Here is a 136,727-nt window from a genome sequence, read left to right as displayed (position 1 = left end):
AAATAATGTACTTTAAAACAACTAAAAACTGAGTGCAATTTTTTGGCTTAATACATATTAATTGCAAGAAACTAAAAGGACTTATAGTTTACATTTAATGAATGAGCTAATCTAGAATTTGTTTCTACTCACTAAAGGGACAAACTGATTTAGTATGTTTGTGACACCAACTAATAAATACTTAAATGTTATTTGTATAGAAACTTGATAACATGGATTTACTTCAATGTGGTATTTAATTACACATGTAATGATGAAGCTGCATCTTATACACATTTTTTAAACATATACCAATTCTGCAACATATTGTAATATTGTCTATCGCTTAATTACAGTTAAAATATAATCAAGAACTTTATGTGTACATGTTAGTCAACACATCATAAAATAAAGACACTTCTTAAAGCAGAAAGATTACTGTAATGGTAATGGTTTAAACTCACTGATATTATTCTAAACTTTTTACCGCCAAAAAACAAAACAAAGGATCAACAACCTCGGAACCATTTGAACCATTGTTTGTTGGCAAAGTGGATGGATGCATGAAGCGCACTTCTTTAGAAGAACAGGTGTCAGAGACGGCTGTTGTCACAATCCCCATCACCACCACCTGCCTTCGATCAACTGTCAATCTTGCAATCAAGTCCTGCAATCAGTTTGAAAATACCACAAGAGCTTCTCTTCATTCCTATGGCTGAACATTATTGTGGAAAAGGAAATATGGAACACTAACAGGGACAATCAATTCATTTACATTCACTAACCATTTAAAGACGGTTTATTTCGTTACTGGGAACCTCTTCTCCAACCAGCTGCCATAGTTGCACTAGGAGAGTTATCAACCCATGAATACACTCTGAAATTCCCCGACACTGGCAGCGACCAGCTTGTGGAATGAAGCTGCGCTTGACAACGCCTAGTCTAAACATTCATACCCTGTGGGATGTATGATGACACAGTGGGTCTGGAAAAATTTCATACAAAGAGCAAATCACATCACCAAATGCTTGTCGGGGCCTGCCTCATTAATGAAACTTTCCACCAGTCCTCCAGTACCAGGAACTCATGCCACTGATTCATCTTGCCTCTCCCATGCTGCTACAGATCACAAAATTGCTTTACAGTCCCAGGCTGGTTGACTTGGGCTCCTCCAGGCAACTTCATTCCCGTACACCTACTGAGCAGCTCCTCATGTGTCTAGAGCTTGCTATCAACCTCCCAGAGCCCTGGCTACACCATCCAGAAAATCGCTGGGATGTGGCTGGTGAGATTCCAAGTACTGCTCTCAGAAACCTTCAAGGAAGACAAAAATATCTTTCTGGGTGTTGGTGAGGGACCTGATGTTATGCAGACATTATCTTAGATGATGGCATGGCCTCAACTGAATGTGGTTTCCTCCCAAGGTTTTTTCTCATTCTGTAAATACAAGGTTTTGCTCCACAAGTTGCTGCCTCTGGTCATTTAGTTGTAGTACTTTTGACGGAAGAGACTGCCTCTGCATTCAATAAACAAAATAGTTAACCCACATTATACATCCCTATCATTGTATTTCTCCTATTTGATACTGCTTTAGTGCAATTGATGCAGTCTAGGCTGTTAAAAGCGCTATATAAATAGTAAAAGTGGATTGATTGGCATCACTGCTCGTGGCTTCACTCTCCAGCAGAAATCTCGTGAGGTTACTTGTTGAAGCAATATTGCCACTGTCATCAGTCTTTCAGACTCACCTCAACTCATTTGTTTGTCCGCATGTACTCCTCATCACCTTGCTAGCATTAAAAGTCCTGAACCTCTGAGGACTCCATCGGTCCCACCTGATTAAGTGATGAGTTCCCAGGATGTTTTCAATAAGCAAGTTGCTACTTATCTGCAAGCTATGGATTCTTAAGTAATGATTTGCTGCCTGGAAAAAAAGCTTCCTAAGTTATCCCTCAATCCATCCCGGAGTGCAGGGCAATGTGGAGTGAAATACATTCAGGAGAACTCTTAACAATTCCTTTTAAAGTATATCAGTCAGATGAGGAGGGTAACTCGCTGTCAAGGAGTCACCTTTGTCCTCAGTCTGTGAAGGAGTTACAAAGATTCATTGGTTTTTCAAATTTCTATTGACGCTCATCAAGATCGCTGTCAGCCTCTTGATGGCTGCTTTTGACATCCTCTTCAGGAGGCAGCCAGAGTCCCTGTCCTGGACTTCCAGTGCCCACACAAAGCTCCCAACATCAGCCTTTGCATGGCTCATATCACCACATTCAGACCACAGTGTTCTTCATGGTTACAGGACCAAGTACTCAGGCACTGGCATATGTCTCAGACAGTTCTGCACTGAGTCGCTGTCTGTGCCATGTCCAAGACCTCGTCATCTCCCTGTGGTATAAACTCAATCTTTCTTTCATTCCTAACAGTCCATGGTCAATCCTGACATCAGCCATCAGTCTATCATGTAAGAGACATTATCTGGACTCACAGCAGCAGGATGCACATTGAAGTATTTAGATATTGGGAGGTGTTTTATACTGAACAGATTCCCTATGTGTCTATGACGACATCTCAGACCCAATATTGCTTAATGATTTCCAATGCACTCATCCGACTGTGGAGCTGGAGTGTCATGGAAGAGTCGTAGATTCGCCCCCGTAGGAGTGTAATGTCTGCGATATCATGCAATACAAATATTATAGCATATTTGTAATTCGTATCAAAAATAGCAACTCTTTCCAGTCCTGTTTAGGTCAATTGTTCTGTAATCAGATTGTTTATAGTAATTTGCTGTAAAACCAATCAATCAATCAATCAATCAATCAATCAATCAACAATCAATCAATCTAATCAATCAATTTACTTTTATTTGATACGCTTTAACAACACAGGTTGCATCAAAAGCACTGAACAGTATAAAAGCAGAAGAATACAATCAACTGAATCAAGTGAATTTATACAGAATTTATGCAGGCATTTTGCTATATGTCTGATCCTTCTAATGTTCTTGAGTTTTTAAATATAGCTGTCTCCTGCAAGTCCTGCATTTACAGTTGTATTTTTAAACATCACAGTAGCTGTGATTATACAGCTGAGTACAGCCAGTTTTGCTTTAGTATGAACAGCACAAATTATCCCTGGTTTTGCACATAGTGTAATACTAAGATCCCTAAAGCAAACAATGAATACAAAGATAAACACAATTCCCAACATATGAAAAGTGAGTAAACAGACTAAATCAGTTTTAAATATGTTTAACTCTTTTATGTCAAACAATATGAAGCATTTGTCCTTTTAACACGCAAAGGCATTCCAAGTATCTGATAGAAACCACATATTATGTAAAAGTTAGCTCAATTTCTAATAGCAGTCAGTTCGTGATGTTGCACTGTGTAAGAGTTGTGTGGCTGAGCTTGATTTCTTCTGTCCAAACAGATTTTCTGTCATATCACCCTGTTAGTCACCGCGCAATTAATCAAAAAAGAAATTAAGCTCAAAGTCATGAATTTATTGTGTGAAATGTAAGAACACTAAACATCGTGAATTCAGACAATTAGTTCATAGTAGCAATGCGAGGAACTCATTACACTATGAGACAAATGTTATTTGTTGTTTTTTCTGATGCATTAACACAGAAATGAAATGGCAAAGCAGTTTTAAGGACACAATGTCCAAAGAAATAAAATATCCTGTCAAACTTGTTAAGTATTTCCATTGAAGGTGATTCATTTGTCATGTTACTGCACATCAGGCAGATGCCAGCAAAAATACTGTACATCTAACTTGATGCAAGAGCAAAACTCAGGCAAAGCTTAATACAGATTCACTTATAGGGATTCACCAGAATTCAGCAATGCGAGAAATGTTTCACAGCTGAAATAAAGAGATAAAGTGGTTCCACATGAAGAATTGTAAAAGAATAGTTCACCCAAACAATTTATAAATGATTCATTCATTTACTTAATTAGGACTGCTTCAGAATACTAAAAACGTTTTTTTAAAAACGATTTGTTTAAAGTACCAGTTTTTGGTGATTCATAAAACCAGGTTAACAGCTACCCATATGTTAACAGTCAAAAAGCATATCAAGCACGCAAAATGAATAACACATGTGGCTTTGACATATGTTAAGGTCTTCGGTCCAACTTAAATTAAGCCAAGTCACAATATGTCCAGGTGCGTAATCAGCGAATCAAAATATTGGGACCAAAAACACAGAAACAAACTGTCTAAAAGAATCAGATTTCTGTTTGTCTGAGGCTTGGATTAAAAACTAAAATGGTATAAATAATATTCAGTCTACTTGATTGGCGCCCACACTATGATTAAAATACTTTTTATTCTAATGTACAAAAATATAATTGCTTCATTTTTAAAACCCATGGAATCCAATTCTAATCTCTTCCTACTAGTTTACCAGACAGTACTCTTTCTTCAAGGTGGCTATGAAGAACAGACCAAAGAATGATGGCTCTGTCAGAGCACGGTTTGTATTAAGTCAATCAACATCATGATTGATGAGCCCACTGATGCGCTTCTTTTGCCCATCAGTTGATGCATGAACTGAACCAGAGTCCAGGGTAATCGGGCCACAGACCATCACCACCTCTGGAAAAATGACTTACTGGGGACCCTTTTTGTCTCTGAGGTCTACATGTGCTGGCCCATTTCACACCATGCCATCACTGCACCCAGGATAAAAATTTCAACACAGCAAGACACAATGATTCACTGTGGATATTTCAGATGATGGTTAGATGAACATGCAGAATAATCATGAAACGACCGCCTTCTGTCACGCGGCCGATCCTTCAGCTGGAGCCACACTGCATCAGACTCATGACAGAGCAGACATGACATGAGGAAGACAATATCTTTCTATTTAAAACTAATGCTCTCAGCCAGAAAGCCAAACATTTCTCCATACCAAAAACATTAAAACCTGTTTTAAAAGTTTATACTTAAGTGCAAACTGAAAAAGTTTTGAAATTGAATTAGTTGAACTCTAACTGCATCAAGTACACATTTATGTAATAATACTTTTATTGTCTTTGGACATTGTGTTAAGTTGCAGCCAAACATGTACTGGACAAGCATTTATTTTGGAAAAAAATATATTAATGTCATATATTTCATTATGCATTTCAGTATATTTGTAGCTAAGAATGCTATTATAAGAGCTATAATTGAATAAATAATTACAGTAAAAATTACAATCAAGTAGCATTAAATGTGTTTTTAGGATGTTCACTTGGTTAAAGCATGATAAAAGATTATATAAACAATACTTAACTTAAAATAAAAGTCTATTTAAATAAAAGTTAACTTTTAAAGTAAATGCTTAATTTGACATTATGTTTTAAAAGTGTACCAATTGAATGCTGCGCTTTCTTTAGGTACACTTAAGTGGAATGTTATTAATTAACATCATATTATCTTTGCAGATTTTCATTATTATTCTAATAAAACACACTTTATGATTTATACCAGATACATGTAAAGCATACATTTTCAGACAGTTACACTTTTTTGGAGCAGCTTTATGGCAGGCTTTCTGTTCAAACCATGGCAAAACTCCCAACACGTAAATGCGCATGGCTCATGTGCAAATTAAACGCTGCTCTAAACGCAATCAATATGAGGTAAACACATTATGCCCCAAGTACAGAACGCAAATCACACAAGTAGGGCTAAAATATCTCTGCAAATGTTAAACTAAATGCAAATGTTATGTGAGTCAGCTAATGAGAATTATAAATATTTTATTTCATTTTTTGTGTGATCTTCAAGACTTAGACAGAATCAAAAATGAACGAGACTTGAATATTTAAATATCTCACGGAGGTGTAAATCACGACAAAATAACAGGCCTGTTCTCTCCGCTGTGCTGATCCCGCGTAGCATCTGGCCCAGTGCTGCCGGTTGCTGCAAAAATTATTCAGAAGTTATCAAGCTCAGCTCTCACAGACACCTATAAATAGACGGGTCTTAAAAGTGGCAGGCCTTTTCATCAACAGTCTATTATTTGCCTTGGTAAACACATTTGTAAGAGATTGCACCGCTCGCAGCAGTACTAATTTAGCCCAATTCGCGATATCAACGTTATGAAAAAATTACAGGGTCTGTGGTTACACATTAAACAGAAGTATGCAGATTACTGATAAACATGCTGAAACAGGATGGGCTGTGTTAAGCGTTCGATTAGGAAAACAGCTAACTTCAATTTTAATTAGCTTACCTTGAACTCAACCACTGATGAATTCCATTTAATCATTCAAACCAGCAACAGAAAGCGCCTGTTTTACCTAGTATTATAATGCACTATTGCATTGCTTAATTGTGGCATCCAAATAAGCGATCCTAAAATTGTATATTGAATTTATATGCTGCAATTTAGCTGCATAATTAAAAATGGCAAAGGATTATCATCCTCTTTGTAAAAACCTTGGGACTTCTGAAAACTTGCCTTAGGATTTATCTGGTCTGAAAGTAAAGGTGTGTCAGTGTATTGTGCATAACTGTTCATAGAGTGTTATTTATAAATGTCCCCAAATATCTACATCTAGACAGGAAGACCTAAAAAAGATTGGAAAGTACAATATGACAGATGTTCATGAAAATATGTGCCGCTTATTATAGCACCACATCCATTTAAAATTAATGAGCTTAATAATTATTCGATCTTTGAAATCATGGGTGTTGGCAAATAAACAGAAATAAATTGTATTGGCTTTAATAGAAAGCCTTATGCAGAACAGTGCTGGCACAAGTGCATCAGTCTGCATAATGTGAATAAAAATCTAAGATCTAAAAATCACAATAGTGGCAAAACACTTCTTTAGTAAGACTCGTTTTAAAATGAAGGTGCAGGTGTTGTTTTATACATAGATGCTTTGTTCTGACCCTTAAAATTGTCCATCATATTTTTTTAATCGGCTTGAAAAAAGCAACTGTCATCTATACATCCCCACAGAATGAGCATATGTTGGCTATTTAAAACATATAAGCATGCAAAAATTTCTTAATCGAACGTGACCGTATTGTATTAAACATATGGTGCTTTTGATCTCTGTTAAACAACAAATAATTAGTCTGTGCAGTGCTTAAAGATAACAACCACAACGGTCCATATGCAAACAGCTGTGTTAAAAATAAGCTGATGACAAAACAAGACTCAGGCTCGTATCTGATTTGACATCTGCGGTTCGTGTCATAAAGAGCGCTTGAACGTAGATGGTGCAGTGCAAAAACGAGAGGGCGCATCCAGTTGATTTTAAATGATAGTTTTTTAAAGAAATAAAAACCACTGTGTCCGGTCTGCAAATATGCCATCAAAAATACACGTCCATCAGGCGGCACACAAAACTTCACGTCACGGCATAATCTCATCACGTCTTCTAGTACGCGCCCACGATGACCGCTCTACCTTCGTCGCCGGTCCGTTACTGTTTATCATCCTCCGACTTCTGATCAGCAAGTTACACCCAGAAAGATACCGAAGACCACGGCGAGGGAGAGACGCACCATCAAACAGCTATCTGAACTATTCTCATGATGAACAGGCCCTTCCGTCTCGGAGCCGCCGCCGTGAAGCCGTTGTCCGGGTCGACAACCGACGATGAGAAGTTACGCAGCAGAAGCGATTCTCGGTCCGTTGCTGGAGAAGATTCCGCTGTCCGTTTGTCTCAATGTATTATCTATGTTCGTTAAACTAAAAGACCGTCCAGAAGAATACTTTCGAAAAGTCCGAGAAATCAAGGTTCCATGTTCTGGCGTCCGAGCGAGTGAGAAATGGCTTAAAAGTGCTTCTTCAGGGCGCAAAGCGATCCAGCGTCTCTTTCTTTGGCGTACCATGTCCTGCGAAGGACGCTCCTGCTCTGATTCACTGAAACTACACAGAGCTTTCCTTCTGCTCAACATCACACCTGGCACTGGTTAAATGAGCCGATGGGAGGTGATCACTCCTCTCTCAAGTTCATGCTTTGTGAAACACCTACAGCTAAACTTGTGCTATTAACAGTCCTCCGAGGAAAATTTAAAACAAAATCCTGTCTAACGGTCATGAACAAAGCTTATGAATGCTTATATAGCATTGAACTTGGACATTAAGAATACATGGTTAAAAGAATAAAAATAGTTTTAATATTTACACGGAAAACATCACGAATTCAACGTCAAAACACAAAAATTCAAATTTACATCCGCCATGAACCGAGGCTACATATTTGCCATCTGCCAAAAGAACTGAGCCATTTAACGTTTGAATATGATAATAGGATCATGTTAATGTCTTCACTTTGAGATCGATAATAAAACCCCTTTGTATGACCTTCATGAGAAATTTGTCGAGAATTTTTACGTTACATTATTTACACATTGACATTTTTTTACATTTCATTAAAAGCACGCTTAAAAAGGTTTCAAAATGATTTAAAAAGTTTAGTAAGCAAAGTAAAAAGAATGCTGAATTAAAAACAAAAACAAACTAAGGACTCCAGGACTTCAAGTTTCTGGATGACCCTCTAAACTAAATCATATGCTGTAGCCATAAAGTCAGAAAGACAAAAGTCACCCATAAAATGTGGCGTTTTATATTTGAGAGGTCCTGTTTCTGTAACAATACAGCGCAGAACATCATAATGACATTTGTATATCCCATATTTACTGAGCATTTATTTAAATGAATTTTGTCAACTCTCTGTGTTTTATCATCAGGGGCAGTTGACATGTCACTGTTCCACCTGCTGGCCAGTCTTCTCAGACAAATGAACTGGTTGATTTTAAAACGACTTTTATTTCACTGTAACAACAAGCAAGCAAAGCTTGTATTTGGAGTGTGTGCATCTAACATGGAGCTTCAAAAATCACATTTGAGTCAAAAGTTTAGAAAATAGATTTAAGAATTCAACCACACACAAAGGATGCAGCACATATTTGTCTTTAAATTTGGTCTATATTGTGCCACATGTTATATATGGTCCAAAACATTTGGAAACCCAAAGAATCAAATATACTTATTTAAATGTTAGAAATAGCCCGGGTTGCTTATTAACATTTATTCAGAGTATTGTATATATATATATATATATATATATATATATATATATATATATATATATATATATATATATATATATATATAAATAAAAAAATGTAAAAAAATCAGAGGTAGCTTTTTCAATGCTCTGACAGCTATACACAGAAATGTTTCATGATATCAGATCAGAGTTAAGTTAAGAACACATATTCCATCACCGAATCAGGTCGTGCTGAGTGAACAAAAAATAAGTTGTTTCTTCTTCCTCCTCTTTCTTTTCCCTTTTGTCACTTAGGAACAGAGCGATTAGACCTGTAGACACAAATCTGGACTGCAACTGCATGTGCGTAGAAAACAATTGCTCAAATGTATATGAAGAAGAATGATGATGGTTCTCCACAAGTGATGAATGAAAAGTAAGAGGTGACACTGCAGTTTATAAGAATCCTAGCAGTCATAGTTTCTGTTGTAGTTGTGTAATATATGTTATATTTTGGGAAAATACTTTAATAATCCAGTGAGTGTTTGTTCGGAGTCCTGCAACAGATGGTATGATCCTCACACCATCAAGTCACGGAGTCAATCTGGGATTAGATGAAGAGACAGAAGCAATTTAGTCTGAGACCTAATGCTTAGAAGAACCGCGTGACAACATCTCCAAGACATAGAAATCCATTTTTTTTTCTGTGCAACTTTTATTAGCTAGTATTTGGTATGACCGCATTTCTCTTTTTTCTTATACATTTGCAGGCAGTTTAAAGACACATTAAATATGAATGGATACCTATAACATTATTTATGCAACTGAGCTGCATTATATATGTAAGCCAATGGAAATCAATGCTGGTTGAAAATCAATAACAACTTAACTTTTTTATTTTTTCACTTTACTGTTGTTTTTATAATGCTGTGCAGCCAACTTGTAGAAAATGGAAAATGCTGAACGATCAGAACAGGTCATGCGTATTTTTTTAATATCATTTTAATATCGTTCCTTGCGTACAGCAGGTGTCGCTGCTGTGCTCTAAATTATATCTAAATTATACTCCATGTGCGGCAAGCTGTGGAAATAATTATTTCTACCAGTTATGTATGAAGAATGAACAGTATAAATCAGTAGTCAGCTGCGAAACATACGATGATTGATCAAAATAGGATGTTAAAAAGCTATTTTCAAAGTGAAACGGATGTGAAAACAGATGAGGTAATCGTTAAATGTATTCGATGCGTGTATTATTTTTATGAATGATATATGGAATGGCTTTTAAGAATCAGCTGATGCAGGTTATAAATTAAATTGACAAAGAGCACCCATGTATGTGTGTTAAGGCTAATCAACAAAGAAACCATTGAGTATAGAGTAAAACGCAAGCATCATCCAGAATATTAATGACTTGTTATTAATCTGAATAACTGGTACAATACCTACCACAATAAATATATTTTTCCCCAGAGAGAGAGAGAGGAGAGAGAGAGAGAGAGAGGAGCTGTCATTAGAAAACAACAGCCTACATGTACCAGCAGATGTCTCGGCCAGCATTTGCGCATTGGTGTTCTTGATGGACACGCCTCTTGTCTCCAGTCATCTAAATCCAATAGCCCAAACGGAATGATACCGACATCCTATGAATCCATCTTCATGGGAAATGTAACATCTACGCAGGAGACATAACTCGAGACCCGGCGTGCGACACACAGCTCCAGCCTTCACATCTGCTTGCAGGCACGACATCTGTCCAGTGATGCAGTGGGCTGAATATGCACGGCATCGTTTATCATAGACAGTGCTGAAAGGACAGCTCGAGATTTTTTTTGGGAAATTAGGGCCCAGTAAATACGGCCTGTTGTTTGTATTTATTTATATATGTTTTACTGGTCCATGTCGTCGTTTGGTGTCTATGTAAGCAATAAGAGATACGCATGAAATCGTATTGGAAGATTATAAATAGGAGGAAACAAACGTAAACAGCGGCTGCTGGCTGGTCACCAGGAGAGATCAGGGTGTCATTCAGTCTTCTTATTCAGGTAAGTACAGAAGTGTCACTTACGCCCATGTATAACACTTCTTTAATTGATAAATGGCACGTGCCAGCATCTGTCTTGTACGATCCAAAAAGAAAGAAAAAGAAGATACAAATTTTTTATTTATTTATTTTAAATGAATTAACAGCTAAATCTTCTGTGTCTTGTAGCGATTAACAAATGCATATTTACAAATCAAAGACATTTAAACCAATTTCTGTGATGAATGTTGATCCACCTACTTGAATCTTACAGAGGTATCTCTATGCTAAAAATAGAGGTTAATTCAGTACAATTGGGACTTTTTTAGACAGATCAAAAAATGGCCCAATTTGCTTGAAATGCAATACTAGACAAAAGATGCTGTTCTAAGTGATTTTTGAACATTGTGTAAATTCACGGTATCTCTTTATGACAAAAGCAGCTCATTGGGAAATTCAAGTAAAAAGCTCATATAACCGCTCTCTTTGTGTTTGGTTAGTTTCAATACTTATCTTCAAAACACGTCAGTAAATATATAGAATGATCTCGCTGGCACATTTATTTAGAATTGTGAATTGAGGCAGCTTTTGTTCTGTGTGAGTTGAGTTTAACATTTGACATTGAGGCAATGTCCTGTCTGCGCAGCTAAAATAGTCCTTTCTCGATTTACTAGTTAACTCTTAAGCGAGCATGTCAAATAATTGTCGACAAGGTGTCATTTGCTACAAAACGGTGAATAACAGACTTGCAAAGGCCTGAAGTAAAGTGAAAGCCTCTTAATTAAGACTCAATCAATGCTTTCCTTGGTTTTGAGTTTCAGGAGATCTAATGATAATAGCTTAGAGGTAATGCTAGTACACACTGGGTCTGAAGGACTGAATCTGTAGACTTTTACAACGGTCTGCTGGTTAATCTCTAAAAGAAATCAAACAGTGCAGGCATTCTGAAGATAGAGGAGCCTGAATATTACATAGAATTCAATTTCATACTTCTTTATTGATTCTCAAACTCCAGCAGCAATCGATTACCCTTACCAAGTCTACACTTGATAAGAGCATCATGTTGCATCAAAAGTAAACTTACCGTGAAACAGTGAAGTTATCTATGCTAGAAGTGCAGAGAAAACAAACAGACTCGTTCTGTTTCTAAGGGACCAGCGACTGCTACAGACAACAACAGGACATATAGATTTGAAATGTTTCTACTGGTGCATCCAGTGCATAAGACATTGCACTGTATAAACAGATTTGTCTGATAAAACTATGTAGCTTTGAATGTGTCTTGAGTTGTTGATATGTTGCTAAGGTATTCTGTTTTGTTGCTAGGGCAATAGTGGCTGAGGTCAAAATGCTGCTGCTTTCAGAACTGTAAGGTTTTTCATTATGACAATGAGATAAATATAGGTTATGTCTGGAGCAATGAGAACTTGTTTCAAAAAACATTCAAAGCATTTACTTGAGCTAAACATTTCAACAGTGTATATGTAAGTACGCCTTCCTGAAATAATGAAAGTCTTTTGACCCATAGATATTTTTCTCAAAAACAACAATTAAAATAACGGGAATGTTTTGAATCTGATGAAATTATCAAATTTTTTGTGAAAACATTTAGACCAATGTGACCCAAATGAGTTTTCTATATTGGATTTACCTTTTCGGTATTTTATGGCTGTGTTTTTAGATCCCTTATTCTACCTCTAAAACATATTGTAACAACTAATCTTGCTAACTCATTAATAGCTAGCTAACTGGAGTTCGCTGAGAAAAAGTCATAGTTAATAGTGAATATGAGTTCCTATTCTAAAGTATCACCATATTGTCTTCTTGAACAAATCCCTATTTAATTAGAATTAAGGGTTACACTTTATTTACACTTTAGTGCACAGTGATGCACATATGGAAACAGGGACTGTAAAATAAAAGTGCTGTCTTGAGGTTTATAAATACAGATAAACGCCAAAATGCTAGTAATATGCATGCTACTGTAATAAAACTGTATGTAATTGGGAAAATAGGTCCTTAAATAAAAATATACATATTATTAGGAGAGTTGATCATGTAGTCTAGTTGATATTCATCATCATGGTGGAGCTTTCAGTGGTTTGTTAAGGGCTTCTGTTAAAATGAGATAATCCTGAGGAAGTTCATTCTGGTACCACTGCAGCCCTGGGACTGACCCAGCAGATGGTCAACAACATTTATGATCAAATCTGAGATTACAGCCTGTTTGCTTGTGCTGTTGTGAGTCTTTTGATTCAAGTTATATGAGTCAGATGATTCTATTCAGGACTAGATAGATCCATTTGCTGCCATGTATGTTTACAAATCAAAACCTTATTAGTAAAGTGTTAGAGTTTTAAAGATATATTTCCAATGAGAGACAGAGTTCACAGCTTCTGGAGTGAAGGCATGATTTTTACTGATGATCAAACAAACAAAGTTATCATGTATACAATAATGTAATAAGACAGATAGACAGACAGATAGAAATTAGATAGATAGATAGATAGATAGACAGATAGATAGATAGATAGATAGAGTAGAGATAGACAGACAGACAGATAGATAGGATAGATAGATAGATAGATAGATAGATAGATAGATAGATAGACAGACAGATAGATAGATAGATAGATAGATAGACAGATAGACAGACAGATAGATAGATAGATGATAGATAGATAGATAGATAGATAGATAGATAGATAGATAGATAGACAGACAGACAGATTGTGCTTGAGTATATAGAATGGATTCTGTAGTTTCTGTTCACTGTGTGCTGTCCGGGCATTCCCTAGAGGAAAAGGACAGACAGTCTGGAGCGAGTGTACTGTTTCCAGACTCCAGGATAGAGAGCCTCTAGAGAAGGGGGAGGAACAGAGAGCAAGAGAAGACTTCTGTTACATTATAACAGGAGTGATCTATGGTGTCACATCCTTCACCTTGCAGCAGAGGCATCAAAGCTGTAAAATAATATACAAACTTATAATAATAATAATGTTAATAGTAATAATAGCTACTTATTTTTAATAATAGCTGGACTGTCTTCAAAACAGTTTAGCTTCCAGTGTTGAGAAACTTATTTTGAAGTAGTATAATGTACAGTAACTAAATGCTACAGTTGTTACATGTTGTTTATAACAAATTATGAGTAGAAGCTTGTATCTTGTACCGTAATGTCTGGAGGGCCATCGAACTCTGATTAAGAATGACAAAATAACCTTTATAATTTATATAGTATATGGTTGAGCAGTGCATAAGTGCATAATATATAAAAGTGCATAGTGTATATTGCATACATTTGGGATGTAGCTATTGTGTGCTGTTAAACATAACATTCGTTCTGGTCAGCAGCAGTATACGCCAGCTTAGAGACATTATTGCTATTATTGGCATATTATCATTATATTGTATCTCATATTCTGCAGTGCTATCAAAGTAAAAAGTCCAAAGTAAAAAAGTGGCAATAAAAGTGAATTCTGTTTTATTTGAAAGCTGGAAACCTTAAATTGGAACAAATGGACAAAAATGCCTCTGCACAAACAAATGAAATCTAATACATCTGTTATTAACAAAATGAAAAAGAATAGAAAATGCTGATTGCGACATTATATTAACATTACCAATCACACTCTATTCTGTTGAGTTTAGGAATCCAATGGCCAGTGAAAGGTATTCAGATGAGACTAAATTTTGACTAAACTTTGAACTTCTTTTGAGAATCCTCTTTGATAAGCAACATAGCTCAGATGTACGTACAACGTAAGCAACTGCTTCAGTGATTTTAAGGAGAGTTTCGCGTTTTTTTAAGTGCTTAAACTCACCATAGATCAAAGAAATAATTTATTCGCTTGGTTGAATAATCTTGGAAATAAACATTTTATAATTTTCAATTTGTAATGTTTATTAAATTGTCAAATATACATTTAGTCCCATTAAACGTAATTTACTATCTTATATGACACTCATGTCTGGTTCTTGCTATAAAGACAGGCTTATGATGTTTGCAGATTTGGCTGCTTTTAGCTTTACCTTGGAGTCAGTTCACCCCCTCTGCCTATGGCCTCTCCTTTAACAGTTAACCAGAAGAGAAGTGGAAGTGAATTTTAAATCTACGGATATAAAAATGTGTGTAAGTATTACATTTACTGTACATAATGCTGCTTGCATAGTAAAAATGACCTGTTTGAGAGGCTGACTTTTGCAATGATTAGATAAATAGCACTGAACAGACAATAAGGGTTTATTTCAGACTAGCTTATTATACTCATCCGACTTGGTCTTTAACCCGGTTTGACGCTTTGATGCAACTAATATTTGTTATTTTCTTGTCACCTCTCAGTGGGATGACGTCTCAGAGTGTGTCCTGTCACACGCCCTGCCCCATCTCCTGTGTCCCTCTCATCTGCCCATCTGAGGTGTCCTGACGTGACAGCAGGGGCTCATGAGACGCTCAGTGTACTGTAAGGTGGTGCTGACCACCTCTGGTCTGGGTGCTAGTGGGCGTCTTCCTGCTGCTCTACTTCAGTGAGTGCAACAAATGTGACAACAAGAAGGACCACTACTCCTGCCTGCGCTCAGAGGTGAGTCTGACCGTTGAACAGAACGCAGAGTTTTATTATCTACCTGCAGGGGATGCCACCACATTTTCCATCTATTGCACCTGTGCAGATGCGATGGCCTTGTGGGCAGCGTGCTGACAAATACTGCCAGTGTGCTTCAAAAATATGGGTGTATTTGTTCATAAAATGACTTGTCATTGTTTTCTGATGGTGAAATCTCCTGAAGTGTGCTCACCAGCTGCTCATTTCTTACTGCCCCAATCCCAGCACTATCAGATGCTTGTCCTCACTTCAACACCATGTCTGGTAAACAGGTTTAACTCTTACCGTAAGCAGCTTTCAGGTTTAGATGCGGTCCACCAATAACCATAATCACAGTCTTGCTCTAAACCTTTATAGCGCAAGTTACATCAAAAGCCTCGTTATGAATGTAGATTCTGTGGTCTGCTTGTTGCCTCTAATAAAGTGGACAAACAGGAAGCTGTGTCTGTCTGAAATACAATCTGTATCCATGCATTCGGGATTTAATAATGGCAGGAAAGCTGTTAGGGTATTAAACAGTCAGATGAGGTCTAAGCAGCCACGCAGTGCTGAAAGAGCGAGCTTAGAAGCACTGCAGTCTGTCGGAGGCTATTTACGCTAGATCGTTTTTTTTTATGAGGTCGAGTCACTTTGAAGATCTTTTCTCTTATTGAGGTTATGGGCAGTGATTAGCTCAGCCCTGACGACGAGGGGGTTATCTAAAGGTTGAGGACCTAATACAGAACTTCTGAAGTTAAGCTTTCAAAAGAGAATTTTTTATAACTCAGTAGTGCAAATATGCAGGCATGTACCAACTTGCACCAAAATGATTTTGGCTTGATAATTATGATCTTTATCTCTTTGCGGATGTTTTATTGCATATTGCTCTCCTTACTAGTTAGATATAACAAAATTGAACTTTATTGGCAAGCAAATATCTTTGATATAAATGTAATCGGCACAGTATGTCGATCTTCTAATATGAATCTTTCTCTATTTTGCCTAGTGTAATACACGGGAATAAGAATTGAACTTCCTCTAGCAATAGTTTATGCTATTCATAATGCGGAATATTGTGTAAACAAACAAACAGACAAATAAACAAATGAGCAAATGACACAATTAGGGTTGTTAGCAAGGACATATGTTTTATTCTGACATTAGTGGTATATTAGAATAACATCTAAACAAGTATAGACCCCCACTTTATTCAGGAATGGACTTTAAGGTTAACATTAAGTCCCTAAGGTGACTAATAATGACTAGGACTAGGCAGTTTAAAACTTAATTTTAATTTTATTTTGTCTAAAGTGCAGTTATCTACATCTCTCATACATCAACATCATACATCTCACACCCTATAATCCAACCAGAAACATAAACTAAACACTTATTTTATTATTAATTAGCAGTAAATTAAGTTTGAGTTTATCGAGGCAGAAGTTGTAGTTAATAGTTAATACTGACGTTTGGTCCCCCAACTAAAATGTTATCAGCATCGCAGTCCCCATTAATACGAGGCTGCTATATAGGGGTCTTAAATGATTTAGCCTGTTTGGATATTCTAGGTCAGGGGTCATCATATTTGTTCCCGGAGAGCTGGTGTCTTGCAGAGTTTCAAGGATGTTTCAAGTACACAAAGACCTTGATTAGCTGCTTCAGGTGTTTGATTAGGACAATGACCCTCCTGGACTGAACCTGGTGACCCCTGTTCTAGGCATTTGTTTACTGGCTCAAGACAAACAGCATCCCAAGTTCAACCCATTAATGCCCGGAGCGTCATTTTTGCAAAATTGTATGTTGCTATGTGTGACACGTTCAAAGTATAACATCCTGTGAGCAGAGAGAAAAGTGAGTTTACTTTATCAAAAATAGATTAACGTGAATCTGCCAATGTTTTGCTTTGTGTAACTAAAATAGATTCAGTTTACTTCAGTCCGCATCCCATCACCACACAAAATTCAGTCTACTGGAGACAGATCTTCAAATATCTTATCCAGGAAAGATCATTTTGCTTTTAGTCTGTTCATAACCTGTGGTTTATTTTTAGCTTTACTATGTAGCCGATTTTTCTGTTGTTCTTTATTGAATGGCTGTAGTAGATGTATCACTTAAACTGCCACCTTAAAGAGAGCACAGAGACTGTTTCAAATATGATCTTATTGCTAAATAAATAAAGTACTGGGATCAATGCAGAAATGCCTGCTTCTCCATCTTAATTGCCACATCATTAAGTATACATCACCCTCTTCCCAGACTGCTGTTTAAACTGATGATGCAACAGCTTTACATTCTAATAAAACCAAAGAAACGGTGCCTAATGGACATCAATTATTTAATGCTCTTTCATACATCCTTATGAATAACTGCAGGGAATCTCTTTAAAAAGGTCAGATAGTCTCCATTCGAAACATAATGAATGTCTACATCGCCTGCATTTTTTCTAAGGCAGTATCAGAAAGTATTTGGACTAGTCACACAATTATTGCCAAGACCTTTTCTCAAATTTGTAGTCTGTGCTAATTACTGAAATCCATGGTGAGTTTGCAGATTTCAGTCTGAGTTTGCAGATTTCACCAAAAAAATAAATGTATTAAAAATAAATAAATAAATAAATCACGTAATGTGTGATGGGTAAAGTCTGATTTTGAGTACATTCAGCCAGAAGAGTTCAAACATGTTTTGAAATTATTTTAAAATCATGCCAGCCCTCATTCGTAATGATCATCCCAATATATCAAAAGCATCACAAACCAATGCTGGGTCACAAACAATCAATTCTGTGTGGAAAATCTTAAAGGGGTAATATGATGCAATTTCAAGTTCTCCTCTTTTTGTTACAAGCTGTTAGTACATAGGTAAGTTGCAAAGACTAAAGTCTCAAAACCAAAAATATTCTTCATAAAAGTTATGACTTGTCCAGACCCCCCTACACATCCCTACTTTTCTGCATCACAGAGTGGGTTTTGTTTTATACCACTGGCCAATGATTTTTCAGGGAACGTACATTTCAGTGCACTGGGATCTGGTGCTTGAGATGGCCCTTAAAATGGTTGACTCCTGATCAGCGCACTGACTACTGAACAAGGGAGCTGATTGGGAAACACTCTATTTTTTTTATTAACATATTACTAGAACCATAGCCATTTATTAGTAGTAATTAAGCACATAATAATAACTTATTCTACATGACCTTATTAAACATCTCTAAACCTACCCAATACCTAAACTTAACAACTACCTTACTTACTTTATAAACAGCAAATTAAGAATTTATTGAGAATAAAGTGTTTGATACATGATGTTTTAAAATCTGTTTCTGCTTTTTAACAGTTGTGCAGTTGTATTCCAGCGTTAACCTTAATTTGAACACTTTATTGACTTGGAACTATAACTTTCTTCAACTATGTCTGATATCTTGGATTACTTAGAGTGTTTATTATTACATTGTACATTGTACATAGTTTTTTCCACAAAGGCTACAGACGTTACCGCCTTTGCATTTGTCTAAAACGGTGGCTTTCGCATGGCGGGATTGTGTACTGCTCATGGAGCCAGCTCAGTAGGTTTTGGAACAGAATGATAGTGTCCATAATGGCACAATGCTTCCAGATTTATTTCAATGACATGATATTATGGGCTGTCCTTGTGCCCAAATGGATGCTATTTTTGGATTAAGCAGCTAAGTAAGACAGCAGTGCGTGAGGGTATATCAAATCCCCTGGTTCTGCTTTGAAATACTGTGAAGGTTGAAGAGGGACGTTAAGAAGCAGTGCTGCAGAGTTTCATTCTTGCTGTTATTGTCAGAGACCCGATGAGTTGCTCTTCGTCATACTGCAGTCACAGCACTCCCCATTATATTGGAGTGTTTTGCTGCGCGGTTTATGTGCAGTTCTCTGTCGTAAAGCAGGGTGATTTTTGCATAAAACTGTCCATGCAGACCTCCAGGTTTTAACTGAGAATGTCATCAAATCAGACAGGCCGTTAATGTGGCCTGTGATTGGCTGTGAATTGTTTGGATTGAACCCTCTTAACCTGGTCAGCTGCGTATGGATCTATGGTTCTGGGAGGGCTGAGAATATTGCTTTATAGAAGGAGACGGTAATAAATATAGGTGACAGAGAAAAGCCTCTAATAATATGGTAGAACATAAATCACTTAGAATGTATCCTAGTAGTTTTACAAAGGAAAATCATGACTTTGTATATGCTGGTGGCTTAACTGATCATTTGTTCATCATGTGTTTAGTTTTATAAATGCTATTCCCTAGTAATCCGATGGAGGGCATTCTGTAGAAGCTTGATCTTGAGGTGATTCTTTAATTTTCTAGTCCTTGCAGACATGCGCTACTTTAGAGTTATTAAAGAGCATCTTCAGTACCGATAATGACAAACATGAGCTCAACCCTATAAAGCCTACTGTATTATATTTGAAAGATGATCAAAACAAACAAACATGATTGAAACCATGCAGAAACATATGCTGTACATCTTTTTCTACATGCCTTCTGTTGACTTGCCTGGATTAACAGTTTTGACATGTTAACAAATGCAATGCCTTTTACTATAATTTCTACAAAAAACATTCAGGTAGTGATACACGTGTCTTTTTACGGTGAGATTTTTTCATAGGAATAATTTAAATATTATTACTAATATATAACGTTAAACATAGAAGCAACGTCATAGGTTTATTAAACTTTTAAACATTAGAGCTTTAAACAGAAGTATTTATATATTATATTACATTTTTGGCCATATAAATACCAACATTTGCATCATATTATATATTTTGCTCACTTTGTGCCTCTGAATTATACTGAAGTGTTTTTGTTTCTTATATCATACTATATAAAAGCCTGATGTATCAAATATGATACAACAAAACGCGTAGACTATGCTTTTAGCAATTATTACAATATACAGCTTTACAGCCCATTGTTTCTGTGTCATTTCTAAAAGATATCAGATGAGAGTATAGTAATGTAACTCATTTTATGGTTACTGATGAGGAGTAACAAAACTCATGATCAAAAAATGTTGAGTGTGTTTTTCTGAAAGTGTTTCTGTTGATTTGTTTGCTGTCCTTGTAGTCTCTGTTTGATAACAGTGTTAAGTCAGATTTCAAGGACAGAAAGCGTCCGTGTTGACAGATCCTATAACATGGATCAATGGTTCAGAACACTGCTGTCAGTTTTACCTGCAGCAGAGACACTGAAAATCTGCTTTGTGTTCAGTTTAAACCCCACTATATAGATATATGAGTCAAATGGACAGTTGTAACCAAGCTTATACATTTTGATTTGTTATATTATTGTTCATTTTAATAAATAGTATTCATATTAACTTGTGTATTCATTTGAATTATTATTATAGTTACTTTACTTTGTAGCCTCTTCATCTTATATGTATCATGATTGTTTTTGCAACCAATTTTATTTCCATATGTGACCTCGGGCTACAAATCCAGTCATAAGGAACAAAGGTTTTGAAAATGGCATTTATACATAGCCAAATAAATGAGCTTATGGTTTTCTAGGATGGAGTAATATTTGGTTGAGATACAACAGTATGAAAATCGTTATTCTGAGGGTGCAAAAAAACCCATAGGAAATGAATATTGCTAATCAACTGATTTGATTGAAAAAAAAATCTTTTGGAGGTTATTGTTTTAGAACGTATTATTGACTTCAAATATACTATATACTATATATATATATATATATATATATATATATATATATATATATATATATATATATATATATATATATATATATATATATAAGACTCCAGGGTCACATATGTGAAGTAAACTGTAAATATTACTGTCCAAGTGAAAAGGGATTCTCACAAAGTAAATAATGAAAGGTAGGATTCATTTTAAAAACTGGGAATTAATTGCATGACTGAAAATGAATGTGCATCAGTTTGCAATGTTAGCTGAAATAGAAAGTGCAGTTTCAGAGGCAGAGCAATACATTTTGATTTCATTTTATCTATTAAAAAAGTGCATATTTAATATGAAGATGAAAATACTGTAGACCAAATTTTTATTATGATTATTGCATTACATCTTTTTAGATATCATAGCTGACACTTTTCTAACAAACCGACATGAAAGGAGTTAAATAAATAAATACATGGGCACATGTTTTGGCCAGGATACTGAGCACTTGGTAATAAATAATTGACACCGACTGCCGTCCTGCTTTCTGTGTTCCAGCGGTGATGTCCCGCACCCATGAGGCACCAGGTGAAATGGGGAAGGCTGTGGTAATTCCCAAAGAAGAGCAGGAGAAGATGAAAGAGCTCTTTAAAATCAATCAGTTCAACCTTATGGCCAGTGACATGATCGCGCTCAACAGGAGTCTGCCAGATGTCCGGCTGGACGGGTGAGCGTGTGTGTGTTTGTGCAGACAAATGCTCCATGATTAACGACACTAATCGCAGGATCCAATCAGCTGCCACAACGATCTCAACAACACAAATCAGCATTCATTAGGAAGACGATGACTTTTAATGTTTCTTTTTTTAATAAGCAATAATTGGTTATTGGTTATTGGTTTTGTGGCTACTTGCATTTGCTGTAATTATGGAATGGATAGAAATTGATGCCCCACTACTTTATTTAAATTCAAAACTCAAATTTGCCTCAAGGACTTTCTACAACGACACATTTTCAGTGTAAATGTTATTTTTCTAATTAATTTTTCTTTCCGAAAAGTGACTCAGCTTGCATCTGAATCAGAATAAAAGCAGCAGGCCAAAGATGTTTGGGGATCACACACTTGAGCAGTTTCAGAGAGAGATGTTTGTATTTCCTAACTCTCGTGGATGCAGTATGGTATTTGCCGTTGCAGTGGTACAAGTTTTGTGGTTTTGAACAGACAAGTTTGAAAGCTAGCAGTTATTCTAAGACAAACGGGCGAGGCTGTGAATCGACAATTAGTTAGTTGTGTTAATTCTAGCTGACCTAAATTTTTAGATGAATATTAACCACAATTGCATAAGCCCGGCACATGCTTTATTATGCGGTCACGTAATGAGGCAAACTGTGGATATTTTCTTATCAGTATGTACATTCAATACACCAAGAGCATCTGTTCATCAAAAATAAAAATAAAGCAACTTTGCACAAGAATAGGTGATAAATATACTTTTTATTTAACGTTCTCATTATTATTACGTGAAAGCTCCAGTTTTCATCCTCTGTCTCAGTGGAGCAAATAAGGTCTTTGTTTATGGAATCTAAAGAACCATTCAAGTTACATAATGAAATCCCAGAGAGCTGTTAGAGCAAAACATGCCACATTCATCTGGTGTGTTTGAGTTATGCCACCATTCAGCACACTCAAGGCCATCACCCACATACAGTGATGGATGTTTCTCTTGGAATAAACATTTGCTCAACATTTTACCAGAGTCTTTTAATCTCAGTAGTTTGTGTGACAGCTAAATGCTCCAAGAACTTAAAGAACTCCACAGTAAAAAACAATGAGATTTTTACATTCTCTTAAGAACATGTCAGTGATGTTCATCTGTGCTAAACTCACCACCAAAATGTTATACCTAGGATGTTGAAATAGGTTGGCTATGATATTCTGAATGGTGATTATTGTTATTTGTTATTATGCGTTGATCGATTATGTGTTAGGTGATAAGGATATCCTGGTCCATGTGCGCTTCTTACCAGTCGAAATGAATGTTGAACAGTAGAATTGTTAAAAATGTCTCTTACAAAAGTAGCCAAGAAGCTGCATGATTTGGGGTATCATTTAAGCCCATTCCACAGTTATGTTTAAATTTAGAACTTTGAGGTTTTGGGATTGTTCACGTCACTAATTACAGCTATGAGCAAAATTACGTTTCCCCATAGCAAAAACTACTAATGAGTATTTTAGAATGAATGAACGATGGAATGAAGCAAGGAAAGAAAACAACTTGGGGTGAGAATGAATACATTTGTCTCCCAAAGGAATAACACTGGTTTAACATTGCAGTAAAATAACCCATTCTGTCCCATTCCCTCAATGCTTACAGCCAAAATCCCCCGTTGTTCGCAGTTGGGTGATATTCATAGATAGATGCTGCGTGCCGTCATCTGTAATCTGCCTCGAGTTTGTGCCCTTCTGCCCCCATCCTGTCTGTGCACACAAAGAGAAGCAGAGCTATAAAACTATCCCCATATCTCTTTTCATTCCCTCAGCCATTCTCGCGGATTTTTAGCGCGCTCGTTGTCCTGTGCAGCTTCATGCTTTATTTAAGCTCTCTTGGTGACTCTCAGCTGCTAGCTATCTATAATATAAAAATCACCTCAATCTAAGGATTTGCATTGAAATTAATACAAATAGTCTGAATGACAGAAATAGACATGTGTCAGTTTTAGGCACTAAATTTTGATTGGCTGATAGCGCCTACATGCTTTTTTAATGTAGCCCTATTAAAGGGTATGTTAGGATGCCCACTAAAGCAGACGCATACCAATTTTCAACTTAATGGATCGTATAATTTTTGTTAAATTACTTTAGCACCCCCAATGCTGAAGATGGTGTGTATCCCTAAATTGTCTTCTTGTTTGTGCATGTATCAAATAACTTAATATCTTAATAGCAGGAAATAGATTGATTTTTATTGCTTCAAGCTTTAATCAAGAAGAATGTAATTGCTGAAGAGATGATTTTATGCTTGTATGGTTGAATCAATGTTTAAAAGTAAGTATCAGAGGTCAACAATTATTCAGTGTTATATTAATGATCAAACTGGAAACATTTTGTCTTGAAAACTGTCCTTAAAATGAGGCCATAGCGATGTTTTAAATTACACACATACATGAAGTAAACCCACAATATATACCATATAGCAAATTTCAGGTACTTGATTATTCATTTTGTTGCAGAGTATACACAAGTTGGATATGTAGTACATCAGGTTTAATCAAGATATACTTTATTTCAGATTTTAGTACAAAATATAATCTGTATTATATGCCTATAGCTATAATTTGCTAAATGTGTCTATACATGCATTTTATTAAGATATTATGATATAAGTAAAGGATAATGTACATCAAACCAGTGGTTATTATGGAATTAGTCTTAGCCTCAGATATCACGACCAGGGAACTTAAACATCTGATGCACAGGGCATACAAAGTGGAAATACTGAATAGAGGAGGGGTGTGTTTAAGGGTATTCTGCCCAAGACTGACATCGTTAGAAAAGGAGCACCATTGCTTTGTTCAGATTTTGATTAAATATTACCAAGACATTTTTTTCAGCAGATTAACTTTCACAGATGAATTGTTCATAAATAAAGTCCATTTTTATTTCACGCTGACTTTAAATCATCACAAAGGCCAGCAGCTGCATTATGAAGTGAGAGAGCGGGTCTGCGATACCAGGTTGGCATAATTAAATATCGATTCGTGTCATATTTTAGCTGTCAACCAAACACCAGAGGTGGGAAATTCAGGGGCAAAGAGTAAAAGTCCCGCCATATTTTTTGTTCCATCCATTAACTCAGCAGCTCATTTTACTAAAGCAGGAACCAAGTCATTCCCTGTTTCCCAGTGTTCATACTATCCACCCTAAATAGTATGTGAGATTAAAATAAGTACGTCCCGAAGCATAGAACGTTAAAAAGAGTATGCCAAAATCCATCCCTGGATGGCTGACTATTTTAGGTAAATTTTTAAAGTGTGGATCCGTGCACACTGTAATGGCTCTAACGGCAAGTCTTGAGTAAAATCCCAAGTCCTTAAACTGTTAAAGTTAATAAGATAATTAAGTGACTTAATTAAATGATGATTGTTAATTAGAGATGAACACCTGCTGTTATAAAGAGTAACGGAGATTCTGTGTGATATAAAATTTGTACTCCAGTGTTGTTTAGACACACACAAACATCAAGAACCAGCACATAAATACCTAACAATGGTGACAACCAACAAAATGCTTCATGCTGAAATCATGCAATGCAGTTCGAATAATTAATGTCACCGCTATTGAGGATCGTATGATAAATGTTCATGTCTAAAAACCTAATCCTAAACAAAATTTTGGTTTCAGTATCGACACATTACAATGAGACATACTTAATAGTCAAATGTATTTAATAAACCAAATAGAGAAATACTAAAACCAGAGAGATTTAAAGCAATAACATTCAACCATCATAATTTATCAATGAATTAATCTGCTACTTCTAGGTTTGCTGTGAAGCAATTGCTTAAAAGCAAACGTCTTTGAATTATCATAATGTTTAAAAGTCCAACAACACTGACCACAGTTATGGTGACTGTTTTCTTTTGTCTTTGTTTTTCTTCAAGTTGATTTCATCCAAGGCTGAGGCTGAAGTCAGCTGTGCTTGTTTTTCTCTTTTCTTCAGTGATGTTAACTGTTAACAGCAGGTGTTCATGCTAATGAACTAATCATCATTTGATTATCTCATTAACTTTAACTCTTCGAGGACTTGGAACATGATTTGAGACTTGCTTGTGACTTAAAATGAATCACTCAGCTGCTGTTTATGGGTGAAACTAAAATATGGCTAGATTTCCACCTCTGTCAAACACAAAGCATTCACAAAAAAAAAAATGTTCCCAGAAAGCAAATAGCGCTGACTGCAGTTACCCCGACAAGCCTGTATTAATAGTTTTTGCCAGTTTTTATCAGAGAGTAACATACCTCAGAATGTGGTGACTGACCAATCAGAATAGAGTATTCCACGGATCCATCTAATACTAAACATTAGCATCGGGGTTCTCTGCGAAGCTACTTTGAAAGAATGTGCATTGTGAAAAGCCCTGCAAAGAAACTTGACTCGATACTTGACTCAATATGTCTAAAAAGTTTGTCTTTGAACTTATTTAACTTGTTTTGTCTTATTAACCTTTGTGTGTGTTCCTCAGCTGTAAAACCAAGACATACCCGATGACCTTCCAAACACCAGCATTGTGATCGTGTTTCATAATGAAGCCTGGAGTACACTTTTGAGAACCATACATAGTGTGCCATAAATCGCTCGCCCAGACATCTACTGCTCGAGATTCTGCTGGTGGATGATGCCAGCGAGAGAGGTCATAATCACAGCCATTAATTAGTTTATTAACTGATCAATTATGTTTTACATGTTGAGTTATTATGAGTACCACTATATTGGTCAATGGCAGAAAATCCTCAGTGTCATCGTTTATGTAAATGTTGACGTTTAGGCTATTTAGTCCATTAATGTGAACCTAGACCACAAAACCAGTCATAAGGGTCCAGCCAATTTTTCACATAATAAATGAAACTACATGAAAAATCTGGAATCTGAGGATGCAAAAAAATCTAATTTAAACACTTTTAAAGTTGTCCAGTTTTTAGCAATGCATTTTTGAGTTTTTAATACGCTTACGCTAAAGAGATGTACATGTCTTTAGATAGATGTTTACTTAATATCCTAATGATTTTTAGCATAAAAAAAAAAATCATTTTGACACAGACAATGTATTGTTGGCAATTGCTACTGAAATATACACTGATTTACTTATGTCTGGTTTTGTGCTCCAGGGTCACAAATTTCACTCAGCTTCTTAGAGACTTGAGTGAAGAAACATTAAAATGTGTGTAATATGGAGCTATCCACCATAATTTCATTTCTGTAGATGACCTTTGCGTCCACTGATTGATTGCAGATTTTCTAAAGAAAAAATTAGAGGACCATGTTGCGACTCTGGAGGTTCCAGTACGTATTTTAAGGATGGAGCAGCGATCCGGCTTGATTCGAGCACGACTAAGAGGAGCAGCTGCCACGCGAGGACAGGTCATCACCTTCCTGGATGCCCACTGTGAGTGCACTTCAGGGTGGCTGGAGCCGCTGCTTTCCCGGATCAAAGAGGACAGGTGAGTGTACTTGACTCTGTACAGACAGTATATTCCTGAGACCCAAACTTTACATCCTTGGATGTACTGTAGAAAAATGGTTCTCAGCTTCTTTGAATCCAAGGCACTCTGTTGTCAAAGACAATATTCCAAGACCCTTAATATACTCTTAATATTTTTAAGTTGCTGAGGTTAGACAAAAATACACTGCGTGGGTCAAAATTACATATTTTAGTTTTCTGTCAAAAATTATTAGTACATTAAGTACTGGTACCATAATACCATAATTATATTATATCAAAAATAATATATTGCTAAGAACTTCATTTGGACTACTTTAAATGTGTTTTTTTTTTGCAACCTTTAAATTTCGAATAGTTTTCAAATCTTGGACAAATATTATACAATATATCAATGGAACGCTTATTATTCAGTGTTCAGATGATGTATACATTTCAATTTCGAAAAATGCACACTTATGACTGGTTTTATGGTCCAGGGTCACATTTTATTTACTCAAGGAGTGGCACTATATCAAAAACAAAAACCCCATGATTTCAGACCTTTGATTAGCATTTATTTAATTTTGATTTTTCCAGTCATTTAGGATTATAGGAATAAATTCACTATAAACCAAGGCTTCTTGGGTCTTACTGCTTCATTAAATAATTTAAAGCCATCTTCCAGCTCTAGTGGGTCACAATCTCTTGGATTAGAGAAAAAAATGCATTACTACGAAAGAGAAGTGGTGATGTTGCCTATGGCTTAATGAGTACATAAATAAAGTAATGTATAAATAGATAAATTGTCCGAGTAAATGATTGGGTGCTTAGGTGAAAGTCCATTAACAATTACATATTTACCTTGCTTTGTGTGCTTACCTACTAGCTGCTTTAGTTCATGGTCTCTCACAGTATAATCCTGTTACCCATCAGTAAGTGTGACGTGTCCTCCATTTGTAAAATGATCTTTATTACGTTCACACAGATTCAGGTACAGAAGGCAGATTCAGAATTACATTACTGGGGATATCTTGTTACTTGTTACAAGCACACTCATATTCGTTCATGCTCAGGTGCTTTGATACAGGAAACCTATTTTTGAGAGCATGCGCTTTTGTGCTGCCTGCTGTAAAGGTTTTAACTCCCGTCTAGGCTGAATCGCAAAGCAGTGATACATAAGTTGCTTATTTGGGTGTATAGCATTATGCAGTGCGTGTATCGGGTTTGCATCGATCAGAATTGGTCTAGTTGTGCTAAAGCTGGAGGTGAATATCCAAATAACATTCTGGAAGCATGTTGCAATGTGGACTGTTTCTATTTGGAAATGTGTCTCGGCCTTTTCTGTTACACAAAGGATAATGTCTAGTCAGATGGGCATTATTGCAGAATAAACCCGTGCAGACAGACCTGATGCAAAGTCATTCTGAGCCGTCAAAACTATAGCTAAACTGTCTGGTTTAAACCCGAATTTCATCTACATCCATCATCTTAGGGTGGTGTGACCATTCTGAGCCATTCAGTCACACTTTATTTTGAGGTTTAATTCTCACTGTTAACAAACCATTAATTACAAGTTTTACCTCAATAACCTGCTAATTGGCTGCTTATTAGTAAGGTATGGTCATAAAGAATATGTGCTTTATAAGTACTAATAAGCAGCCAATATTATTAATTTTGCAGTAAAATGAGGAAGGGAGGAAGGGAGGTTTTCTAACTATTCTTTTTCTCCTCCATTTTTGCAGCTTTCTTACGCTATTTTGTAATTTGATATTTTAAAAATAGATGCAATTCTTGTCAAAATACCTATTTCCACAGCAGCACTGGGCTGAAGGTGAAAGGGTTATTTGTGTTTGTCATTCTAGGAGGGCTGTGGTCTGTCCGATCATTGATGTCATCAGTGATGAGACATTCGAGTACATGGCCGGCTCAGATATGACCTATGGGGGATTCAACTGGAAGCTCAACTTCAGATGGTATCCAGTTCCTCAGAGAGAGATGGACCGACGCAAGGGGGACAGAACCCTTCCTGTTAGGTAATACACTGTAAAGCGTTTTATTTAAATAATGTTTGATTTGTCTTAATTGAGCAGACAGCATGTATTGTAGGTGGCACGATGGTTTAGCTGTTGTCAGTTACATTATTATTAGGATGTGAATCTAAAATCTGATATCGTTAACTCTTTAAACCAGTTCTTTCATTATCCTGAGGGTTTTTATAAAGAAATGTTAAATATATTACAAATGGCCTGCAATAAACCTGTATGTCGTTTTACACAGTTACATTTTTATTACAACTCACATATGTAACCAAAATAACAAGAACAAAACATTTAGTCATGCATGAGATCAGCAGTCTGCTGATGACAGCTCATCATTGGCTTGTTTAATGAGAAAAGCAATGACAGTTGTGAAGAAAGTCTGTCATTTTTCTGTACTCTCTAAAATGTAGTATCTACATTAGGACATAAACAACAATATGAGCTATGCAATTTAAAAATATACATATGTATACATGCATGCACTGTCATAAAAAAAAAAAAAAAAAAAAAAAAATATATATATATATATATATATATATATATATATACACACAATTTTTTATATATATATATGTGCACATTTACTGTATATATAGATTACTCACACATACAGAATATATTTGGAAAATAAAAATATTTGCATGTATTTCCATTGCGTCTATACGTCATATTATTAGTCATTTGATTGATATGTATTGATTTGATCCTTATCAATGTATCATTACACCCTTATAAAGAAAGTTATTGATCAGAGGATTTTCTTAAACAGACTAGAGAGGTTCACATCACTTAACCTAGCTATTGATGGTGGGAACACATATATAGCATTCAGTATATACACCCTGTCAGATGAATTCATTCTAGTTTTGTTTTGAATCTTCTCCACAGAACTCCCACAATGGCAGGAGGTCTGTTCTCCATTGACAGAACTTATTTTGAAGAGATTGGCACCTATGATTCAGGCATGGATATATGGGGAGGGGAAAATCTTGAGATGTCTTTTAGGGTGAGTGATCCATTTGTTGATGATGTTCTGCAATACTATATTCATAAGTACATGCTGGATTTTATTTTTTTTATTTCAATTTTACGTGGATACGTTTTAAAGATCCTTGATGATTCTAATTGCATTTCCTTTGTATGTGTGTGAATAGATCTGGCAGTGTGGAGGATCTCTAGAGATAGTCACATGTTCTCATGTAGGCCACGTGTTCAGGAAGGCCACACCATACAGTTTCCCTGGTGGAACCGGTCAGGTGATCAACAAGAACAACAGGCGATTGGCTGAAGTCTGGATGGATGAGTTCAAAGATTTCTTCTACATCATCTCACCAGGTAACACTCTTCAGGAAATCAATAAATGACATTTCATTTACTGAGACGGACCATCATATTATCCCTGCAGTTTTAATTTTGGTTGCTTTGGATACTTTCAAGCATATTTCTTTAAACTAAATGTACAATATAGTGCAAAAGTTGAAATTGAGATTAACGCTGGTGAACTAGTGAATTCAGAGCAGGTAACCGTGTTCTCTCAGGTCTTCATTAGTGTCAGTGTGAGCTATGGCTGTCTTTACAGAGATGCAGAGGGTTTTCTATAAATAGCGCACTGATTTGCATCTGTGGTCATGGTTGCTTTGAGAGTCTGTGATTATCCTATCATTTGGCCTCCCGGACCCATTGCTGCGATCGGTTGTTTGTCTTCTATAATCCTGTAAAAATCCAGCCTTCCTCAAGCTTGTTCAGACAAGAGGGTATTGTAGCACACAAAATTTCTTCAACACACATCCGCTTATCTTACTTTTGCTTGCTTGCTTTACCTTCTCTTTCTTCCTCTCTCTCACTAGTGCATGCACACACACACACACACACACACACACACACACACACACAAAGAGCACCTATTTCAAAACATTCTATTTTAAAAGACTATACTCAAGTGTGAACTATAATTTTGAAAACGTTGAAAATGTATTTTATGTTTAGTTTCAGTTTATATTGAATAGTAGTTATTCAAGTGTTACTAACATCCTTCTAGAATAGTTGCTGTTTTTTGGATCGGTATTCAGTAATTGTAAACTTTTGAGGTTTTTGTAGGTTTTGATTAGTAATTACCTATTACTTCTTCTTTTAGAGGGAATTGGTAATGCTTAAATCATTACTAGTGGGTTACCATTATCTTAATTTTGGAATTACTTATTTATCATGCATAATTCACATTAATTGTGCAACTGTATACAGACGTTCTTAGGAGATCTCCGGGATATATAAAAACAGTAGTTTTTGTATAGCTAACAGTGAACTACTAACAGTGCTATTACTTACTAAATTGTTAATCAGAGTTTCTTGTTAGATAATTGTAGTTATTACAATGTTAATAGTGCATTAGTCACTTGTTCCTGCGTAGTTATTCATTAACGATTAAACAGTATTCTAAAGTTTTACCTAAGAAAATGTTACAGCTGTGCATTTTGAGACACTGACAAATAAAGATAGCAAGAGCAAGATATTTTATTTAAGTATGCATTTTAGTCTGGGACTTGCCTTAAGCCTTGTAAGGGTAAAAATATATTTTCTTTAAGCAAATAACTTTAAATAAAACAAATAACACTGCAGTTTATATTCTAGTCAACATGTGCTAGTACGTTAGTCAGTGTCTGAATGAGTGTCGCACTTGATGGTTCTTTATTGTTCATGACGCAACTATATGCAATCAATATGCAAACAATATGAAAACAAATGTTCAGGTTTAGTTACTATCACATCCTGAAATTAACATTTACCAAGCAAGGTTTAATAAGTGAATAAAACATAGTTAAGATCAAAGTTAAAAGTATAAGCTTGAATGAATGGATCAAATGCAGGCTTTTCCATGTAATAATAGATTTTGTAAAGGAATGGAAGCAGAGTGTCAAAAATAAATAAATCAATGCATAAGTTAGAGCTTTGTATTTATAATATAATATTAATATTTAATTTTTGAACACTGGTTAGGCACTTTGTTCTACCATTTCTTTCTGTTCTACAACGCTGTAAAAATTTATCATGGGCATGTTAAATACAAACCTTTAAAATAGGGTAGCTTTTACTTAAATAAATGAGTATAATGTTGGGTAAATTCAATCAATCAATCAATCAATCAATCAATAATTTTTATTTATATAGCGCTTTTAACAACACAGGTTGCATCAAAGCACTGTACAGTATAATGTAGAAGAGTACAATGACAAATTCTACTTTTTTTTTACTAACTGCTACACAAAACCCCCCCAAAAATAAGAAGTAATATATACCCAAAGATATTAGCTCTGGCACCTCGAAAGTGCACATAGCAAGCAAACACTGAATCAGTGTTTAAAAGAACTGATATGTCAGTGTTAATTGCATTGAATCGGCATCACTTTTGCAAATATTTCAACAAATCAGCATTACTGGGCTCTGAACGCATTGTACATTAATCTTAAGGCTTTCATTGTCACTAATAATGTGCTAAAATGCATTTGTTAACGCAATGAAAACTAAGATCAAATGATGGTGACTATTTTGAGTTTATTTAAATATTGTTGCAATTGTAACATTTTCGTATTTCGTATTCATAATTATTATAAATACTGATTTGGAAGATGAAATATTGCCTGCTAAAAAAAGAGTTATTATTACAATTTCTTTATAGGTAATTAACTGTGTAGTGTATTAAAAAACATTAGGCATGCTTTACCTATTTTCTTTTAGTTTGTCAGAGCTGTTCAATTTTGGTATTCTTTACCCAAATATATAATATAGAATCTACTCACGCAAATTCTTACCTCGATTTTATTGAGTATATTCTTTAGGTTTTTTTGGTTTTTTTTTACAGTGAACCTTTCCAGTGAATATTCTTCTACGAAAGACACTTTTCCTCTTATTCCTACCATGAAACATTAATATTTCATCCCCATTCAACTTAAACAGCCACTACAGGGCCACATCCCCCTAAAACGTTTTTACATCCATCTGTCTTGCTCATATTTGCTGATATGGACGTTTTGGTGACAGTCCGCAAGCGGTTCTGCTATTGTGCAGATCAGCGGGACAGATATTTCACCCTGATGAGAGATTTTCCATCTTTTATTCATGCCTGGCATTGTGCTAAGTGTCTGAGTTCTGCTCTGCCGCTCACGTATGCATGAACGTTCTGCTTTTTTATCTGCATCTCGCCCCTAGGGAGACCTGGGAAATGTAGTGCTATAGTGGGGTTAGAAAGCCTCAGTATCCTGTACAAGGACAATAATGAGATTAGCCTTTACTGAAACCTCTGTCAGTTCACTTGAGAGAGAAAGATTCAGGAGCAACTCTGTGGTAATGTAGAGCAAAGGAGGGGGATTGTTCCTGGAAAGGCATCCCAGTGGTGCTGTGTTGTGGTCTGCAGACTGAGGCGTGTGTGTGTGTGTGTGTGTGTAATGAATAAATAGTGTAGTCTGGTATGTCTAGAGTCAGAATGGCAGAAGCTGTTCTGGAGAGAAAGGTGAGTTTATTTCAATTGAAGAGATTTGGGGTGCAAAAGAAGGAAGTGTCAAATCTCACATATTTAAAGGAATAGTCTGTACCTCAAAGAAACTAAACATCACTCAAATTTAATAGAAAGATGTTTCTAATTTCTTATATTCAGCACTTGGAATACACAAGCAGATGTTTAAAACAATATTTACACTATTTGGTGTAAAAAAAGTCTTCTAGCATCTGTACTGTACATGACGCAATTCAGCTAAAATATTTTTTTATCTGAACCAAAACGTGCATTACATTTTTAAAAAGGAATCCTGAAGCCTGCAAGTAGAGGCTTTTTCATCCAAATGAAAAACAACACCAAAACAACACCACTTTAGACAAATTAAAAATATACTTGCCTACATTGGAGATTTTCCGACCATGCATTTTCACAAATTATTTAGGATTTATTGATTTATTTGCGTAGTACGGCATTAGTTGCATTTAAATGGTTTTCTGTATTCATTATCTGGCAACAGTATGCTACGTTGTTTTTGTGCTCGATTATAAGTTTAATGTCACACCTCAACTAACAGGCAAATTCTTATAGTAATATCAATAAGCAAATCCTTGCAGTCATTGTCTTGAATGGCTCAGATATTGAAAAGTACAGTGAGCTTATATGCATATATATGCAGAAATTGTAATGACGTTTGAGCTACAATAAAGATTTTCTGTGACTAACAACATGCACTTCATGCAGACTACGTGACGTTACGCTCATGATAAATATGTACATTTATAATACATACACACACACACACACACACACACACACACACACATATATATATATATATATATATATATATATATATATATATATATATATATATATATATATATATATATATAGAGAGAGAGAGAGAGAGAGAGAGAGAGAGAGAGAGAGAGAGAGGTTTTTTTTATCATCTTTGAGGTTTCAAGCAGCAGGAACATAATTTTTTTTCTGGGATGAAAGAATGTTGTATGTGTTTGAAACTGTGAAAGTAAGTGAAGGATTGTGACATTTTTGCATAAAATGTTCTTTTAAATGTGGACTGAACTCAGAGGGGAGAGATGGCACATAACTTAGACCCAGTGATCACATCTGAGAGCGGCTCTGCCCCAAGGCATCTACTATAACACACAAGATCATTTATCATCTGCACCACAGACAAAGAGAGACAGAGAGAGAAGAGGTCACAAAACACAGCAGCAAATATCAAGGCAGACAGAAAAAGAGAAAACGCTAGACTGAGGAAGAAATGCAGAAAGTCAACACTCAGCAGAAAGACGCAAACGCCTGACGCTTCAGCTGTCAGTGTGTGTGCTCTGATCGCCAAGGCCTCTGGGACGTCTGCAGCTCTGCGTGTGTGTGTGTGTGTGTGTCCGCGTTATACCCTCTCTGCAGTCATGAACACAGAAGAGACCACCCATCTAGATCATCCCAAAATGTAAATGCTTGTTCAATTTGAATTGAAACGAAAAATAGAGAATTAGAATTTGGTTGCTGATGGATTTGAATATGATTAAATATATACATGTATACATGCACAGTTTTACTGTGACACTGAAATAGGTTCTGGTATCCCTGCGACCTTCAAGAGGATAAGCGGGTTGGAGAATGAATGGGTGGATTTTTATTCCATCAATTTATTTAAATTAGGCATTTACTGATAAAAAGTAATGCTGAAGCTCCCTCTAGTGTCTGTAGTGAAGGACGCATTAGAGATTTTTCAATGAATACATGCCATTGCATTTTATTTGAGGCATATCATGTTAAAACAAACAAAAAACCATTTGGGGATATTTGGATTAACCATTCTTAACTCCTCCACCCTAATCAGTCTATCAATTAATCGATCAATCAATCAATCAATCAATCAAAATTTCAGCATACCTATTTCTAAATGTTTTTAATGGTGAAATAATCCATCATTATTAAATGTGTTTAAGCATCAATGTAAAAATTACATCAAACTATCTCTCTCTATATATATCCTATATTTTGTTTCCTTGGGTCATGTTTGTAGGTGGGTTATTTACATCTTTTCATTTAGCAGATGCTTTGATCCAAGTTTTTGCAAGTGACTTGCAAAAGAGGGCGGTGCATTCACATTTCACTGATTTGAAAGACCAGTATATGATTGATTGTGCGTCTTTCTCCAGGTGTGGTTCGGGTGGATTACGGCGATGTTTCTTCGCGGAAGGCTTTGAGAGAATCGCTGAAGTGTAAACCTTTCTCATGGTACCTGGAAAACATCTACCCCGACTCGCAGATCCCACGTAGATATTACTCACTTGGGGAGGTAAGAGTGTTTTCTTGTTCGGCATGGCCATTGAAAGAATTAATTGTTAATTCAGTTTGCCATTTTGCACACTAAATGTGTAGCTTTATGTGTGCGGTTACGCCAAGACCTTTGCAATGCAAAACAGACAATATTCATGCCCAGCCATTGTTGCAGTTCCACTGTTCCCTCAATGTCGTTTGCAGTAATTGTATTTAAAGCTTTTCACCAGTTCTCATACAACCCAAGGACAGTGTTGCAAAAAAAAAAAAAAGAGAAAAAGATGGCTTACACACAGTACTTGATTAAAAGAACACCGCATTATATAAAATCCTCAGACTTTGTCCTTTTATGTTATTAGATCAGAAACGTTGAGACAAATCAGTGTGTGGACAACATGGGCCGAAAAAGAGAATGAAAAGGTTGGCTTCTTCAACTGTCACGGAATGGGCGGCAACCAGGTAGGAAAGGATTTCTGTTTAGTTAACAAAAAATCTACTATTAAAAATCTAGCAAATCTACCACAGAATGCAAAACATTAGAACTAAAAATACATGTACTGAAATTGAAGCAAGTTCGTTAAACGAATGTTTGCCTTATAAAACGCTTTGTGCTTCGATGCAACCTGTGTTGTTAAATAAAAATGATTGAAAATGATTGAAACGCTAAAAAAGGTTCCTGCCTGCAACAGTAAACGGCGAGAGAATGTTCCAGACATGCCTCTCATCTAATGGATCTTAAGTGAAAACAGAGAATAACAGAGAATAGCATATCGTTCGCTGTATCATTTTTAACACCGTATATGATATTTTCTTACTCGCATACATCTCATCTCTCAGCATGAGAAAACGTCTGTTTCTCGTTTTAAAACAACCTGATTCAATGTAGCACAATATTGCAAGTGTCATTACAGTCTAAATTGATAAACATATGGACATATATAATCATACCTGAATCCAGGAATGGAACTAATCGTTTTTTATAAAACACAATAAAAGCATAAAACCATGATTGTTGACTTTTCTAAGAAATGGGGTTGTCTGTTTTTGCAAATAAAGTCTTTGTATATGGACAGTGCTCCGGGACTGAAACTTTAAAAGAATACAAATTCTGTGTTCATTGATTTGTGAAAAGAGATGAATTTGAAAATCGTAGGATTAGGGCTTATTTAATGACTTTAAGCTTGATAGCTGAATTTTTGGTTGAACTAATCCTTTTAATCCTTGCTAAATTGAAAGTGTTGAAATGTTAATTATATACGTAATTAAAGGTAAATATTAAATAAGTAAGTCATTTCCTGTTAGTTAATACGCGGTAATTAATTCACATCTGATTAATCGGTTTGCAGGTGTTCTCATATACGGCTGACAAAGAGATTCGAACCGATGACCTGTGTCTGGATGCATCGCGGCTTAATGGACCTGTTGTTATGCTGAAGTGCCACCACATGAAAGGAAACCAGATGTTTGAGTACGATGCAGAGGTACATATTACACAGAAAATATCACAATATCATATTTGCCCAGCGACAAAATCAATGCAATAAAAATATAAAATTACATAGCTTTGCTTACTAAAGAAGATTCTTCAAGGGGCCTGCTAGTACGCCTAAAAACAAAAGACAGAAAAATTGAAATAAAACTTATATATATTATATAGTATGACTATATGTTATATAGTTATGCTATTGTTATGGCTAATCTATGGCATACAGTATAATAAAGTGCACACGGTGCACAGTCCTTTAAAGTAGAAGAATGTTTGCCTTATAAGTGTACTTAATTTTATTTTATCAAGCTCAAAAAAGAGCAAATCTTTTTATGCAGTACATAAATCAAAGGTATAACAAAAGAAAAAATATTTTAAGATGTGAGACATGTAAAAATTTATCCAATTTTCACTTCTGTTACATTTAGGGGTGTATTTCCACCAGGAAAATGTACTGCTCCGGGCGAAATACAATGTTGATTATCTATTTTTGTGATTATTTATTTATGTGTACTGTATGAGGTGGTCTTTTACTCCACACAGACAGGTAAATAGGCTGTTTGAGCCTGACAAAGATCACATGGGCTCTCAGGGGACTTCTAACCTCAGAATGTTCAGAGAGAACCGAACATATATTTGTTTTAAATTAAAGTAAAAAAATTACATTTTGCCTTCCGAAAACATGGGTTATGGAAATCATGGCCATAGTTTATCCAGAAATTACATTTCGTCATTCGTGAAGTTCCGAATGTTGGTCACATGTATCATTATTATTTATATTTATATTTAAACTTGCAATGTCTTGATTGGTCATGTGACATCCAGTTTTATATTTATCCAGGTAATTATTTATATGGACACACTTGGTGACACTTTAATGTAAGGTACAATTCTTATTTATGATATATATATATATATATATATATATATAAATATAAGAGTTGAAGGTTCAGAATGCAAGGTCTTTTTAATGAGCAGTCAAAACAGTGTGCATTTAACACAAACAACAACTGACAATGAACACAGCAACCAAAGGAGCGTAAGTAATAAGGCAAATGAACAATACGCAGCTGAACTGAAATCACTAATCAAATCAGTAACCAAGGGAACTAAACAGTGGTGGGAAAAACTAAACAAAGGAAGACAGAAATTAAAAAGTCTATGATGAACTAACTAAACCGTGGCCTCACTGTTACATCACCGTTAACTACAGACTATCCTGGAGAGCCGGTGTCCCGCAGAGTTTAGCTCCAGCTTGCCTCAACACGCCTGCCTGGAAGTTTTAAGCACCTGATTAGCTGCTTCAGGTGTGTTCGATTTGGCTTGAGCTAAACTCTGCAGGACGCCCGCCCTCCAGGTCCGAACTCGGTGATAAAGTGTTACCCAAATCGCATTAGACCTCCAGCTAGTTGCTGCTCTTAACCACCAGATGGCGCTATGCGTCACATTTCTATCCACTTTGTGCGCTTCTGTATTTTTGGAATATCTTGTATTTCTTCCTTCTCTGGATATTGATCGTCCTGGTTGTGGTGCTGTGTACCACTGTGTATCTCGAAACTGATGAACCGTTCTTTCTGTGCATATCTTAGTATGTTGGCAAATGGGAGTATGACTTTAAGGTAAGATCATCTGAATTGTGTTTCACTGTGTGTTGTTTGAATGTTCTGGTAGAGGCGTTTGTGAAGTAGAATCCCACTATAAATGAGACAGACTGTGAGTGCATTAGAAACACAGTTGGGCAAATACAGACATGTTTGTATTTGTAGAGATATGGCAAGGAGGATTATTTTTGTTTACTATACAGCCCTATAACATTTCCAAAAGCCTCTCCAGGCATTGATTTTCAGTGACTGTAACATAATCAATATCTGAGATTCATTACAGCATTCTCAAAATATCAAGAAACACATACCACATACATCATAGCGGAATAAAGAAGCTTTCGAGATCCTTGGCGCTATCGATATTTCTGTTAATATAACAGATTACACTTCTTTGTCAGCTGGGTCGATTCTGGTGCTTATATTTCCAAATAAATGAGTCATTTGATTTAAAAGAGGACATCACACTTGAGCCGTAAGGGACCTTAGCGTTGAATCGCAAAGGGGTTCAAGAAATCAGATACCGTCTAAAAATAGATCTCTGTGCCCTCTGTGATTTTGATGTTGGACACAAACACGTATCCAGTGTTTGGTTTTCACCTTTCAGCTGTCTGTAATGCAGGGCATTGTATTTATTCTACTGCTTGGAGGCTTGTGCTGCAAGACTTAATGATCGAAATATAAAGAAAGATGAGACTGACAACATTTTGCATCCTAGAATCTCCCATCATTAAATTGTCATTCTTTTCCCATTAATCCATAAGATACTGGCAACCAGATAGGCAGGCATTTGTTTTGAAAACAGCTCTCAGGTTTTTCACACTGCATGTGAAAATTGATGATTTTGGTTTACAGAGATTGAGCCATTTGCTCGGTTTCTGGCACTGTTTCCAATTAAATAGCTATTTTAGAAGGTAAAGAGACATTAATGCAGCATTGCTCCACCTAAGTCAGCCCCATTACAGTTTGTATCTGTCATTGCCAGACACCAGTGAGCACAAACTACACACACCACGCTTATTCCCTCACATTCGTGCCCCTACGCTTACATTTCCACATCTGACCTTTTCCCATGACCCCCATTAGTTTGTCCTTGTTTAGAGCCTCTGTGTTTGTATATATATGTGTGTGTAAATATATATATATATATGTACGTATATTAAACAGGGGAGCCTGAGACCACATTGAATAATAGTAATTTAGACAATAATAAATCAGTTAAAACGTATCATTAGGATTTATCCATGTCAGCTTAAGTACTGCTGTCATTAATGCAAAAAAATGTAATAATGTTGTTGTTTTTTCTTATTTTATATTTAATTGTTTTTATGTATTATACAAAAAAAATATTTGTGGTCTCAATCTCTTTTATTTACCTTTCTGACATATAATTAATTGCAATTAAATTCAAATGAATTGTAGATTACATTTATTATGTATTAAATTGACCTTTTAGCACACTTTTTTAAGAACTTTTGATGAACTTTGGTTGTCTTTATAATACGGTTTCAACTCTCAGAAGTGTTTATGGCGAACTAAAATAAACTTTAATGTAATTTCTTTTTAACTATGCATCTCATGTAGTTGTGATTTATGCATTAGTATTGATGAATTTAGTATTAAAATATATTGGTCCGGTCTCACAGACAGAGACAAAGGACACTGATATAACTGATATTTTAAGATCAGTTGGTGCAAGTGTCTTTCAGTTGAAACAGATCAGACTTAGATTTTAGTCTAGTACTAGGCTTAAGCCTTGTCTGTGAAACCGGGGGAAGAATAATTCAAATTAAAATTACAATCAAGTGTTTTACATATGCTTTAATATTTTAGTCAGACTTTAAAGGAAGTGCACGTCTTTTAAACAGAGATTTAGAATTTAAAAGACTAGAACACATTTTGACCTTCTTGTCATCAGTACCCATACCTGGTTTATTGTCATCATGTTTTCATGGATACCATCAGAAACATACCTTCCTGCACATCATCACCCAATCGTGTCTGACCATCAGTCGGCTGGAGGACGGGACATATGGCCCAACGGTGGAGTACTGTGACGATAGCCCCCTTCAGGCCTGGATCCTCCGAAACTTCACCCGGCAGGAGGTTTTTAAGAAGCTTTACTACAGCCCTACTGATTACTTTCTGTAACTTCCACAACTTCCTGTTGATGGCAGGTCAGTTTTGAAAGTGCAGCTAGTTATTACAGCTGTCGTAGTTTATAGTGTGCTCTTCCCGTTCATATTTTTGTTGAGGAAACTGAAAGCCTTTTGCACATGATTCTGGGTTCAGTTTGGCTGGTACTTTATCTTGTCTCTGTAGCGTTTTTAAGCTTTGAATCTGTGTGTATCTAAAGATGCCATGCAAGGACTGGGCATGGGACATTCTCAGGAAATGCTGTATTATTAACCCTCAAGCATCTTTCATGACAAGTTCAGGCAAAATCATTTAAATAAAAGGAAATTAATTACATAATTGACAAAAGTGGGCACTCATAGAAATCTAAATGTATAAATTCAACACAATGCAGATTATACATACACATGAAAGGGTGAACCTATACAATATTCTCAATCTGGCAACAATGTCACACAAATACACACATAATGTGCAAAGCACTGAATGACACAGCAGGTTTTTATTTTCAATTTAGTCATAAAAACAGTCAAAAACAAAACCAAAGAACAGACTGAGCCAAAGAGTTTTTTTTTGTTCTAGTCAGTCACTGTGCACAGGCACACACACACACACACACACACACACACACACACACACACACACACATTAGGATTTGTTGACGCATCCAAACAAAATGCTAAAAATGCTACTTAGATTTATTGTTTATTCTTAACCATTTAAATTTCTGACTGACTGAAATCTGATGTTTTGTTAGAAATATATGATTACTCTTTCATCTTGCTTTTATAGTCTCATACAACATAAATTATAATTTTTTTATATTAATAAAAATAATAAATTGGGATCGGAAATGCATCGAGACCTTTGTCTGCTATATGAAGGATGCTTGAGGGTTTAAAAGGTTACTGCTGAGCTGTTTTCTGCCAGACCACCACCATTTGGGAACCACCAAAAGAAAAGTGTCCCAACCACTACTAATACACAATATACACGAGTTTAAATAATGTTAGCTGAAATAAATGTATTTCAGTCGTGACAACTGATATGGTAATGTATGTGACATTGTGAATGTATTTGGTCTCGCATAATAGATGTGCTGCAACAGAACAAGGAAAATGAAACTCAGATTGGCATGGACCGAAACGGTTATGAACAGAGAGCCGTTCAGCTCGATGGAAAAACTGCTAATGATCTCATTAGGTCAGATTAAGTTAAACCTATGCAATTGAAAAAAAATATATATAAATATGATGCACAACTAAGACTGGACAGAGCTACCTGAGCTTCATTAAAAATCTGTATAATTTAAATGAATTCATCAAAAAAACACACAGTATGCAAAGGTCTTGAATGAACCTCATTCGGTTTAATTGAATCTTAAATTGTGAAATAGTTTCGTGGTTATAGTATTTATTGAACGTGAAGCCTTTTGATGTGAAATTGGTTTATGGAGCCCAGGCTGTGTTGCGAGTCCACATTCAAGGCAGGTTTCAATGTGTTTAGGAGCAATTATTGCTGACCTTTTGAGAGAAATGGAAGGGGACAGCAACTCAAAGACGCACAAATGCAATAACAGACATCAGAGGAGCTGCTAGATATATACCGCTCTTTCAAGGACCTTCGGAGCACCTTTGTGTCAAATTAAATTTCATTTGAAATGTGGTTTTATTACATAAACATTTTATTGGTTTTTCAAAATGAAAATTTACTGGCAGCCAGTATGGCCACCTCTTCCAGCTATTATTTAGCTAGCATCAGATCAGAGAAGGCGGTTTTATTTAAGCTTGATTATCTGTGTGTGGTGGATTGAAATGGGCCCGTCTTTGTTTACAAGCTCTTTTGAAGTGATCTCATTGTGAAGGTTTCTTTCATGGCCCGGCTTGTGGAGACGGACCTTTGCATTAACGCTCTCCACGCAGCTGCGCTCAGCACAGACAGAATGAGACGTTTTTTTAATTGTCTGAAGCCTGAATTTGAATGGCCACTCCAGCATTTTTTTTTCTGGCATATGTTCGGCCACCAACGCTTCATTAAGGCCTGTCTTTATGTGCGTTTTTCACTCAGAGGCTTTTTCGTTTCATCAAGCATTAGCAAACGAATGATGACCGTACAGTTCTATAATTTCCTATGTGAATACTCACCAACTTCCAAAGAATACAATTATTGTTTTGAATTTATAAATTCATATTAAAATCACGCGCACACACACGCATACATTATATATCTATATATATATATATTACATTTCCTACGTCGTTTAACTAGCAATTGCAATTGCGCCCATGGGAATGCTGGTCTAAAAAAAAAGGTTTGTTCAGGTGCATTGACTCAAACCGGGTCTAAGTATTTTTTTGTCATTTTAATTTTGTTATTTTATAGCATTAGTGCGTTAGTAGGAAATGCGCCTCCGGGTGGTTCCACAGCACTCGTTGGCTGCTTATTGCACACAGGGATGAGCAGCAGCACACATGCCACATATTAAAAACTAAATAATAATTACAGCGTATAAGAATATTATTGTGTAGGCTACATACATGTAAAAATCACAACCATTACTTATTAAGAGTATACGAACCCATTTCGACTATGCACCTGGGCGCACTGACCTTTTTCCTGTCGTTATAATAGCAAAAGTGGATTTGGACAGACCCTGAGTGCACCTTCACCGTGTGCTTTCGACTTACGTTTAGATCATTCAAATAGGGCTCCCTATCTCAAATAACTGGCGGATGCATTTTAATTTAGAAAAGCTGTAAAACTTTAAAAGGCTGTGGACGTCCTTGTATGTTGTCATCTTATGGTATAATCTTAGCTGCTCTGAAAGAATATAATGAACCTCTTCTTCAAACACCCCTGTTTTTAAAGGGAATAATATATGTTTTATGTTCTTGGTAAAAGAGGTGTTAGTTTGAAGTAGCGTTATTGACTTGAGCTCATAGCTGATGCCGTCATTAGGGTGATGGTGTCTGTGTCCTGCTCAGATGCACACAGATAAAAGCGTCTCACACAGAGATCTCTGTAACCCTTCTCACACTGATACTACGTCCATCACTGAGAACCACGCAGCCTTTGACTGCCATTGTAGCAAAAAACATATCTAATCTAATGGCTCCATATATTACTGCTTATTATTTTTCTCACCTCCATCCATTTTTCCACCCTACTGTGACCAAGGACACTGTGTTACTCTCAAACATGCAGCATTAACACATTTCCAAACATTTGTCCAGCTCGCTAGATTCCCATTAAATCCATATTTTTTTGCTACTCCGATGCATACAATTAGTAAACGGGAAAATTATTGTGATGCAAATCAAAGAATTTATGACTACCATAATAAAATGATATAACAACTACCAGTTTGCAGTCAAACAGCATACCAGACTGTTTATAGTATAGATAAAATTAAAAGTGGATGATTAGTGGATTATTCATATTTTTAATAATATTAATAATTTTGTAAAATGCTGATTTTTTTTTATAAAAGAAGCCAATATACAGTAAGTGTAACAAGAAGGAAATCATGTATTTTTCATGTAGTTTTTCCAGCACTAGCTGACAAAATGCAAAAATTAAACTAAATTAAAAGCTATACTGTTGAAAATATTCTAATTAGTTGAATTAGGTAGTAAACAAATAGATCTAGGAATAATTATGATTGCATTTCATCTTCTTTCGATATTATATCAAATATATATAGCAGTTTGTGAGGCTTGACGAGGCTATAACCCCATCAGAAACTATAGAGAAAGTGAAAGTTAAAAAACCTGATAACTAATGTTGCATTGACAGCACATACATATATGCTGATAACGATATATATATATATATATATATATATATATATATATATATATATATATATATATATATATATATATATATTTTTTGTCTTTTGTGGCTCATATAGAGAAAACACAAGAAGAAACATATTTCACTTTTTAATTAATAGGCGGTTTTGCACTATGAAATTATTGTTGGTTAATAATTTCATGTATTTTTAAATATAAAAATAAGATAATAATAGGCCTAATAATAAGAAGAATGTAAGGCCTACATTAATTAAAAATGCTAAATCCTCTTATTATTATTATTATTATTATTAGTTATCACCAGCACATGTGCCTGTATGGAAATAGTTTTATTCATGGTAAAGAAAAATACAAAAAAATTGCTAAAATATCTGTATATAAAAATTTGATAGCTAGAGTTAGCTGTAGCTGTAGGAGTTGGCTTTGATAGCTGTAGGACCACTCTAATATAATACATGTATGATTGTCAGCTCTCTTTGACTATAATACAGACTTGATTCATTTATCGCACACGTTGTATTTAATAGAGTCTGTTGTTGTTGATTTTAGTGGTCAGGTATATTAGGTAAGGGACTAAAATTGCATTCCAGTTCTTTTTAATGAATCCAAATTGCTTTTTGCATGCAGCAACTGCCTACTCATTTACAGCCCATGTTAAAAGTAGAATTAAGTATGTAATAGGGAAGTGATAAAAGCATATATTTAGGTGTAGGATGTAACTGGATGTGCAGGATGATTTTAACTTTCATCAGGCATTGTTCCACAACACAGCACAGGTTAAATGCATGTAGATTGATACATTCATTGTGAATTTATTTGGAAGCATAACACCTAAATAAGCTATTTAAATACGACCAGTGAAGCAATTTTTTTTATATAATAAAAAGTAATTAATCTGATTGCAAACTTGAATTAAAATACATATTTTGATAGAGTTTTGAGAATTATGAGCGGTTTGATTGCAGATGGTGGATTATGGACTCAGATTGCATTTGGTCAGCATATAAGTATCAGTCAGACTTTTGCTTGTAAGGTTGTGGGCTCATGAATATTAGTTACAATTATTTTTTATTATTGCTCAAAACGTGTGTGTGTGTGTGTGTGTGTGTGTTTGATGTTCATCAACCTCACACTCTTTCCAAATGAATACTTCTCTATAAATGTTTATAACAATATTCATGCTCCTGGATTCGTGTTTGCTGAAAATACATTTTCCAGCAGGCCTGAATATGTACAAGTGCAAAGGAATTTTATCTTTGCACTAAAATCCTATTGAAGCAGGAATGACTGAGAGCTCCGTGAGGGCTCTAAAACGCAACGCATGCTTCTCGTGTGCAGAAATTAACTAGCTGCTGTTCATTATGAACTCAAAATGTTCAGCGATTCATACCAAACCTGAGACCGCATGCAGTCAACTCATTTGTCATGCTGTCTGCTGCACGAACTGTAAAACAGTGTCAGAGTCTGAACAGTCTACAGCGGAGCAGAAGCAGAACAGTGCATATTCTCACCTATCTCTCAGTGTGAGACAGTGACTGATTACCTTCATTCAGAGCTGTTGAGGAGCAATCACCCGCAGGCTCCAGGCTTTTTGGAAGGGTGTCTGGACCCAGCAGGGCAGCAGCTTTCATTATCCGCCTCTGGAGTTCTGCTGGATGGCAACGATGCTTTCGGAGGCTGTGCTGAATACCTACTCCGAAGTCTCAGATAGCTAAACAGGGTTGAAATGGGGCTCCGTTTTAACATGCAACACAAAGCACAAGCCAGAATTATGTTTAATTAATCTTTAAAGATGCAAGATGCAAGAACTTTCTTTCTTTAATAAAGTATTTTAATCATTTTATAAAATAAATGTGTGTTTGACCTAGTGGTAACACTTTAGTGGTAACACTTTTTCCCTCGATATTTTCAAATTTAGTAATAGTTAGTAAGGTGGTTGTTAAGTTTAAGTATTGTGTAAGCTTAGGGACGTAAAATAAGGTCATGAACGACAGTTGTGATGTAACTAAGCCTTGTTTTTTTTTTTTTTGATGTGTAAAATATAGAAAGTAAAAATATATAAGTGACCGTATGTCCATCGAGCACTGGTGGCAAAATAAAATACCTTCTAGTGTTTATTTATGTATATTTTGTGCTGTCAAATGATTAATCGTGATTAATTGCATCCAAAATAAACATATTTGTTTACATAATATATGTGTGTGTGTATCGTGTGTATGTGTTATGCACATATAAATACACACACATGCATGTCTAGATTTAAGCAGGAATATGTTACATTTGTGTGTTTAATATATTTATGCATAATATAAATGAAAAATAATCTGTTTACAGGCTTTACAGCTATCTGACACAAAAGCTATCTGTGGTATTTATTGTTTGAATAGTTGCTGCAAAGAAAATGGATAAATACAATAAATCGTCTAAAAACTAAGATGAACGGATTGTTTAGTGTTCATGTTTAAATAATGAAGGCTCGGATTAAAATGTGAGATTTATCCACAACATCGTGTTATTTTTCAAGTGTTGTTTGTTTTTCATTCCTTCATGAATCCGTGTTTCCTCACAGCGGCTGACTCTGCTCCATGTGAACAGTAACCAGTGTCTGGACATGCCTTCTGAAGAGGATAAAATGGTTCCCACTCTCAGAGACTGCAGCGGCAGGCGATCACAGCAGTGGATCTTGAGGAACATGACGCTAAGTGTCTGACAGAGCCGGCGACAACCAGTTCAGGCTTGAATCTCGTCACGCGCCACACACCATGAGACCCAGAGTCATGTTTACGGCCGTCATTTTCTGGTTCATGATCGAGTTCAGCCAGGCTTTGATCAGGAGAACCACGCACAGCCCATTTGCTGACCCGTTTGTGGCCAGGCGTGTGTCTGGACTGCTTCCTCTAGCTCTCAGATTCTCTGGTCTGGGGTCAGATCGTAGCCCGCGACCAGCTCTTGGCGAGGTTTAAGCGCTTGCTGTCTCTGATCTGAGCATGTGTCACTGGCTATCTATGCTGCTCATCCTGTGTGGGAGTTTTGGTGCCTCTTAATATCCTACACGTCATATCTTTGACAGTAGCCCTTATGTTTCTTTGGAGATGGACAGATTGCGTCAGCTTCCACTGTGCTGAAGTTTAACTCTGTTTGCTTTCTATACAGCACCTGAAGGGATTGTGCGTTGGTCAGTGGATTGTACGCCAACTGTATTACTTGCTGCTGTTTCTCAAAACTAACATGATCTTTTTCAGTGACGTACTCGACCTGCCTTAAGGGGATAGCTGCTCTAAAATGAAAATTTTCTCATCATTTACTCACTCCAAACTTGTGATGTCTTTCTTCTGTTAAACACCAAACTGTTACATTTTAGGTATTACTGCATCGCTGCATTCTTTTATTAAACTTTAACCTACATTTAACTAGAAATCGGGCTGAGGATCTTAGTTTCCCCATCATGCTTTGCCATGGCACTTGTAGTCACATGTTGCTATGCAAATTTATACCAAAGCATTATCTGACTCTTTGCATAAACTAATTAAACTATATATTTATATATTATTATTATTATTTTGTTTTTTTATTACAGTGGCAATGTATTAAGGACTCAATATTTGAATCAACTTTTTGGATCAACTATCCCTTTAAGGATTCATTTGTTTCCGCATTTGTTCCCCATTTTATCATACACAGTTTCATTTATGTGATTTTAGTTTATGGAGGGTTTAACTGTGTTGTATCTACTTTATCTGTATTTAGTTAACACATTTTCCGGTACATTGGAAAATGTGTGTGGGGTTCATGGAAAAATCAACTTTTCGTTATTTCAGGACATTGAATTAGTTTCTGAAAAAAAGTAGAAATAGTAAGAATGTGATTTTTAGGACCCATTCCTCATTTAAACACACTACTTTATTAAAATAATGTCATAATGCCTAATGAACCTATTATTGCTATTATTATTGTTGTTGTTTTATGCTTTATTTTGGGTTACAGTAAGACCTGCTGATTCATCCATCAAATGTTCATTTTATATTTAATATTAAATAATAATGTGTTATTTTGTGCCTGAATATAAACATTTTGGGTACAGCATGTAAGCAGCAGCATCTCACATGTAAACCTAAAATGGTAATACTTTACAATAAGGTTTAAGGCCAGTTAACTATTTAATTAACAAGAAATAATAATGAACAATACATCTATTTATCAATCTTAGTTAAAGTTAATTTCAACATTTATTAATGCATAATTAAAATCAAAAGTCGTTAACATTAGTTAATGCCTTGTGGATTAACATGAACTAACAATGAACAACTGTATTTGCATTAACTAACGTTAACAAAAAATGAATAAATACCGGAATATATTGTTCATTGTTTGTTCCCATTAGTTAATGCATTAACTAACATTAACTAATGTAACCTTAATGTAAAGTGTTAGGACTAAAACAAGTCATTTAAAGCCCCATCTTCATCAGCTGTCACTGATTCTGATTCACTGGTCCTGGACACACATTTGTACAAATGGATCAACTAGGCTTTTTTGAGCATTGATGTACATATTAAAGCAAATATTTTTTTAATATGAAATCGAAAAACTGCAGAGGAAAAAATGTGAGTGATAATGCTTGGTGTATATATAATATGTTTAAAAAATATTGTACAGCTCTATGCATTGCTACTGTATGTACACATCTATTGCATCCACCATGTTCTATCAGTGTTCTATTAATGTCTGTTTAATGCACTCAATCAATATTAATTCTTGGAGGGTTTAAAGATTTGTGATTTGTCTCTTAGTTATTTGATCATTTTAACATGCACACGTTTAATGCATTCACAGCATAAATGAACTTAGTTAAAGCTATTTAAGACTGCACATAATTTGGAGCAGTACTGTGAAAATATATCACAATTAATAATATGAACTGTTTGACATTATTATCACCTCATGCATGTTACAGTCGGAACTTTTCTGGATTTTTTCAGCTTCATAAAAACTGAAAATGTGTGACTTTGTACTGGTCTTAATGTTAACTGTTTGTACTTTCTTTTTTTAAGTCTCAGATGACCTCATGTTTCCTAGATTAATATAATACAACTGTTAAGTCTAATAAACCATTGTTGTGTAATGTATCATCTTGTCATTAATATGATGAGCAGAGAACATCATAGAGTATTCATCTACTTGTGCCAGGGTCATTCAGTACATCACAAGAGCATTGCAGTATGTAGGTGGTGTGTCATGTTTTTGTTTTTTTTTTTGCTTTAGTTTGATTATTTTTTTACACCACTATTTTCTAGTGTACAATAAGTGCTTTCGGAAATGAGGAGAGATAAACGGTTGAACAAATTTGTGAAAACGGGGTGCATCCTCATTTGGTGCAATATTAAGCTCCAGAAGCCTACAACACTGTATACAGAGTAGAGATAAACTGACCACAATCAGTCTTAATTTATTTCCACATGATTTCACTTTAATGTCTTGTTGGAGCACACACACACATACACACACACATACACACGCTCACTAACTCATTGCACGACTGCTCATACATCCAATTCCCCAACCTAGTCATAATGATGTACACACACTCCTCTGTGACGACTCTCTCTCTCTCTCTCTCTCACACACACTTCTCATAAAAGCTCTCTGGAAAAAATCTGAAGACTGTTTAGAAGAGAAGCGTAACATTTCTTTCATCTGATACTGTTCAACATCCCCCTGTGCCAAAACATTTTCATCATGGAAGCCCAGTATTACCCTTTGAGTATCTTGCCCATAAGTATCCAGCCTTAAAACTATTTCTCCATGGATACATGGCATAAATATCATTCAGTGCCAACTTTAAGGCTTCCAAATCAGTCAGCTCAAGTCCTTAATCAACTCAAATGGAGAACTGTTATCATCAGCAGGATTTCTGAAACTCTAACTGAGCACTTTCACTGTGTGATATAGTCACATACAGTTTATTGCAGTGGATGTATTTCATCGTGTCGTGTTCTGTGTGGAGTCTGAATGACATGTGACCTAACATTACATGCGTTGTTATATTAAATATATTACACAATGAGGGTATGACCATGGAAAAACAAATTTATTGGTTCCTGATCAGAATAAGTACTATAGACTAGGGTTTCTCAAAACTTGGCCTAGAGGGCCAATGCGCTGTGGGGTTTAACTGAACTCTGATGAAACAAGCTCATCAAGGTCTTTAGGCATCAGGATTTGAAGAACCCTTTTATTAACCTGCTCAAATATCTGGGTATACAAGTCTACAAGAACATTGTATGTATTATTATTCATGCTGCTCGAGGAACACATAGGTACAGGTCCTAAAGACCCAGAAGCTGTATGGATAAAAACAGTAGTAGTAATGCAACATTATTTTCCTCACAGAACTCAAAAATCTTGCAGGAAAAACACTTGCAACCAACCTGGACTAATAGTGGACCTTTTTTTGCCGCCTGTCACTCAAACTCTGAGACCGGAGCTAATTTCACATCATTCGTCCTCATCCTTCTGGACCTGTCTGTTGCTTTCGACACACCACATCTTCCTGTCCACCCTCTCTGAACTAGCCATCTTTGCTAGTTTGAGTCCAAGTTTAAGATCATTTCAAGTTTCAAGGGTTGGAGTCTAACTCATATTCGCTAATCACTGGAATTTCTCAGGGTTAATTGTAGGGCTACATCATTATTCCCATGTATACCACCTCCACTTTCAGTCAGTCTAGGCACAAGTTTTTACCTGTGCAGATTTCGCAATGTTGATCAACAGATCTGCTTGGTTTAAAATGATTTTGTGATGTGCTTTATACATCGCTTCGCATCTTAGTAGTTTGAAATTCAGTATCACTGCATTTTCGTGTGTTTTTTTACTTTATGTGCAATTTTTTTTGGTCTAAAAAAGCATCATGAATAAATGAGACCAAAACAATGTTGTATTATTTATTTCCAAAACCTAAAATTGGTAAAATGAAGTGTACCAACTTGATTTGTCTTTGTTAGGTATGTTTTTGAGCTATTAAAAGGGACCCCAAGAGAATCCGCTTTTAATTTTTTCATGATAATCAGTGGATGGACAATGTTAGTGGCGTCAGATGTGACCTGACATTTAAAATGTATTAAGTAGAAGAGATCAGCAGACAAACTGACAGACCTCCTCTCTAAATCGGGCTGTTAATAAGACCCTTTGCTTCATGTTTAGACTTGTTTTGTGTTTCTTTAAATAACACTGCAAAATAACTGCTGGAGATTATTTCTCCAGAGAGAAAGACAGTGAAAGGCAGAGGGAGACGTGATTAAAAATGCAGCATCTGAACATTCTGTGATTTGTGTGTGTGTGTGTTTATCTCCCTTAGGTACTGTGGTTTCATAAATTTGAGATGATTGTAAAAGTGTAAAAGATGCCCAGGCAGGTCAGTGTCTCGTCTCATCTCTCTCTCTCTCTCTCTCTCTCCCGCTGATCTCAGAAATGTTGCTGCTCTTAATTGGGGCGGGGGCTTGTGGTTTGGTTGCTCCAGAGAACAAAAGCGTTTTAATTAGTGGGTGTTATGCGTGAGTCTCACGGGAAGGGCAGATCCGGAGCGACAGTGAAGTGGGATTACAGCTGGACACATTTTCTAAACCCTCAGTATGGCAAAAACGTACCCTTGTTCCCACCTGGAATTGAGACTCATTCATAAAATGAGAGGTTGCATTTCTTTAAATTACTCTGATTGAGCCAGACTTATTGTGCGTTAATCTAAACAGTGGCTAAATTGCAACAATCTAAACATTTAGAATGATGCTGTACAGTTCAAGTAAAGCATACCATAGGGTATTAATCCTATGTATTCATCATAATTTCACTAAAAATGGGAAATAAATGGCAAGTAAATCGTAGTGAATATCCACTGGGCACTATAGTGAATGCTGCGCAATGTGGCGACAAAAAAATAAGCCACATTATCCTTCTACTAAATTTTGTACTACTTTACTATAAAGTTTGTAAAAAAAACTTGGAAGACTTGCTACTTCCTGTCACGTATGAAGGGTCTGAGGCGTGCGGATCCATGTGCAGGCTTTTATTAAATGAAGGCATGGTCAAAACAGGCAGGCGTCAAACAGGGCGAACAGGAATATCAGAGGCAAGACAATAGCAAAATCCAGAGACAGGCGGTGGTCAGGTCAGGCAGCAAACAATCACGGAATCAGAAGACAGGCAGGGTCAAAACCAGATAAACCAGAGACAATAATCCACGGGCGATCTAACAACGAAACAGGCGAAACAATGCAACCTGCAGTTGAGTGGCTTGCTGCAGTATTTATAGTCCTCTGACAGGAAGTAGCAGCAGAGGGAGTGATCGCAGATCACCCAGAGGTAAGAGCTCCCTCTGCTGGCTTGGTGACATAGCCCCCCTCCTAGGAGCGACTCCTGGCGCTCCACAAAACAAACAAAACAAAACATAACTGGGAGCTTGGGAGGGGGTTCCGGGAGGGAGTCAGCAAGCTGAGACCAGGGAGGAAGAGACGGTGGGAGGAGCCAGGGAGAAGACGGGAGGAGTAAGGAGCGGGAGGCGATACCGAGCCCAGCCATGATGGTCAGTGGTGGAGCCGACGGAGGGAGGAGCCATAGAGAGGGAACGGTCATCAACCCCATGGAGCCGACCGACGGCGGTGGAGCAGGTGGTCGAGGAGACTGAGGCGAAGGCGGAGAGCAGAAGAGCCAGGGTGATGCAGAGGCGCTGGAGGTCCCAGGCGACACCGCAGGCTTTGGCGACTGATGCAGAGACGGGGGACGAGAAGGACGCGGCGGAGCCAGAGCGACAGAGGACTGAGGTAGAGCCGGGGGAAGGGAGGAGCCTGACAGAGCCGGAGGGACGGAGGGACGCAGGCGAAGCTGGAGGAGAGGAATCCTGAGGCGACGGATGGTCGACGACCGACCAGGGCGTAGCCGGAGAGACGATGGAGCCTGGTGAAGCTGGTGGATTGACGGAGCACGGTGGAGAGGAGGGAGCTAGGAGCCTAAGGGAAGCCGACGGGTCTACAAGCCGAGCTGGAGTCCGGGGCTCGGAGGCGGGACGATGAAGCGAGGGATCCTTCACCCACGGCGGCAATGGAGACTGGCAGACCCGTGGCGAGCTCCAGGTGGAGGGCAGAGGATGAGTGCAGGGGCTGCTGGGATCCATCGTCGACGGTGGTAAGGGTGGGAGGGTGGGTTAACTTGAGGAGGCGCACGAGGCGCGGGCACTGGACGGGGCGCACGAGGCGCGGGCACTGGACGGGGCGCACGAGGCGCGGGCACTGGACGGGGCGCACGAGGCGCGGGCACTGGACGGGCGCGCGAGGCGCGGGCACTGGAGGCTTGGCACGCAGGCGCGGGCACTGGAGGCTTGGCACGAGACGCTGGCACTGGAGGCTTGGCACGAGACGCGGGCACTGGAGGCTTGGCACGAGACGCGGGCACTGGAGGCTTGGCACGAGACGCGGGCACTGGAGGCTTGGCACGCGAGACGGGCACTGGAGGCTTGGCACGAGACGCGCGGCACTGGAGGCTTGGCACGAGGCGCGGCACTGGAGGCTTGGCACGCAGGCGCGGGCACTGGAGGCTTGGCACGAGCGCGGGCACTGGAGGCTTGGCACGCAGGCGCGGGCACTGGAGGCTTGGCACGAGGCGCGGCACTGGAGGCTTGGCACGAGGCACGGGCACTGGAGGCTTGGCACGGGCACTGAGGCTTTGCACGCAGGCGGCCATGTTGGAAAGCGCGCGCAGGGCAGGCGGCCATGTTGGAAAGCGCTCTGGGCAGGCGGCGACCATCTTGGGAAGCGGCTCTGGGCAGGCGGCGACCATCTTGGGAAGCGGCTCTGGGCAGGCGGCGACCATCTTGGGAAGCGGCTCTGGGCAGGCGGCGACCATCTTGGGAAGCGGCTCTGGGCAGGCGGCGACCATCTTGGGAAGCGGCTCTGGGCAGGCGGCGACCATCTTGGGAAGCGGCTCTGGGCAGGCGGCGACCATCTTGGGAAGCGGCTCTGGGCAGGCGGCGACCATCTTGGGAAGCGGCTCTGGGCAGGCGGCGACCATCTTGGGAAGCGCTCTGGGCAGGCGGCGACCATCTTGGGAAGCGGCTCTGGGCAGGCGGCGACCATCTTGGGAAGCGGCTCTGGGCAGGCGGCAGCCATCTTGGGAAGCGGCTCTGGGCAGGCGGCAGCCATCTTGGGAAGCGGCTCTGGGCAGGCGGCAGCCATCTTGGGAAGCGGCTCTGGGCAGGCGGCAGCCATCTTGGGAAGCGGCTCTGGGCAGGCGGCAGCCATCTTGGGAAGCGGCTCTGGGCAGGCGGCAGCCATCTTGGGAAGCGGCTCTGGGCAGGTGGCATCCATCTTGGGAAGCGGCTCTGGGAAGGCGGCCATCTTGGGCAGCGGCTCGGGGAAGGCGGCCATCTTGGGCAGCGGCTTGGGGAAGGCGGCCATCTTGGGCAGCGGCTCGGGGAAGGCGGCCATCTTGGGAATAAATGCAGTGTCTTCTTCCTCCATAATACCCAACGTGAGAGCTGACCCCACAGTCACTAAACCAAACTCAATAAAGTGTGCCAGTGATTCACGTGGACCCTCTCGAACAAGTTGTGTTTTGAGTGGCTGATTTATTCCCTCGTGAAAAAATTCAATTAGCAAACAGTCCGGTAAATCAGAGAAGTAAGCCAGGTCCAGAAATTCCTGAGTATAATCCTCAAGTGATCGGGTGCCCTGCTTGAGGGTTAGCAAAGACATTGCAAGGTGCATACCTGGCCATGGTTCGGGTGAAAAGCCGCTGGATCCTGGTGTGAGGTTGCATTCTGTCACGTATGAAGGGTCTGAGGCGTGCGGATCCATGTGCAGGCTTTTATTAAATGAAGGCATGGTCAAAACAGGCAGGCGTCAAACAGGGCGAACAGGAATATCAGAGGCAAGACAATAGCAAAATCCAGAGACAGGCGGTGGTCAGGTCAGGCAGCAAACAATCACGGAATCAGAAGACAGGCAGGGTCAAAACCAGATAAACCAGAGACAATAATCCACGGGCGATCTAACAACGAAACAGGCGAAACAATGCAACCTGCAGTTGAGTGGCTTGCTGCAGTATTTATAGTCCTCTGACAGGAAGTAGCAGCAGAGGGAGTGATCGCAGATCACCCAGAGGTAAGAGCTCCCTCTGCTGGCTTGGTGACACTTCCAGTGAGATTCTGAAAAATCTGATTCAAGAGATACCACTCGTGCTGTTAGGTCACATTACAATGACTGTGTTTACATGCACCATCATGACTTCATTATAGTGAGATTTAGGCAGAATTGTAATTAAACATTTCCTTATGTAACTGCTATAATTCGATCAAACTAAAGTGACTGAACTCATCATCGTAGTAACCATATTTGTATTCAAATATGTGGCATATGCCAGTTTTAGTAGCAATAAACAGGCATATAAACACGGTAAAGTGCTCAGAGGTACATAAAATGGAAAATGGAAGTTTTCTACTCACTATAATTTGCTATGGATGCAGTGTCTTTTACTTACCAACAAGTGCCTTAGAAAATCATATGTTCATTTACTCAGTTTCATGATGGCAAAACTATAGAACATATAGATAGATATATACAAACAGCCAATAAAGGTTCGAAAAAGGTCGCAAATGGGTTTTCTACAGTATTTCCTCTCTGAAGTTGAGAAATTGTGATCCAGAAACCTGTTATTGGTAATCAATACCTTCACAACAGAACAACAGATTCCAATATCTGTGAAATAGCTAATCCCACACTACCTCAGCAGTCTTTGAGAGCCACTAAAGAAGACTCTAATAGACCTTTTCTGAGCTCACAATGGAGGCAAACAACCTCATGCAATAACTCTGATGAGAGTGATTAAGGCACACGGTGGGAAACGAGAGGATGATTGTCTGGAGTGATTGGCTGAGTGACCCTGCATGGAAGTGCTGCGAGAGAATTGAACTCAGTCATTTTGTGTCCCCTTTCCTTGCTGATTATATTAATAAGATAAATCCAAGATCCCCCACCAGGCCTTAACCCGACTATTTTTATGAAATGGGTTAGACAAATCTCTTTTTGCTGGTCTCTGGAGAGCAGCGTATCAGTTTTGGAGAGGAGGTATAAGGGGTCATTGCTCTCAGGATTTGTCAAAGATCGGAAATAGATAGATATGGGACGGCAAATCGAAGTCAGAAATAAATAGAATTGGGGTAGCCAATCAGAGTTTTCTGCCCCAGAGTGGTGAAGACCTAATTAGTTGTGTTTGCTATGGACATAAATGATCCCTCAAATCATGCGGCTTGACAAGCAGAGTGTTTAGTTGTTTTTCCTGGTGGCTGATGCAATGGATGAATAATTTCCTTGAACATGCAATTAATCCAAGTGTATTTAGTAACTAAAAGCCTCCATCCACCAAAAATGTGGTCACTGCAGGAGAAATCCTGAAACCCCAGTAGGAATCAGGACGTTTTGTGTGAGGAACAGAAAAGTTTGACACACAGATTTAGCTTATGTTCAAGTTTATCATGCTAATTCACCACGCTAATCAAGTAACTCATGCATGCACTGCTTCATACATCACTACATTATTGACAATAGACACTGCACCTCTTTTTGCCTGCCTGGTCTTGAGACACGAAATACGTACCGATAAGTATATATCACTTTAGTCCCTGGATATTTAACATAGTTAAAAACACATCAATACATACTCGTCATAACAACGTAATAAAAATGTGCCACGGTTCTGGTATTGAACCTGTGTTTTAGTACCACTCAGTGGACGCTCCTCTTGGAAACTGTGGAGAAATGTGCAGTAAGGCACGTAAAAATGTTGTTGCACAAAAAGTGCACAGGGTTTGTGTATTTGTGAGACCAGGTTGATCTTTATGTGCAAAATTTGACCTGATCACTTTAGCAGCCACATAGCAACACCCTGACGACCAATCGGAAAACCGATTGTAATGCACAAGCGCCATTAAAGTCTAGTTCTGTTATTGTTCAGCTAAATCAATATGTCTTTATTTTATGATTTTTATCTGGCAAATTACTCAAAACATGTTCATGTAATGTATCATTTGCAAAGCTTGTCTGTACCACAAAATCATCCTTCACCCACTGCACCCCCTCATCTAGGGAAGATTTTTTGGCTGCTGTGTTAACAGCGAAAGTTTAAAATGCATTAATTGCTCCTCGCTGATGGGAGATAATCTGCACAATTAAAATAATTGTTCTGCTGGAGCTGTGCTGGAAGAGTCCCCTGTCACAGCTCTTGCAGGAGGCTGGCCATAAATAGCAAGATGCTCCTCGCCATATGCTGCCGAGCTCAGAGGGGACCGCTCCAGTTCAGACTGTCCTTATGCGGCACTTAAGAGCAAATCTCAGAGATAACAGCAGTTAAATTACATTTGTAACTGACTGCTTTTGAGCATTACAAAGATCAAGATAATGTGTCTTGCCAGGAAATGTGATGTGTTTGTTTTGTATGTGTGTGTGTGTGTGTGTACAGTATATCATACTGTGTTTGATGTATTACCCCAAAGTAAGTGTTTTTATGCTGCTCGTCATTATAAAAAAATGCAAAAATTGTCTACTTCAAACCATAGTGAGCTGCCCTTATGTCATTTACCATAAATGACATTTGTGGGGTCACACTTTCTTTTAAGGTCCTTAACTAACCTCATAACTAAACTCATAACTAACCAATAACTAGGACTTTTGCCTAATTTGCTCCCTGTTGATAGTTAACTAGCTAACAGATAGTCTTGCAGAAACTGTTCTTTAAAAGTACTGACAAACAACTAATATGTTAGAAGTATTCCCAATGCTAAAATGATACAATTTGTGGTAATATAGGCCTACGACAACATTTACAAACAACAACATTTATGCTATTAACTACATTAGCTGCTTTATACACGTATTTATAAACCATTTATGAATGCCTTATTCTGGCCATATTTTAGATGTTTCTAAATTGAACAACTACCATACTAACTAACTACATGCAAAGTTTATGAAGTTAGCTACAATGATCTTTTGTCTCTCTGCTCGACTAAAAATCTGAGGTTTTGTCTTTGGGGCTCAGAAATACCTTGCTGGCATCAGACTAGACTCTGATCTTAAAATGCTTCAGCACCGGTGTGACTTTCTTTTGTTTAGAGTCTACCATCAGCAGAGACTCAAGACAAACAGAACCTCTTGTGCTCATTAAGGAATGGAAGAGCAGCCGTTACACTGACCCGCTCTCACCCGGAACTCATTAATAACCACTGACGCTTCCGTAAGCCGGAGCTGCTGCTCTTCTTATCTGACAACTCGCCATATTTAAGACTTAGAAGACTGGCCACAGGAAAGTTCATTATCTCTGAAGGAAGGAGAAAAGGCCAGGAGAATCTGGAAACTAATTGGATATATCTGTATATAACTGAAATCAAAATATTCCTTGAAATTATCCCATTAAATAATGCAACAATCTGTGTAAATGATGCATGTTCACAGTTCTTTTACAAACAACATTTTTATCATTACTTTCGAACATTCAAAAATATGGTGAGACTTTCGAAAAATAAACTGTTACCAAAGATTTTTTTTTTTGCAGATACCATTATATTTCAGTTAGAATGTTATGAAGAATTATAAAGAATTCTTGCTGCTGTCTTCTGTACTGATATTGATTGTTCAACGGCAGACTGGGAAAAAGTGCTAAATTGACAGAGAAAATATCTATATATCAACACTCTAGGCAAAGTGTGATATGTCAAGTGACAATAAACAAATTGATTTTTAAAACTGATATTTCATCAGGTTGATTTTCCTGCAGTGCTATAAATATGATCCATTATTGTGTGTTAGAAAAAAAAAAAACATTTATAACGAAGTATTGTTGTTAAAAATCAACTGATCATAACTCTCAAATATCACATTTTCTAATTTTAACCAAAACATGTTTTTAAATTCCCTTTTTTTAAAATTGGAAATACATCTGCAGTCATGTTTAATAACACAAGTTAAATATTTATATGGTGATGGAACCACATTGATAAGGTAGGTAAATTATTCAACTTTGTCACAGTAGTTTGGAAAGGTTTGTAGTTAGATTTTTTAAAATTATTATGCAAACATAAATGCATATTGTTTTTGAAAAAAAAAAATAAAAATAAGATGCTCACATATTTTTTTTTTTTTAGAACTTTAATACCTAATAGTTTACTTTCTAATAATTTTTACTCATTTTAATAATTTGACTTTTGACTGAAAAAATTACTTTTGACCTTGCATGTGGCACAATATCTGACATTTCAGTAAAGCTTCTTTTCTGAATCTAAAAGAGACAGAGAGGAAGAGAGAAAATCTTTATCGTTGTGAGATCTTTGACAAATACATTTTATTATTATTTACTGTTGCTTTCGTAGCTTCTCCGGTCCCACTTTATATTAGGTGTCCCACTATTAAACTTATAATTTGGCACAATGCATTTATTGTGTACATATACGTTTTTACATTATATATATATTTTTAAAAATACCTATATGTAATTACATATATTATTAATTTTTGTAATTACTTTTATAATTACACTGTTCACCCATCACTTACCCCCTAATCCAACCTTAATCCAACAAATATACGACCAAACCTGTCCCTAACCTTAGCTGTACATTAATAGTAGAATTAGTGTTTTGTAATACAATATGAACATCATAAGTACATTGCACTTATGTTTTGATGCAAGTACATAGTAGTCAAGGCCACCAAATATAAAGTGTGACTGCTTCCCCTTTAAATCTCTGAGTCAGTTTCGGTGGTTTTAAAGGAAAGTGTCTTGCTTTAACAAGCACAGATCGATAATCTATTTATCCTTGAGCGATGGGAGAAGCTGCTCATTTTTCCAGGTGTAGTGGAATGGAAAATGTCTTTTGATTTGTGACACAAGGCATACACAAGCGCAGACAAACACACGTCAAACAGAAAAACAGCTTTAGAGTGTAAATATACAGTAACTGCCTTGATAAATCAGGATGATGTATGTACAATATCATTTATGCCTTCATTACCTGTGCTAGCAAATGACTCCCTTCTAAAATACATTACCTCGGCTGAGCGTCTCACTTAGGTATGATCCAAAGTGCTTTTCTGTTTGATGAAAGCGTAGAGAATTTTCAATGCGCATCTACATCCTCTCAAGGCCTCAGTAAATCAGACTGTCAACACAAATCAAATTAGGCAGGTAGACTACAGCGATATGCCAGACAGGTGGCTGGTCATCGCTCTCCTTTGATGGGTAAATTACATTTGACATCCGCACAAGCTATAAATAGACACACACACACACATACAACGAGGTGTTTAATCTCGGCAGAAGAAATATTATAGCAATTTGACGACGGACAGTAAATCATGCTTTTTTCTGTTTGACTCAAAGGTTTGGGACGTTACTGCGTTTGCTTTGTTGTGTAACCAGAAACCGTCATTTGCAGTGATGTGTGCAAAGAGAGGGGATGTAATTGAACACCCAGATGTTCAGTTGCATGTAGAAAAAGCCCATTGTATGTGTGTGTGAGTGTGGCCTTGATTAATAGTACTGTATTTGCAATGGATAAATGATTCTGCATCTGCTGCATGTAGGCTATTTTGTTTACTCACTGAATAACTCATTGCTGCATAAAACAACATTCGCAACTTATTTTAAATCAATAATGACACTTATTTTGTAAAAAACAACGGTAACACTTTATAGACAACCTTTATTCGCTATCAACTATGAATGTTCCATCGGTAAATCCCTAATTTGCTGCTTATTAATAGCAAGTAGGGATGTAGAATAAGGTACATTAATAAGTGCTTAATTGCTACTGATAAATGGCTAATATTCTGTAATATGCATGCAAATAAGCAGTTAGTTAAGAGACCCTAAATAAAGCGTGACTGAGAAAAATTAATCAGGATCTGACTTAAATATGATTCTTACGAAGCAAGACTTAGCTAAAACAACATGCATAACAAGCACTGATGAATTATACACAAAGGTGCATGTATTGAGAAAGGCTATATTCTGCTGTATGTTATTCTTTACGACACTGCACATCTCATATGTGGATTGTATGCAGTGTTGCGCATTGCATTGCATTTTATATGCATGTTGTATTAATGTACAAGATACAATACCTGTTTGTGTTATTATGACTAGCCTAACTGTGAAGTCGAATTCCTTGTAAGTTTAACTTCCTTAGCCAATAAACGCGAATTTGGATTGTGAAGTTCCGCCCTCCCCTGGTGAACGATACACACCTCAGTATCCTGCGAGGAGCTTCAGACGCGGCAGAGAAACGCTCAGGAGAACTGTAGAGACAAAGAGCCGCCTCGCACATTCACTCCGAGGTTTTAGAGGACACGACCTGGCCGTCCCTGCGATCGTTTGGCCATTTTTATTTATTATCTCATTCTCTTGAATAGCGCTGGAAGGAGCTTTGGGTTTGGGAAGGAACGCTATTGTAAATCTGTCTGATGCTCGTCCGGATGAACTGACAACCATCAGCCTGGCTTTAACACACGGGCTCGGAGCAACGCAATTTAGATAAGTTGCATGTGACAGGTGGAGAAAAACCTTCTGTGTGTTGAGAAAGCATCTAGTTTTCGCGCCCATCAGTCGTTGCGCAAATCGCTGGACGTTAGGATTCGCGCGTTTGCGTTTGGACCGTTCATCTGTGATGAGACTGACGGAGATCAAGCACAACTTTAAGCTGGGCTTTGTGAAACTCAGATGAACAGATGAGTGAAGAGCGAGCTGACGGACAGCGCCTGTGGAGAGTTGCCTGCACCTCTGCTTCCAGCCCCGACGAGCAAACATGTATCTTCACGCCGTGTCAGAAAATAAATAAACGACTGTTTCCCTTTAAACTTCGCGTCAGCCTGAAATGCTACGCAGGTAATGAGAAGAGAAATCCCTGTACGGTGAAAATCGGTAAGAATATCGTCTTTTTAATCTTCACATCTTAATTAAACCGGGGCCATCCTCACAATTTGTGCTCGTTATTTCTCAGGGTACTGTAGGTTGAGTTTTGAAAGTCGATACGTTGACCATAACAATTAAGTATTCTCACTATTTGCTCATAGCACTATTTGCTTATAGCGTGCCTATTACTAATATATAAACTGTTTATTCCTATAAAGCACATATTCCGCAAAACCATATTCTACATCCCTGATGCTACCCAATAGCAGCAATCTCTTACTATTTAGTGAACAGCAAATTAGGCGCTTATTGAGGCAAAAGTCATTTTTATTGGTTAATAGCAAGAACTGGACCTTAAAATAAACCGTGACCATGCTGACTATAAAAAAAAGGGTAACACTTTTTTTAAGGTGTCAGTGTTACACTTTACATGTGCTATTAAAATATAAATAATGTTAATAAAGGGTTATTCTTAAAATAACAATAAATGATGCATACTTACATGCAAGTAACCCTAACTCTAACCATTTAGTAAGTACATGTAAAAAAAAAAGTGTCACAGTTACTGGCCAACAATTTTTAGAGCTATAACCATGGAATCTGCTGTCAATTGACTCTTTAACTTAGTCTTTAGTACAAATGCTATCTTCCACAAAATCACACGTTGGCAAATAATAAAAAAGCCAATGAAGAAAGCTAAACAAAACAAAATTAAAACACTTTATTTGGCAGTGTCCTGTTGCACACACTTATTAAAGTAACAACTGTAAATTATGCATAATTACAACTTATTAAAGCAACTAATCTTAAACTGACCGTCAACGTAAAGTATACGGTTTGTAAAGTAATACTATGCACTGCGTGTTTGTATATTAGCAACATCTATTGTGTAGGCAATATTTTAAATAATCAACAAAATAATACTATAAAAAATGTGAAAACGGGCACATCAGCCTTACAGTTAAAATCTACAATTTAATGATGACTTGTGTTCAATTGTTTAATCACCAGAAATTAATGATTTATGAATTAGACTAAAATGCTGCAGATAAAGCCTGTGTGACAAAGTTTTCATGTGACAACCAGCTTTGGTCTTATGCTTTTGTTTTTACTTGTAACATCTTTATCCAGTGAAAAGGTCATGACATGTCTAATACACTGCTAAAATATCAGACGGTCAGGTTGGCTTTACTTTTGTCTCTGCAGGATAAAATGTCTGCTCTTCGTAAGAAATTTGGAAGCGACTATCAGGTAGTGACCACCACATCTTCCAGTCATCAAAAAGACAAGAGGAGGAAGCGACAGCGATTTGTCGACAAGAACGGACGATGCAACGTCCAGCATGGAAACCTGGGAGGAGACCAGCAGATATCTTTCAGACTTATTCACGACTTTAGTAGATCTCAAATGGCGGTGGAACCTCTTCATCTTCATCCTCACGCACACAGTGGCCTGGTTATTCATGGCTTCGATGTGGTGGGTTATTGCGTACATCAGAGGACCTATACCGGGCCCACGATGAGAAGTACACCCGTGTGTGGCCAATGTCTACAACTTTCCCTCTGCTTTCCTTTTCTTCATTGAGACAGAGGCCACTGTTGGATATGGCCACAGATACATCACTGATAAATGTCCTGAAGGAATCATTCTCTTCCTGTTTCAGTCCATCTTGGGCTCCATAGTGGATGCCTTTTTAATAGGCTGTATGTTTATTAAGATGTCTCAGCCCAAGAAAAGAGCAGAGACGCTGATGTTTAGTGAGAACGCTGCCATTTCCATGCGCGACGGCAAACTCACGCTGATGTTCAGGGTGGGAAATCTGCGCAACAGCCACATGGTTTCAGCACAGATCCGTGTAAGTTACTTAAGGTAAGGGTCTGCCTTTTGTCCACTTGTATAGTGTTTTAGGCTGCATTACATTTTTTTTACTGTGTAATTATGCATTTAAGTAATATCAATTAACTGCAACAATTAATATTCAAATTGCTACAACTAAATGTTTAGGATGGTGCTTTGGTTAAAGTGTGCTAATAGGTCTAACATGGATAATATAACAAATGTTGTGTTTTCAATACGTATCTACATTAGTATTGTAAAATAAAAATAATATTAAATGATTGTATAGTTATATAGATAATTGTCTTTTAACCACTCTCATGATATTCAGAATTTGTCAATTTATTTATTTAGCACCTTACAGGATGTTTCAAAGCAACCTTACAGTAATAAGCAAGAACATAAAAGTATTAATGTTCTTATTAAATTATAAATTGAACACAGTTCAGCTGTAAAACAACAAAAAAAAAGGCAATAGCGTCATCATTCAGCTTAATTAAGGTCCTGTAACACAACTTTTGTAATTTTCTTCTGCGGAACATAACAAATTATGTGTTAAAGAACATTTTCAGTACCTATTATCTTCCATTGTATTTTGTAATTAATTAATCATTTTTTATTTAATTTTGTTTGTATGGATGCCAATAAGAACCAATACTTTTTGGTTACTAACGTCCTTCAAACCTTTCTTATGTTTCATAGAGTGGAAAAATATATAGGCCTTCAGATTTGGTGCAACATGAGTGTGATAAAATTTATGATATGTTTGAATTTTGTGGGGGGGCATATGTTTCAAGACATTTATACCTAGTGTTGCTTTCTACGGGGTTCACACAGAAAATCCAAAATGATCCAGAGATCAGAATATCGTTATTATCTAGTAAAGTATAACACATGCAAAGTGTTCAATAACTGTGGCAAGAATACTTTTTTAATAGCAAATAACAAAACAATGCAGTTGTATTTTGAAACAATAATTTAGAGCCACAACTTGGTAATTAAGTAATATTGATTATTGTGAAATTGAATTTTTGTAATAAAAATAGACTTAATGAAAAACAGGCTTTATATTACTACATTTCTACATATTAAACTAATGATGATACATTATTAGTTGGTTCAAATAAAGTATCAAAACCAAGTAATCACATTACTGAATAACACTTTTAAAATAGACTACATAATGTTACATGCTTATACAAGATAAATATAACATACTTACATTATGCATTATTAAAAATACCTGCAGAGGGTGATGTTTTATTTTACTGGCGTGATTCAGTGACTTTTAAAGCTATGTGATTTTAAAAGCCTCAAATGAAACTCAAACAAACAGCACATGCATTAAAAGGCCGAACAATATAATGCAAGCACTATCAAATGCTTTTTTATGATATCGTGAGACTGCTTTTAACCTCAGTGAATAATATCGCAAGATCAGGTGAATGGCTCTGTATTTATATCAGCGCTGAATCATTCATTTTGTGCGAAAATAATCATTTTATGGATAACAAAAATTAATACTAATTTCATATATACTGCCTTTTAAACATTCAAGTTCCTTTCAAGTATCTTTTCAAAAATATGGAGAACTTAAAATTGAATTCAAGCACCTTAAGCACCTTGTACCAACCCTCTTTCTACAGCTGCTAAACTTTATTAATATTAATATTGTTGTAGCTAGGCCTATCTTTACAAATAGATACGTGTAACATGGGCAATGTAATGGAAAGTGTTACCCTGCCCTCTGTTGTTCATTTACAGACTCAGCCAGTCCTTGGTTGCGAATCATGACATTATCTCTTTTAATTAAAAATATTTTAAATTAAAGAGTGCCAGAAAGAACCTAATTTCATTTAAATGTTAAAGATGTCAATTAGAACAGCATAAGAGACTGCTGAAAATAGGTTTGCAATCCCTGTGTTGTCAGTGTAGGCCTATATTTTTTAGCATGCTGGCCAGAAATGCTGCTTAGTAACTTGTGATCAGTATAAAAACATAGATTTTTTGTCCTACCTGCCTGTCCTTTGATGCCTGACTGTCTATTCTCACAGCTCAATTCACCGTACAGTGTCTAAAGCAATTTTTACGCCCCATCTCCCCTCTTTTCGCTCTTGCAGTCCCGACAGACGCCCGAGGGTGAGTTCCTCCCCCTGGATCAGCTGGAGCTGGATGTGGGCTTTAGCACCGGAGCGGACCAACTCTTTCTCGTGTCACCACTCACAATCTGTCATGTGATCGACACCAAGAGCCCTTTATGAGCTCTCACAGCGATCCATGCAGACGGAACAGTTCGAAATAGTCGTGATTTTAGAGGGTATTGTTGAAACGACCGGTGAGTTATTCTGTCTCATATTTTACTCATGCATGGTCTTAAGCCTGGATTGCGCTTAAAAGTATTATTTTAACTCTGAGTCAAAAAGCCTCTGAAAGTTACTGGAATTTTCTGACCATTCACGTAAGACGTGTTTGTTTCTTAACCGGAACAGAGATTTAGCATTGCATCGCTTGCTCACCAAAGGATCATCTGCAGTGAAGGGCTGATTGAAAAACATCACAATAAACTAGAAGTAATCCACACCACACAGTCACACAAGTATATTTGTAGTAATAGCCAAAAATGCATTGTTTGGGTCAAAATGATTTCATTTTCTTTTATGCCAAAAATCAAAGATCATGTTCAGTGATGACATTTCGCACATTTCCTACCACAAATGTATCAAAACATAATTCTTTATAAGTAATATACAATGCCAAGAACATCATTTGGATAATGAACATAATTTTTTTGCACCCTCAGATTCCAGATTTTCAAATAGTCCTATCCTAACAAACCATAAATCAATCAATCATTTTATTTATATAGCGCTTTTTACAATACCGATTGTATCAAAGCACTGAACAGTATCAAACAGGAGAACACAATGATGTTATAATGATGAAATTGAACAATTTGTTATTAAATGCAGAGACGTTCTCTGTAATCAAATCGATGATAATCACTAGAAATGAAGTGCCCCCAAGTCAATGGAAAGCTTACTTATTCAACAAGCTATTTTGGCCAGAAGACACCGTTTAACTCACATTTAACTATGGAAGATCCATTACCGAGCAAGTACTACATTTCTCAAAAACTGTTTTGATGAAGAAACAAACTCATCTACAACTAGGATGAGCTGAGGGTAAATATATTTTCAGCGACTTTTCATTAAAAAAGGAAGGGAATAGGAACAGTGCACTATTTATTCATTTAGAAAGACTACCACATCCTGTTAAGGTGACTTACTAAAACAGAAGTCATGGGGTATATCACTGGCCTTGAAGTGCACATAATTGATTGTGTAATATTGATCAGCAATGAAGAGTAATTGTAAACATGCTGTTTGGGGAGGTTGGCACAACCAGTACGTTGTCAGTGTATATCCCTTTAGATAAAAAGCAACATTTAAAAATCGCACAGCCTATTTTTTTTAAAGCTCTTTTGCGCACAGAACTCTTTTTTATAATCTATTTATTATGGATATATATCATGATATGGGAAATATCACTATTTTGGAAATATCACTATGGTTGGCCAGCACTACGAGGGTTTTCATGTAATGATGTATATTAGTGCTATTCATTGCCATTTTCAATGACAGCTCACAGGAAGTCTTACTACTCTTTTCCCAATTATTTTCAGTACCCTGTTCTTGTTGGTAATTTGGCTTTAGATATATTTATCAATTTTCATAACCTTCATCTTCATGAAAATCGCCTAAAGTTCAAATAGCGTATGTAAAAGAAGGCCTTTAACCCAATTTCTGGTTCAACAAAACAGGCAGTCCCATCCCAAACTTACAAGTTCCCATCATTACAAACAGTTTACCAAAAACCATAAGTTTGCAAACAGCGCTATGAGGATGCTTGGATGAAACTACAGTTCTGCCTCTGTTTTTAGAAGCATAGTTTTCGGAAGACAATTGCAGTAAACAAAGATTAATACAAAAGCAATATACTGAAAGTAGTAACTGGTAATTAGAAATAGAAGCCGAGAGGAAATCCCAAGTCATGACTTATAAATATTGTTCAGCCTGCTATGAAATAAGAAGTCACTGAAGTCCTTCACTTACTTTCCAACGTTTCTGCTGGAGACTCATGTGGCATGAGCACAATACAACGTTAATAACTGATGAACAGTGAAAGTACAGAATCCCAAGACTCTCCAGTTTTCTGGTGGCTGTAACACTGTTTCTATAGCAACCCACTTTGAATCCCACCACCCCCCTCCTTTGTGTTTCCATGCAGCCTTTGAACGTATGATTATTATGAAGCCCTGGAAAGTGTGTGCAAAGCACTTTTTCCTCAGACAGACAGAGCTAACAGAGGGAGAGGACATGCATCAGACAGAGCACGAAAAGAGGCAGAGAGTGCGAAAGTCTGACTTGACTTCCTGTTAAACAGCTTAGGGATACAGAAAATAGGAACTATTGGAAGTTTATTTCATATTAGAAGTTTGTCTGAACAAATATGGTCTGAACAGAATAATCTGCAGATTAACAGATGTGTTAGTTCTTATTTTAAGTCTTTTTGAAATATTTTAGTGGGTAAATGTGCAATAAAATGTCGACTTAATTTCAGTGCACAGTATAAAGTTTGTGTATATCAGAACATTGAAGGATATTAGTCTGCAGCACAATTATACAAAGACAAAGCCTATACCCGACCTTTAGGCATTGGAATTAAATTCTAAAACTTATTTCAGACATGTACTTGGGGAAAGCATGTATGTGATAGATGAGGGAACATTCATCATCATCATCATCAAATCTCACCCCTTTTAATACTTACATAGCATTGTTATTTTCAAGGAGAGGTCTATTTTGAGAGCTGCCAGTTCACTCAGCAAAAATTCCTGAATACTTCTGACACAACAACAAAAACGTCAGAGGTAGATTTCTCTGCCCGTCGTGGTGGTTTGAGAAATTTTGCCGGTGAATGCAGAATGTCTCCAGCAGTCTGAAGCTTTAAAATAAAACCACACAAACTGTCCCTGATGAAGTCTATAGATTTTCCAGTGAAATCGAGCATTTTTATTTAGGATAAGCTGTGTAAAGTTCATGTAATTTAGAAGAACCTTTCTGTAACTGTCATGTTTGAAGCTGAGCTGTCTGCAGTAGCACTGCAAGATAAACTGTTTACTGCAGGTTACAAGTTTAAAAACATATTTTATGTTTTTCATCATTTTATTCAATACTTGTCACTTTTTTGTAAAAGTCCAAATTAAGTTATTAACAATACATATTGTTATACAAGAAAAAAAAGTTTTGATATATTTGCAAAATATCTTTTGGAACATGATCTTTACTTTACTCATAATGATTTTTGGCATAAAAGATTTGGACTCATACAATATATTGTTGTCTATTGCTACCCGCTTGCTACTTATGACTGTTTTTGTGCTCTAGTGTCACATATAATGCATGTGATGTGATGCATTCTTTTAAGGAGTTTTTTATCTTTTGCTGAATTTTGTAGTAGCAAGTAATATCAGTTTGCATTTCTGATTTCAATAGACAGCTGATCTTACCATCAGTGAGTCTAGAATTATGTGAAAAAAAGAAAAACGTACCATACTACATTCAGAAGAAACCATGTCTACGTCTCCAAGACATTCGAAGAAATCAGTACTTCTCTGAAGAACTTACATTCATGACAGATCAGTTTTGTTGAAGTAGAGAGATAGTGACTAATTCAAGTGGAAATTGGGGCCAGATTAGTCTTAATAATTATTATTTTATGATTAATACTAATTCATGCAAACGATTTGATGAGCATGAGTAGCTAAATTTACATGAATAATTTTTTATTATAGATAAATAATAATAAATAAATACACATCCTCAAAAACAAACAAACTAAAAAAACACGTAAATATACACAAAAGCAATTTACATATACAACATAATTTTTCAGCTGTGCACTAAATAGTTAAAATATTTAAAATGTACAAGTTTCATACCATCCTTCATTTACAGGTTAATTGTGCTTTAATCATTTTGTAAAAAAGCAGAAATCAAGTTCAGGTTAATCAGCACTTATGTGAAGAACTACTTATCATACTGTAAAAACATTATTTTTTATGAATGAATGTTTTAAGAAATTAAGACTCATTTCAGAGGGCTGTGTCAATTGTTTTGAGCACACTGACCTTTTGTGGAGAGAAAATTAAGAATAAGTGAGAAATTCAGCTCATCGTTTTTGTGATGGGCTCCGGGGTTTTTTTTGAAAACATTCATCTTTTATCCATGTGTTTCTTTCCATTGATTATAATATTTTGTCCTTCTCAATCATGCACGATTTTTTTTGCATCCATGCTGTTTGTTTGTACTTTCCATTAAACATACCCCAGCATTTTGTGTCCCTGTCCACATTATCATTTCATGAGGAGGATTTCCCGCTTATTTTCTCTGTGAAGGATATTGACGCTTTTCTGGAAAGATACAGCCCGCGGCAAAATCCCTTCACAAAGAATAATCAAAATCCTACTAAATGCAGAGTGTAAATTTAGCCCTGCTCTGAGATCAGACCGATAAAGATCTCCATAAATACAGACCGTAAGCTGTAAGCTGGCTCAGCTGTTCTGCAACCAGTGATAAGGAGTTTCATGAATGAAGAAACCGATGGACAGAATATATCACACTGTGCTAGCAAAACCATAGCCTGATTTATGAATATGCAGAGATGAGCTAGCGGCCCGTGAAAGGATACACTGTAAAACACAATCAGCTAAATCATTTCATTTGACTTGATCCGCTTTAGATGTAGAAACCAAAACAGAATTCCCCTAATAGTATGACAGCTAAATAAATAACACTCAATTTTACTTAACTTATTATTTAATTGATTTTTTTTTCATTTAGTAAATATGACTGATGTGCTATTACTGTGTTAAAATACCAGCTTAAAGGATTAATTGTGGCTTATGTCACTGGATATTTGATGTATTGTATTTCGGCTTTATTTTTGTTGTCTAATACATTTGGTTTCAAGCACAATTGCTGTTTTAGACAGCCTGTGCTGTCCCAGCTCCTAAAACAGCTGGTCATGCTGAAAAATGAACAGGCCCTAACTGACATAACAATAGAGGCAACTGAGCAGAGCTGTATTTTGTGTTGTGTTGTGTGTTTGTGTGTGTGTGTCATGTCTCAAGTGAAAGGGGCTTGGTAATTGTGTCTTTAGGGATTTGCCATGGCTAGGCTGAATGGTGATAAATTATTTGAGGGTGTGGAGTAACGCATAACCCCATGTGAACCCTGTTCGGTGAGGAAAAATACCTTCCAAGGATCTGTCATACACAGAAAGAGAGAAAGAGAAATAATTGGCTCAGCAGTGCAGCTGATGTTGTTCTGTTGTATAAATGATTTGTTCTGTACAAAGTTCAGGGACGGGCTCATGGGGTTTTACAGTCATAAATGTTGTCATTAGCCCACCTGCATTGAACACGTCTGAACGCTCAGTAATCTGTCAAAAAGCAACAGCCTTTTATGATCTATATCAGACAAAATATTACGATAATGAACATATGAGACAGTAGTAAGGTGGAAACCATATTTCACCGTATTTCAACATTTTGTCTGTGTATTTATTTGTAGTATGGGGATGATCATCAAGAAAAAAAAAAGTCTTGTAGAGAGATGAATCAAAAAAGTGATTTTTTGGGGTAATGTCAAGGTTGAGAATGCATTGTGGTGATGTTTTAGGCATGTTTTGATGCCACAGAACTTGAAAGCCTTCACCGAAGCAACTATGAATTCTTCTCAGCGTCTCTTAGCACATCTGTCCTAATTCAAATCTGGACTTTAGAAATGCTGTTACAGGACATGAAATGCACAGTTCGTGCATGAGAAAACTGAAGGCAATCTGAATTCCTCCACAGTCAATAATTAACTGCAATACATAAAATAAAACATGAAAAATGCATGTTTAAATTGTAGACCTTGCATAGAACAAATCAATGAATGGATGTATCTCATGAATCCTAAACTAATCAAGTAAAACATGCTTGGTTGCTCACCTGGTAGTTTTGCAACTCAGAGCATTCGTGTACAAGTCTCATGAAATACAAGTTGTGATAAAGTCTTTCAGAAACAAGAGGAAACGCCATTGTTGCTTTTTTTAATCTCTTGTACACTTGCTTTGTGATGAGATATTTTATTTTCAAAACCAGCACTATACTTTAAGTACCACTCACTGGATATTTAATTTCAGATAAAACTGAAAATGTTTCACAACCATTCAATGGTCGTTTTTCTTTGCATTTGCATTTATATTTACGTTTATCAGATGCATTTATCCAAAAAGGTGCACAAATGAGGACAAAGCTTTCAGAATCAGAAAGTTCTACAAGTCTCAGTTAACTTAACACTGTAGATGTACCAAGTTTTTTTGTTGTTATTATTAATATAATAGATACCTTTTTTTGCTTTTGTTAAAAATCACATGATATCAAATTTTCGAATAAAAAGAAAACACTTTCTCAGTGCCATAAAATATGCAAGAAGTGATGTAATATGTCATATATGTACCTTTCTGGTCTAAAATCTAAATCTAAAAATCAAGCTGATAACAAATTGATATTAATTTATGTGGCATTTTGGGTCAAGTATTGCTTGATGCATATCACATAAATGTCTGTATTGTCTACTGGTCAAAGTAGAACTGTAGCTTTTGTGTTTGGGTCTTCAGTACTATTGACTGATTGTGTTTGAACGCCTCTAAGGGGCACTTTAATCGATTGCAGATAAACACATGGGCTCATGAACATTTTGTTGGTTGGAGTGGCTCCTTCTGAGGTGATCCTCTGGGATAGACAGTTGCTATTTCCGTCCCATTGTTATTCTATGCCTGTCAGAGCCCTGGAAAAGCCTTCGTCAGAAGCAAAGAGAAAAGGAATGCTCTTTTCACTCCTTTTCTCTGACCTCACTTGATCTACAACCTCATTTATTCTGTGTCTCTCTCTACCTATCTGAGTGACACTCCACATACAAATCTCTTTCCTCTCCTTCAGCTTTACTTAAATGAAAAACCACTCTTGAAAAAAAAAAAATCGGATTTGAAAGTGCAGGAATCAATACACTGTCTGAGGTAGTAACAAGGGATTCTTTAGATGTTCCTTCCTAATGTTAGTAATTTTCACAAATAATTCCTTAACATTATTGCCAGTAATTGCAGTGTTAGTTAATATACTTTCTGCCCTGCTGTGCTAAATAGAACATGGGAGTAAGTTTTTATCATGATGGTGTCATAACAAGAAATATAAAAGACATCCTGCGCTGCGCGTGTGGGACTGTATATTTCCGACAGAAGTTTTCGATGAGACACAGAGGCAAAAATCGTGGTAAACGGACATGACTCAGACCATGTGTCAATACAAAAGTCAGAAGAACAACAACAAAACATCATCTTGATATTTTAAGTTGTATTCATGTAATCACCCAAAGCAAAACAATTTCTTTCTCCTGTGATTGCTAAGTTATTGTAAAGCTGACTTAAACTAAATTTCGATTACATACTGTATGTAATTGTTATTCAGGGATTTAAGAAGGTATTAGCAGAATGTGTGTTTATTTGATAACATATCCCACCGAGTCTGGTCACCGTTTAATATTTATTACTTTATTGCTGCACTATCATCCTTTTGCTCTTCATTTCTTTCTTTCTCTCTCTTTCCTTTTATTTTCAGCCTTACTCCATCATCCCATGCAATCTCCCTTCCCATTTTTTAGATTTATTCTCCCGCAGAGCATGCTGGGAGATTCTGGAGGGTCCTCTTGTTCTTCTGCTGTATAAGAATGAGGTTTTATAGCCTTGAGACAAAACTGTAGCCTTAACATGGGAGTGAGGAGAACCTCTTGCTAAGAAATTCAGTTTCAGTGTGGCATCCATTCATGTTGTTGCTATAGAAACAAATTAGTCAAGAAAACATGCACAATTTGTATACTTGGATTAATACATTTTTCTGTCTGTAATTTAAATGTATGTACGTGATTATAATTTTTTTAGTCACACCTTCTTATTTTTCATTATTAGTACTATTGTTAGTATTATATTACTAATGTAAGTGGATGTACGATGACAATTTTTACTTAATAATGTGAAATATCTAGTGACTTTTTCTGTGTTCAGCCAAGGGCAATATAGAACATGTTTACTACATCATAAAATCTATTACATATCTATGGTGAAAATTGCAAAGTCATATTGTCTTTATTAGTCAGCCTCTGTAAATTATATGAAAATTAACAAAAGTTGTTGGCGTTTCACTGCCTATATTGTTCATTTTAACTGTGAAGTGTGTGTATAGTAGGGGTATAGTCCCTGTCCCCGTCGAATCTGAATTTTCCAATGTTGCTAAAAGTCGACTGATATTCAAATGATATGTTTGGGGATGGAGCATTTGTGTAATGTGTAATGAAATATGTAATGAAAAATGTAACGGACGCATTACCTATAAATAATGTTATGATTACAAAATAGTTTACGATAAACGTCAGGAAAATCCTAAGAATTCACAAAAGTGCTCTCATATAAGCGTAACTTAAATCCAAGTGGGTCACAATCATAGCTTTGATTTTAAGCTTTTTTTTCCCTTGGTCTTGAAACTAAAATAAGCTCTTTCTAAGTGTATTATATAAACGTCTGCATCATAAATGAGGAAGCTAGTTTTTACTGTACTTTGACCAGGGACTCTGGATGCTGAAATAGTTCTTTGTCTGTCAGTGATAAGCCACTTCCACATCAGTGTCCAACATTTCAGAAGGAGGCTACAGTTCTATCACTATGGACACTACAGCGACTTTGGACAATTGTTCAGTTTCATTGTCAAGCATCATCTAGAACAGGGACATCCGCATGGTAACAGAATGACGTTTGAGAGATGCCCCTAAAATAGCTTGAGTCTGACCAGAAAAATACTGAAGTACAGTTTTAAAGATCATAAGTAAACCGTTTTTTTGGGTTGGCATTATAAGACAGCAAGAATGCATGGCTTTACATTTACATTACATTTACACTTTCCTCACTCTTCTTATTCCTGTTCTTTTCTTTAAATTGTCTAAAGTGCCTAAATAAGTAAATATAAATCATTTTACACTTTTAAAAAAAGTAGCATTATTGTGTGAAGTCATTGTCTAGGTGTGAATTTGTGCTTTTTAAATCTTATAAACACTTCTCTTGAAAACTCTGGGACTAAGGACAGCCTCATGCAGGGCTGTCAGGTTTGAGAAACAACACTAGCCTAATTGAAATTCAAAACTAGCCCATTTTGCCCTTTTAGCCCTTTTTTTTCATGGTTTTCCCTTTGGCGAGACACCTCCTCTGTTAAAGTAGCATTCCAGCAGGTTGAGGGTGAAATCCCTTTAACCCCAGAAAAACAAGTTTGTGGCAACCTTGGTAAACCCGTGGACTTGCCAACCCTGGGCTATAACCTCAATCGAATGTGTGCATGCTATGGTGAGATGGAACAGAGTGTGAAAACACTGAAAATGTAAAGACCACTCATCCGTTTATCTTCATCTGTTATTTTCACACTTTTCATCCTGGGGAACTTTTCCATTTTGGCATGAGGTAAATTCATATACTATTGATGATTAAGACGTAAATCTGTTACAAACAGTAAAATAGCTTTAGTGGAAGGATAAAGTAAGTGCAGAGAGAAGAATTGTCCTTGTGTATGTTCGTATGGGAAATGCTAAGTATTTGCTAGCATCCATACTGGGTCACTGTCTATAGGAAGTACGGCAGTACAGTAATTTTTTTTTTCTCACCCTTATACTGTCTATATCCCAAAACACTGAATTCTCACTTCACATTATCAGGGGAAATCCTCTGCTTTTAGTCTACCGGTGTGAAGAACTGGATTTGTGTGTGTCAGCTCCACTAACCTTCATTTCTAGCTGTTAAAATATGTTACACACACTTTCCAGTCATTGCCTCTCTTTGAACCCTGAGTAATAAGTTCTTGCTCCCTGGTTATTTCTGCTTCAGTGATTCTGTATACACAGAGTTTTTAGGGGGTTCTTGTCAAAAAGATAGGATTAAAGGAAGAGACAAATAAAGAAGAAGAAAGAAGTTTTTTTTTCACAAAGAACTTACATACAGTATTGCATCACAGAATCTCTCAGTTTGACTGTTAACACTGAACCAGTGAACAGCTTCAGTAAACAGAATATACTGCCCTCATTGATTTGACTGACAATATCAGTCATTTTGACAAGTTTTTTTGTCCGATTTTCATAATTTCTCCCAATTAATGTATTTTGCTATGGGAATGTTTCTAAAGTAGGCAGATAATACAAATGGCCTTTATTTTTTAAATGTTGAAATTTAACACAACCTCTGATGCAACATTTCCAAAACATTGTAATGCAAGCAAAATGTGTAACACCTCTGCGCTGGAATGCCAGATGTAAGTGTATTCAGTTTAATAATATACAGAAACTATTTAGATATGATACATGTTAATGGAGCTCCACAGTCTATAGAAATAATGATGCTTGGTTTGGCAAACAAGGTTTTCATAGTTTATTAACAAAACCAGCTAAGGTTACCCTCAGCTGATTGAGTTTACTGTTTGCATAGCACCTTATAAATCTTTTCTTTAGTAGCCTCACTAAATAAGCACAAATGGAAGGCTTCTTTCTTTGTTACAGTTGCAGTTTTCCTTCATAGAACAGATATTGGTGATTTTTTTTGTTGACAAGTTTAATTAGGTAGTTTAAAAATGAAATTATGTTGAGTATATTTGAGTGGTCACATGAGAACTCAAGGCACAGGGCTTTGGATGACTTGATTGCGTTTCTTTCTGTTGTCATCCACAGAGCTGACAGGGTTGTTCATTAAATTATACTGTATGCTTGATGCACAGAGGACTCTTACAGTATACTCAACACCACTGCAATGCAGCCCTGCGTCCAGCAAAACACGATTGCACACGTTTTATGGGATGATACTGACTGTGAAACATCAAGAGTGCATGTGTTTTCTTCATGACTCGGGAATAGTATCAGAGTGTGTTATAACCCTTAGACTGCTGTGCTGCTGATTTCAGATAAATTGTCTTTTGCTTATTAATGGCATTAACATATGTGTACGAGAGAGAACAGCTTTGGATGCAAGAGCTGTGCACATGGCAAGATTGGGTTTCATAGAAACACTGTGTTGTAGTTTTGATTGCATAAACCCTATTGCTTATGTTTGACATTATTTATGATTTGTCAACTACTGCTGTTACTATTCCTTTGACGTAGGTTAGGCAAGTTGATCCGCTCACCATATTCTTTTTTAAGATATTTTACCAATTCCAAACAACACCAATCTTAATAACTACTATTATTTATTTATTTATTTATTTATTTATTTTATTTTTATCAATTATAATTGATACATAATTGTCCCTGAAGGCTGGGAGTGAAAAAAAACTCTCATATTCTTATATATTCACTTATATTATAGGTGTATATAATTATTAGGTTTTCTTTCACAGATAAAATAAGCCAAAAAAGCTTTTAAAATTTAACTCAGGCTGAAAGTAAATGGAAAGGATGCAATACTAATGCAATCTTAGAATTTGTAAAGTTAAGGCATGACCTCTGGACAGTGAAATGATCATTGGGTCAGCACAGTCAGAAAAAAACAGGCGGAGAGGAAAAGACATGTTAACTGTAAAATAATTAAAAAAGAATTAAAGTGAAGAATTAAGGTGTTGAACTATCAAGAACCATTTAGCCTCAAGTTCCACCATTTTCCAAAATTGCTGTTGAGTCTCTAGAAGTGCAGTGTTCAGGTTATCAGGGACTTTGCTATACGTCTAGTTAAGTTGATGGGAGATTAGATGACTCATAAGCAAGGGAGATACAGTAACCTCAGTCATGCCTGCATGGTTTGTGGAATGCCTTTCTTAGGTGGACCACAGCAAACAAAAAGTATGGCTGGAGCATTAGTGGGACCTTTGGTACATAATCAGGCATCAGGTACAAAAAGTGATGATCACCATCTCTTCTGACAGATGGCTAAGGGAAACACTGTTCTAAGTGTTAACAATTTTCAGGAACCTCCTCTATAGGCTCAAAAGCAGCTCAACATAGTCCCATGGTAAGAAGCCATGGCCGCCAAGTACACCTTTAAGGTAGAGGGAATCAACTATGTGGACAATCCCTCCTGCAGCAGCTCTAGCATTTAACCAACCTGGCAGTTAATTGGTTCCAGCTAATGGCACTGAGCCAAGATGTGAACTAGGCTCACTTTGAAGAGTGTCATGGTGGGACCTCTGGAGTGGAGTATGGTCTCAACAACCTCAGTTGAGAGACTGGAATCTTAAAGGTGGGACCATTCAGAGGTCACACCCACAGTTTTCTGAACTGGGCAACTAGCACAAGACAATGCAGTTTGCAAAGCAGGCATGTCTGCAGACCCTCTGATAATAAAGAGCTCCTAACATGGGACCCTGGGACAAGAACCAGGTTTTTTTTTCACATGACTAAGACACAGAGGCATCATTACATGACAAATTGGGTTGCCTCTTTGGTCCTGAGTCACCCTTGCAATGGTTTTATGTACAGCAGGCCAAAACATTTCATACTAGACACTGCTGCCATCAAACCTAACAGTCTTTGAAACCGTTTCAGGGTGCAGTGTGACACATACGTCAATGCATTGTTGTCAAACAAACAAAGGTAAGATATTCCTAATGAGAGATCACACAAGCTAATTTTACAGTGCTTCAGGATGTATTCAAGAAGAATATCTGGGACACTGCTGTGTGTGTGTATTAAACTGTATAAATGGTATATTTTATTTTAATGTAACAAAAATTCACCTTCAAGGAAACTTGTGTTGTGCCTGAGTCTTATGAACAGAGCAGACAGCACACAACACTTCTGTAATCCTCATTTTGAAATATGTTTAATGTTTAAAAAAAAGTGCTATGAAAGGATATTTTGATGAACTCAGGAAGTTGTTTTGTGGTTGAAAATCAGAAGACTACAATACTTACAGCTGGCTGAAGGCAGCCTGAGCCGTGCTGATAACATGGGCTTTTTGCTTTTATACTTTTGAGAGTTTTATTGATTCTCTTCTTCTGTATTACTTTTTGTATTGAGGCCATTTGCTTTTTATCACTGACATTGTACATTTTTCATTGAGTCCGGAAATAAGCAAGCTCAAACTAGATTCTCTTCACTGCAATGACACAAATGAGACACAAATCTCATTTTATGTGACCCTAATTTTATTGGTCAAATCAGGATATATCAGTAATATAACAAATAAAATAAATCTCTTCTTTTAGTTTTGCTTGTTTTTAGACTGCCAAACAAGACCATAGATAAAACACAAGACTCCTCTTTGCACACCTTTCATGTTTGAGTTTTGTTAGTAGATTTATATTGCATACATTGTATTTTAATTTCACATGTGAATATATGCATAAAGCACCAACGCTAATCTTGCATGTAAATTGTGTCTAGATATGACCAATCTATTAAAGCAAATCTCTTTACCACATTCATGAGGTCCAGAGAGAAAACAAACTTTTGCTAGCCTGATTTTCTTAATCTGTTTCTGGCTTGACTGAATGTTTAAACATTGTGAAACCATAGAAAGTGACGCTAGCAAAATTTACATTCATGCCTCATTGTGACCCAGTCAGTTATGACTGAGAGGTTTCGCAATTGATTTTTTTTGTATATATTTCATGTATAAGAGTCAAGAGGCAATACAGTTGAGCCACTGATTTAAATTTTATAGTATTTGATACATTTTAAACTTTGTACAGTATACTAAACATCCTCAAAATATCTAATAAATAAAATTATATTTAATATCTTCTAACTGTGGTAGCATGGTGGCTCATTGGGTAGCACAGCAAGTGATTCCTGTTCTGGAGTTTGTGTTGTTCTTGTGTCTCTAGGTGCTTGTTTTCCCCAACAATTGAAAAATGTGCAGAACTAAATTGTTTGTAGATGTACAGAAATTTTGATAGTGAAAATGTGTGCGAGTCCTGCGATGGACTGGCCATCTGTCAAGGATTTCCTGACCTTTGACCTGAGATGTTGTCTAGCCACGACCCTGCAAAGGATAGGCAATTTGGAGATTGGATGGATGGACATTTTTAATTGGTTATGTGTCACACGTGGACTCCTTTTTGTTGTTGTTGTTTTTGTCGTGTGCCATGTGTTCTGTGTGACCTACTTTTAGTTAATTGTCATATTGTGTTCAGCCGTGTCTTGTTTAAATATTTACTTTGTATATTTAAGTCCTGTGGTTTCAGTTCTGTTTGTCCGATCCCCGTCGTTGTTTTATGTGGTTTAGTTTACCTGCCTGTCTGCCTACCTGCCTGAGGTATTATTTCTGTATATGTGCATAATTAAAATCGTTAATGTTATATTCTTGTCAAGTGCTCCTTTTCACTAAACCACACCGTGACAGAAGATCGAACCGCACAAAGTGCAGAAAGTACATAAGTACATTAAGTTAATAGCGGCTTTTCCCCTTTTGTTTTTTATTTTGCCTTAATGTTTACCCTGTTCATTGCCTGCCTCAGGAGCACCCCCTAGAGACTGTTCCCCAAGGACGCTCCCTAGAGACTTTCCCAAGAGCTCCCCAGTGCCCGTGACTCGAGCGCACCCTCCAGTGCCCGCGCCTCGAGCGCTCCCTCTAGTGCCCGCACCTCGAGTGCTCCCTTCAGTGCCCGTGCCACGTGCACTCCTTCCAGTGCCCCCTCCAGTGCCTGTGCCTCAAGCGCTCCCTCCAGTGCCCTGGATCGCCATGGGTCTGCCGGTCTCCATTGCTGTCGTTGGTGGAGGATCCCCCGCCTCATTGTCCGGCCTCTGAGTCCTGGACTCCACCTCGGCCTGTAGACCCGTCGGCTCCCCTTAGGCTCCTAGCTCCCTCCTCTCCACCGTGATCCATCAGGCCACCAGCTCCATCAGGCTCTCCGCCTCCACCTCAGTCTCCTCCACCACCTGCTCCGCAGCCCTCATGGAGTCAATGGCCATTCCTCCTCCATGGATCCTCCCTCCGTCGGCTCCACCATGGACCATCATGGCTGGGTTTTGGGTCCTCTGGATCTCCTCCTGCTCCTGGCTCCTCCCACGACTCTGTTTGCCGACCCCCTCCTGGGGGCCCGTCCTCCACTGGATCCTCCTCCCAAGTTCCCGTTTTTGTTTAGTTTTTTTTTTTGGTGCGAGGATGCACCTTCCAGGAGGGGGGAGTAATGTCACACGTGGACTCCTTTTTTGTTGTTTTTGTTGTGTGCCATATGTTTTGTGTGACCTACTTTTAGTTAATTGTCGTATCGTGTTCAGCTGTGTCTTGTTTAAGTATTTATGTTGTATATTTAAGTCCTGTGGTTTCAGTTCTGTTTGTCCGATTTCGTCGTTATTTTATGTGGTTTAGTTTACCTGCCTGTCTGCCTTCTACCCGAGGTACCACACCGTGACATTATGAATGTACTATCAGTCTGGACAAACCTCTCTACATCTCTGGAACTTAGATATTACCAATATTGGAATGTCAGAACAAGCTTAAATCTATCATGATCTGTTTGTAACTCAAACTCTGTGTGAACACTGGTGAAGAATAAAACATGTCTTGAAAATGTTATCCTAAAAATGGTCTACAGTGCATGAATTTTTGTTTTCTTGTTCCTTTGTTAACTTTGTATGGCAGTTTCATAGGCTTCAAATTGGACGTGGAAGCTCTCTTTGTTTGACTGAAACTTTTCTATTTCTGTAGGCAAAAACATAGTGTGGATGATAAAACAAACCACAATTCCATATGCAAAGATATTTAAGAAATCATCTTATTTTGATAAACAAATTATTACTGAATTTATTACGAGTTATGAAATACCTGGTCATACACAACTGAATTTTAGTGTATTGAAAAAAAGGGATGCAAATGCACAAACAGAGTGGTTCGACAAAGTGATTAAGTGACTTTAAAGTGATTAAAAGTAGCATTTATTTTAAGTCAAAAGGTTCAGCCTAGGGTCATGAATATACAGGGGTGTTTAATCCTATTGGAAATGATAGCAATAAAGAAGTACGATACTCTTCAGAGTGCAGCAATGCTTTTCCCAATTGTGTTAGCTTGATTAATCTTTGACCGCTTCATTCATTTCTCCATCTGTCACTTTTCATATATTTCTCTAATAGGCATGACTTGTCAGGCGAGGACGTCGTACACAGAGGATGAGGTGCTATGGGGCCACAGATTCTTCCCAGTCATCTCTCTGGAGGAGGGCTTCTTTAAAGTGGATTATTCTCAGTTCCACGCCACGTTTGAGGTTCCCACACCTCCCTACAGTGCGAAAGAGCAGGATGAGGCCTTGCTCATGTCCTCTCCTCTCATGGCCCCATCTCTCTGCAACAGCAGAGAGAAGAACAGCTCCCTGGACTGCCTGGAACTGCTGGAGGATCCAGAGAGCGCGACCAAATTACCAGCCAAGTTGCAGAAGATGACAGGTAGAGACGGGCTACCCAGGAAGCTCCTGAGAATGAGTTCCACCACATCAGAAATGACATACAGCCTTGGCGAACTGCCCATGAAGCTCCAACGCATCAGTTCTGTGCCTGGGGTCTCAGAGGAAAAGCAGGTTTCCAAGACAACTAAGATTTCCACAGAGGCCATCAGCAAATCGGTTGCGGACCTGCCACCGAAACTGCAAAGACTGGCTGGGGGAGGAGGCCGCATGGATGGGCATCTGCCCCCCAAACTCCGAAAGATGAACTCTGATCGTTTCACATAGAAGAATTTGTGTTTTTCAGCTGCTGCCAAAAGGGCCCTCATATAATCTGAGATGTTAAGCATGTATATATGGAGAGATTTAAACCATATATGCAGTTCCAATGGAGTAGGTTAATGTAATTCAAAACGTCTGTTCCTGTGGTAGCTTCACATGCAGTGAACAGACTCTTTCAGGTTGCTGTTACTACAAGCACAATCTGGTACGGATGACACCCTCAAGTGCATGTTAAAATATCTCTCTCCCTCTGATGGCATGACAAGCTGTACATATTTATTTGCCAAGGAAATGTTAGCAAATATTCATTTTTCCAAGCCATATGGCGATGTAGCGGACAGTTCCTTCTACGTGGCTAATTAGGAGTTATTCAAGTCACACTGTTGCTTTGTTTGCCATACTACCTGTTAACTGAGCTTATGTTACAATGCATGTTTAACTTAAAAAAGGTCATAAATTAATGTTTAGACTTACCTACACTAATTCCTTGTTTCAGTGTTTATACATGCTTTATTTGGATTTTTCCCATGCATGGTTGCTAACCGATAGACCAGTAATGCCAATAATCCTCTTACAGCATAAAAACGTAATTAGTTAAGTAATTATTTAGAATAGTAAAGCTGTTGAACACAGAACAAACATTTTTGAGAATTATCAATTAATACTTGACTGTGGTAAGCTTTTTATGGCTTTAATATGTATCGAGAGTATTAGAAAAGGAGGGGATAGAGAAATCAGTTCGGAAAAGCTGGTATATGTCACTTCCTTTATAACAGTTCACCCCAAAATATAGCCTTTTTTCTTCTCATCTCCCTAAAGTGCTTTGAATGCTGTCTTGCTTTATTTTGATGAAGAAGATGCTTTGCAAAAAGTTGATGCTGTACTTTTTAAAAGAATGGATGCAGAAATAAAAATATACAAACAAACATTGGTATAAACACCTTTTGAGTATGTTAACAATTAGCAATACATTTGTTGCAGTATTTATTATTCTTTGTTAATGTTTTGTAACAATAGGCTATTTGTAATAATGTGTCAGTAAAAAAATTCAATGATTAATACATGCTTTAGAAGTATTTCTCATGCAGTTAGTTAACATTTCAATAACAGTGAAAAATACTTCTAAAGCATTTTATTGTAAAGTGATACCAAACAGATGAATGTACACTATATTCAAAGCTGAAAATACTCATAGCTTGACATTACTTGAGAACATAATTTTTATTTTTGGGGTTTGGGGTGCCAGTTGCAACCTGAGAAACAACAGTAAACAACAGTAAATGTAAAATTTTCATCTTATTAATAGCACCCAGCATTTTATTTACAGAACACTCTTTTTTTTGATGGATATTTTGTAATTACACTACATGCTGCTTCTCTGAGGTGTATAAATGACACACTTCACCTTGAATACGGTACATTTCAATGTCTTTTTCAGCAAATGGTTTCTAAAGTACATTACTTGACAGGGACTTTGAAAAATATCTTTGGTGTGCTTTCAGGACATTAGGGCTCAATGTAATCCACTCTATTCACATTATTAAATGATTTCTTCATAATAAGTCAGAGGAAGAATCAAGAAATGAACTATCTGATTCTGCCTCTTCAACCCTTTAATAACCTTGGACTTAAGTGCACCTTCTGCCTTATTGAAAAGGATTTAAAGGAAGGTTAATTTTATTCCCGCATCGTAAATGCCCGACATTTCTTTCAGAATTTGAATGTAATGTAGGGCGTCTATGCAGTCAGTGAAGTAGAACAGAGCATTAGAGGCCTTGATTGGCTGATCCTTTAAAGTGTTGCGGTAGTGTCTGAATCCTGTTAACGCACCCTCACTGAGCACCTCTCTCCCAAGAGATTTTTTTTTTGCCTGAATTGCCATGGAGATCCCTGCACTTTCATCCATTAGCCACAGCATCATTAAAAAAAGGGAGCTGTCAGTGTTTTACACCTGCACCCTTATAGATCACCACTGCCGTATGAAATGAACAGATGACAGGTGGATTGAGATCCACTTCAGCCAGAAGCAGTGGCACTAAATAGTCTAATGACTAAATAGTCACTGTGGCAGGTCGAGACCTTACTATCATACTCTCAATCACTTCTTTTTATTGCTGGCTTCGTTATTTAAGTCCTTTTGACTCTCCATAGCGGACCTATGGTCATTATCAATGAAGAAAAGAATGAGGAGTGAAGCTGAAACCAATACCCAATTAAATTTTGTCTATAAAACCAGTCCGCCAGTCTTTAATGAACAGTTTGTTAATTAGTTCTATTGATTTCAGAGCTCACACATTCTCAGGAAGCATTAGTGGCTGGTAATTTCAACAAGGTGGCCTGCATCTGATATTGGGAATATCATTTGACTTCTAAATTGCTCATACCAACTGACCCCCACCCCACCCCACCCCCATTTTAATTATGCCTAGAAAAATATTTTGATACCCAGGTTAGGATGACTAACAATGGATATATATTTTTTATGTTTCAAAAACATTAACACATAAAAATATGTCATTATTATTATATTACTAAGGTTCATTATCATTATGATATATATATATATATATATATATATATATATATATATATATATATATATATATATAAAAAAACAAAAACCAGCTGCATTGTTATCAACCTTGTTTCAATGTCTGTTGAGAGACAGAAAACGTTCTTTATCCACTTAGACCTTTAGTCACTGTGATTTAGAGGTGAAGTGTTCCAAGTTTCAAACTAACAACAGCAAGAAACCCTCCTCAATCCAAATAATATCACAAAAACTCCTCCATGCAGTATGCTGTCACTTCACACCACTCACATGATTACTGTATTTCTGGAGCCCCACAAACACAGAGACAATGAAGAGTGCAATAAAACAACTGGAATGCCACTTGAACAATATATAGTATATAATATATTTATTAGAAAAATTATTTATAAATGCATGCTTGTTCATATATTAAGAATAAATATATAGTAATATGAAGTCGCAGGCATTTTCTGTTACATTGAGAGTGTAAGATAACAGGTGATTTTGCTTTACATACTGTGGCTAAATGTGTAAATACTCACTGAATTCTGAAACATGAACTGTAAAATACACATAATAAATGTCATCTAAGTGACAAACAACATTTGTTTGCATGTTAATATACTTGCATAGATTCCACCAGTCCATGGTTGGAAGCACACACTGAAACAAAAAAATATATATATTTATGTATCACATTCACAGGCTTGTTACATCAACATTTGAAATGCAATACAAATTTAAACAGTACTGTATATTAACATAAGGCTGGCACAACATTTTGGAACCTTTACTCTACATACATTTTTTGTCTATCATTATAAATGCAATAAAGTGTATTTTAAATACAAATAATTATTGTAAATTAACACCATCCAAAAGCTGCTATATCCTAAGTCTACTCCACATACAGTCTCTGCCTGCCAATAGTTGGATGTGTCAGCCATTCATTTGCACTCATAAAAGTTCTATTTCTCATTTCATTGAGGACAGCTCTGAACATCCAAGGCTAAATTTAGAGTGTTGACTTTGTGTCAGTGTGCCTGTTTTGTTGCCTTGTTGACCTACTGCTGAGTGGAACTTGCATGGATTTAAATTTTCTAATCTACTTGGGCTGTGAATGCAGTGTAGTTTAGTTTAGCTCTGCCTGTCCTATAGACAGAGAATTTGAATGACCCCTTTGGAGTCTGCTGAATTAGGTGGAAGTGTGCAGAAATGCAATATCGAGACAGACATTGCATCAAGAGTAGACTTTTCCTCTAAACATGTTTTGCTTTTACATCTTTTATCGAGGAGGATTTCTCTCATCAAGTGCCAGTGAAAGCACTGAAAGTAGTTTCCATTCACAAAAGATCGAACATAAAACTGAATCGCCCACTCCAATAGAAGCACAGGTGTTTGGCTCAAGACTCAGCATGTAGGAAGCAGGCGGATATCTGGCATTTTCCCTAAAGCTTCTTATATTATTGTATCTTGCTGTCCTGTGGCAAGATGTCAGCTGCATAAAAAAGGTATAATTAACTGCCATAATGAAGAAAATTGTACTCTTTGTTATGCATTGACATTCAATAATAAGTTACTTTAACAGCTTTTAAATTGACATATATGATGATTTAATAAAATTATTATGTACTAATATGCTGTCGCGTCTCTGGACTCCTAGTTTATTGTTTCTGTCTCGTGCCATGTGCTCTCTGTGCCCTACCTTCCCTTCGTGTTAATTGTCTTTTAATGTCTTCAGCCGTGTCTTGTTAATTTAGTGATTACCTTGTGTATTTAAGTCCTGTGTTTTGAGTTCACGTTTGTCCGATCGTCGAGGTTACCTACATGTGGTTTATGTCCTGTCTGCCTGTATGTATTATTTTGACCGTTATTGGATTAAATCTGTTTACGTTTATTTACTTCTCGAGTGCTCCTTCCCGCAAAACCACGAACGTGACATATGCACCAATGTTTTTACCAATATTCCAAGGTGGAAAAATTGCTACTGATATAAAAATAATTGCAAGTTAAAAATGTATGGAGCCAGTATAATATTAGTTTCATCTGGAAACAGCATAATGATAATTATTGTAGCATTTGAACCTATCAGACAGACAAAATATTTCATTAGATTAAATAACATTGTGGCCACGAAAATATTCTTTTTAGAGTTTATATGAACTTACAATGAATGTTCACTGATATAACAGATATATTGATGGCATGGCAATTCTACTATAGTTACTACTGGCAGCTGATATAAATAATTGCACCTTAATTGCACCATAATTAACCTTTAATGAGCTGATAATTATTATTATTATTTAATTAATTAATTGTTTTATTTTTCAAGTTTAAGTAGGCCTAACGTTTTCAATGACATACCATTAAAATAAAATAAAACAAAAACATATATAGATTGTACCATGTCTGTGGAATTTATGATTATGACATATTAACGATCCTTTTTCAAATCATTCAAATATTAGGCATCTTCTGCAATCTCAGATCAAATATAAACGTTGTGTGTGCAATCTAGATGTTTTCAGTAAATGGTACTTGTAACTGTTTAATATAAAGTAATCAAATCATTTATGGGTGACTGAGAGCTCATTAGATAATTACCAACCATTAGTCATTCCTTAATCTTCTCTTCTAATGTTCTTTCAGTACATTCTATCCACACTTCCGCCTTTCCTTACATCTCCCTTTCATCCTTCTCTCTTCTCTCGCTCTTCTCCTCATCCTGTCCCTTATGAGAGCACCTCTATGTGGCTTTGCTGATGTACAAGTGATTAGTCTGAGTTAGGCTGCACAGACGTGGGGGAATATGTGATTCACAGCAGCTGCCCTCTTTACTGTGGAGTGTACAGATGGGGGTGCACCTGCGTCCCTCAGCTTTTTCACATACACACACACACACACACACACACATAAAAACACACACATGATGTGTAGAGAGTACACATAAAGATGTGCACACACAAACACATTTAACCCAAGTACGCGGATGTAAATACTTAATAATAAAATGCTTACAAATCTTATTTATATATATCACATTATGTACACTGTAAAAATACTGTTTTTTTAATGGTGAAAAAACTGTGAAAATGTTATGGTTAATGGTAAATTGCTGTGAAATTTACAGGAAAACCGTAAACTGACATTCAAATTTTGTTTGAATTTGATGTTTTTCTTTTAAATACCTGTTTCTTCTTACTTCTTTCTGATCAGTTATATTTATTAGGATTGTATGCTACATGTAATGTTGTTAAAATGAATGTTTATTTGACATTTCAGTTTAAAAGCTGCTTGCAATGGGCTTTGGATCATCATGGGACTTTCTTATCACCACCTGCATTTGGTTATCAATGTATTGTATTACTTTAATAAGTGGGTGTGTTAACTCTCAATTCTGTGTCAGGCTGCACTTAAATGGACTTGCTGAGCTGCCCATATTTTGAAAATGAAAGATACAGTCATTTCTTGCTCATGCTCCACAATGCTTTCAGAATGGGGAAACCTCATCCCTTAACGACCCTTTTTTAACAGAGGGGTCAAGTTAATATAATATTCAACCAGAAACCATAGCGGTGCCCCTGTACTCAGAAAATTAAACATCAAACATTGTGATTACATCAGGTGTACTCCATGTTTAACCACTTAAGCAGCCATATAGACAGTTTCACCGGAAAAAAAAAAATGTCACTGCACTTTTATTGCCCAAACTTAACACCCAATAGTTGTGAAATGACTTCAGACACAGAGGACAGTGGTAAATATCTAGCTCAGTTCAGTTCAAGTTTTGTTCTCATCTGACAGTGCCCATGCAGTCAAAATTATGCCTATTTCTTATGACAAGTTAAGAAGTATTATCAATTCCATAGATAAATATTGTCAAGTAATACTTTTGTATTATGGCTTCTCTATAATGAATTGTTAAATATATGTCACACTTAACATACTACTTGTGTATTTCAAATCATGTGGGGGTTTTTAAGAAAAAAATGGAAGCACAGCTGCTTTAGCCCAGCTCTAGTGATGCATTTCATTGCATTTTGCTTCTGTAAAATATACAAACTTTTTCAATGCACATGTAAAAAGGCTTTGCTCTGCTCCACTCAGGTAGAAAGAGTCTGGCAAACAGAAGATAAAAGACTCTCAGCAGCAGACCAGCTGAAGAGAAAGAGATATAGAAACAAGGTCAAAAGCATCTCTGACACTCAATAACGTTTTGAAATCCAAATAAACAAAGAATTAAATAGCTTTTCATAGCTGTACAGTACTGTGCAATTCTGGTCTTAAAGTTTCGTATTTCGTATCTACAATGTATTTTTAAAGATATTTTTTGACAAAACAATCTCATTTAGTCGTTATTTTGTCATGTCAAAACTGTGCATTAAACTGGGCTCATCTACCAAGGTTTCACTTTTCAGTTGTTCATAAGATATTCTTTATTGTTTTTCCTAATTGCTAAGTGTCCTATGTCTCTTACATATATTACTATGTGTAATTTGGATTGACTTGAAACAGTGAATCATTTTAGCTGTAGAACATAGCTAGCTGCATTAGACAGATCATTCATGTATGACAGTAATATTAAATCAGATCATTTACAGTACTTTTTAGGTTTTGATGCTTATAAAAGTGGTAGCCCTGAGGAGTGCTTCTGTTGTCAGGCCCAAAAGCTCAACATCATGCTTGTTCTTCCCATCTGTTGGTGATATTTAGAGGGCAGATGGTATCAGAGAGAGAGAAAGAGGGTAATTGCACGCTAATAACAGCTCTCATTCAAGCACAGTATCTAAAATAAGACAAGCACCCTTTTTAATCCAAGTTTTCTAAAAATACAGATATTACTCACAGGATTGGGGCTCGTTTTCTTTTCTGTTACCCAAATCAGTGTGTTTTATGATTAATTTCTGTGAGTTTAGGTTATCTTAAAGGGATAGTTCACCCAAAAATAAATAATTCTGTCATTAATTACTTACTCTCATGTTATTTCAAATCTGTAAGATTTTTGTTTGTCTTCAGAACACACATTAAGATTTTTTGTTTTAAGAAATTCAAAGGGCTTTCAAGCATGCACTCATTATTTGCACTAAATGTAAATGGTTTTAGATGTGTTTTACACTAAATAGGAATAGATAAGTGTGAAAAGCAAAAAAACAAACAAAAAACATTTTCTTTGCAATAAGTGTACATGGTGTTTATAAGTAATAGTGACAGATATAATCTTAAACTGTAAAATCTAATTAGTTGGGCTTACTCAAAAAAACTAAACAAAACAAAACAAAAAACTGATTCCCTTAAAAAAATAAGTAAAATGAAATAGGAATAGTATGTTGCACTGACAAATGCTTAGTTAGTATTGTTTACCCAAGAGTTCTAGTAACTAAAAAAGAACAGTAGGAGTTACTTGATCCTTTACGTTAGGTTGACTCATGAAATCTAGCCACTTACTCACTCCCAGAGTGCATTTCGGCAGAATAAATTAAGCAATAGCTTATTGCTTCCTGCTTGGAAGTCATAAGCATGGAAGTGGTATTTTCATGCCATAAGTTGGAAGTTGTATTTGCATGCCCAGCCCCTCCCCCATACATACGAGTATATAAGATGGCAGCCCTCAACCCCTATTCAGAGTCGATTGCTTTATCAACTCAAAGAAGAAACAAGGAGTTGCTGCAGAGAATTCTTGGCTACGAGGAAAACAGTACAGGAAAAAAGATTGCCTCATTGAGAGCAATCAAAGAGCTATTTTCTCCCAGTGTTGCCCAGTGGAGCTCCAGGGAGATGGCGCCTGTCTGTCCCACCTCAGAACTAGTGTTTCTTTTGGGGCTCCAAACAAGAATGAGAAGTCAATCGCCCCCCACCGTGGTGGCTGCTCAAGAAAGAATCAAATGCTGAGTTGACAGCCATGCTCATCCGGGCAGCCAAGAGCATTGGGCTGGAGGTGAATTTCCCACCATCCCCCAAGCGCTCGCAGCTGGACAGTTGGTATCTAGGCTCCAGATGGGACTCCCAGCCCACCTTAGCCTGTTACATATGAGACCACGTAAGCACTGGCTGCATGGCTGAGTCCTGAGATGGGCATGTGGCACTCACCAGATCAGCGTTATTGTATCGTCGAGTGTTGCTGCCTTTTCAGCTCGTGGTCAGACCCTGTGCTCCGACAGGCCAAAGTTCCCTTAGGGCAGGTGTTGAGGCACATGATTGTTAACACGGATGCCTCCTTGACAGGCTGGGATGCTTATGACAGGACCTCGACTACAGTGGCACATCAATTGCATTGAGTTGCTGGCCGTACTGCTTGCTTTGCGTTGGTTGTTCTATTCCCTAACCAAGTCTCTCTTCAGCATGGATGTTCTGGCACACAGCTGGCCCTGAGATGTCCTCAAGTATACCTTTCCCCAGTGAGCCACCTTGCACAGACCCTGTGCAAGATCAGGGAGGACGAGGAACAGGTTCTGTTTGTTGCTCCATTCTGGTCCACACAAATCTGGTTTGTGGACGTTATGATCCTCTCGACAACTCCTCCTGGAAGATTCCCTGAGCAGGAACCTTCTTTCTCAGGGGTTGGGCACAATCTGGCACTCGTGTCCCTGATCTGTGGAACCAGCACGTCTGGTTTCTGAACAGGACATGGTAGACCTCTCTGCCTATCCCAGGCCATAGTGGACACCATTTCTCAGGCTAGGGCTCTCTCCAACGAGGCAGGCCTGTTGACTGGTGCTCCTCTCGCCTAGAATACCTCCAAAGATGCCCAATCCTGAGTGGTGCTCTTTCCTTTAGAGTCAGTTAGAACAGAGGCTGTCCCCTTCTACTTTCAGAGGAGTGGGACCCGACTCTTTTGTTGCTGTGTCCTGTTCATGAATTTCTGGAATTCAGGAGTTTCAGGAATTTCAAGCAGCTCTTTGTTTGCTTTGGGGACGGCAGAAGGGGAATGCTGTCTCCAAACAGAGGTAGGCCCACTAGGTGGTAGACACCATCACCTTGGCATATCAATAAAAAGGAGGGCCTTGCCCCCTAGGGGTGAGAGCCCACTCATTTTGGGCGCTAGCGAATGGCGCCTATTTGGCAGACATATGTAGAGCAGTGGGTTGGGTGACACCCAACAATTTTGCAAGAATTTACAGTCTCTGCTTGGATCCCGTGTCCTCCCATGTATTGGGTAACATCAGGTAATTAAGGAAGGCTGGGAAGGTGTCGGTGTCGGCTTAGAACGCCATTCCCCTGGATACTCTGGCTCCTCCACCACCCCTACGGTTCAGGCTAATTGGAGTAGTGTCTGGGCTGTGCCTGATAGGAGTCTTCCTTCTCTCCCTTCAGACCTGGCACCTTGTCCCATAAATATATGCTGCCTTATTAGCAACATACTTCTCCCTATCTCTAAAGCCCATTCATATACTTACACTTTTTCTAACTATATTTAACCTGTTTATCAGTAAAGGCTCCTCAAAAGCCCAGAATGTTAGTGCTGATAGCCTTGTGATCAGCTCACTGAAATATACTGTACAGCACAACTATGCCAATCCTGCTCCCCTCTCTCTACTCAATTCTTTCCTTTCCTCTCTCATCTGTCCTATCTGAATAATAAAATAACAAAAAGCCCATAAAAAGGGTCCAGGATGTTATCTATGGTTTTGAGGGCAATAATAATAATAATATGAGCTGAACATGTTGACAAATTCACAAACAGTGCAATCTCTCTGTCGGATTGTTAATTGTCAACATTCCAAACAAATGTAAAAAGTAAATTACATATATTTATTAAACAAAACAATGGACTGGTTTGGGAGAAAAGTACCAGTACTTTGAGCATTTCACACTAAATTACATTCAATTTATGAGTGAAAAAGCTTATGAGCGTGATTCATTCAATCACTGTCTTTAACGTGGCCCATCAACTAGAGTAGAGACACAAGCATATAAAGTGAAACAGATATAGTGATCACACTCATTCATTTACCTCTTTTTCACAATACCGTACTCTACATAATACAATAAGCTTTTAACTTCAGTTAAGCAACTTAGGGTTTTTTTACACCTGTAGATCGATGGTTTTGTTTCTGAAACAGAGGTTAAAATTATTACAATGTTGCTCTTTATTCTTGGTGTGGTTTGCTTTCAAATGGCTAGGTTTTTGTTATTACAAGTCACATGCAAGTAAACTGTTCTCTCATTGATTGAAATTATATGGTTTATTTTCCAGTTTTCCACTTAGCTGTCACTTATCAGAATAGAACAACATCCTAGCTGTCGTTTTATATATTAGGTCAGCATTTTGAGCAGGAGTCCAGGATTATTCATCAAAACATTTTTTATAATGCCCGTACTAGAAAAACAGCAATAAGACGTCAATATGAAGTGGAAAAGTGTGCTTTGATTTTGAATGGCGAAGACATACTCACCCACAGGCATTCACAGGTTCATTTTGAGGTATTAGCAAAACAACAAAGCTCATTCTTTTCACAGAAAGGATTACTGTGTTCACATATGTCAAAACGAACCGAGCTAAGGGGGGAAACTCGCCAGGTGTGAAAACATTCTTTGCATTCCTTCATTATTAGTTCTAAAGTGACATTGTTGTCAAGTTAGTAACAGAGGCTTGGGCTCATTTGTTATATTGGTAACTTAAGATTTGATCCCATGGAGGTAAGAAGCAATGCCACACACAATATATATTTTTCCATGATCTTGTTTCTTATTTATTTACGCACTTGTGCCATGTCAAACTCATAGTCATGTGAAACAGCATGGCTGTGATTACATCATATTATTTTCAAGTCATTTCTATACTATCCCATGAAGAGCATACTGATACACATAAGTCCCTCTTGAAGCTAAATCTTTCTTCTTGAAAGTCTCCAAAAACACTTCTCTGTGGATGTAGTATAAATTATGGATGAATGAACATTTAAACAACAGACCAATATCCCATAATAGAAGACGTTAGAGAGTCTTCAACCCTATAAGGTTATGTACTTTTACCAGAGACATTCTCTTTTGTATTCACTCCATCCCTGTCTCTTAGACCAGCTCTATGAATTTTTTATGTTGTTGGGAGAGTAAGAGACCTCTGCTGGTACATACTGTAGTTGTACTCGCTCTACAGAAAAGGTCCTTACTAACATCAAAAACACTTTAAAATACAGCTCCATCTTTAAAACAGTAACAAATGAGTAAATCATCCACACTTCTCACTAAATTGGTAGCTGAGATTCAGAGAGACAAAAACATTTAGTAGCACTTCATTTTAAGGTCAAATTAAGGTCACTGCTATCAAACCATTAACTATAACTTTTGCATTAATAAACTCCTAATTTGCTGCTAATTAATATTTAGAAAGGTAGCTGGTAAGTTTAGAAATTGGCTAGGATTAGGAATGCAGAATATGGTAATGCATATGTGCTTTATACTGCAATAAACAACCCATATGTTGATTACATGCTGATGAGCAACTAGTTAATAGTAAAAATTAGTCCCTGTACTAAAATGTTACCAAACATTTTGGATCATCATGTATAACCTACCACAAATGCTAATTTGGTTATTCCTTTGGCAATACTGAAGTAATTAATAGTAGGTCATCATGACTTTGACATTAGGATTAATTAAGCATTAAGCATTATTTACCTTAAAGAAGGTATGGAAAATAGTAGTTACTGGTTAGCTAACAGTGCACCAACAAATGTAACAAATTAAGTAATTGGATTTTATTGTTAGTTTAAGTTACTAAAGCGTAAATATTATATTACTCATTTGTTCCTGTGTAATTATTACTTAATGATTAATGATAATGTTATGACATTTCAGTGGCAAGCCGATTTTAAAATTTGTTTTGTTTGTTTGTATTTTTTCTATTGCCTTAAACTGGTTTCAAACTGTACTCATACCGCTCCACCTTTTCCATTTTAAACAAATCAGAATCCAAGCCTTTTTGGTAATTTGGTACCCAATTTAAACTCAAATCTCAGGGGAGTCAGTGACTCAGGCAATGAGTCATAGTGTTCTACTGGACTAAGTAGATCTCATGCATCTGTAATGGTCAGGCAATTAACCTTTAATCCATTTCACCAAGGGGGAAATAAAAGAAGCCTATGGAACAGGTTCCCCCCGGACACTCTCTTACAAGGTACGCTGAAGTTACTCATATTATTTCATATCATTTCTATGTTTCAAAATAATCCTCATCTTAATGTATAATGTCATGTATCGTCATATAATGAATGTATACATATTTATGTATTTATTTTTTATTTATTTCAGTTAACTTAATTTTATAGTGAATATAAGGTGGGGGAGAGAAGGTTAGGATGATATCATGGGTCCTAATCAGAGAGGCGGCATGACACAGTTCATGTTTTCTGCTTATTTCTTTCTATAGACTTTTGAGACCAAGGATTGCTTTTAAAGATGCAGAAAACAGGGAGCACTCAAGTACTTTAGTGTTATGTTAGTCAACACATCCAAATAAGTGCACACTAAAAATGTTGAGTTATGTTTTTCTACCCAAATGCTGCGTTTTTTTTCTCTCTTTCCCAGTGTTGTTTTTTTTTGCATTACCTGGCCTTGCATTAGTGGCTGTGTCAGTCTTACTGACAGCCGAAACTATATCCTTGTCTCCCTCCCACCGAAGGGAGTGGAAGATGTATAACAACCCAGCTGTTAAGTTACTGTCACTATTCCCAGTCTGTGTTCCACTGTTTTATGTTCAAAAACTTTTATTTTTAAATGTTTTCTGCCAAGGAGGCCATTCCTGAATTCCCTCTTTGCCTTGACATGACCATAGTGGTTTTTCATGAAGTCCCTGTCAACCTGCTACACTCTGGTGGTCTTTAATCCATCCTTCCTGCTCTGCACTGGCTATAGCCACTTCGCCTCACTCTCTAGACCTTCTTCCTGGTGTTGTGTTCCCAGTGTTTCTGCTTTTTCTTAATGTGATTACTTTTTTAATGTCATAGTGATTGGTTTATATATATTGATATATCCTTGTGTTTGAATTCTTCAATGTCAGTTTTTGTTTCCTGATGTTTCTTCTCTTCTGTGTTTCTAGCTATTTTTCCCTTTGTAAGTCCTTTGTTATGCTGTTTAAAAAAAGTACTAAAAGTGGATCCTCCACCTTATGTTTCCATATCTCCAGTGTTACAGTTTCAGTCAAAGCTTTTTGTATCCTCTTCAGGAGAGCGGTTCTCAAAGCAACCTAACTGGTGCGCTTCTTCATTGAAATACGTTTTAATATGTTTTATTTAATCTAAAAAGCCTTTACCATGTTGCAAATAATTTCATTTTACACAACATACTACTTATCTAAAGCACAAAAGATAATTAAAACATAAAACTTTAAAACATACTTCAAGTTAAATTTTAATTTGATGTAACCTACTAGTGTCATGAACAGCACCTCTGTGGCTCTCTCCGACCACCACCGGAGGGAGCTCTCACCGGAATACTAAGACTACATTTCCCACAATCCCGTACCTTGGGCTGATTACAGCCACCAGGTGTTCCGCATTATTCAGCCCTTATAATGGACTCTCTCACGTTCTCTCATCGCGAAGTCTTGTTTGTGTTTACTGCAATTCTGAGCGTTTATTCCCGTGTTTGTTTTCCTGTTGCCGACCTGTGTCCTGTTTACTCTTCTGATTGATATCTGCCTGCCTTCTGACCTTCTGCCTGTTATCGTTTACGTCTCTTGGATTTCCCTCGTGTATTATCGTTTGTTCCTGTCTGACCCTGCCTGCCCGACCACGATTAAAGCTCTGTCGCAAATGGATCCCCACGTCTCCGATGTATCATTACAGAAGACTTCGCCACAAACGGATCCAGCGGAAATGTATCTTCTGATGTCTGAAGTCTCGTCTCAAGCTACCACTCTCCACGCATCAGCAGCAGCTGCACAGGCTCACCACGCTGACGGAGGAGCTAGTGAGATCGATTCAGGCGCTAACCCTCACGGCCATCAATCCAACCCAGCACATCGCCCCATCTGCCCAGCCCACGCAACCAATCCTGACGCCGCCTCAACCTAACCTTAATCCGCCTCTCAGTCTACCTGACAAATTTGACGGGTCAGCCTCCAAATGTAAGGGTTTTTTATTACAATGTTCCTTGTTCATTCACCAGCAACCGGGTTTATACCCCACAGATGACAGCAAGGTTGCTCTGATTTGTTCCCTGCTCACCGGGAGAGCGCTTGATTGGGCCACGGCTACTTGGGAGGCGCGCCGTATGTCTTTTCCCTCCTATAATGATTTCCTGCGTGAATTCAGGGAGGTTTTCGAGCATGTAGCCGGAGGGAAAGAACCGGGAGAGCAGCTGCTCGCCTTATCGCAAGGTACGGACACAGCTGCTGATTACACGCTCAATTTCCGCACACTCGCCGCTCAATCAGGCTGGGGAGAATCGCCACTCAAGCTAATGTATCGAAGGGGTTTGAACACCGAGCTCCAAGCGGAACTGGCGTGTCGTGATGAGGGCAAATCTCTGGAGGAATTCATGGAAATCACCATAAAGTTGGATAATGTTCTCAGAGCACGTCGTGGCAAGTACCCGATTCCCTCCTTCTCACACCCTGTCCATTCACCAGCATCGGAGCCTATGCAGATCAGCTCAACTCACCTTGATCCGGAGGAGAGAGAGAGAAGAGTTCGGGAACGGTTATGTCTCTACTGTGGTCAAGCCGGTCATTTTCGAGCTTACTGCCCAACACGTCCTCAGCGCCAGCGCCAGCAACCTGCTTCGGTGAGATCGCACACTCATCCTGACTCCTTTGAAATCGAGGTTCTGTTAAAAGTCAAGTCGACATGGATTTCTGCAACGGCTCTTATTGATTCAGGAGCGGCTGGTAATTTTATTGATAAAGCCTTCGCGGACTCCAACAGAATCCCTCTTGTTCCTTGTGTACCCCATGTCGCAGTGGCGGCGGTAGACGGACGGCCAGTCGGATCTGGAACTATTTCTTCTGTTACCCAACCTTTAACACTACAAGCAAGCCCCCTTCATTCGGAATCCATACGCCTGTTCGTAATCCACTCTCCCAAGCATCACCTCATCCTCGGACTACCCTGGCTCGAGATTCACAACCCCACTATATCATGGACAGATCGTCAAATAACACACTGGTCAACTAACTGTCACAACCACTGTCTTAAAGCCCCAGTGCACCGGTCTCCTTCTAAACCGCTTCCTGCTGAAGAGGAGGTCATCAATGTACCTGAACTCCCGCAGAATATCAAGATTTAGCCCTTGCTTTTAGTGAAAAAGGAGCAACACAATTACCACCTCACCGTCCATACGATTGTGCTATCGATCTCATGCCGGGTCGCTTCCCTCAACGCGCGGCGTCTTTCCCTCTCACAACCCGAATCAGAGGCGATGAGATCCTACATCGAGGAGGAGTTGGCAAAGGATTCATCCGACCCTCTACGTCACCAGCATCGGCAGGGTTTTTCTTCGTCAAGAAGAAGGATGGAAGTCTTCGCCTTGCATTGATTACCGCAGTCTGAACGAGGTAACTGTCAAATACCGTTATCCGCTGCCTCTCGTACCAGCCTCTCTAGAACAACTCCGTAAGGCTAAGTTTTTTACTAAATTAGACCTCAGGAATGCGTATAACCTGATCCGGATCAGGGAAGGAGACGAATGGAAGACTGCTTTCTCCACTACATCTGGGCATTATGAGTATCTCGTTATGCCGCTCGGGCTCGCAAACAGTCCTTCTGTCTTTCAGGCATTCGTAAACAAGGTATTTAGAGACATGTTGCACCAATTCCTCATTGTTTATATGGATGACATCCTAGTGTACTCTGACAGCTTCGAGTCTCATGTTACCCACGTCAGAACAGTTCTTCAACGCTTGATTGACAATCAACTGTACGCCAAGCTCCAGAAATGTGAATTTCATAGGACCCAGGTGGCTTATCTGGGGTACATTATCAGTTCTGACGGGGTGACGATGGACGAACACAAGGTCAAAGCAGTCGTGGAGTGGCCGCGCCCCTCTACAGTCAAGGAATTGCAGCGTTTTCTGGGGTTCTCTAATTTTTATCGCAGATTTATCCGCAACTATAGTATCATTGCCGCGCCACTCACCTCTTTGGTTAAAAGAACCTCTCATCGCCTATCGTGGTCACCCGACAGCATCCAGGCTTTTGATCAGCTCAAGGAAAGGTTCACGACCGCTCCCATACTTCATCACCCAGACCCCAATCGGGAATTCATAGTTGAGGTAGATGCATCTAATGTGGGCATCGGCGCCATTCTGTCTCAACGTCACGGGCAGCCAGCAAAACTTTTCCCTTGTGCTTACTTCTCCCGCAAGCTTAATCCTGCCGAACGCAATTACGATGTGGGGGACAGAGAGCTCCTCGCCATGAAATCAGCCCTCGAGGAGTGGCGACACTGGCTAGAGGGAGCCAAACTGTCATTCACCGTACTCACCGATCACAGAAATCTTGAATATATCCAATCCGCCAAGCGTCTAAACTCAAGACAAGCCAGGTGGTCTTTATTCTTCTCCCGTTTTGATTTTAAAGTCACTTACCGCCCAGGGTCAAAAAACACCAAAGCGGATGCTTTATCCAGGCAGTTCGAGAATATCCCTCAAGAATCCCCTCATGAACCCATCCTACCGTCAGCCCGCATTATCGCTCCAGTCCAGTGGGACATTATGACCGAGATCACAGAGGCTCAACTCTCCGAACCAGCGCCTTCAGCCTGCCCCCCTAATCGAACCTACGTACTCACAAGCGTTACGACAAAGAGTTCTGCACTGGGTTCATGATACCCCAGCGCCGGTCATCCAGGCATCACAGCCACTCTCCAGCTAGTTAACAACCGTTTCTGGTGGTCAACCATTCTGCTCAGACACCATCCACTTCGTTCAACAGTGTGAAACATGCAATATCACCAAGACCTCCCATCAACGCCCAGCAGGACTTCTTCAACCACTACCCATACCGGAAAGACCTTGGTCGCACATAGCCATAGACTTCAGAATCGACCTACCAGTCTCCAACTCCTTCACCACGGTGCTCACAGTCATAGACCGGTTCTCTAAGTCATGCAGATTCATACCATTGCCCAAACTACCCACAGCCTGGGAAACCGCCGAGGTCCTCTTACAACAGGTATTCCGCTTTACGGGTTACCCGAAGATATTGTGTCTGATCGCGCCCACAGTTCACCTCTCTCGAGTCTGGCAAGCATTCTGTTCACAACTAAACATCAACATAAGTCTCACTTCAGGTTATCACCTCAATCCAATGGCCAAGCCGAACGGCAGAATCAAGAGCTGTCACAATTCCTCCGGAGCTACTGCCACAATAACCAACAGGACTGGAGTCGTTATTTAGTTTGGGCTGAGTATGCACAAAATTCTTTAAGGAAACAATCCACTGGACTCACTCCTTCCAATGCGTTCTGGGCTATCAACCGCCTTTGTTTCCTTGGTCCGAGAACCCTCAGCACTGCCCGCAGTCAACGCATGGCTACAAAGAAGTGAGGAAGTCTGGAATACCGCCCACGCCCATCTCAGAGGAGCTGTCAGAAGGTTCCAAGCTCAGGCTGATCGTCATCGCCGAGATGCACCCGAGTACTCACCTGGTGACTGGGTTTGGCTATCAACCCGAGATCTCCGCCTCCGATTACCCTGCAAGAAACTGAGTCCAAGGTACGTGGGTCCCTTCAAAATCATCAAGCAAGTTACACCAGTTTCATATCGTCTTGACCTACCTGCTAATTATCGCATTGCCTCTACTTTCCATGTCTCACTGCTTAAACCCGCCGGTGGTCCGGGAGGAGAGGGACCAGGAAGAGGTTGCTACCAACGACGCCTCTCCCTTGATCATCGACGGCGAGGAGGCCTACCAGGTTCGAGAAATCCTGGACTCTCGACGCCGAGGCAGAGAACTTCAATACCTCATCGACTGGGAAGGCTATGGACCCGAGGAGAGGTCTTGGATACCTGCTCGAGACATTCTCGACCCCACTCTCACTGCCACCTTCACCATGATCATCCCGACAAACCTGCTCCCAGACCCCGTGGAAGACCTCGGCGTCGAGTCACTCCTCGCCTCGAGCCGCTCGCAGGGGGGCTCTGTCATGAACAGCACCTCTGTGGCTCTCTCCGACCACCACCGGAGGGAGCTCTCACCGAATACTAAGACTACATTTCCCACAATCCCGTACCTTGGGCTGATTACAGCCACCAGGTGTTCCGCATTATTCAGCCCTTATAATGGACTCTCTCACGTTCTCTCATCGCGAAGTCTTGTTTGTGTTTACTGCAATTCTGAGCGTTTATTCCCGTGTTTGTTTTCCTGTTGCCGACCTGTGTCCTGTTTACTCTTCTGATTGATATCTGCCTGCCTTCTGACCTTCTGCCTGTTATCGTTTACGTCTCTTGGATTTCCCTCGTGTATTATCGTTTGTTCCTGTCTGACCCTGCCTGCCCGACCACGATTAAAGCTCTGTCGCAAATGGATCCCCACGTCTCCGATGTATCATTACAACTAGTACTCAAGTGTTAAATCCATCAAGAAGAATTGCTATTCAAAACACTGAAGCTTACAATGACTTCAACCATTATTAGGTAAGTATCATAACTAAAATACTTTTACAAGCATACTTCTTTTTCACAAGGGTAGCTTGACAAATAGAGCGAAAGAGAGAGAGAGAGAGAAAGAGAGAGAGAGAGAGAGAGAGGGAAATGCTTATATGGTTTCTTTAATCAAATTCAAATTAGGTCTATATATTAGAATGGCGAGGACTTATGGTTGCTGGTTGCTAGGTAACTAGTATGGGAAATTATCAAGAGTTTAAGATAATTGAGCAAAAATTTCCTCTTTGTGTGACACTGAACATTTACAGTAAGTGAGTTTATTTTGTTTGTTTTTACATGGAGAAAGAAAGTGTGCATTTTTTCCTGGTTTGTGTTCCAATTCTCACCTGAGCCAGTAAGCCTTTCTGTGTGGAGTTTACATGTTTTCTTTGTGTCTGTGTGGGTTTCTTCCAGGTACTCCAGTTTCCTGTGCAGTTTTCCAGTGGAAACTGGAAGCATTTCCATTATTTTATTTTTAAAAAAAGTAAACACTTTGCAAACTGGGATTACTGGAGTAAAAAAAGCCATTCTGTTTTCAAAATATGAGTAGACTGTCTGCTTAACATTTGCTATCACTTTATTTCATTTTAGTACCCCAGCAGACATTCTATTCTTCAAGTAACACATTCTACTAACCATAATTGAGTTAGTTGACATAGTTGCTAATTAATTGCAGTTAGCTGGCATGCAATTGCAAAGTTACTTATAGTTAGCATAATGGCTAAAGTGGACTAAATAAAGTACAACTGGAACAGAGGCAGTATGAACCTCATAATATGTGAACTAGTTAAAGTTAGCTACCTACCTTCTATAGACACATACTGAATGCAAAGACTTTGCTTGAAGCTGATAAATCTGACAGTCCTTAAAGAGCACAACATACTGTTTGAGAAAAAATAATGTGACAGATAACACAGAAAACGTTTATAGGCAATTTAGTCATTGTTTAAATAGTCTAATAAGTTATTGCTGTGTTGCACATTGTCACAAATCATGTCTGATTTATACACATTAGATTGAGGATGGTAGCCTGAGGAGAGTCTTAGTGTCACACCTAGGAGTAAGAGAAAGGATTTCCATATCTGTGAGATGAACTGCGGTCCCTGCTCTGACACTTTGTCTTCAGGAATTCCATAATATCTGAATATTTGGTTGAACAGGAGTTCAGCAGTTTCCATGGCCGTGGGGAGTCTCTTCAAAGGAAGGAGACATAGAACTTGAAGAATCTATCCACAAGAACCAATAAGAACACAGGTATTATCATCAGATAGGGGCAGATTGGTCATGAAGTCCACTCCTAGGTGTGACCATGGGTGGTTAGGAATGGGTAAGTTGAGTTTTCCTGCCAGTAGATGATGAAGGCTCTTGGACATTAGCACATTCCTCACATCCCTGGACGTACCTTCTCATATCCCTTGCCATATCAGGCAACCAGAAGCAAGTGTGACAAAGGCTTCTGCAGATTTTAGGGTCCAGGACAGAGCCTTGGGCTTATTTTTAAGCAGACTTGTGAGGGGGCTGGTGATTGTACTGTGGTTCTGAATATAGCAGTGATAAAAGTTGGCAAATTCTTGTTTGTGCAATGATGCAGAGTTCAGCAAAAAGCAATGTAAAGAAACATCAGATGCAGTATACCAGGGACAGTATACAGTTATTCAGCCTTTTCAAACTTCTTTTGCCCTCAAACAAAGAATGAAATAGAACTTTGTTTAAAGTATATCAGGTCTGACGCTACGTCTATCACAAATGCTTTGCACAGAAATTCCACTCAACATTATTAACCATTTACTTTCTTTAGAATTTAATCTTGCATACTGTTCTGTGCATGCCCTATGATCAAACCTCCCTTTAATGTAAGCCACTCATATCAAAATGGTTCTTTCTTAATTTCCTGAATACTAGTCTTCATAACTTGCAATATATTCCTGTTACAATAATGAAAGAATAACAGCACCAAAATCTGCCAGCCCATGCTGATAGGGAGACTCTGACTCTTTCAGCTCAGAAAAACACCCTTGGACTTGTTGGACTTGTTGTGACCACCTGTAGAAATTAGGCCACTATACTGAGATAGCCCAGAGAGTATGGATCTGGGGCTTCATTCATAAAATGTGGTGCAGAAACCATACTAAATTTGATCCTAGGAGGATCTTTTCTCCGGAATGCGTATGTGCGATTCATAGAACGAACGTACCACAGAAATCGTATGTGACGCCTCCTTTCTGTGAATCTAGAAAATTGCAAATGATCTTAAACTTCTACACAAATGAATGGTTTCAGCTCTCTGCTTGTAAACAACTCCTAATTAATATTCTTAACACATAAAATATCCCCAATTATCATAATTTAGAGCTGCAAGAACAGCTTACATTTTCAAAAACCTTCAATATTCCAACAATAAAAATTGTGTACATCTGCTTAGATGCTAAGCACTTTTCCATGTTTTTAGAAATATTAATTCTGTTGTGTATTTAAGCGTACATACACTCTATGCACAGTGTATGCACATTTTATAAATGAGGCCCCTGCAATCTCCAGTACAACTATGTAATGCATTTTACTAGCATAATACAATGCATTATTTAAAAAAAAAAAAGCTAGCTAGTCAAGACTATTTCAGATTCAAACATCGACATCAGCTCTTTCTTCAAAAACAGCTCTTGGCATACTATAAGACATTGCTTATAAGACACAATAGATGCAACATACTAGACACAAGAGAGGATGAACATCTGGATAAACACTACATCTGCCTAGACTTCACAGTTCATTTCTAAATTGACATTTGCACCTTAATCTAATAGTTCCACAAATGCACTTACTTATTCACTTACTATTTAGACTGTATAGCCAAAGGAGAATAGTATTGTGTATAGCCTGTTTTTTTTCCCTACAAGAGTAATATCTGGCTTGCGCATTTTACACTTTATTATGATGGTTCTTCAACTGACATACTAAATATATCATACTTTAGTATGTAAACATTCTAACTGCCCTAGGTTTAGGTCTGGGTTTATATAATAGACATTGGGTTTTTTTTTCTCAGTTGAAAGTAAGCTCACATTATCCCCAATATTAGCCTCAAAAACACTCAAATAACAATAACCATCAAACTAAAATGCTACCCAATCTAATATTCAAATATGACTGGAAAAGTGGTGTTAATTAATTGGTCAAAAGATGAAGTAGCATAAAAACTTCATTCAAAAGCATACATGAGGGATATGACATATAGATACATATATGGAATAAAAATAACGAAGCATTTTCATTGTGAAAACATTAGATGAAAGTAGCATGGTATGTGTCACGTTTGGTGGTTTGACGCAGGGAAGGAGCACTCGAGAAGAGAAATAAACTTAAACAGGTTTAATCTTCTTAACGGGAAAAATAAATATATACAAGCAAGCAGGCAGGCAGGCAGAACATAAACCACATTGACGATCGGACAAACGTGAACTCAAAACACACAGGACTAAATACACAACGTAATTGACTAAACTATCGAGACACGGCTGACGACAATTATACAATTAACTAGAACTAAAAGGCAGGGCACACAGAGCACATGACACGAGACAAAAACAATAATAAAGAGTCCGGAGACGTGACAGTATGTAAAGTCATCTCAGTTTTAAACTGTTTACATACAATAGTTGTTTCTGGGTTTTGGGAGGTTTGGGAATTGCATTAAATTCTTAATTAAGCAAGCCATTTTTGAAAACACATGTTGATGATCATTATCACATATGTATTTGCCTTAGCCAATTGCTGAAACACAGTAATAGGAAAAAAAGAGAATAACCCCCACCCCCTAAATCCATAACACTGTACAGCTTGATGTGTATGCATTAATTCTAAGCTTTAGGCAGTATGACGTGTACAACAGAGACACAGACACACTCAGTGGAGAGTTACAAGGGGCCTGTCTGCTGTACCAGATGGGAGACTCAATTTTTCTCCCACCTCAAGGGTAAAATAAAAAGAAGAACATGCCAAAAGCAGGACTGCAGATTTGTAGAGGACTCAAGATATCAGCGTTCCAACTAGACCTCATTCTCCAGAAATAGTTTTAAAGGAATGATATAAGTGCACTGTCCTCAAGAACTAAAGAAGATTGATGTTGGAGAACATAATGCTGCATTACAATACTTTTATTAAAAATTACTTTTCACTGTGTAATTTTTGTAGACAGTTGTGTGAACTGGGAGAGTTAATCGCTTTTGAAGAGATTTCTAACAACATGAAAATTATATGTTTTAAAAATAACACCACATTATATCCAGTATGATTCAGTTTTGCTTTGTAAAATTGAGTTTAATAAAAGTTAGGTTCCAGTTGGGGCTAGTTCTCTTTTGTGTAAGATGCCCAGCACTTAATTTCCAGTTTAATTTAAAAAGCAACTATGTCAGATTATGCAAAGGACTTATAGTGTGTGTGTGTACGTCTGGTTCCTGTGATCTGTCCACGGGGATCAACTCGGTGTTCTGGGTGCTGATCCACTATCTGATCTGGATGCAAACTAAGAAACAGAATGAGAAAGAAACAGACTAATATTAGTGTATCTCCCAGAGGTATGCAAAGTGTGAAAAGTAATGGCCCTAGTACTGAGCCTTGAGGTACTCCATATTTCACTTGTGAGCGATATGATACCTCGTCATTTACTGCTACAAATTGATAGTGGTCAGACAAATACGATTTGAACCATGCTAAGATTCAATCCACTTTGGACTGTGAGACCGATCCATCTCCACTGAGATGGGGATCCAGAAGGCCGCACGGGAGCGACAGAGGACTAAGATGGAGCTGGAAGGAAGGAGGAGACTGACAGAGAATGGAATCCTGAGGTGGTGGATAGTTAACGACTGACCAAGGTGGAGCTGAAAGTATGAGGCAACCCCGTGGAGCTTGTGGACCGACGGGCCACTATGGAGAGGAGGGGGTAGAACTGACGGGTCAGAGGGTGTACATTTTTTAATCTCCTCTGGCTTTAACACTTGAGGAACTCTTGAGGAGCAGGCACTGGCACTGGAGAGGGCACTGGAGAGCCCCTTCTTCGCTCATTGGAACCAGCAGAGATGAAGGAGGGCTGTAACGTAACCAAAAGAGACAAAGGAGGGAGGAAAGGGGCAGGATCAAATTCCAGTTCAGTTTCCCAGTCTATTAAATCTCTTTCCTCACAGGCCTAGATGCAATCACAGCAGGCTTTGCCCCTTTGTCAGTGGTGGGCTTGGTATGCATGCGTATGCTGTGCTGTGTACGCAGAGTTCTAACTGGCATTGTAGAACGCACAGAGCAATCTGTCCGGGAAGCTGCTGTGTTGCCATGGCCAGAAACAGTCTGGTATGGCCCTTGAGTGACCTTCACCAGATATTCCAGGCAGTAGATGGGATCATCCATGATGGAAAAATGCAAAATAAAAACTGACAAAAAATGGGAAAAAAAGGATGGGGAAACACTCCACTCACTTTACTTTAAGGTCTAGTTTTCTGTCACAGTGTGGTGCAGAAGATAATGCACAAAGATCATACTTCACAATAAACAAGTCTTTTAATAATCCACAGAGACTTACAAGCAGGATTTTGATGGGTCAATAACCATATTTTCAGTTTTTTTAAAAAAAACACAGTGTCCTGTCCAATGTTTTAATTCTTTTGGCAATACTGAGAGTCTGTTCCATTCATGTGTTCCTCTAAAAGCAAAAGATAACTGACCAAAGGTGGTTCTTCTTAATGCCACATTACAATCACCTTTAATACTAATGCATACTATCCTGTTATCTAATCAGCATAATCGTAAAATAATAAAACTGTAAATCAGCAAATTAAATCAAATATTTAATAAATTTTTACAATGGTTCAATTTATTTTTTCACAATATTTCCTCAAATGAATTTTTGTGTCATTAAATACTACAGTATTTATAGATCCATGTACTGTACTGGATCAGAATGTTTGTACAAAACTTACAATGAAAGAATGAATAAATAATAATAGCAATAATAATGCAAAAATAAATAAAAAATAAAAGCGTAGCAGTGCAGTCTGAGAAGTGTTCTTAAATCCTTTAGGAGGTGCTGTAAACCCTGACAATAAGCTCTTTTCGTATGGCAAGGACCGAATCTTGACATGCTGCCTTTCAGCACACAGGGAGTCATCATCAGCTGTCAGGAGCAACATGGTGAAGAGCTTCCTTATCAGGTTATTGGTGGGGTCTCACATAAATGCATCACGTCACATTCTGTAAGGTCTCCATCACTTTCTGTGCCCGTTCCTGTAAATCACCCCCCCCCCACCCCTCACTAATCTGTCTCTCTCTCACCCTCCCATAGACTTCAACTTCATCCTTTTCTCCTCCTGTCTTTCTGTCACACTCTCTAGTAGTTTTGTTCACTGTTTATGCTCTCCTTCAGAATGGACACCAAATGATGCTTACAGTTTTTTGTTTACTTCATTTAATGTAATAAAATTTTTCATATATTTGTTATGCTATGTCATTTCAATTTATTGAATATTAATTTTCCCATTCAGTTATGCGTAGGCCTATTTCACCAAACTATGGTAAATTGTTCTCAAAACAAGTAATAATTAAATGTATGTAAGATAATACATTCATTAGGATGATGGAAGAATCTTTCGTTTGTTACATACGTGTTCAGATACGGTAAATTATCACAGTTGCACAATGATTATTTTTCAAGTGTTTTCTTGACGTGTACATATTTATTAAGACTTTAATTTATGTGTGACTACAGAATCAGCTCATCTAGACACATACATGTAAAATGGAAGATGCAAAAGAAAAAAAAAACTAAATATGCACCTGCGCATTGAACATAAGACCTTTTAGGGGTTCATAAATAGTTGCTTATTAGCATAATCATCACACTCTGGTCAAGGATATAGAATTCTGGTAAAGAAGGAAGTTTATTAACACAAGGAATCAGCGGCTTCCAGTGATTAGAAATCTGGTGATTGTGAACGTGACCAGGTGACAGGATCAGCAGATGAAGGGAGTGATGGCGTGACAATAATATTACTAGAATATTATCCATTTATAAGTAATGATTATGCACATATTAATGGTTTATTCTACATAACCTTGTTTTACATCCCTAAACTTAGACAATACCTAAACTTAACAACTACCTTACTAAACATCAATAAGCAGAACATTTGGAATTTATTATGGGAAAAGTAATAATTTAGTGTTTTAATAATTTAGTGACAAAATGACATTTTGCCAAATCACAAACAAACCTCTGTTCCAGCTGTTTCTGTTGTTCTACTGAAAAGAGAGTGAAAAATAACCATCTTTCAATACTGTATATTATGCCTCCAAGCAACACAGCACAATGTGAACTACAAGATGATGATCTGTGCGGTCTTCACTGGCATTGTTCAGTGATGTTGCTCATGTCGTCTCACACCATACACAGAAGGAAGACAACTGAACGGGTGTCTTAAGAGACCCGCAAATGAAGTGTAATTTCTTTTCTTTTTTTTTACTACACAACAAACATTGCAAACGTTTTAAAATGTACGTCTGATAAGATTGTGAGGGGAAAATTGGAATTAATATTATGCAAACCTTAATTGATTTTAGGTGTGGTAGTCCAATTTGTATTTGTCAATTTAGAAAAGATTTTGATCAAATTAGAACAGAAAAAAAAGTCTTTTGGGCAGCGATCTGCCATATGGTTCAGCTGAGTTTAAATCCATTATTGGCCTTCTATCTTTTCTCTTAATGATAAATGTTGCTTTTAAAAGATAAAAGCAACCTTTGACCAATAAACTGTTCCTACTGGAGTCTTTTTATTTATTATTTTATTTAATTTTGGAGAATAAGGTAATCTGATCTGAGAAAAAATGTCTTATGTTATTCTACACGTTTATACATTTATAACATAAAAGTTTACATATTCATGCTTTGTATTTATAACTGAAACTATAAATATGGGTTAAGGGTAGCTGAGCTTTAACATGTACTGTTGTCGCCCTCTGCTGTTGAAAAGGTAACAGTTCATTTTAAGGGCCAGTCCTCACTATTAACTAGTTGCTATTAGCATTCATATTAGTTGCATGTTGGCTGTTCATTAGTTCTTCTAAAGCCCACATTGACACCTTATTCTGCATGAACATATTTTAGATTCTTTAACCGAATACTTAAACTTAACAACTACGTTACTAACCAACTAAGCTAACTAAGTTTAGGGTTAATAGTAAAAGTGTGAATTGTACCCCTACAGTGCGATCAGAAAAGAAAAGTAAACAGAAACATGTAAATAGAAAGAAATAGAAATGAACAAGTATGGCATTACATATTTTCCATATAATGACCACATGCAACACATATACTGAATAACAAAAAATGAAACTGCATAACAAAAATATTGAACGTAATGTGCAAGAAGTTATAACGGACACTGGTAAAGAAGATCGATGCAGTTTTGTATGCAATATGTATATTTATTATACAAAAACGCATGAATTCGCTGCAGGATGACTTTATTCACCCACAGATGTTTTATTATGAATATTTGCATTTCATGTCTTATGAAGTGTAACAGCTATCACCCATTTAAACCCATTCAAAGGCTTGGAGGGGTCTTAACAAATTCGGATTAATCTGAAAGAAGAAATTTCATCAACTATCCCTTTAACAGATTGTGTGACATATTGTATGACATATTGTAAAATGCAATTAATTAATGTTTAAAACATTTAAATTATTTTTTTGCCATAATAAATGATGCTTTATTTAATAATTCTGAAAAATAATTAAATAAAAAATAAATAAATGTTATTTAAATGTTTCAAAAGTTCGTATGCATTTGATATAAACTGCTTGGGTGAAAATTACAAGTAAACAATTTTAAGGCTATGCTCATAACTGGTCTGGTCTGGTCAGAAACAAAAATAAATACCTTGTAAACGTGATTTCACACATATAGTTATTTTTCCAAAAATGCCATGTAACCAAATTCAATATTATTTATGATGACTTTTTCTTGCTGGGTAGCTTATACTATGGGATCATCCCCAAGGGTGATAACTGTGTGATGCCAATACTATTTCATATGTTCATTCAGCTGTTGATCCATGCAAAGCTATGAGCGACAGTTATTCAACCAGCCCATGCCTCCATATAGACTAGATGAGACACTAAATATGAATTACAACTGTTTAAACCTGGAGTCAAATCCATATCCAGATTTTAAAACCTGCTAAAAGTGTTCTTCTGCTGTAAAACAAACATCTTTGAAGACGGCCGTTTTGGTAAAACCTAGGATGATGCCACACTTCAGGTAGAGTGTGATCTGCATCTAAAGTCAAAGTCAAACAATGCACCTTAGAACCTTCAACAGCACCACCTTAAGAGTCAGAAAACTCTTGACTGGATAGGTTTTAATGGAGGTCTGGTGGGCCATTTTTAGGACCACAGATAGGTCACAAAATAGAACAGAAACAAAAACACAAAAAGGTTTCAGCTTTCTCATCTTACACACGAAAGGGGAGACACGTAAATATCATGACAAAGAAATACCCTCCACTAATATGTGCTCAGCAGAAATACATGCCAGATACTCCTTAAACATGAATTGGACCCATGTCCACATTAAAACAGGAAAACGAGCGAGGTCGTTTATTTCATGCTAAGTATAAGTTAGAATAAGATGACACTTACTTGCAAAGTTACTTATAGTCAGTAGAATGTCTGTTGGGAGACCAGCACGATATAGAGTTAGTAGAAGGCAGACCGACTCTGTCAGCTGAAATCTATATTAAAGACACAGTCTATCAGCCTAAATATAAAACAATCTATAAAACACTAATATGCTTCTAATATTCAGATCTGTTAAAGGATTGTTAGACGGCATTAATTAGTTCAAACCGAACTGGGAACACTTCCCATAACGCACAATGTACTTGTTACAGCATAAGAAGCATGCTAATGCTTCTATGCTAATATTAGTCTGTTTCTTTCTTATTCTGAGGTCACCATAGCCACCTGGATGAAGTCTGCATCCAGATCAGATGGTGGATCTGTCCTGATTGTCAGTGGAGAACAGAGCTGTGTTTCTTGATGTAACGAGGAGTCAAAGACGGTCTGATCTATTTGCTAGCTCTTTAATAAAAATAGTCAGGCAGTGATGACAACAGAGACAGGGGTATCAAAAGCAACGGTAGAATCACAAAGAGTGTCAAGCGTGGGTCGAGGCAGGCAGTAAAACAATCAAGGTCGAGGTACACAGGCAAAGGGTCAAAATGCAGGCAGCAAACAATCAGAGAAAAAAAATTGCATGATGGAAAATGTAGTCCAAGACTGTTAGTACTCAGGAGAATGTTCTCTCCGGTGGCCGTGGGAGAGAGCCACAGAGGTGCAGATCATGAGACCTTAGACCTTCATAATTTGATGTTGTTCTTATTGTTAATATGTGTTTCCCGAAACATTCTTAGTTAAGTGTACCTTTAGTAAGTCATTTGTTTGTAAGGTTAGTCTGGACCACATTTAGCTATGCTTTATTGCTGTTCACAGTTCACTCCACCAGTGACCACCCCTGTGCAAAATGCGTCTTCACATTTTAGTCGATACGACTGTAATTCTGTCAAGAAAAATGCAGAACCACATGAATATTACGTCAATCTAAAATTGTAATAAACCCAGTGTTCGGTTAGTGTGTAATTAAATAGTGTTTAATTAATTCATTTATATGTTTTTATGCAAAGAATTAAGCTGTCATTATGCTGATGGTTGTTAGTTTTAATATACAAAGGCACATCAGCTGGGTAACCATTAGGCTGCACATAATTTGGAGTTTGAGAATTTGTGAGTACAAAGCAGTACTGCACTCATAAATGCTTTACCAGGCATTATATATACAAATATATATTTTTGCAAAGAAAAAGGTTAGACTCATTCAGAAAAACTTTTTCATAATTGGCTTAAAAAACGCATGTGTAAATGCTCTCTCTGTTACCTGGTGGAAATGTATGTGATCCCTTATGTGTGAAAGCTGTTTGGTCATATGTGCTATTCTTTGCTGTATCTTCAATGCATGTAAGCCATAATTAGCCAGTAACTAATAAGTGATGCTGTGATGCAAATGATGTAGAATGTTAACAGTTAACAGCTTGTACCTGCAGGGACACACACAAAAGCTGTCACTAGGGCTACAGCTTTTCAAAATGTACACTTTTGTAACTATTAGGTTCAAATCTGTACACATAAAGTACTAATATGTACCTCTAAGGTATCAAAATGGACCTTTTGAAAAGGTACCGCCCCAGTAACAGCCTGTGCACCTTTATTTCTGAGAGTGTTTAGTCATTCAGTGGCATTTTATTTTGTGTATTAGACAGGAATTGACGGCTTTGTGCCATGCATGATAGAGAGATTAAATATTAAAAGCTACATTTTTGTAATACATTTTTACATTTATCTCAAAGAATAAGCTTTTCTGTTTTTGTTTTCTGTCGCCTGTATTTGAGAAATTTGTGCAAGTGTTAATGTTTGATAGTCCACTAGATGTCAGTCCTGTATAGAAATCAGGTGAGAGTTTGGCGTACAAAGTTGCAGTTAGCTCAAGAAACACAAATATCTACACAATGCTAGACATTGCATAGCCATGCGTTATATTGTTAGCTGTTATTGAAAAATAGTATTGACTGTATGTATTATTATAGAAAGAGTGAGATTGTTATAAAAAAATAAAACAATCAAAATGTAGTCCTAACCTAAAAGACTTTTTCATCATTCAAGCCATTTAGTACTAACATTTTTCTTATGTGATTTTGAATGTATGCAAAATAATGTATATACAGTATTTGATTTGTATTTAATTAAATCACAAGATATACGGACTCTGTGTATTTGTTTATTTATTTTATTTAACCGGTCTATTGTTCTAGTTTCAGCTGGAAAGAAAATAATAAATAAATAAAAGTGCAATTCTTTTTCCATCCACAGGATAGCAGTCTGTTCATATGTTTCTTTTCTTTACCAAGACTCAACGTCAGAAATTGCTTTTACTCTTTCTTATGTGAAGAGAGATGGTCAGAGATGCCCCATGTTAAAATGTTGAAGTGGTCAAAAATGCATATACATAATAATAATATAAATAATAATAAAACAATTCAAATACAAAAGCCTATATTGTATATGAAAAAGGTTCAAGCAAAAGACCTGATAAAGTCGTTCATATATTTACAAGATGACATTAGATACTGAAAGAAAGAATGAAAGAAATAAAGTTTAAATTTTGAATAATAGCCTAGTGTTATATATGAGCTTTTAAATAATAGTAAAGGAGCTAAGTCTGTAGTCTATGATCTGAACATTATTGCAGCAGCAGCAACCACAACAAAAAGAGGAAAAATCTAAAGTTACATAAAAATCGTTAAAATGATAAAGAACAAAACATAGCAAAAACGTAATAGCAGATCTTACCCATAGTTAAGCATTTAATAAATTAAAACATTAATGTTGCTCTTCCCGTTTCCCCATTGCATTTTGGAGGTGCTGCAAGCTCTCTGATTGTATATCAAGCAGATTATCTTACAGATTTTCACTGCAGGTAAATGGACTTGACCAGTGGTCCGGCATTTTATACAGAATTCATGAGAGGTGTTAGATGTGTGTGTATGAAATGAAAATGCTCTTATGCACTATATGCATGTGTGATCGTGTGTGTGTGTGTGTGTGTGTGTGTGTGTGTGTGCCTGAGCATCTCCGTACCCCTGCTGGCCCCCTCTCTCAACACTCACCTAATTCTGTCACACAGATTTGACACTGTGTCATTCTCTCTGTGCGTCTAAATGACATGAATATAATGTGCAATGCTGCGCACTAGCCTTTTCCCCCTTTATTATCTCTCTCTTTCAGTCTTTCCACATGTACTTAAAAGGATGGATATGTCTCTGTGATAAAAACCCCAAAACAAAATATATATAGTTTTTTTTTTTTAACTGGGATATTTTCAAATGATATAAATATTATTAAGTATGCTTTAATATAATTAACATGGTTTATGCAATATCCATTTCAGTATTCTGGAATTCAATAAACTAACTAGGAGATGAGTGAACAGTTCTTTTGGATTCAGAAGCTGATCAGTGTAATCGTGACTAAACTCTCAGTAAACAGCCGTATGATTTTACACCGGCTCTGACAAACACTCTGTGATTCAGATTTCATCAGTGGCTTGCCAAAAGAATCTGTTCCGAGCAGTTTTGTTCTGCTTACGATAGCATTGTATTATTTAATACCTACATGTGTCCCATCCCACGAAAAATCGTATTCTTTTTTTTTTCCCATATTTTAATTAATGTCTGTTTAGAGATAAACTTAGTTAATTAATATTCATTTAGTTAGATGTTATATTATTTATAAAAATTCGGCAGCAAATTTGGGTCCGCAATCACAATTACATTCATAGGAACCAATTCATAGGTTTTGATGTTGTTCTAAACATAATTGTTTTTGTTTTTATTGTTGTTAATGTTATTTTATTTCATAGTGTTCTCAATTAAATATCAATATACCAAAAAGGAATGCACTTAATTTAACCCTTCTGCACTTGAACTGCTAGCATTACGTGTAACAAATTTATTGATTTTGTTATTATTTGACAGTGGCCATCTCTATATGTCAGCACATAACTGCCTGCTGTTATGCATTGACAGTTAAATTACTCCAAAACAGGTTTACAGTAATGATTTGTTAATATTTTTCCAATAAACGGAGGTGTGCATCTGTTCTATGAGTGTCTGATTAATGAAGTAAAGAAAAAAGGAAGAAGATTCTCTCTGTCTCAAATCTTTAAGTCCTATTTTCTTTTATACATTTAGATAAAATAACAGAAAGTGAACAGGAACAGCCTGCACTATTTTTGCATCTCAGTCACTGTATGTGCATGTTAGGTTTTCTGATGTCGGGTTGGCTGATAATGTCTTTAGAGGGCTGGGTTTAGAGAGAGGTCATGTGGTGGGGGTCTAATTCAGTAATTAAATGTGGCAGAAGATAGCAAACCACTTTTATGTCAGTCACACTTTTGTATGCTTTACATACATTTTACTTTACCAAAGTAAAGTAATCTACCTTAGTGTTTAAAATGAAACCATGTGCGTATACTGTATTTTACATGCGCGTGCATTTGGTCGGACTGCTTTCAGATATTTAGCGGAGTTTAGTGAAACGATGGCTCTTACTTACTGAAGTGTTGCCGTTGACTGATTGTGCGTGGAATGCATGTATGGCTCATATCCAGAAATGTGTTATTCACATGCAGGTGCTCTATAGTATCTGTAGTGTGTAATCCTGAGTAGAATGCAGCTAAAGCCTGCCCTACTGTGAGAGGATAGACAGGAAAATTTAAGCAGCCAAATCTCACCCAGTTTCAGAATACTTTCACAGCTGCTGCTGCTTTAATTTGAGTTTGCTGCTAGCTGCATTTGCTCTTAGTGAACGCTGTAACTTAATTATATGATGTAATTAATTCTGTAATAAATTAATTCCACATATCCACACATCACCTATATACTGTAGTAAGACTAATCGAACAAAGTAAAGTGTGTGGAAGGAAAACAGCTTTTGTAAATATATTTTATAATAATGTAAACAATTTATTTACCACTGGTCTTTCTTTCTTTCTTTTTAAATTGAGTTTTATATGATGAGGTTTTTTTTTTGTCATATTTTACCCGCTGTTGTTTTGTAAGGGTAAAAAAAAAAGAAAAAAGACTGATATTATAGTTATATTTGCTGTAATGTTGAACCTGTCTGTTAACTAGTTTTAGCTCTTTTTGTATCTCTTTGTCTTTGCTGCTTGTAATCGCAAAAAATCACTTACGGTGGTTTTACAATGTGGGATAATTTAAATCTTACTAAAACCCTGGCTAGAACATCCGTCATGTAGCAGTTGCATCTTTTACTATAGAATATAACTCAAGAAACAAACGCCCCATAAAGCCTTTAGTAAATCCATCCCACTGAAGTAGATGTGTGTTTGTAGACTATGGGTTCTGATGGTTGTGTGGTGTTCAGTTAACAGGAGCAAACAGGGCTGTGAATGTCATTGTGTTCTTTGTTGTTTAATTTATCTTGTGTTCAAAGCCAGAGGAGGTGGCCCAGCGATGGGTGCCATCTTTTGATGTGACTACAGCAAGTCCGTCTCCTGCTGGGCACTGTCTGCTGAAGAGCTCTCACTCTCTCAACCTCTCTTCGGCTTTTCTTCTCATTCTTTGAGGCCTCCGTTAAGGTTCTCTTGGACTTCCATGGGCCTCGGGACATACACTTCAGGTCAATATGTTGAACACAGATCCATAACATTTATGGTGTTTAGTCAAGTAATTCCTTTTTATTATATAGTTTATTAGACATTTGGGATTTCTCTTTGTCACCGCGTTCACCTAAACAGGCTGTTTTTTTTGGTTTATTTATGCATGTGTGTTAAGGTCAGACATGTAGATCTGTTAATGAGATTCAGTGCATCTAAATTCATTTGTTGATGACGTGATGATGTATTTTTTAAATTGTTAATTTAGTTTTTTATACGCTGCATCAAGACTTTAGAGTTGAATTTTTAGTGATGTCCTTATGAAACTCCCATTTCAGTTGAAAACATTTCAGTGATGGCAAATTCATCTTTAAATGTATACAAATTCCATGTTGTCCTGATGTGAGGATATAAAACTTCATGTATGACGAATACAGGCAATATGTGTAAATATATTATAAATATGCCTTAGGTCTATTACACAGTATCATTTTAAATGAAATGAAAAACACTATACAAAGAAAAAGGAAATTTATTCATACATGTATTCATATATATTGCCTGCATTCACTATGCATGCGGTTTTATGCGCAGGGTGCATCGTTTTTTTCTACTTATAACAAGATTAAAACATACCAAACATACTGTACTAAAAAACACATGATTTTGTACTCTCTAGTCAAAAATATTTATAATTTGAGGTATTTAAATGATTTATGTGATGTTTCCATGCCATCTACTTTTTTTTTGTTTGTTTTGTTCTGTTTAAAAATGAAAAATTAAGAAGATTTAGAAAACCATTACACAGTTAAAGATTAGTTTAATAAGAAATTCTTGAATCCGAATAAAACAAAACCAAGAATCAGGCAGCGACTAAATCTGGCAGTAGAGGGCAACGTTTTCTCTCTCTCTCCCTCTCTCTCTCTTCCTTCAATACCTGCTTTGTAGTCTAGATGAAGAAATCATAATCTTCAAATACACCCAAATTCCTCCAGAAAGTCTGCTGATCCTCAAACTACTCATTTTCCTCAGATAGATTTACTCAACAGCAGTGAGATCTGTGGAGTAGCTGCCGTTTATGTCTAAAAGCCACGCGTGCCTCGACCACCCGGCCTGTCCGCGGAACCTGGAAAGATGGAGGCACTTATTAAAAGGTAAAATTCTTTCAGGAGGAACTGACATGTCAGTCACCAAAAGATATTTTCGTTGTGCTTTGGCTCTCTCTCTGTGTGTGTTTCCCTGTCTGTTGGGGGCTGTTATCGTGCTCAGACTCAGCTCAGCATCCCTGTTTGTTTAAGACTTAAGAGTCACCCACACAAAGAGCGAGCATATCTGAATATCTGCTTCTATTTAAGTGAATGGATTGTTAACACCAAACACCAAAACCATGACTGAATATTGCCACTGATCTCTGCTCATATCCACAGGAGTATATTAAAAATGCTTTAAGAATATTGACTGTAACACACTTTATTGGAATGCATATTTTCCTTTCTTTTGCAGGCTCATCTTAATCTGATGCGGTAAATATTATTCCGTTTCTTAATTTTAGAAATAATAATATACATTTAGATCTCCCCCGCACACTTTTACTTCTGTTTATAATAATAATAATAATATTAATAATTTTAGAAAAAAGTTTAGAAAAAAAGTAGTGTTGGGCGCTCTACATGCGCTACAAACACACACAAAGCATCAGAGGCCATCATGAGCGTTATGATTAAGAGAAATCTGAATGTCTCTCCCATGTGGAGCGTGTGTGGCGTGTGTGGGGTTGGATTACACAGGCAGCTGTGAGAGCTGGTCTCCGTGTTCACCCAGAGAGCCTGCCGTGGCACTGCCTGCCTCTGAGTCCCACACAGACAGCTGACTGGAAGTGACGGTCAGATTTGTGGACTCGCCCAGGCTCTCTGTGGGGAAGCGGCCAGGCTCAGAGGGGTGTCAGCAGACACAGAGTGGGAAGAGCTTTGGTGAAAATAGATTGTGAAGTGTTTGCCGAGGACCCCATGCCTTTCTGTGTCTCTTCTAGTTAGCATTGAAACCACGGGAGGCTGACACGCACTAATTGAAAATCTAAATAGATATAGATAGATAGATAGATAGATAGATAGATAGATAGATAGATAGATAGATAGCATGGAAAATGTATCTATATTAACACAATAAATATAGACACAATGCAGAATGGAATCAATCACTGATTAACTAAGAAAGTATTAACAAATTATAGCATAACTATACAGTATATCATAATGTTTCACTGTTTCTGCAGTGTTTTAATCATAGAAAAAGACATTTTAGTTTTTTTGTAATTGTATGCCTATACAGTATGTGTAAATAGGAGCAGTTTTGTACAGTCATTTCGGTCGGAAGCTGTTGGATTTCTTTGCTGACATGTTGGGCTTCTAATGGGACAAATCTTTGTTTGTGCACCCAATGAAAACTGACAGAGGTGAAAGAAAAAGTAGGGGAGGGCAAGAGAGAGAGAGAGAGAGAGAGAGAGAGAGAGAGAGAGAGAGAGAGAGAGAAGTAAAGAGAGTTAGTTGCAGATCACTCATACACAAAACTCCATCAGTAATGTCATAACGGAACAGAGCGCATAAAGCTTGTGGCTCCCCTGGTGCTGGTATTGAACCCCTGTATTCTTCTTGTTGTGTGAAGCATGTGTGTGTCCTGGGATCTCTCCTGGAGGTTCAGTGTTTTATGTCTCAGATTAGTTTGAACTGAGGGCTACAGTCTCAGATAGACCTGACCGCTCGACTGAGCTTGTGAAGCCAGTGGCCCAAGTGGCTCTGATAGACTCTATGATACCTTTGTTTAAAGAAAATGGATAAAATTATTCTTCAAACCCTTAACATCACCAGGGTAGGACTATCAAATGAGAATGGGTTCTAAGGAGGAACTAGTTCTACTTTCTATTAGAATTGATTGCAGATGTATTTTGATGTACATGACTTTCAGTTCTTTTAAACAGTTTTTTGATGTGAGTGGATCTATAATAAAGCACTAGAGCTTCCTAATCACACATTGCTATTATATAATAATAATAATAATAATAATAATAACAATAATAGTAATTGTAGGTTATATACGCAGGTCTACTTTAAAAAGAAGCAAAAATAACAAAACTAAAATGTTTTTCATTTTAATTATTAAAAAAAATGCTTAAAATTTTTTTGTTATAATGTAATTGTTTATAAAATAACTAAACTAATGAATATTTAACACACACACACACACACACAGACACACAATTGTCTGAAACCACTTTTGAGTGGCGATAGATGCAAATTACTTAATCATTTTTTAACCCTATTCATTGTTTGAAAGAATTAATTTGGTAAAATGGATCTGACTTCTCAGCCCTAATAGGATGAAACTTCTTGTCTTTGGCTGTATTAATCTGCCTCAGCAGTTTGGTGGTCCGACTGCACAGACATCTGCATTCTTGGCATATAGTTATCTGCTCTGAGCAGCAGGCCCTATGAGACTAAATATATCACACAGTCTATTCACTGACACTCAAACACACACTCACTCCACAAGAGCGCTATTCAATCTTTTTAAACTCTTAAAATTTGGGATAAATCCTGGAAACACTTGCCATCTTTTCAATCTGCAATTATTTCCTTCTTATAGTTTCAAAATTAGACTTAAAATATTATATAATAAATGTATTATTCATTTTTTTGTAAACTGTCATCTTTGGTAATTGTGCAAATTTACTGTTGGCATCTGTGGTCCCGTGAAGAATCTTTCATATCCATGGGGCTTTTTATAATTATTATTATTATTATTATTGCACAAGGTTTTGAACAAATAAGTTACCTGAAAGTTAAGTATTCTTCCTACCTGGTCTCATTGCATAAACGTACCTTGCAGTTTTCAAAAGAAAATGAAAAAAAAAAAAGCTAGAGGCAGTAAAACTCTGACATCTTTTATTCCTTTTAATTAATAGAAAAATAATAGAATTTATATTTAATAAAGCATATTTTAACAACTGCTTTCTATTTGAATATATTTTAAAATGTGACTGATTGCTCTGATCAAAGCTAATTTTTGCGTTGCACTTGTTAATACTATCGGGTAGGTTTGGGGTTGAATTTGGTGTAGGGCATATTTCCAACTTGATAGAGCGTTAACTTTCAGCAACAGTTCACTAATATTTGAATTCTGGACTGCCGCAATGCATACCTATATTAGCATAAACATTGAACCTCATTGCATATTTCTCATTGAAACTGCAGTAAGGTAAGTAAAAACAGTATTGCACAAAAAGTGTTAAGTAAGAAGTGAAGGTAACTCATCTTTGCTTTGTGACTGTAACACTGGGCAGTGTAGGTAGGGAACACTAAGTCTGATTACTGGACTCTTGTTTGACAGTGTCAGGGGCCTTAAACAGAGTGAAACCACCTGAAAGATCTTCCCTTGAGATTACTTGTACTGCTGTAAACCAGTGCTGGGACTGTCAGGTCCAATCGCTAGTTAAACTGATGAGGGGAAACACTAACCCATTTACTGTGTCAATCCCAGTCACTCTAATGTGACACTAACACAGAGATGAATTGATTTTCCTTCATCATCATGCAGGGAGTGTGTGTGTGTGTGTGCGTGTACGAGCACGGGCTTGCGCATGAACCGCGTGTGTAATGCTATTTGTTCGAAGCAGTTGAAGCCTTGCCTTGGTCAGACATGCTAAAACATTCATCATGGCATAAGCATAAGCCTGATTCTTCGGAGCACTTTGAGCTACAGAAACAAAACTTGGAACTCTGTCATCACCACCATGATTTGAAGGCTCTTGAGCAGTTTATGAGCAGGGCTCTTGAGCAGTTTATGTTGACTGCTCAATAAATCTGACAAATGGGTTTTTGGAACTCTACATCTGTAGAGCAATAGTGAAAATGATTACTCTAAATAAGTTATTGCAAAAGCATAAATTAATACATAATATAACATATAATCCTTTAACAGACTGCTATGCTAAGACAGTAGTATTAAGCAGTTTAAACAGTACTAAATACAGGGGAAAAAATAACAAAAAACAAAGCTAAGAGACACAAAAAAATATTAATGAATAGTAGCATTTAACTAAATAAAGTACTGTGAAATAAATATTTTGCAGCACATTAAATTGATATTCTTGAAAAGCTACATTGTTCTATAACAGTTTAGTTCTTTCTTTCTTTCTTTCTTTCTTTCTTTCTTTCTTTCTTTCTTTCTTTCTTTCTTTCCTCTTTGTGAGGTGCTAACCCTGCATTTAAAGCAGAATGGCAGTCAAAAGCCCAGTGAATGACTCAAGAGAAGCATCAGCCAGTGAGAGATAATGTGAGAGCTCACTAATGGGCACCCGACAGCACGCAGGCTCATTTTTCACATTGTGTCATATGTAAGGTTGGATTACAAGTAATGGCGGCTGCTAGCCCAGATCTCCCATGCCATTATAGCTCTGGAATGTCTGCATTTATTTGTGTTGACTGGTCCAGTCAGCGAGTTGACAGTCTCACAGGCCTCAGATCAGTCACGACAATGATGTTGCTGTGGATTTGACAGGTCCCACGTACTTCTCTTTTTTCGCTGGCAAGTTAGCCTGCAGAGCTAACGCGGCCTCATATCAAACGCAGCCATCTGACATGATTACGGATCTAGCACCTTGTGGATGTGGCCCAGTCTGTCCTTTATAATCGTCTGACAGACATAAGCTGAGAAATAAGAGGGTTTTGGGGGTTTCATGAATTAGAAATTAGTGTCAGTCAAAGCTAAGTGCCTGGTTTTTTTTTTTTTTTTTCAAGTGAGGGCTGTTGTGTACTCAGACAGCTTAAAATGTAAAGACACATTTATGATTGGGAATGATGTTTTAATTTTGTCCCAAGGTGGCTCACATATTTAATATTATGGGTTCACTCTGGGTTCAAACAGTGTTGGGGAATCTACTGTGGAACTGGAGTTTAACAATTTCACAATTTAAAGTACCTCAATCCTGGATGCAAACGGTAAACCTATATGCTAATTACAAAAAAACCCCTTAAAACCTCATATAACGAAATACTATCATTTTGCTATGCATGCTTACAATATTTTTTTTTCTTTAAGGAAAATAGGTTGATGGTCACACGCAGAATAAAGATGTCTTTATATGTTTGTACATGTTGTAAATGTGTGTGTGTGTGCATGCTTTAAAGTGTGTGTGTGGTGGGACTTTAAAAGCAGGAGGTAGAGTAGGGAAACACAAGCATTTCCTTATTAGGTGTTAAAGTCAAAGCCAGCATCCAGGACCCCCTGGCAGGCAGAGCCCCTTAGATTAAGACATATATTGGATCCATGATAGAGGGCAGAAAGTTCATTTTTGAAAATAAAACAGAATATTATTCATATTCCTTTTAAAATTCAGATTGCCAGCTGACCTCTGTCTTGACAGCAGTGTATTACATTTGCAGAGCTGCACGATCCTCCAGCAGGCATGCATTCTCTCTCTCTCTCTCTCTCTCTCTCTCTCTCTCTCTCTCTCTCTCTCTCTCTCTCTCTCTCTTTCTTTTGTAATAATAAATAATTGATTTTATAATCAAGTTATTTATATAAGATACAGAATTCCAAAAGTTTGTTTTCCATCATTTTATAACAGACTGTATAAAGACTTTTACAGACGCTTTTACATTTTTATACATTTCACAAGTAAATGCACTCTTAAAACAAACACATCGCACTCTCAGTGTTCCAGAGTCGTCTTCTGTTTCTATGAAAATTTGCGTAGTTCAGTTCCCTATAGTGCATACTAGATAGATGATTTTCATATATATTAAAATTGCTGCCCTCTGTGGCATGTGGAGTTGAGCAAACGTCTGAGGCCTTGGCTTTACGAGAACTTATGTTTCTATTACGTCTTATTACTCCTATGGGTTTTCAAACCCTTCCAAAACACACACACACACACACACACCAATAGCTTCACTTTTACTTGACTTTTTACCTTACTTATACAGCACTTCATTAACTTTGCAGGGAAGACTGAAAAGTGTTAAAACAACAACAACAAAAATAATTCTAATAATAATAAGATCAAACATGTTAATTAGTCAGATTCCTCTGTTTAAATGAATAAAAACAGTGATTTACCAAACGTTTCTCTACAAGTGTACAAAAATACAATAAAATTGGACAGTGTATGGCTTACATTTGCCACAGTTGTGAGCATAACAACATACATGCACAGTTGAATTTTTTCAAAAACAAATAAATATGTTTGTATACTTTATATAAATTTAGGAACAAGGTGAACACCGTCTGCTTGACTACAGAAGACTTAATGAATATATATCGCATAGATTTTCACGATGTTTGTATGGTGTATTGTGCTTTGTGACTTTTTTTTATCAGAGCTTGACAGTTATTGGTCACTGCATGCATATATTATAACATTTCCGGAAGCGAACGTTTCCTTTTGTTTTCCACAAAAGAAGTAAGGTCATAAAGGGTTGGAATGACATGAGGGTGAATGATAACATAATTCAATCTTTAAACTATTTCCTCCAAATACTGCCAGAAAACATAGCAACACAAGAAATGCTCCTTCAGAAAATGACAACTAACATCTTTTTATGCGTATCTGATGCTAAACTCAAGGTACTTAGCATCACATTAAACTGTCAGGTGATGTTATTCCATGCAATAGACTAATTAAAGAATAAAGAAGACAAATGCAGGCACACGTTGCAATTCATTTGGAATATTTTCTTAATAGTAAGATACGCACACACACACACACACAAAAACACAGTAATAATCCTTTTCTCTGTCCTTCCCAGCAAATCTGCAACCCTTAATTGGTCTGTGCTTCTCCAACATGTTTGTAATGAAGTACGCTGCCCATGGCTCTCTGTGTGTCGGCTGGCAGTGCCCAATTTACAGAAGTGGGATGGTGTGATAAGCGGTGGAGAAGCGTCGGTGAGCAGGCGAGGGCCATGAATCACAGCATGCCAGCCTTGAGCCGGGTATAATTGAGTCCAACATCTCCCAGCTCTTTCACCATAATTAATGATAATCTGTAACAGAGGAATCTCAGATTCCAGTTCACAGAGCTATTTAATTAGGCTCCTGTAATGAAAGTACAGCCACTACACAGAAGAATATGGCTGCTGCACTGTGCTATGATTAATGGATTGCGCTGGAGAACACAAAAAGTGCTGCACGCTTAACTCCACCAGATACCACCCCCACCCCACCCTCTCTGACTCTCACAGCCATTTACCAAAACATTAATTCACCCACAAGTTCTCTTCATTTCATTCTTTCCTTTTTAGTTTATATAGAAACTATCTTTGAGAAACCGGAGACGGGTTGTTTTTCTGTATTTTGGTTTTTGCTATTGTCGTTATATGGAAGTCATACACGTATACTGTATGACTTCCTTTAAACAAAAATAATCATGTGGATCATTTAGACGTTTAATAAGGTTTAATAATGTACACGCATATTGTAATATTTCTTTAAATTGTCACACCATAAAAGGTGTCATTTGTACCCTTTGTAAGGTTACTATTGGAATTATAGGAAAAAAATAATTTATTACATTTTTGATACATATCCTTAGATTTCCTAAACCAATACCACACAGATTTTTTTTAGTAGTTAACAGTTTTCCAAAAATTGCAGATAAATATAAAATACTCATGTAATATTTATGTTGACCTTTTGCAACATTATCTGAATTCTCTGAACATTTTACTGATCATTTGCAGAAATGAGGGTCAAAAAAATAGACCAGGCCATGTAAGGAAAGGGTGATGAAGTATAATATATTATGCTGATAAATAAGCAATCATCCAAAAAGACTTGTTTCAATAGTCAATTGTGGAAGGTTGTCCCTGGTAAGATAACACAGATCAAGCACTCTTAATCAGTTCTCTAATACAGCCTGTGAAACTCAGTCACCCCATCATTAGTCTAATTATATGGCTCAGAGGACCATCCAATGGGCTCGTCAGTGCAACAGACATCAGACATCTAATGATCTTTATCCCAAAATTGGACTTGTTGATATGTAGCTTGACACTAGCGAACAATATCATGCACCGTTAGGCAGACTAATTACTTGACCAAAGCTATTTAGGTATTGTCCAGCAAAAGCATAAAATGCAGTTTAGTCTAAATTCTGTTAGATATATGTAAGCTTCTAACAACCAATACATTTGTTCTCATAACACGTCTGCTTCAGCGTAGTAATGCGGCTTTACTTTCCAACAAATTCACTCATATAGCTGAATGGATCTGTAGACAGTAACACTGTCACATCTAGAAGAAAATAATGTTTTTGTCCTGATATCATTGAGTCCTACAACTTTATAAGAGAGAGGAAAGTGCATGTTGCATTACAGAATGCCTCACAGGCATAAATGTGTTTGTATTTCAGCAGCGTGGCAGGTTTTGTGTTCCACGGTGAGTCTATTTCACACAGCTGCTTTCAGTCTTTGAGTTCTTAAGGGCTGCAGCAGTGCCGACTTTCAAGCACTCTTCGGAAATGCACGAATGATGGATTTGGGGCTGTGTCACAACCAAATAAGCTGTTGAGCTATAGTAAATGGGTTTCTGTTTTCCGTAAAGTAGATGACATTGTACAGTATGTAAGTCCAGACTGTATTAAAGACTCGTCATGCTGATGTTCAGGCAATACACACGCACTGCATGATTACCGGAGCCCGCAATTCACTCTTCGGGGACCGAATGACAAATGTCCCCGCAGAGGAACAAAAGTTGCATGTTCTCGCCAAAATGTTCTCTTTTTTTAATATATAAATCTACAATATAAAGTGCAATCTCGCAACGTGTCGGAGCATTGTAAGGTACGAAACAGCACTGACTTTTGCTGCTTTGACAGGCTGAAAATTCTCCTCCAAAGTGAGGCGAGAATGGGAAGCACAGCGGAGCAAAGCAAGATCTATGCAAACATGCCGCGTTTCCGCAAGCCCCATAAATCTATGACAAAACTCCCGTTAAATGAGGGCAAATAAAGAGAGAGTATTCATGTGAAAGAAAAGCCTGTCGCGGGGCCCTCAGTGAGCAGAAATCTTGTTTAGTTCTTTAATTCTCCACTTTCTGACCTGAATCTGGCTGTCGCTGCACATGAAAGAAATTACAGCGGCCTCCGTCAGCTTGCCTGCCGTCCTCTTGCTCGGCAGCATTTGTCATTGCCAAAACAGGAGAGTTTAATTAAGTGTTGTGGGCAGTCTAGTGAGAAACACACTTTAAATTAAACCACTGATGCTGCCATTGGTTCTTTTACCTTCCCAGCAATCAGCGGGGGTTTAACAGCATAAATTCAGCCGCCCCTCTCTTTTTCTCTCCCCTCCCTTGAGGAGGGGTTAGAGAGAGACTCGTTGCACCTATTGCGATTCATAAATGGCACATATCCCCCCATCACCCACCCACCCCAAAACCATTACCCCTTTCTCTTCTCGTCCCCTCTCCTAACAGAGCTTTCCTTAATACCACACTTATGAACGTGATAATTAATATTCCTCCCTCTGCTAAACATTTTGTTTACTGGGTGCGAGTTCCAGGCTGCTGTCATTAGGGTTCAGGCACTACGCTCTGTCGTCTGCGAGACAGAATAGATTTACATGGCAAATTATTTTCTGAAGCATTGCGTAACTGTTGGTGCAAAGGAATGAATTGATTTAATACCTCAATAATTACAGATTGTTTCAAGTTGGTAAGCGTTTTGATTCCTGTGAAGCATTTCTGTTTTCTTTTGGAAAATGCAATTTAAGACATCAGTGCAGTTCTATAAAATTCATTTAGAGGTGTTTCATGCACAGAATATGTGATGCGTAGATGAAGCTGAATGGATTGTGTAATAAGGTTTCCTTTGGTTCTCGCAGAATTTTCTTTGGAATACAGATTTTATTTTGCGTTATTATATATTTAATTATTATTATTATTCATTGTAATTTGTAAAATCCCGTAACAGCTGTCAACATTTATATAAATGTTGCATTATTTACAGATTCTTCAGATCAATTTATAGGTTTCTTTGTTCTGTAAAGCACCAGTGCATAGATTAGGGTTTTGTAAAAAAGCCTTAAAGAATGTTGGGTAATAATTTTAGTCTAAGGACCAATTTGTACTGGAAATTAATTGCTTATTAGCATGCATATCACTACCATATTGGCTGTTTATGAGAGCTTATAAAGCACATATTAATGCTTTATTCTGCATGACCATATTTAAGATACCTTAAATAGTCATTTTAGGGTCTCTTAGCATGCATAGTAGGATATTATAATAAATATTAGTAGTAATAATGCACATATTAATGCCTTATACTGCATTACCTTACCCAATACCTAAACTTAACAACTACATTACTATCTATTAATAGCAAATTAGGAATTTTTTAGGGAAAACGTTGTAGTTAATATCAATCAATCATTTCATTCAATCATTTTTATTTATATAGCGCTTTTAACAACACAGGTTGCATCAAAGCACTGAACAGTGAATAAGTTAATAAGTTAATAATAGTGAATAAGTCTTCCCTATTCTAAGTTGTTACCACTTAAACTTGACAATAAACATTATTTAGGTTTACAATAATTGCATAAAGCAGTTAAACTTAAGTGTGAGCCTGTTAACAACATCTGTAGTGTAATAAATAAATAAATATATAAATACACACATAAATAAATAAATTTCACAATTCATATTAAACAAATAAATATGGCTGTAGCTGTACATTACAGAAAATAATTAATAACATTTTTGTACATGGATTTGTCTCAAAGTAAACAGTTCAGATATAGCCTACAATATGAATGATTCAGAATGCTATCCTAAAACATACAGTATTGACAAAGTCTCATATATTACTCTGTCTTCTTCTTTGCGGTAAGCTGAATTAAAGCATTTCCACTGCAGATCTTGGACTGAAGTGCTGGATTTCATGTGAAAACACCCTGCAAGCTTTGAGTGGAACACTGCGTGTTGAGAAGTATCATGTAGCCCTGCCCCCATCTGAACAGCAGCAATTAGAGCAGCACACTCACTCCCGTCTCACAGCTGAGAACAAGTCCCTCTAACCTTTTCCTCTCACTTCTGAGCGACGAAATCCCCTGTATACATCGACGGCGTAGAAACAGGGACCTGTCAAACCCACTGCCGCACTTTCATAAGGACCAATGGCACAAACACAAAGTCCAATCAAGCTTAACTCACCTGAACCTTAACCAAAGTTAGAAGAACATTCTCTCCCTTCATCAGGTGACATTTCCTCCTGCCAGCGTCTTTTCTCCCCTGCCTGCTGGGAACATCAGAGAACGGACAGCTGCGGTGGAGAGCAGGACTATTAACGAGAGCATGGGCCGTAAACTGCATGTAGTGACAGTGTAAGCCAAGCTGCTGCTGAGATTGCGATGTAAGCTAAGAGCTGTGTTATCTTCTCCTACAATGGTGAAGAGTCTTGTTCACAGTCTGTCACTCTTTGCTCTGTTCTTTCACCTCCTGTGTGGTTTGATTATTCCAACAACAGTTCAAAACCTGCACAAAGAGATATTTTCTTTGCGCTACTGTCAGTTATAAATAACCATATATTTAATATCACTTGGTCTGCAGGTACAGCTTTGACTTGTCAGGGTTTGTAACTTTCAGGTTTGTGGTTGATCTGTGGAACGCAGTGTTCTTAACCCAGCATGACAGAACAGTGTCACATGTAATAAACCTCTTTCACTTAAATATGTATTTTGTCCAAGTGACTGTGTCCAAATAAAGGGTAGTTTGTTGTTAGCTCCATGTCTATTTCCACAACATTGGCCTGGTTTGCCAGTGAACCAAAATGTCTATAAGCGCTGTACAAACTGTATATTAAACATCAAATATGAATCCCATTCACCCTTTCAGTGTGGACAAACAAACTGCTTGTTGCTGAAATCTTATTGTACTGAAATGGTGTGCCCAAAATTTGCTGGGCGTCCGGCCGGAGGAGAACTGTCCCCAACTTAGTCGGGTTTCTACCAAAGTTTTTTTTTTCTGTATTCTGTATGGAATGTTTGGTTCCGTTCCGCTGTCGCCTCTGGCTTGCTTTGTTGGCGACACTTCATTTCTAGAGATTATCGTCAAATTGATTACAGAGACCGTCTCTGCATTTAATAACAAATTGTTCAGTCTCTTCATTATACACCCCTATCATTGTATTCTTTTATTCTATATTGTTTAGTGCTTTGATACAATCTGTGTTGTTAAATGCGCTATATAAATAAAAATGTGATTTGATTTGATTTTAGCCATTCACATTTAATGAACATAACATCCTGCATTTTTGTTTTGGAGTGCTGTTTTTAGTACAGGTTGTGTTAGCAACTTTACAGTATTAAATAGGAAAATGGTGTTTCAACAGTGTGTTGAATATTAAAAGAAATCTGCTGACTGACAACTTTGTCACAGTTAAACTAGACTAATTTACAACTTATGATGTGAACATGCACCCATACTCTCATGCAAGCAAGAGTTTGAGAAGTATTCACTCTACCGACTTGCATATTGAATTTTAGACAATAAACTGAATTGATTCATACTATTTTTCCATGGAGCTAAAAGTGAGCAAAAGTGTTTTTTCATCACTTTAAGATGAGCACAGGGCTTCCAGACTCCAATATGCTATGACCCATTGAGAAACTGCAGGAAAGCCTTCAGATCATTGAACATTTGAGCTGCTCCCTCTGGCCCTCTAATATCACATGATAGATGATCACTTCCACAGCACTAGTTAAAGCACACTATTAACTTTGTATTTAAAAATGGTAATGTAATTGATTCACCAATTGATTTATTGATGTTAATTCAAGTGTTTCACAAATTAATCACATTATAGAAATTAATTTACTATATTTTATGAGCTGTTGTGTGATTAACTAATGATATGAATTAATCAAGCTTAATAAGAATTCAAGCAGTATTGTTTGGCCAATTTGTCACTTGGTTAAAAGCAGGGCGAATACAGGGTTTGATTTACGAGGTTTAGGACTACTGTACGGCTGCACAGAGAAAAATCGGTGACACCACTCTTATCTCAAAACTAACGAAAATCACACAACACTGTACATTTCGGTCAGAAAGAACATTACTTGTGGGATTTTATGTGCATCACCTTTAGATATGTGTTGAATTCACACTGTCTCCATTTGCTGTGAAAGTATATGGCCATTTGGGGTTGGAAGTATGGATAGATGGATGGCTAGATAGATAGAATAAATTTCAACACCAACCTATCAGTCAATTAATCAATCACTTTAACTTGCCTATGTTCCAATGCTCACAGGTTTTATGTGAAAGATGAGAATAGATTTGTACTCTTGGTGGCCAGTGGCTGAAGAGTAATTATTTTTAGACCCCAGAGAACTTGTTAAGAAGTTCATTAGTCCAGGTCTGATGTCTTTTAAACTATTGATTGTGCAGTCAATGTAAAAATAACAACTCCTGTTATAAAGCAGTTTGTCCACACCAATTGCAACATACATTATTTAAAAAGGCCACATTGGCCCTAGCCATGAAGCCATCAATCAGAAGATATGACCATCACAAAAAGACCCTGAGCTTCACAGAGCTTCTCCTCCACTGAGAACAATCCCATCATGCAGGTGATGGATAGGAAGAGAGACTGACCCGGTGTCACCTGTATTGTGGCTGCCGTCTTTGAACGCTGGCTCTCTGCTCTCTTCCGACGGATAGACTGGGCAAATGGATTCTCCGCTTACTGCTGGCCTCCCTCTGAGCGCGCACTTCAATTTGTCTAACACTAAAAGACTGACAGAATGGTGGAAAGAATCTGAAAGAAAACAGATGAATTTTTTATGGAATGCTTGGATTGAGTTGCAAGAGGCACCATTTTTATTCATAAATGGAATTGAGGGATTCATGCCCCATAAAGTGACCCCCGGAATCAATTCTATCAAATGAACCAACTCCCGTTGTGTTCCTGTGGGCCTGGGGAGTAATGCCAATGCATCGATAAACACTTTTTCACAGCTTTTCATTCATCGCCCCTGTGCTCTGCAGTGTTATGGTACACTCTTGCTGTGTGCAATGTAGTTTACATGGCTCCATAACAGGATGTCAGCAAAATGATACTAAACTCATGAAGACACAGTTTAAGAGACACAGTATTGTTGAAATAATTAAGATTGTCTATCAATTATTCGTCCTAATTTAAGAGCAAAGGATGATTCCTAATCTAAATTAAGAATATAATAAAGTATATTATTTTTGTATCACCAAAGAAGAAGAATACAGTGCCTTGCTAAAGTATTCATACACCCTTTTTTCACATTTTTTTAATTTTGCTACCTTATGTTAAACTACTTTAAATTACTTTTCTCCCCACATCAATCCACACTACATACACAATAACTGTACGCCAAAAACAGGTCAAAAATAGTCACAACTTTGTATATTAATAAAAAAGAAACTGAAATAAGTACATTGCATACCCCTTAATATTCTCACCTCTTTGACTCTCAAGCTCTGTCAAGTTGGATGGGGGCAGATGCACATATACAAATATTTGATTGGGTTCAGTCCCTGGTTGTAGCTGGGCCACTGAAGACATTTAAAGAGTTGTCTATAAGCCACTCTTGCTGTGTTCCTAGGGTCATTGTACTGTTTGAAGGTAAACCTACTGTCCAGTCTTAGTTTCTGAATGCTCTGGACTGAGTTTTCTTTAAAACTATCTCTATATTTTGCTGCACTGAGCGTTCCTTCTACTCTGTCGAGTCCCTCAGTCCCTGCCGCTGAAAAACAGCACGAGGCTGCTACCAGCTCACTTTACTTTTGGGATGGTACTTTGCAGGTGATGAGAGCTGGTTTCCTTTCGAACATGATGCTTAGAATTGAGGTTCGTCAGACCAGATAATCTTGTTCCTCAGGGTCTGAGGGTCCTTTAGGTGCTTTAGTCGAAGTGTGTTAACTGAAAAGAGAATCAAGTTTTGCCATAAAGCCCAAATTAATGAAGTGTTGCAGTGCTTGTCCTTCTGTAGAGTTCTTCTATCTACAAATATAATCATAGAGCTCAACTAGAGTGACTATCAGGTTCTTGATCACCACTCTAACCAAAGCCCTTCTCCATTAGTTGCTCAGTTTGACCACGAGGCTAGAACAAAGAAGAGTCCTGATTGTTTTAAGCTTCTTCCATTAAGGTTAACAAAGACTACATGCTTCTGTGACCTTTCAGTGAAGCAGATATTTTTTTTCTGAACTCTTCCACAAACCTGTTTCTCAGCTCTTTAGGCCGTTCCTTTTTTACCTCAGTGTATGGTTTATGCTCTGATGTGCATTATCAGCTGTTAGACCTTTTATTAAGATGTGTGTGCCTTTCCAAACCACACCCATTCAATTGTATCTGCCACAGCTTTACTTCACCCAAGAGTAATACAATTTACAAGCAATATAAATGCCCCTGAGCTAAATTTTTGCTGTCTCAGACACTCAAAAAATTTATTAAATTAATTAATTTAATTCAACTATGTAATTATGGACAGTGATTCCACACAACCAATTAGTTTTTTATTTGAATTTAATTGTATGAATCTACAACCAACTCAATTTATTTGTTTCCTTGTAACTTGTATGAATGTATGAATAAAAAGACAATTCTGCTCATAATTTATTCATGTCGCAATGCTTGATGGGGGCACCCAGAATGCACTGCAACATTATATATATTAACAGGTTTGATTTAATAAATTTAGTTGGTTGGACAATTTCACAATTTCATTCTTTCTTATTCAGTTGTGAGGGTTTGCATAGATTCATGTAAATTCATGTAAAAAAAAAAAAAAAAGAAACATTTTTACATTTTCACTCTTTGCCAGTGGTGTTTCCAAACATTTGGAGGGCAGTGTAAGTTTAGCATAAGGCAGCAACATAACAAAATGTGAAAAAAGGGTTTGTGTTTTAGAATACAAGAAAGTATAAAGATCAGAAACAAATTACCTTGGCTTCACTTTATTTTGGTAGTCCAATTTAGATATTATAATAACTTTTTAACTATGTGTTAACTACATGCCACCTAATTCTAATTAATTTGCAACTACATGTCTACTAATTCTCAGAGTAGACTGTTAGGGTAGGTTTATGGTTAGCAGAATAAGACATTGCTTGCTTTCTGATAGTCAGTATGTAGTATGCTGTGGACCAATCAAAATACAATGTTAGATGTTATCTACTAATACTCTAATGACTGCAAACTGACATGAAGTTGCAAAGCTACTTACTGTTAGTAGAATGTCTAAAGTGAACGAACAAAATAAAGTTTTACCATGACCTTTGAACAAGTCTTGGTTTCATATGAACATATGAACTTTACCCCTACATGTCAACTAACTGTTATTAGATTGTTAGTAGAGTTTTAATAAACTGGCATGGTTAGGGTTAGAATAAGTTTACATGTTCTTGAAAAGTTATAGTAGAATGTTATAGTCAGTTGAATGTCTGTTGGGAGATAATCACAGATAATAATTATAGTCTATTATAATGAAAGTTAGTTACATGTAGGTGCAAAGTTACTTACTGTCAACAGAATGTTCATAAGGGACCAACAAAATAAAGTGTTACCCAAGTCTCTTGCTTCACACACGTTCTCCTTAGAAAGAGACACCAGTCATCTCAAGCTGTTTCCTGTAAAATCTTAGAAACGATCACAACAGATTGTGCTCAGATTTCTCCGCAAACAAATGACAAAAATCCAAGACCAAATTATCTGAGTTATTCTATCCAAATTAACTGGACAGATGTATAACCATAACTGAAATAAAATAAAGCAATTCAAATATACACAGCCTTAATTACTGGAGTTTAAGCTTTCATAATTAAATTCCTCATGGCTATCAAGCTTAGCGTGTGCATTGAGCATTGCGTTAATTGACAAAAGCATCCTCCTCGGTGTGTAAGACATCTTCTTCCCCCGAGGCTTTGTAGCCACTCTTGACTTCTCACTCTGCAGCGCTCCAACACCTAGATCCTCATTTACACCCCATTAATCTGCGCTAGTCAGGCATGTCGTGTTCCCACAGTAGAATTCAACCTTAAAAGGAACCTTTCACTGAGTGCACGTGTACCTTAAACCACCTTATTAAAACTAGAGACACCTCAATGATGGCACATTGAAATCTTCTCTCTGAAGCCGCTTATAGCATCTACAGCATAAGTGAGTTTCTTTGAGTTCCACACGCCACTTTGATTAATAATTGATTAAATGACTCCTTGGAGCTTCAAAGGCAGGAAGGGAAGAGGCGTCTCTCTCTCCTGCGGATGAAGCTGCAGCCCATCGTGGCTTTGTTGTTTTAAACGCTCTCTGAGATGTGTGCAGTTGGAGAGAGATGGGAGGGTACTGCCTCTCTGCTCATCAGGAGCTACTATAAAACCTCACGGTTCCCCCAC

At 37.4% G+C, this 136,727-nt stretch overlaps 2 pseudogenes; both read left to right on the top strand.

The window, feature by feature from the left end:
• The first annotated feature begins 15,460 nt into the window (after positions 1–15,460).
• Positions 15,461–50,469, top strand: LOC122351159 (annotated as a pseudogene).
• Positions 50,470–62,643: 12,174 nt separating this feature from the next.
• On the top strand, positions 62,644–84,911 carry LOC122351217 (annotated as a pseudogene).
• The last annotated feature ends 51,816 nt before the right edge of the window (positions 84,912–136,727 follow it).

Source organism: Puntigrus tetrazona, chromosome 9, assembly GCF_018831695.1.
Source record: "Puntigrus tetrazona isolate hp1 chromosome 9, ASM1883169v1, whole genome shotgun sequence".
Taxonomy (NCBI): Eukaryota; Metazoa; Chordata; class Actinopteri; order Cypriniformes; family Cyprinidae; genus Puntigrus; species Puntigrus tetrazona.
The sequence above is the reverse complement of the archived record's forward strand: the minus strand, read 5'-3'. Positions and strand labels throughout refer to the sequence as shown.